The sequence below is a fragment of the Molossus molossus genome, unplaced genomic scaffold, assembly GCF_014108415.1.
Source record: "Molossus molossus isolate mMolMol1 unplaced genomic scaffold, mMolMol1.p scaffold_m16_p_4, whole genome shotgun sequence".
In the NCBI taxonomy this organism is placed as follows: Eukaryota; Metazoa; Chordata; class Mammalia; order Chiroptera; family Molossidae; genus Molossus; species Molossus molossus.
The window spans coordinates 77,876,582-78,017,883 of record NW_023425377.1 but is presented as its reverse complement, the minus strand read 5'-3'; the positions used below and the strand labels follow the sequence as shown (position 1 = coordinate 78,017,883).

General features: G+C 51.4%; 2 protein-coding genes across 5 annotated transcripts; one reads left to right on the top strand and one right to left on the bottom strand.

The window, feature by feature from the left end:
• Nucleotides 1-4,941: 4,941 nt before the first annotated feature.
• On the bottom strand, nt 4,942-5,475 carry LOC118615416 (40S ribosomal protein S24-like). Its single transcript, XM_036240340.1, has one exon. It carries the CDS (start codon nt 5,407-5,409, stop codon nt 5,053-5,055), a length of 357 nt encoding a protein of 118 aa, XP_036096233.1. The 5' UTR covers nt 5,410-5,475; the 3' UTR covers nt 4,942-5,052.
• A 17,525-nt stretch (nt 5,476-23,000) lies between these two features.
• Nucleotides 23,001-133,583, top strand: KDM4B (lysine demethylase 4B). Of its 4 annotated transcripts, XM_036240334.1 has the most exons (25): nt 23,001-23,301; nt 24,420-24,517; nt 26,429-26,566; nt 31,775-31,940; nt 38,473-38,648; nt 39,740-39,854; nt 43,169-43,362; nt 67,275-67,324; nt 73,135-73,238; nt 77,791-77,928; nt 99,516-99,712; nt 108,040-108,141; nt 108,523-108,722; nt 115,914-116,356; nt 116,548-116,668; nt 118,521-118,699; nt 121,926-122,145; nt 123,297-123,373; nt 123,686-123,741; nt 123,989-124,097; nt 128,703-128,888; nt 128,966-129,130; nt 129,508-129,627; nt 130,711-130,803; nt 132,031-132,207. In XM_036240334.1, exons 3-25 carry the CDS (start codon nt 26,550-26,552, stop codon nt 132,205-132,207), a joined length of 3,405 nt encoding a protein of 1,134 aa, XP_036096227.1. In that variant the 5' UTR covers nt 23,001-23,301; nt 24,420-24,517; nt 26,429-26,549. The 4 variants fall into 4 exon arrangements, 3 of the variants coding, with proteins under 3 accessions (XP_036096227.1, XP_036096229.1, XP_036096228.1); XM_036240336.1 differs by lacking the exon at nt 108,040-108,141 and having other exon boundaries at nt 23,003-23,301; nt 132,031-133,583; XM_036240335.1 differs by lacking the exon at nt 128,966-129,130 and having other exon boundaries at nt 23,005-23,301; nt 132,031-133,583.
• Nucleotides 133,584-141,302: the final 7,719 nt, after the last annotated feature.

The window sequence follows — 141,302 nt, the reverse complement described above, 5'->3', positions numbered from 1 at the left end:
ATCTTCATTATAAAAATAACTTGTCTTTCATGGTACAAAAATCAGCAGTTACAGCAAAGCAAAACCAAAACAATACAGGCCACCAATAGTCCTTGGTAAGCTTCTGAGGTGTGTGTTTAGGCAATATGGAATTTGTGCAGATCCCTCTGTGTGCTCCTGGGGTCCAGCGGTCGGTTTGGGGGTGACAGGATATTTTCCTTGCTCTGAGAGGCTGATGTCATTGGGGAGGCAAGGACTCCCATGTAGGGTCAGTAATGTGGCCCTGTGACCAACAGGCAGGGGGTCCTGTTACTCACGTAGGCTGAGCACCTGGGAGGGCGGGGACCTCAGCATGGTCAGGATCCGTCAAGGGCAAGGGAGCAGGTGTTGCTTAGTGACCCTGACCCCCTAAGCACTGTGCAGGTGAGAGGCGAGTGTGTGTGCATGAGGCTGGAGGGCTGGGCCTGATTGAGCCCCACACTCCCCTTCTTTGGCCTGTAGCATCAGCTGAGAACGTTCTTCCCCAGGTCAGTGGTTTGGCGCTGAGCCTGGGCTAGGCTCTGGGGTGGACATGGGTTGGGGCTGTGGAGGAAGCCTGGCAGGAGTGGGTATCTCAGGAAACTGCCAGAACTCTTACTTCTTTGCCTTGGAGCAGCCCCACAGTGACTTGACTGGCTTAGAGAGAGCCTATTGAACTCTGATTGGTCCCCAAAATGCTGACATTGCACCCTGAGGTGTGGGTGAGGCTGACGGGGAAGCAGTAAGGGCTGTGGGACTTGTTAAAGTCTTCTCTGGAAAGGAGGACTGCTCTGGGGTCCCATAGCACCCTCTAGGTATAGGAGCCCCTAGTAGACCAGGCGCTCAGCAAGACCAGGGGAATCAGGGGTAAAGGGGAACCAGCATCTCTGTGACCTCTCAAGGGCCCTCAAACTGAGGCAGCACTGGGTTTAAAGTTTGGAGCCAGAGCTCACAATGGGATCTGAGCTCCAAACCCTGACACTGTCACTGACTTGGGGCGAATAACACAGGCTCTTTGGGCCTTGGCGTCCTCATGTACTTTCCTTGCCAGATGATGGCGAGCAGTAAACAGGGTGATGTATGTTCATAAGTGCTCAGCATGGGTGCTGTCACCCCTGCTGCCAAGTAGAAACTTCAGTGGCATTCTTACAGCCGGCTGACTCCACCAGTCCCAACTATGCAGAAGACAAAGGTATACTACACCCCCAGTGGCTTGGGAGTCTATTGTTAGATGTCTCCATGTTTATTGTGTCAGGCTAGGTGCCAAATAGCCAGCAAAGAACATTGGCCCCTATGTGATGAAGATGAGAGAGATTTGATTGCAGAACTTGAGAAGTGATGCTTCTTTAACTGCATGGACAGTGAAGCCCTCTTCCAGGTAATATTTGGGCAGAGATCTGAATGACTTAAAGGTGCTAGCCATGAGAAGATCTGAGACAAGGCGCTCCATAGGGAAGAACAAACAGCACATGCAAAGGTCCTGAGGTGGAAATGAGCTTGGCATGTTTGAGGAAGAGAAGGAGGCTGTTGCGTGTTTGGAGTGTGATGAACTAGCAGGAGAGAGCAGTAGACGCTGACGTTCACAGAGGCTAGACTGAGTGGACTCTGCACTTAGGCTGAGTGAGGCAGGAGGGAATCCTTGGGAGGTGGCGATGGTGTTTTAAAAGACCTTTGTGGTGTTTGTCAGGAGTTAAAGTAGGGAGGGAACTTGAGCCATCATCCAGGTTCTGACCCCATGACCATGGCTCAGAAGAAGGTGGTTTGGGCTGAGGGTGTGGGGTCTGGACTTGGGTGGATTTTGGAGGCAGCAGACCTGCTAGGCCTCACGAGTAGATTGGATGTGAGGGAAAGAGGAATCAGTTCTGACTCCCTGGTTCTGGAATAATCCCTGGCTTCACTACTTTATCTCCAGCTGTATGACCTTGAGCAAGTCACTTAATCTCTCTGGGCCTCACTTTTCTTATCTGTGATAAGGTGACATAGGCTACTACCTGAGAGAATTGTTGTTGGTAGAAGTGAGTTACAGTTCTTCATGAGTGGTCATGTTGCAGTGTGGATGCTCAGCCCTGTGTAGAAAGTGCTGGGAGAGTGCTGGTTCTAGCTTCTCCACGGATGGCCAGGGAAGATTGGGACTATTACCTCGTCCTTTTGGTTGTTTCAGCCAGTCTTCCTTTCCTTTATTGTTCTTCCTTTTTAATCTTCTCATTTAGAAATATTCAAGACTTTGGTGTTAGAGCAGATCATTTCTGCCTGGAAATAGGGACTTTGAAAGAGAGACACCTTGTGCAGAACATAACGATTTGCACAAATCCCCTGACCATAAGCAGTTCAGGTTTACGCACTTGAATGAGGGCTCGGGAGTGGACTGGTCCTGGCAGAATGTGTTGTCTTAGTCTGAAGGAGAAATGGTGGTTATATTCTGTGCAGAAGCCGGGGACCCTGGCGCCTGGCAGAGATCATTTTAGAGGTTGTTGTGTGTGTCAGGCACATCTCAAATGCTCTGTTTTTTTTAAAAAAAATATGTTTTTATTTTTTTAGGCGGGGGTAGATAGAAACATCAATGTGAGGGAGAAACATTGATTGGCTGCCTTCCACACGCCCCCTACTGGGGATCAAGGTTGCAACACGGCCATGTGCCCTGACCAGGAATCTAACCAGGACCTCTCAGTCCATGGGACAACACTCCATCCACTGAGCCATACCGGCTGGGCAGATGGTCTGTTTTTAATGTTGTCATTAGAGATGGTGTTTGGATGATCCTGTGTCTCTTAAAGATCTGTGTTGTGAAAACACTCGAGCAGCCCTGGTCATACTTCTGACCATTGTTTCAGGAAGATATCCGACGAGATGGCCTGCAGTCCTGACGATGGAACATGGATTCTTATAAACCTGGCTGGAGGAGACCATTGTTAGGGCCATTGTTGTTGGTTCCCTTTATTTTTATTTTATTTTAGTTTTTCTATTACGGTTGACATTCAATATTATATTAGTTTCAAGTGTGCAGCATAGCGGTTAGATGTTAATATAACTTACAAAGTGGTCCCCCCCGTAAGTCTAGTACCCACCTGATACCATACATAATCATTACAGTATTATTGACTATATTCTCTGTGCTGTACTTTACATCCCTGTGACTGTTTTGTAACTGCCAATTTTACTTCTTAATCTCTTCACCTTTTCATTCCCATTTTCTTTTTTAAACTTTTTATTATGGATAATTTGAACACACACAAAGGTAGATAGTATAGGATAAAGAACCCCCTTGTACACATCACCCAGCCCCCATGACTGTCTGTCCTTCCATCTTCCCATCCATGCTGAAATAGCCCCATATATATTTTTTTAACTTTTTATTTAAAATTTTTTTTTTTTTAATTCTCATCTGAGGACATTTTTCCATTTATCTTCAGATAGAGTAGAATGGGGTTAGGGAGTAGAGAGACACACATTGATGTGACAGAGATGCATCGATTGGTTGCCTCCTGCACCACCCTGATCGGGGCCGAGGTATGTGCCCTTGACTGGAATTGAACCTGTGACTTTTCGGTCCTTGGTCCGCAGGCCGGTGCTCTAACTGCTGAGCCAAACCGGCCAGGGCTTAAAACTTTTTAAAGAATTGTGGATTCCCAAGAAATTTGCAAAAGTAGTACAGAGAGATCCTGCCGACTCTTCCCCCAGCTTACCACAACGGTGACATTTTACATAACCATCATCCACTGTCAAAACTAGGAAATTGACTTTGCCACAACATGCTGCAGCCTCATTGAAATTTCACCATTTTTAGCATACACTCATTTTTTTTGGTAAGTCTTTATGACATCTTAACCCCTGCATAGATTTATGTAGCCACCATCACAATCAAGATACAGAACTGTACCTTCTACATGAACAAAGTTCCTCATCCTCCCTTTTAAAGTCACCCCCACTTCCCACCTCCAGCCTCCAGCAACCATTTGTCTATTCCCATCTCTATAATCTTGTCATTTTGAGAATGCCAGGGAATCCTACATCACACGTAACCTTTCAGGAGTGTCTTTTCTCACTTGAGATCCATCCTGTTATTGTGTTTTATCAACAGTTCATTCCTTTTTATTGCTCAGTAGTATCCACCACATTATTTTATGGTTCTTTTTATTTCTGTAAGGTGAGCAGTAGTACTAACGCCCCATCCATCTTTCATTCCTGATTTCAGCAATTTGAATGTTCTCTCTTTTTTTCTTGATCACTCTACCTAAAAGTTTGTCAATTTTGTTGATATCCTCAAGGAACCAACTTTTGGTTTAGTTGATTTTATCTATTTCTAGTTTGTTAATTTCTACTCTAATCTTTATTATTTCCTTCCTTCCTTCTTACTTTAAGTTTGGTTTGCCCTTCTTCCTGTGTCTTAAGGTAGAAGTTTGGAGTATTAAATTGAGATCTTTCTTTTTAAAATATAGGCAGCTATAAATTTTCCTTTAAATACTACTTTAGCTGCATCCTATAAGTTTTGATTTGTTGTGTGCTCATTTTGATTCACTTCAAAGTATTTTCTAATTTCTCTTGTGATTTATTCTTTGTCTGTGGTTGTTTTAGGAGTGTGTTGTTTAATTTCCACATATTTTTGAATCTCCAAGTTTTTTTCTGTTACTGATTTCTGTTATGGTCAGAGAATCTACTTTTGTGTGATTTTAATTCTTTTTAATGCAGTGAGGGTTGTTTATAGCTTAATATGTGTTTCATTCTGGAGAAGTTTCCATATGTATTGAGAAGAAAGTATAATTTTCTGTTGTTAGGTGGGGTTTTCTATAGATGGCTGTTGGTTTCTAGTGTTGTTCACATCATCTCCCCCCCCCCCCCCCCCCGCCACTGGGGCTGGGGATCTAACCCGCAGGTGGGAATTGAATCTGAAACTGAAGTACTTGCCCTTGACTGAGAATCAAACCCGTGACTTTTTTTTTTTCAAACAACCAGACACATAAAAGTTTAATTTATTAATTCGCTCATGAAAAATCTGCACAATCACCACAGATAAAGTCACTGAAGAATCTTTACTCCTTCTGTTGTCCAATCTCCAGCTCACTTTTTGCCAGCACCAACGTTGGCCTTTGCCGTCCCCCTGACTTTCTTCATTCTGTTCTTGCGTTCCTTCCTCTGTTTCCTGGAGGTCTTCTTCTTCTCATACAGGCCATGTCTTGCAAGTCTGTGCTTGGGTTCATTTTTCTTTGCGTAATCCAAGGAGTCATAAATCATGCCAAAGCCAGTGGTCTTGCCACCACCAAAATGGGTTCTGAATCCAAACACAAAGATGACATCTGGTGTGGTCTTATACATTTTGGCTAGTTTTTCCCGAATTTCTGTCTTGGGTACTGTTGCCTTCCCAGGGTGAAGGACATCAATGACCATTTGTTTCCGCTGAAGTAGTCTGTTGGTCATGAACTTCCTGGTCCGGATAGTTACTGTGTCATTTATGATGGAAGCTGATCTTCAGGCAACCAGGGAGGAAAAGAGAGCCACTCTTCGCCGGCCAATCACCCAAACCCATGACTTTGATCCATGGGCCGACACTCTAACTGCTGACACTCCAAACCAGCCAGGGCTCATATCTTCTCTTTGTTGCTCTTCTGCCTAGTTGTTTTTTTTTTTTTTATCCTCACCTGAGGACATTTTTCCATTTTTTGTTCAGGTAGAGTGGGAGGGAGAGAGAGGAACAGAGAGAGAGAGAGAGAAACATCGACGTGAAAGGGACACATCAAGTGGCTGCCACCTGCATGACCAACCAAGGCTGGGACAAACTGCAACCGAGGTACGCGCCCTTAGCAGGAACTGAACCTGGGTCTCTCGGGACCACAGGCCAATGCTCTAACCGCTGAACCAAACTGGCCAGGGCTGCCTAGTTGTTTTATCCATTGTTGAAACTGGAGTATAGCTGTCTCCATTATTGTTGAATTGTTTATTTCTTCCTTCATTTCTGTTAGTTTTTGTTTCATGTGTTTAGACCTTTGTTATTAGGTACATATATGTTTATAATCGTTGTTATATATCTTCCTGATGGATTGGCTCTTTTGTTATTATTTAATACCCATCTTTATCTCTACTAACATTTTTGTTTTAAAGTGATATTAGTATAACCACTCCAGCTTTCTTATGTTTGCTGTTTTTGAATTATATACCTTTTTCTATTCTTTTTTTTTTTTCCAGCCTATTTATAATATCTTTCAATCTAAAGAGTGTCTCCTGTAGCCCTGGCCAGGTGACTCAGTTGGTTGGAGCATCGTCCAGTACACCAAAAGGTTGTGGGTTCGATTCCTGGTCAGGGCACATACCTAGGTTGTGGGTTTGATTCCTGTTTAGGGTGTGTGCGGGAGGCAACCGGTTGATATTTCTTTTTTTTTTTTTATTTTTTTAAATTTTTTTTTATTTTTTTTTTTATTGTTTTTGTTTGTTTTTTGGGTTTTGTAAATCCTCACTAGAGGACATTTTTCCATTTTTTTTGTTCAGAGAGAGTGGGAGGGAGGGAGAGAGAGAGAGAGAGAGAAAGAGAGAGAGAGAGAGAGAGAGAAACATCAATGTGAAGGGACACATCGAGTGGCTGCCACCCGCACGACCAACCAGGGCCGGGGACAAACTGCAACCGAGGTACATGCCCTTAGCGGGAACCGAACCCCGGTCTCTCTGGACCGCAGGCCGACGCTCTAACCGCTGAGCCAAACCGGCCAGGGCTGGTTGATATTTCTATCTCACATAGATGTTTCCCTCTCGCTCGCTCCTTTTCTCTCTAAAATTAATAAAAACATATCCTCAGGTGAGGATTAAATAATAATATAATAAGTGTCTCCCAAAGATAGCATGTCATTGGATCTTGTTTTTTTCTCTCTCCAAATCTCTGTCATTTGATCGGATTGTTTAATCCATTCACATTTAATGTTATTAATCCAGTTGGATTTATGTCTGTCATCTTCCTTTTTGCTTTCTGTCTCATGTTTTCCCCCCATTTCTTTCTCCTTTACTGCTTTCTTTTGCATTAAGTGAATATTTTCTATTGTAACATTTTAATTCCTTGATGATTTTTTTACTCTATTTTTGGAAGTATATTCTTAGTGGTTGCTCTAGGTCTTATCATATACATTTTATCAGAATCTAGTTCTGGTTCCCAGTATTATTTGAAGCAAATTTTTTCAGATTCTGTTGAACAGTGCTTAATCAGGATTAAACTCACTAGATAAATTCAGTGACTTAGGTTTTGGGTTTTTCAATGATATTGATGTATCCACTGCCTGAATGGTGCCATTCTTTTGTTCATTCCTCTTCACGTTGGTGAAGTGAACGTCTCAAAGCCCTCTTAGGACCTATAATAATCAAAACTACATGTGAGGTTCTGCCATATCAAGACCAGGCTTAGGAGGGCCCTGACTCTCTTTAATCGCCCCTCTTTGTAGTTCTGGCCTCTTCTCCCTTACCCTATTGAAGCTTACTGGTTGGTGGCCCTGATCCTGCCACAGGATTCCAAATTTAGGTCAGTGTGTCATGCCCACTTAGAGGCAGGTCTTTGGGATTTAAGGAGTGTCTGGTACTCAGCTTCGAGATTAGTCTGTGGAAAGCCAGCAGGGCAGTGGGTTCTGACTGGATTGTTGACTGGGACTCCTGTTAGAGCCTAGGAGGGCAATCTGAGGGGTGGCAGTCAGAATGGCACCAGATGGGCAGAGAACCAGGTACAAATGGAACAGGTGCTTTTTGTTACTGACAACGTGGGGAACCACGTGTTCTGGATATGCTTAGTTGAATCTTCAAACCACCATAAAAATTTTGATCAGAACTTTGGGGAGCTCTTGTGCATTTATTTTCTGATTTGGTTATTTTATTTTATTTTTCTTTATTGATTTTAAAGAGAGAGGAAAGGAGAGAGAGATAGAAACATCCTTCCATGGACACATCAATGAGAGAGAGCATCGATTGGCCGCCTCCTGCATGCCACCCACTGGGGATTGAGCCCACAACCTGGGCATGTGCTCTGACCGGGAATCGAACCTGTGAACTCTTGATGCAAGGCTCCACGCTCAACCACTGAGCCACACTAGCTGGGCTGATTTGGTATTTTTTTAAATAGCAGCTTTGTTAAGTATTATTGACATGCCATACAATTCACCATTTTAAAGGGCACAGGTCAGTAGTTATTAGTATATTTACAGTTGTGCAGCCATCACAACTATCTAATTCCAGAACTTTTTCATCACTCCAAAAGGAAATCTTGTGCCTGTTAAACAGTCACTCCCCCTTTCCCAGCTCCTGACAACAACTAATCTACTTTCTGTCTCTGTGAATATGCCTGTTCTGGACATTTTATATAAGGGCAGTCATATAATATGTGGCCTTTTGGGTGTCTCTTCTGTCACTGAGTATAATGTCCTCAAGGTTCATCTATGTTGCAGCAGGCGTCAGAATTTCCTCCTTTTTTTTTTATCCTCACCTGAGAACATTTTTTGTTCAGATAGAGTGGGAGGGAGAGTGAGGAAGAGAGAGAGAGAGAGAAACATCGATGTGAAGGGAACACATTGAGTGGTTGCCACCTGCATGACCCAATCAGGGCCGGGGACAGACTGCAACCGAGGTACGTGCCCTTAGCGGGAACCGAACCCGGGTCTCTCTGGACCGCAGGTCGGAGCTCTAACTGCTGACCCAAACCGGCCAGGGCAGAATTTCCTTCCTTTTTAAGTCTGAATAATATTTCATTGTATGGATGGACTACATTTTTATTTATTCATTCATCCGTCAATGGACATTTGGGTTGTTTCCACTTTTTGGCCATTACAAATAATGCATATAATGCATAATATGAACATTCATGTACGAGTTATTGTGTGCATGTATATTTTCATTTCTCTTGGGTAGATACATAAGAGTGGAATTGCTGGGTCAGTTGGAAAGTCTACGTTTAATGCTTTAAGAAACTGCCAAATTGTTTCCCAAAGTGGCTGCACCAATTTTACAATTCTACCCAGTAAGTGAAGGTTCCAATTTGGCTTGGTATTTTTTTTTTTTTTTTTTTAATTTTTATCCTCACTTGAGGACATCTTTGCATTTATCCTCAGATAGAGCGGGAAGGAGAGAGGGGGGAAGAGAGAGAAAGAAACATCAATGTGAGAGAGATACATTGAGTGGTTGCCACCCACATGACCCCAACCGGGGCCGGGGACAAACTGCAACCAAGGTACATGCCCTTAGCAGGAACTGAACCTGGGTCTCTCAGGTCCGCAGGCCAATGTTCTAACCGCTGAGCCAAACCTGCCAGGGCTTGGCTTGGTATTTTAAATTTGAATTAGGTAAGGAGTAGGTATCATAATGTTTTGGTGATAGTTTAATTCAGGACACATTGCCTCTTTCCCCTGAGATCCACTTCTGTCTACTCAGATAGACCAGCCAACTCTGGTCCCTGGCTTAGCTCTGGAGGGCTCTAAGTACTCTTTGCTTTTTGTTTTTTTTTTTAATTTAAAAAAAGAAAATCCTCACCAGAGGATATTTTCCCATTTATTTTCAGATAGAGTGGGGGGGGGGGGGCGGTAGAGAGAGAGAAAGAGAGAAAGAAAGAAACACCAACATGAGACACATTGATTGGTTGCCCCCTCCATGACCTAAACTAGGGATGGGCGAACCGCTACTGAGGTATGTGCCCTTGACTGGAATCAAACCTGCAACTCTTTGCTCCTTGGGCTGACGTTCTAACCGCTGAGCCACACTGGCCAGGGCCTCTTTGTTTTTTTTATAAAAGTGATACATAAGTATTGTCAGTAAACACAGAAGTTTATGTGAACTACAATTTCCCCCCGATCCTAAAGAGTCTGTGGTCATCACTGTGTCAGGTAGAGGTCTTTCTAGTTCTTTGACTGCATACTTCTTTGTTTTTATGTGGATGTTTATGATTTCCTTGCCCGTTTTCCTGTTAACAGGCACTAGATTACTTATTCAATTTTCTTTTTAAGCAGTGCTTCAGTGAACTTCCTTGTTGCTGTCTCCTTGAGGTGAACTTCTGTGAGTGTGGTAGCTCAGAGCATGGATACCTTTATTATTTTGAACATGTTGCTCAGTAGTCCCCAGAAAGGTGGTCTGGATTGACCTTCCTATGACAGCTGGAGGCTTTCACTGTACCAGTAACAGCCCCAGCTTTATCCCTTCTTCTTTTTTTTTAATCCTCATCCGAGGACATTTTTGCATTTATCTTCAGATAGAGCAGGAAGGAGAGGGGGAGGAAGAGAGAGAGAGACACATACACATCGAGTGGCTGCCACCCACACGACCCCAACCAGGGCTGGGGACAAACTGCAACCGAGGTACGTGCCCTTAGCGGGAACTGAACCCGGGACTCTCCAGTTCACAGGCCAGCGCTCTAACCGCTGAGCCAAACCAGCCAGGGCTGTACCTTCTTTTAATCTGTTACTTCCTAGTCCCTGCTTTTTTGAATTGTCCACTTGTTATATTGGAGTGTTCCTTTATTTTTCTTGACTTACAACAGGTTTCTCATCCTCAGCATTATTGATATCTTTGAGCTAGATCTTTCTGTGGGGGGTTGTCCTAAGCACTGTGGGGTGTTGAGCAGCATCCCTGCCTGGCCTCCACACACTCAATACCAAAAGCACCTTCCCACCTCCAGTTTTGACATCACCCAGTGTCCACTGGGGGACGGACTCACTTCTGATTGAGAACCAGTGTTTTATAATAACCTTTTCTATGTTAGGGCTGTTTAGTATCCTTTTGTGCTTCACATTTTCTTCTCAGTTTCTCATTTATCTTTCAGCTTTATTTTTGGTGTGTGATTACATTGAATATTTTAAAGTTTACTGCCAAATTTGTCTTTTCCTGTAAAGTTCCTGGTCTTGTGACCTGCCTAGAGAGATCTTTCCTTCCCAAGATTATAAAAACATTGGCCTGTGTTTTTCTCTTTGCACTTTTATGGATTATATGAAGACCTATAATCTCAAAGCACAAGATGGGGACAGAGCTTTGTGTTTTCTGTGTGTCTGCATGGGCTGGTGAGGCTAGTGGTTAGGACACAGATTGAGAGCTGGGCTCCCCAATTGTTGGCTGTGTGATCTCGGGCAAGTCACTTCACTGCTGTGTGCCTCAGTTTCCCCATCTGTGAAATGGCTTGTGATAAATACTACCTACTTCCTAGGGTTTTGGGGCTGATCAGACATGCCAGGTGCTTAGAGCCATGCCTGCATGTGGATGAACTGTGCCCCCATCACTGGCCTTTTCATCCTTACTATGCTGGGGTCATCTCTGATCCCAGCATAGCTCTGAGGGAAGGCCCAGAGCAACTCAAGAAGGAGGGTGATGTTCAGGGGAGTCAGTGAACCTGTCCAGGATCACCAGGGCCATGAGTGAGAAGTGGGGTTCTCTCCTGTCATATAACTTGTGTACATGTGCGTCTTTCATCCCCACCCAGAGCCTACACAGATGCCCACAAAATTACAAGGCATATTTGTGGAGAAACAAAGATGATTCTGTTAATGATTATGGTTTTAAATGGTTAATTATAGAACATCTGTGATCTATACATATGTATAAAGAATGGGCTGGTAGCCCTGTCTGGGTAGTTCAGATGGTTGGAGCATCATTCAGTACCATAAAAGGTTATGTGTTTGATTCCCAGTTAGGGCACATACCTAGGTTGTGGGTTCTATCCCCAGTTGGAGGTAACCAATTGATCAATGTTTCTCTCTCATATCGATGTTTCTTTCTTTCTCTCCCTTCCTCTCTCTCTAAAAATCAATAAAAACATATCCTCGGTGAGGATTATTAAAAAAAAAAAAAAAAAAAAAAGAATGGACTGGTAGTATTTTGAGTGTCTGCTAGGGTGGCCTTCTGGCTGGGTGGGGAGTTTGCTTGTTTCCCTTAGCCCCCAGGATATTATTGTTTGTTTCTGTTTCTGCATGGCTTCAGTCCTTTGCTAAGGGCTGTTGGCCAGGGGGACAGGTGGCCTTTGCCCATGCTGCTTCCTTGACCCTGTTGAGAGCCTAGTAAAGACGAAGGTGGGCTGGCAGGCCCTGTTCTCCTTGTTCATGATGTTCCAAAAGCAAGTGCTGGCAGCCATCCCTCCATCCCTCCTGGGTTCCCTGGCCTTTTGCCCAAGCACTTCCCTTTTATTTTTCTAATCCAAGTGCTTTTTTGTTTTTAAGAAAATATTTTGGAGACATAATTTTAGATTTACAGAAAAGTTGGCAAGGATAATATGAAGAATTCCCTGATACCTTTCACCCAATTCCCATTTTACTGCGTCTGTTTTTTTCCCTTTGTCTTCCTCATTCTCTCTCTCTGCATTTTTTCCAAACTCTTCTAGATAGATACCCCTTTCTCTAAATACGTCAGTGTTTATTTCTTCCAAACAAGGTATTCTCTTATCGAATTATCAAAATCAGGAAGTGAATTCTCCAAATTCTCAAAAGAGAATCTAGGATCACACATCACATTCAATTGTCATGTGGTTTTTAATTCGGAATAGTTCTGGAGCCTGTCTTTGGAGTTCATGATGTTTTGAAGAATATAGGCTACTTATTCTGTAGGATGTCCAGCGATATGGGTTTGTCTGATGGTTCCTCACGACCTGGTTCAGGTTACACACTTTTGGCAGGAATATCCCAGAAGTGATCTTGTGTCCATCTTGGTACATCGTATCCAGAGGCTTCTGGTGTCAATATGTCCCATTTCTGGTTGTGTCAACTTTGATCACTTGGTGTCTTCCAGGTTTCTCCACCATAAAGTTATTATTTTACCATTTGTGTTAAATATGTTTCTTGTGGGGAGATACTCTGAGACCATGTCAACACCCAGTTACTCCTCCAACACTCACTGCTTGTTTTAGCAGCCATTGCTGATTCTTGCCAAATAGTGATTATTTAATTCCATCATTCCTTCAGCATTCATTGGTTGGCTGTGTACTGTAAGGAATAGCTGTCTCTTCTTCCCCATTTGTTTGTTTATATCACTGTGGACTCCTGGATTCTTACCTGACTTAGTAGGTTATAATCCATCCGATTCCTTATGTTGCTCTAGTGCTCCCAGATTTGTCAGAGGGAGAGCCCGTGCTGGCTCCTTGTGTCCTTTTGGCATATCCCCACCATTCCCTGGGCACTTCCTTACTTTTGGACACAGTGAGATGTTCCACACCCATCCTGTAACTCTCCCTGCCCAGCTCAGGGATTGACCACTTCTGCAAGGAGCCCTGGTCCTATTGTGGACAATGTCATTTAGAAACCAAGATCTGGGTGCTCAGTGTGCTCATTGACAATGGGGTGTCTTTGCTTCTAGGCCCTCTCATCAGCCAGAGCTGAGAAATAAAAATGTGAATAAATATCCACATGCATACATTAGCGTGCATATATATCTGTATATGTATATCAAACGTATGTGTGTGTACACACACACATACATGACATTCACATTTATTTCTGCTTCTAGCTCTCTACATACACTGCCCATGAGTTCATACCAATGCCCCCAGTTCTAGTCTCACATGCAGCCTTTCTTGCTGGCTTTCCCTTTTCTATTTTATAACTCCCTTCTGTCAGTGTGAACCTGTCCTGTCACCTACAGTAAAATAAGCCTTCAGACTAGGAGTCAATATTTGTTCTATCTTTCTTATTTTTAGATATGTTTTTATTGATTTTTTTTTTTTTTTATCCTCACCCGAGGACATTTTTTGTTCAGGTAGAGTGGGAGGGAGAGAGAGGAAGAGAGAGAGAGAGAAACATCGATGTGAAAGGGACACATCGAGCGGCTGCCACCCGCACGACCGACCAGGGCCGGGGACAAACTGCAACCAAGGTACATGCCCTTAGCGGGAACCGAACCTGGGTCTCTCGGGACCTCAGGCTGATGCTCTAACCGCTGAGCCAAACCAGCCAGGGCTGTTTTTATTGATTTTTAAAGAGAGGGATAGAAACATTGAAACATTGATCAGCTGCCCCCTACACACTCCCCACTGAGGGTCGAGCCCGAAACCCAGGCATGTGCCCTGACCAGGAATCAAATTGGTGACTTCTTAGTGCATGGGACCATGCTCAACCAACTGAGCTACACCGGCTGGGCTTGTTTTATCTTTATTTCCGAGGCATCTAGTTTCCAAACTTTATTTAAAGGTGATATGGATTAGTTCTTTCTTTCCCCTTTTCTTTCTTCTTCTTTTTAATCCTCACCTGAGGACATTTTTCCATTTTTTGTTCAGATAGAGCAGGAAGGAAAGAGAGAAACATCAGTGTGAAAGGGACACATTGAGTGGCTGCCACCCGCACGACCCAGCCAGGGCCGGGGACAAACTGCAACCGAGGTACATGCCCTTAGTGGGAACCGAACCCGGATCTCTCTGGATCTCAGGCCGACTTTCTAACCGCTGAGCCAAACCGGCCAGGGCTCTTTTCCTTTTCTTAACTGTGGTTATATTATCTACTAGAAATACAATTTGGTTTATTTGTTTCTGTCTGAATTTTGTTTATCCTCACCTGAGGATATTTTTCCATTGATTTTTAGCTGAGTGGAAGGGAGGGAGGGAGGGAGGGAAGGAGAGAGAGAGAGAGAGAGAGAAAAGAGAGAGAGAGAGAAAAGAGAGATGTGAAAAAGATATTGATGGGTTGCCTCCCACACGACCCCTACAGGGACCAGGGATTAAACCTGCAACCCAGGTATGTGCCCTTGACCAGGAATTGAACATTTTATCCTTTGGTCCTTGGGCTGACACTTTAACCACTGAGCCAAACCGATGAGGGCAGAATCTGTATAGTTCGAATTAGCATTTCTGAAATTATGAGTGAGATTGAGCATTGTTTAATATGTTGAAGGCTGTTTTTGTATCTTTTCTGTGAATTGTTTGTTCATGCTTTTCACCCATTTTTCAATTGGATTTTTGACTGTTTTCTCCCAAACCTTTAAAACTTTAATATATAACATGGAGATGAGTCCTTGGTGGTATGTATTGCAAATGTATTCTCTCAGTTTCCCAGTTGCATTTTGACTTTTTTATGGTGACTTTTTATTTGCCCTACAGAAATGTTTTTAAATATTGATGCAGTCAAATTTATGAATCTTCATTTATTGCCTGTGAATTTTGAGTCCTAGTTAGAAAGCCTGAACCTGAAGAGGAATTAACCATGTTTTCTTCTAGTACCGTATGATTGCATTTTTTCCATGTAGATCCTTTATCTGTTTGGAGTTCATTGTTACAAATGGTGAGAGGTGTGGACCTGACTTTCTTTCTTTCTTTTTTTTTTTATCCTCACCCGAGGACATTTTTTTGTTCAGGTAGAGTGGGAGGGAGAGAGAGAGAGAGAAACTTCGATGTGAAAGGGACACATCGAGCGGCTGCCACACACACGACCGACCAGGGCCGGGGACAAACTGCAACCAAGGTACATGCCCTTAGCGGGAACCGAACCCGGGTCTCTCGGGACCGCAGGCTGATGCTCTAACCGCTGAGCCAAACCGGCCAGGGCCTGACTTTATCTTTTCCCAACTGACAACCTAGTCATCCCAGCACCAGTGATTACAAGTCTGTCCTTCATGCCTGGCCAGTGTGGCTCAGTGGTTGAGTGTTGACCTATGTACCAAGAGGTCGCCAGTTCGATTCCCAGTCAGGGCACTTGCCCAGATTGTGGGCCTGATCCCTAGTGTGGGGCATGCAGGAGGCGGCCAGTCGATGTTCTTTCATCAATGTTTCTATCTCTCTCTCCCTCTCCCTTCCTCTCTACTATCAATAAAGAAAAAAAAAATCTGTCCTTTGTGATCATGGTATCTTTCTCTCTCTTACTCTATCTAAAAATCAATTAAAAAAAAAGTCTGTTCTTACCCCAGTGCTTCAAGATGCCACTGTTGTCTCCCTCTCTCCCTGATCTGTAGTCCCCCAGCCCCCTGGAAGCAGTCACTCTCTAGAAAGAACATGTGCATACATGTTCTTTTCAATACGCTAAATGTGTGCTATGTACACATTTGGCAAATTGCTTCCAGATGTCTCACAGTTCACGAGATCCAGCTGGAAGTTTCCCTGGTCTCAGTGCTCCCTTGGAGGTCTGTTTAGGTAGTCCACGCCCTGCTGCCAGGTGCCGAGTTGTGGGCAGCCTTTCATGCTCCAGACTTTGCAGAGGAAGGCCCTATAGGTAAGTCTGGGTGGATGGACAGGCAGCGTGTCTGGAGCATAAAGGTCTAAGAGCAGATGGTTAGAAGTGGGTAGACATTTTTAAAAAAATAAATGTTGCCAGATTGTCCTTCAGAGAGGTCCTTCATGGACCCTGGGAGCATGGATGGATTAGGGCACCTCACTCAGTGTGTCATCAGATCTGCCTTCTTTGCCTGTGTGAGTCTCTTAAATGACAAGACCCATAACAGCTGTTACATATTGAGGGTTTACAATGTGCTAGGGTCTCCTTTAAATGCTTTCTGTCTGTTACCTTATTTAACCTCCTACCACTCTAGCAGCAGAGCATTAATATAGTGATCCCCACTTTACAGATGAGGAAACTGAGACCCATAGATCAGGAACTTGTCCTAGGGTACACAGCTGGGACTGGGACTAGGCCTCTGGGGCCTTTGCTCATCTCCATAGCCCCACCATGGTTTCTAGGGCGAAAGCTTGAGAGAACAGAGGATATACCTTGAAAAGTATAATCATCTGAATTATTTATAAGGCTCTATCATGTGCCCTGCCATCATTCTCTTTGGGGTCTTGGCTTCTGTTCTTCTCCCTTGCTCTATTGCTATGATGTTGAGTGTCTTTTCATGTGTTTGTTGTGCTTTTTCTTTTTTATTGGTTAAACCTCACTTGAGAATATTTTTTCCATTGATTTTTAGAGAGAGTGGAAAGAAAGGAGGGAGAGGGGAGAGAGAGAGAAAAAAAAACATCAGTGTGAGAGAGACACATAGATTGGTTGCCTCCTGCGTGCACTCTGACTGGGGCTGAGATCAAACCTGCAACCCAGGTATGTGCCCTTGACCAGAAATTGAGCCCATGACCCTTTAGTGCATGTGCCGATGTTCTAACCACTGTACCACACTGGCCAGGGCTATGTTGTTACTTTTTTAAAATATGTTTTTATTGATTTTTTAGAAAGAGAGGAAGGGAGAGAGAGAGAGAAACACTGATGTGAGAGAAGCATCGATTGGCTGCCTCCTGCATGTCCCCTACTGGGAATTGAGCCCACAACCCAGGCATATACCTTGACCTGGAATCAAACTGGGACGTCTCAGTCCATGGGATGGCACTCAGTCCACTGAGCTACACTGGCAAGGCATGTTGTTCATTTTTATATCTTCTTTGGGGAAATGTCCATTCAAATTATTTATGTGTTTATAAATTACATTATTTGTTTTTTTGTTGTTGAACTGTATGAGTTCTTTATGTATTCTCAATATAAGTCCCTTATGAGATATAAGATTTGCAAATATCTTTGCCCACTCTGTGGACTGTCTTCACTTTTTGTTGTTGTTAATCCTCACCTGAGGATATTTTTTTCATTGATTTTTGGAGAGTAGAAGGCAGGGAAGAAGAGAGAGAGAGAGAGAAACATCGATGTGAGAGAGACACGTCGCTTGGTGGGCTCTCATGTGACCCTTACCAGGACTGGGGATTGAACCTGTAACCCTTTGGTACATGGGTTGACACTAACCACTGAGCAACACCAGCCAAGGCAAGTCTCCTTCCTTCCTTCCTTCCTTTCTTCCTTCCTTCCTTCCTTCCTATATGTTTTTATTTGTTTTTAGAGAGAGAGGAAGGGAGAGAAAGAAACATTGATGTGAGAGAGATACATCGATTGGCTGCCTCCTGCACACCCTCCACTGGAGATCGAGCCTGCAACCCGGTCATGTGCCCTCACTGGGAATTGAACTAGGACTTCTCAGTCCTTGGGACAACACTCAACCCACTGAGCTGTATTGACCGGGCCTTCACTTTCTTTCTTTCTTTCTTTTTTTTTTTTTTTATCCTCACCCGAGGACATTTTTCCATTTTTTGTTCAGATAGAGCGGGAGGGAGAGAGAGGAAGAGAGAGAGAGAGAGAGAAACATCGATGTGAAGGGACACATCGAGTGGCTGCCACCCGCACGACCAACCAGGGCCGGGGACAAACTGCAACCGAGGTACGTGCCCTTAGCGGGAACCGAACCCGGGTCTCTCTGGACCGCAGGCCGACACTCCAACCGCTGAGCCAAACCGGCCAGGGCGGGCCTTCACTTTCTTGATCGAGTCCTTTGAAGATCAAAGTCCAATCAATTTTATCTTTTGCTTCTTGTGCTTTCGGTTGTGTGTCTAGAAACTATCCCCTAATCCAAGGTCACAAAGATTCATTCATGTGTTTTCTTCTAAGATTTTTATTATTTTAGCATTTACACTTAGATCTACGATTCATTTGAGTTAATTTTTTGTCTGTGGTGTGAGGTAGGGGTCCATCTTCATTCTTTTGTATGTGCTTGTCCAGGGCAACTGTTGAAATGACTGTTCTTTCTGCATTGGATGGTCTTGGCAACCTCATGGAAAATGAACCAGCTTTAAATGTGCGGGTTTATTTCTAGACTGTCAACTCTTCTTTCATTGATCGCTATGTTCATCTTTATGCAGTACCACCTGTCTTGATTACTGTAGCTTTGCCAACCTGAGTAATGTCTAAGCTGGGGGTGGATGTTAAGGAAAAATGTGATGTGGTTCTTACAGTTCCATGTAATGAGACTAGAGCCTTCTTAGTTGGGATCCAACAACCTGGGATGCCCACCACTTCCCTAACTGAGCCTTTGCAACTTCTTTGAATCCTCACAGACATGGAGGATTTGGTGAAATATTAGTAAATAAGAGGCTCTATGCCTAGAATGCAGAGGCTGCTGAAAAATGTCAGTTTTTTAGTTCTTTCAGACTGAAAGAATCTGAAACCGCGTTCAGCAGGTTGGATCTTAAATGGGTCCTGAAACTGGATTGCAGTGTGGTGTCAGCTTGCCTTTTCTTATCAGTTTGGATATTTTTACAGCCAGACTCTCCTCTTCCAGCTGAAACCTGCCATGCAGTAAGGTTCAGAGGACAGAAGTAAAGGCTTTTTATTTTTTGACTTTTTATTTTGAAGTAATTTTAAACATTGAAATGTTGCAAAGACAGTACATAGATTTCCTGTGTACCTTTCAGCCACCTTTCCGAATGTTAGCTCTTAACCACAGGAGAATGATTTAAACTAAATAAGCAAGAAACACGGAGGAATAGTATTTACCAAACCATGGACTTTATTAGGACTTCACCAGTTGTCCCACTCATGTCCCTTTTCTGCCCCAGGGCTCCATCCTGGACGCCAAGTCACATTTAGTTGTCATGTCTCCTCAGGCTTTTCTGGGCCGGGACTAGTTCTCAGTCTTTCCTTATCTGTCACGAACTTGATACTTTTGGAGAGCACTGGTCAGGGATTTTGTAGAATGTCCCTCAGCTTTGTTCAGTGCTTCCTCATGATTAGATGGAGGTTATGTATTTTGTGGAAGGCTGTCCTGGGTGATGTTGTGTCCTTCTCCTTGCAGCATATCAATGTCCCATCGCTGGTGGTGTCAGTCTTGATCCCTTGGGTAATAAGGCGGTGCCATCCAGGAATCTCCACTGGAAGGTCACTTTGGGATTTTGAGACACTGCCAACACCCCGTTTCTCCTCATACTTCTGCCTGTTGATTCCATATCGACAACAGTTATATACAGCAGTTATACTCTGGCCTTCTCATGGCGACGCTTATCACCCTCAGTCCTTCTCCATTTATGAATTAGAATTCTTTTGTAGAAGAGGGCTGTTCGTTTTCTCTTTTAAATTTTATACTGGTAAAGACTTTTGCATATTTTTATTTATCTGTGGGTTATAATCCAGGACATCGCTATCATGTTGCCCTTGCTTTGGTCACTGGGCACCCCTTGTCCTTCCTGCTGGGCTTCCATGCCCTTCCTTCGTGTCCTTATCCTCTAGTGAGGGCTTCCTTCCTCCTTGTCCCCACAAGATGCTCAGGCTCATCTTGTATGTTCCCAACCTCAACCCTGGAGTGACCACTTCTCCAAGGAGAGTGGTTCCCTATGTTGGAGAATGATATTGAAAATCTGTCATCTGGCTACTGGGTTTTTTTGTTGTTGTTGTTAATCCTCACCCAAGGATATTTTTTCCATTGATTTTTTTTAGAGAGAGTGGAAGGGAGGGGAGGGAGAGAGAGAAACATCAATGTGAGAGAGACATATCTATTGGTTGCCTTCTGCATGCACCCTGACCATGGCCAGGATCAAACCTGCAACCCAGTATGTGCCCTTGATCGGGAATCGAACCTATGACCCTTCATTATGTGGACCGACACTCTGACCACTGAGCCACACTGGCCAGGGCTAGCCACTGGGTATTACTTTCAGTGCTGGGGCTGTCAGGGCTTCCCAGGTCTGTCAGTTGACAGAACTTGGAGATGTGAATACCGACCTGTGCATGCATTTGTGCCCCTCTATATTTATATCTGTCCATCTATATGTAGATATATATATTTCAAAATCCTATGAGTTCATACTGATCAGACAATAGAGTGTTCAAGTCAGTGGGTCCTTCTGAGGCTTTGGGTGGCCTCCTCGCCCTGTAATGGGCACAGAGATCCTTTAGGCTTTAGCAGGCAGCAGAAGACACCTGGCCCCTTTTGGGGGCCACTTGGGGCTTGTGGCGTAGGAGGAGTAGACAGATTCAGGGGTTGAGCCCTCTTAGGTATATAGGTGATGGCTCCTGTCCTCTCTGGTCCATAGGTGCCCAGTCAGTTCTCCACCTCTTGGAGCTCAGGCCTAGCTCTAGGGCAAGAATGGGTGGTGTGGCCTGGTGTGGGTCTAGCTTCTGGGCCCACCCCAAGGGGTCAGCCTTGGGCAGCTGAGAACTGATAGGACCAGGGGGCCCAGGTACCCCCTCCTGAGATGTGGAGGCCAAGCTGTGTAGTCCCAGAGATGCCACTAGTCATTGGCAGTTTCTGGTGCCTCAGTGTTCAGGCATAGCTGGCTCTTTGTCTGGTTTCTACTTCTTTTCCTTTTCAGCCCCACCTGCTTGGCCTTTGCAGAGAGGGTGGAGAAGTAAGCCTCTGTGCCTGTTGCTTCTGTCAGCATCTGTGGGCTTGGGGTGGGCATGTCGGAATAACAGTGTCATCTAGTCAGACTGTGCCTTTTCAAAGGAGAAATGGTCAGACTGCGCTTTTCTAGGGGCATTGGTGTCTGATGCCTTGGGTCACCACTGCAGGCTCTTACCTGGCTGCAACTGGACTCCCTCTTGAGTTCTATTCTTAGTGCCCCAGATTTCCCAGGACCCACAGCAGGGTCAGCAGCTGGCCTGGGCTAGCCTGGACACAGGAGGCATAAGAGCCAGACTGCTTGGGCCTTTTGGATTTGTTTTTCTTTTTAAAAATTACTTTATTTTTTAAACAGTTTAGATTTATAGAGAAATTAAGCAGAAAGAGGTCTCCTAAACAATTCTTCCCCACCCCAGTTTCCTTATTATGAACATCTTGCATTAGGCTGGTATATTTGTCAAAATTAATAAACATATTCTTATTAATTAAAGTCCTTACTATATTTAGATTTCCTCAGTTTTCCCTAACATCCTTTCTGTGTCCCAGGACCCTTATTCAGCATCCCACATGACATTCAGTTGTCACGTCTCCTTAGGCTCCTCTAGGCTGTGACCATTTTTCAGATTTTTCTGGTGACTTTATTTTTTTGGTGACTTTGGTATTTTTGAAGAGTATTGGTCAGGGATTTTGTAGGAAGTTTCTAAATCGAGGTTTGTCTTATGTTTTTCTCATGGTTAGACTGGGGTGATGTGTTCAGGGAGGAAGATCCAAGAGGTAAAAGGCCCTTCTCATCCTATCATATCTAGGGTCATATGTCACCATGACTTATTACTGTTAATGTTAACCTTGATCCCCTGACTTAGTAGTGTTTGCCAGGTTTCTCCACTGTCAAGTCACTCCGCCTTTTGGAAGGAAGTCACTCTACGCAGTGTACACATAAGGGTCCTCTGATCCCTCAACCCTGGCTGCCTTGTGCCCAGCGGGTCTGTGGCTGGGTCTTAGGCCAGGCGTCTGCGTCCCAGAGCCTGCAGGGGACCCTTCAGAGGAGCAGATGTGGGGTAGCCTGGATCTTCATCCCTTTGTAGACATAGGTCAGGGTGGATAGAGGGTTCGCCTCATCCTGTGGCCTAAAAACTGGGCCTTGACCTCAGCCCTGGAGCTTCTAGCCTCCTGGCTTGGGGGTTGGTGCTTTTGGCTCCCTAAGTGTGGAAGCAGAAGAACCCACAGTGTCAGTGGCCCAGCAGCCATGGGCAGCAGCAGATTGAGTTCTGTCCGGCTGAGAACCACAGGTGCCTTCTCTGCCTTTCAGACTATATGCTGGTAGGGGCAGCTTATGTCCAGCAAGGGAGACAGCATGCTAAGAGACAGTTACAAGTGGCAAGGGAGACATGTGATCCCATTGAGACATGGATGAGAGATGGGGGCTGGTAGTTCATAGCAGAGAGGCCTGTGTCGTCAGTGGAAGTGAAAAGACCCCTCACCTCCTCTGTGATCAGAAAAATGCACATCGAAGCTGGAGCATTAGTCTCCTTTGTTGCCCTGACAGATGACCACAGACTTAGTGACTTAACACGTTTCTTTTTTCTTTAACTTTTTTAAAATTCTCACCCGAGGACATTTTTGCATTTATCTTCAGACAGAACGGGAAGGAGAGAGGAAGGAAGAGAGAGAGAAACGTCTATGCAAGAGAGACACATCGACTGGCTGCCAACCACACAACCCCATGGGGATGGGGACAAACTGCAACTGAGGTACGCACCCCCAGTGGGAACCGAACCCAGAACTCTCTGGTCCGCGGGACCAACGCTCTAACCGCTGAGCCAAACCGGCCAGGGCAACACGTGTTTCTTATCTCAGTTCTGGGTGCTGGAAGTCTGACATGGTCTCACAGGGCTAAGATCAAGGTGTGGTCAAGGCTGGTTCCTTCTGGAGGCTCTTGGGGGGTGGTGTCTGTTCTTTGTCATTTCTAGCTTCTACAGGCACTTGCACTCTGCCTTATGGCCTCTTCCTCTGTCTTCATAGTACATCATTCTGACCTCCACTTCCGTGATCACATCTCTGACTCTGACCCTCCTGCCTCCCTCTTATACGGACCTTTGTGATGACAGAGCCCACCTGATAATCCAGGATACTCTCTCCATCTCAAGATCCCTCACTTAATCCCATCTGCAAAGTCCCTTTTGACCCAGAAGGGAACATTGCCACAGGTTGTGGGGATTCAGACGTGGACATCCTTGGTGGCTGTTATTCTGCCAGCTACAGGTACATGGAGAGATTTCACAGTAATCGGATCCTCTGACTTCAGCTCTGGCGATGTCAGGTGCTGGCAGGGCTGTGGAGCGGGGCAGCCTTAATCCACGCAGGTGGGAGAGGCCTAGGAGCCTTGGGAGAGTCCAGAGGCAGATGTGTGCAGTGTGAGGTCCACAAGTTTCACAGCTTCATGTGGCCTTTGAACCAGGGCTTGTCACCTGTTAAAAGACAGTGAAATCACTAAAATGGGTTGTGCCCAGTAATCTTAAAAACCAGCTTAAAATAAGATTTAAAATGGCAATGTATATTGTCTGCTCTAAGAGTGTTGGTGAAACCTGTGTTATTTAAAACTCTTGGTGAATTAGAGAAAGGATGTGGGATTGAGTTCAGCCAGGGTCCCAAGGGGCAAGTTGCCCTTTCTGGGACATTGGGCCCACCGGGATGCTCGGGTCTCGGACAGCATGTGCAAAGGCCCAGAGGCAGGGAACATCTGCTAGACCCTGTGCCGTTGGGGTTCATGTTATCTGGAGAGCTGTGGGGAGATGTGGGTGGGAGGGCTGGTGAGTCAGGGTATCTGTAATCCAGATTGTCAAAAATCCTGGGGCCAAGTTTAGAGTCTCATGCTGTATCCACTCAACAAGTACTGAAGTGTCTCTACCCAACTGTAAATTTCTAGGTTGGGACTCTACTCTTGGTGGGGTTGCACAGCCCCCGCCATATTTTCTCTGTGTGCTCTCCCTCTAAGCACCTCGTGGGGTGCAGATGGTGGTCACCATGCGGTGTTGTCCATGTGAGTTTTCTCCTTGGAGGGGCACTTTGCCTGGCTGTAGAGGTTCACAGGAAGCAGAAGTTGTTGTAAACCTCTCAGAAGCTGCCTGTACCTTAATGGTTTTAGAAGCTTCTCTGGTTTAATTTGTTCACGGAGGTTTTCGCTTCCTCAGCTACTGATTTGTGGAAGATGAACTTAAAACGAATTTTTGCGTTCCTGCAAAGTGGCAAGGATTTGGAAACATCTGAATAAAGGCAAGAGTGTCCTTGGGCTGTATGCCACTGTTAGGAGTATAATGTGGAATTTAGACTTAAGCATGTGATAAATTTAGTTAATTGTGCTTTTACTTCGTGCATTTTAGAAACCATCACCGTTGCTGGAACCTGACAAAAATCCAAGCCACTTGCTAGAGCATCTCTCATTGTAGCCTCGCCATCAGAACATACCAGGAACTTTCAAGTAAGTGCAAGACCATGGCACCGAAGACACAGCCAACCTAGGCAGCTGTGAGGCCTGCATGCTGGGGGGAAAAGGTGGCCCCATTTAGTTCTGAATTCCTGGGGTTTCCAGGGTCTACATGCCCTTAGAGGAGCCTAGAACCCTCTGGAAGGGGCTCTACTGGATGTCTCTTCTCTATTCCGCACGCTCCCTGTTTGCACTCTCACCCTTCAGCATCTGAATGCCTGGCCCTCACTTCTAGAGCCACTGTATGTTTTGGTTGATGCTGGAGTTGCCTAGGACATGCTGCCCTGTGTGTGTCATGTGGATCACGCGGGATACTGCTTCTGGGCTCTCAGAAGGCCCTATTCACCCCACTTCACCCACACAACTTGCAGAAGGTGGTGACTAGTCACAGCCAGGGTTGGGATATTTAAAATGGAAGATTCCTTTTTTTTTGGTTAATCCTCATCTGAAGTTATTTTTCCATTGATTTTTAGACAGAGTGGAAGGGAGGGGGGTAGGGGAGGAGAGAGAGAGAGACAAACATTGGTGTGAGAGAGACACATCGATTGGTTGCCTCCTGCACGACCCCGACTGGGGCTGGGGATTGAACCTGCAACCCAGGTATGTGCCCTTGACCGGGAATTGAACCTGAGACCCTTTGGTCCATGGGCTGACACTCTAACCGCTGGCCTGGGCTGGAAATTTCTTTTATTTGCATTTGAAAGACTCCCATTGCCCTGCTGCTTCTGGGTTTCAACTCCAGGCTGTCCACCTTCTCCTATACTTTTCTAATAAACCAGGGGCAGAGGACAGAGAGTTTTATTCATTTATTTATTTTAACCCTCATCCGAGGATATTTTTCCATTTATGTTTTTCAGACAGAGTGGGAGGGAGAGAGAGAGAGAGAGAGAGAGAGAGAGAGAGAGAGAGAGAAGCATCGATGTGAGAGAGACACCATTGGTTGCCCTCCCGCATTACCCCAACCAGGGCTGGGAACCGAACTACAACTGAGGTATGTGCCCTTGACCAGAATCGAACCCACAATTCTTTGGTCTGTGGGCTGATGTTCTAACTGCTGAGCCAAACTGGCCAGGGAGGGACAGAGGGTTTTATTTATTAATTTTTATGTTTCATGTTTTAAATATGTTTTTATTGATTTTAAAGGGAGAGGAAGGGCAAGAGAGATAGAAACATCATTGTGAGAGAGATACATTGATCGGCTGCCTCCTGCACGTGCCCCACTGGGGATCAAGCCTGCAACCCGGGCATGTGCCCTGACCAGGAATCTAACCAGGACCTCTCAGTCCATGGGACAATGCTCAATCCCTTGAGCCACACCAGCCAGGTGGGAAAGAGGGTTTTATTTATTTATTTTTTTTAATTTTTATTTTTTATCCTCACCCGAGGACATTTTTCCATTTTTTGTTCAGGTAGAGTGGGAAGGAGAGAGAGGAACAGAGAGAGAGAGAGAAACATCGATGTGAAAGGAACACATCGAGTGGCTGCCACCCGCACAACTGACAGGGCCGGGGACAAACTGCAACCGAGGTACGCGCCCTTAGCGGGAACCGAACCCGGGTCTCTCAGGACCGCAGGCCGACGCTCTAACCACTGAACCAAACCGGCCAGGGCGGGGAAAGAGGGTTTTAAAGTGGTGGCCTCTGATGGTGGTCTCAGGTGGTCACTGGTAAGAAGAGAGGAAACAAGCTAATCGCCTTGTGGCTCACACCCATGGGGTGGAGGTGACAGGGTGGAGGAGAACAGTCCTGTTTACTCCCTGCCACGTTGGCTGCTCCCAATGGCCCTAGAAAGGCCGCCTCATGTTCAGTGTTGACCTCGGACGCAGGCCACAAGGCTAATTAGGGCCAGGTGTGGACTAGAACTTCGCCTTCTTGAATGTATTGAAAACCCCAAACCACTTTTCAGGAAAAGTGATCCTGTATGCATGTCCCACAGCTGCTGAAACGTGACCATAAACCTGGTGACTACAAACAACCCATACTCATTCTCTGACAATTCTGAGAGTCCGAAGTCTGGAGTGAGTCTTATGGAGCTAAAATCAAGGTGTTGGCAGGGCCGCTCCTTCTGGAGTCTTCAGGGGAGAATTGATCTGAGTTTTTTTCAGCTTTAAGGGACTGCCTGCTTTCCTTTCCTTGAGGCCCTTTCCTCGAATCACTTCAGCCTCTGCCTTCATTGCTCTGTCATCCAGTCTCCGTCTCTGTCCCTCTTATAAGGACCCTTGTGATGACACTGGGCCCCCTGAGGAATCCAGGATTATCCCCATCTCAGGGTCCTTAACTTAATCCATCTGCAAAATTCCTTTTGCCATGGGAGGGAGCATAGTCACAGCCTGGATTAGGATGTGGATGTCTTGGCATGGCGGTGGTGGTGTATTGTTCTGCTGATCACAGTCTTGTCTAAACCACCAAACTCTTTTCCACAGCGGCTCTACCATCTTAATATTCCCACCTGCAGGCTATCAGGGTTCTAATTTCTCCACATCCTCATCAACATGTTATTGTCTGTTTTTCTTATCTAGCCATTCTAGTGGGGGTGAGTAGTGTCTCACTGTGGTTTTGATTTACATTTCCATGCTGGCTAACATGTTCAGCTCCTTTTCATGTGCTTGCTGACCTTTTGTGTATCTTCTTTGGAGAAATATCTACTCAAGTCCTTGGCTCACTTTTTTTGTTGTTAATCCTCACCTGGGATATGTTTTCCAGTCTCGTTTTAGAGAGGAAAGGGAGGGAAGGGGGCAGGGAGAGAGAGAGAGAGACAGAGAGAGAGAGAGAGAGAAACATTGATGTGTGGGAGAGCGACATTGATTAATTGCCTCCTGAATCCTCCCTTACCAGCGCCAGAGATTGAACCTGCAGCCTAGGTATTTGCCCTTGGGAATCAAACCTGAGACCCTTTGGTCTGCAGTCTGATGCTATACGAGGTCCACTTTTTTTCTTTCTGTTTTTTATTAATCCTCACCTGATTTTTCCATTGATTTTTAAAATTTTTAAAATCCTCACCTGAGGATATTTCTCCCCGTGTCCTCAGATAGAGAGAGAGAGAGTGAGTGTGTGTGAGAGAGAGAGAGAGAAACATTGATGCGAGAGAGAGAGATCAATTGGTTGTCTCCTGCACAACCCCCACCAGGGCTGGGTACTGAACTGCAACCGAGGTACATCCCTTTGACTGCGATTGAACCTGAGACTCATTGGTCCCTGGGCCCACACTCTAACCACTGAGCTTAACCAGCCAGGGCTTTTCCATTAATTTTTAGACAGAGTAGAAGGGGGGGGGGGAGAAAGAGGAGGGAAGGAAGAAAGGAAGGAAAGAAGGAAGGAGGGAGGGAAGGAGGGAAGGAGAGAAACATTGATGTGAGAGAGACACATTAATTGGTTGCCTCCTACATGACCCCGGACCAGGGCCGGGGCTGGAACCTGCAACCCAGGTACATGCCCCCTGACCGGGAATTAAACCTAAGACTCTCTGGTTCGTGGGCCAGTGCTCTAACCACTGAGAAAACCAGCCAGGGTTTGGCCTAATTTTTTTTTCTTTAATCCTTACCCGAGGATATTTTTTTATTTATTTTCAGATAGAGTGGGAGGGAGGGAGAGAGAGAAACATCGATGTGAGAGGGACACATTGACCGACTGCCTCCCGTAGGACCCCAACCAGGGCCAGGCACGAACCGCAACCAAGGTACGTGCCCCTGACCGGAATCGAACCCAAGACTCATTGGTCCATGGACTGACGCTCCAACCACTGAGCCAAACCAGACAGGGCTAGGTCTTGGCCCATTTTTTAATTGTGCTGTTTGTCTCTGTATTGTTGCGTTGCTAGAGCCCTGCTTTTTGGCATGGTACTGTCTGGTAAAGAGCATGTTGCTCTTTCTGGACTGTTTGTGAGCTCCCTCCTTGGGAGCTCCCACTTGGTTCTCTGTTCCCTCCCCCTATGTTTCCAGTAAACCTGAAGATTGGCCCAGGGCAGGCGTCCAGTCAAATTCCTTTTTTTATTTCTTAAATATGTACACATATGATTTTTATTTGCCCTCGTTCAAAAAAATATGTCAAGGGTTATGGAGTGTTGGGATTACAAACTGTTTTAATCTTCTTCCTTATATTTACCTACTTAAAAACTACATTTCAAAAGGCATGAATAAGAGAGAAAAAAAATGCTGCCATGGCAAGTGTGACTCAGTGGTTAGAGCATCAGCCCATGCACTGAAGGGTTGTGGACCCTTTAATTCCTGGACCCGATTAGGGTGCGTGCAGGAGGTAACCAATCATTGTGTCTCTCTCAAATCGATGTTTCTCTCTCTATATCTCTCCTCCTCCCTTCCTTTTACTCTCTTTAAAAATCAATGGGAAAAATATCCTTGGGTGAAGATTAACAAACGAGAGAGAGAGAGAGAGAGAGAGAGAGAGAGAGAGAGAGAGAGAGAGAGGACTCCTATAGAATTTACCACGGAGCTGAATCTGGATGATGGTGGTTGGAGTGGAACGTCTCTTGCCAGTGTGCATATGCAGAATATTCTACCTACTATTCCATCATCTGCTTTTTTATCTTCTGGATGGAAAACTCGTTTCTGTGTCATGATTTTTGACATGAGGGAGAGCTCGTGTGGGCAGGGCGCTGGGGCTGCCCCTGCTCTGCCTTGTCTTGGGGAGGAAACCGGCATACTTCGTTACCTCCCAGCAATGGAGCCCGGTGTTTGGGTGGACAGGTGGGAGGCAGCCTCTGCAAGGGGCTGTAGGCCCTTTGGGAGCCAGCTTCAGAGGAGAGGCAGCCAGCTGGCCAGGACCAGCCGAGCCAAACATGAGAGCTGTTGGGTGTGGGTAGGTCCTGGCACCCGTCATTCAGCAGGGTGGGAAAGAGGTGGGAGACTGGCTGTCTCAGCAGAGCCTGGCTGGGCATCTGGCCCTGCCACCTACCTGCCATGTGGCCTAGGCATGTGACTTCTCCTCATGGGGCCTTATGTCCTCAAGTGTACTATGAAAAATGGGCTTATTGTGTGTGGAGTGGACGAGTCACCCATGTGAAGTACATAGAATAGGGCTGGGGACCTGTGAAGTGCTGATGTGTCCACTGCCTCCAGGTCGGGGCACTGGCCATCATGGCAGACTGAGGAACTAGTTTCTGGGCATTTGCCTGGTCATCGAAGGCTTGGCACCAGGGGCTGAGACTGGGTCCATCACTTCTGGCAGCAGGCCTCAGAGGATGAATTTGATGGTCCATGTGATATGGGTGGGTGGCGGGGCCCCCTTCAGAGACCATTCTCTGACAGGCAGAGGCCCTGAGCCTCCCAGTGGTATGGGGAATCTTGAAGGGTGACGAGGTGGGATGGACAGGAGTTGGTGGCTCAGGTGGTGGGATCATAAGGAAGGACAGCTAGGTCTCACGCTTTGGTGTCTCATTTGAGGTCGTGGCCCATGGAGCCCTCTCCATCCACTTCGAACCCTCCTTTGTCTCCCTCCACAGCCGTTAGCACAGCTCAGGTCCACACTGATGTTCACAATAGTATTGGGGTCAAGGTCTGTCCCTCCAGGACAGACATGCTGTCCTGTCTGCCGCTGTGCAGTGAAGGCCCACAGGGAGCCCTTTGTGGCTGCATGTGGGCTGGAGGGGAGAGGGCAGGAAGGCTTGGGGCTCAGGTGGGGCGAGTGGGGGTCCCAGGTGGGATTCAGGTCCTTGGTCCCCGCTGCAGGCAAGGGGCCACCTGGGATGGCATGGTGATCAGTCTTAAGGCCTGGTCACAGCTGCAGTGGGGGCAGCCTGGCTGAAGCTGGGGTTTTCTGGTGCCTACTGCGCCAGAGTGGGGATTGTGACAACCCTTTTCCTTTTATAAACCATGTATTCTTCGTGGTTCCCTTTGATCCCACCCAGAGCTGCTGTCACATGTTATCATAGGCTTATGACCTGGTTATCACAGGCTATGCACACTTCAGCTGTGTGGCTGCCCCTTGAGAAACCTTGAGACTTATTGTGGACACAGCAGTGAAGCAGTGACTACACCCCCACCCCGCCCCATGTATGTCAGGATCCTTGGGCCCTCACCAGCAATGCAGTGAGAGTGTGACACTCGGAGGGAGGCTTCAGCTGTTGTACCCCTAGCCCAGCCTCCTGTGCCCCAAGGCATGGGATGGGGCAAGGCCAGGACAGGGTATCTGTGAGCCTGGGGCCTCCAGATCCTCCCCAGGGGAAACTCACTACCTCAGTGGCAATTCCTGGGCTTGTGCTGCCCTCTAGTGCCCACTGCAAGGCACGCCTTTTAAAAGCCTGTGGCTGCATTTTTTGGGGGTGGCTCCCTTTTCTGGGACCATTGGGCTTCCTGGATTTCTCATTCCCTACCTCACTTTGGGGTGGGGTGAGGTGAACTTGGTTAAATTGTCCTCCAGGTTCTCAGGTCTGTGTGCACTTGGATTCTGACTTTTTTAAATCCTGGAGGGAGTCTAGTCTTTTGGAGCCAGGAGAATTTAATCAGCCAATAGGGTCTCTTCCCAGAGTCTGACACCAAACCCCTTCCTTGGTGGGCCACTGACAGCTCCACTGGGACCCCTTAACTCCAGAGAGAGGAAGGGGTCAATGCAGCATGCATCCTCCTCCCGGAGAGGAGTCCTGGTTCCCAAGTATCTTAAGGCATCTGCAGTGAATCTTACAGCTCACATCCCAGCCACGGTCTCCCTTTATGTGCCGAAATGTCCAGCTGCGGTTACAACCAAGGGCTTTGGAGCAGCTCTGATTGCAGGAAACAAGCCATTCTGGCCAGGCCTTCCGCCTTCCTCGGCCTGGGTTTGCTGACAGCAGCCAGGCAAGTCCTGAAGTGACCCACATGCTTCTCAGGGTGGGCCCCGCCTGGAGTTATTGTTCTATCTTTGCAGGCTTGCACCTCAAAAGAAGGCAGACTCACACACAACCTCATTTAACTTGCAGAACCCGCTGCATGATGCTGTCTCTCTGCGTGTCCAGCTCCAAAGGACATGCATTGATTTGAGTCCCTGATATGAAAAACTTTTATTTCCTAGGGCTCCCAGCTTAATCTCAGTGCTCTGGCTTCCAATTTCACGTTTGCGTTTAGAACTAGGACGCCTCTGTTTTTAATTAGTTGAAGTCATTTTGGTCTTTTGTGCCAGAACAGGGCAAGGGAGTCAGCTCCCAGTCTCCGCTCTGCCCCTCATTGCTTCCTGGAGCCTTGGGTACCTTTAGTGTGGTCTAAGGGAGCAGAGCACCCGCTGATGGCAGTGTCGCCATGCTCACGTTCTCTGTCTTCCCTTGCAGGTGTGGCGGTGTCTCAACTGCAGCCATGGGGTCTGAGGATCATGGGGCCCAGAACCCAAGTTGTAAAATCATGACATTTCGCCCAACCATGGAAGAATTTAAGGACTTCAATAAATACGTGGCCTACATCGAGTCCCAGGGAGCCCACCGGGCAGGCCTGGCCAAGGTGGGTGACATCCTGCGCATGTGCAGCTTTTCAGTTTGTGTCCATGTCTGAAAGTGGCACACTCATTAACCTGTTCACTGAACCATTTTGACCTCATTTATCTACAAACAGGGGGTTCTTTCCCTGTGCCAGGCACTGGAATTCATAAACCATTCGTACTGCCCCTGGCCCTGTAGGAGTTGGCAGGCTGGGTGGAGATGCAGTGCTGTACTGAGCCCAGTCCAGCAGGCAGTGGCCGCCCAGGGCATCCCGGCCGCAAGTCTCACTCCGCCTGGGGGAGAGGAGATCAAGAGTCTGGGAAGGCTTCCAGGCAGTTGATGCCAGGAAGGCCTGAGTTTTTGCCTTTACATTCCTGGTGAAACAAGTTTTTTTTGAGACAGTATGCACATGGGAGGCAAATTCAAACAGTACGAGAGGGGAGAGTGACTAGTGAGTCTCTTCTTCCTCCCATCTCCCAGCTCCTGTTCCTGGAGCAACATGGTTACCAATATCCTGTCTCTTTCTTTCGCATATTATACACATACATGTACATATGTGTGCATGTGTGAAGGCAGACAGACATACAAACTCTCCCTGTGTTTCTTTTTAATGTAAATAGCTGTGTTTCTTTTTTCTTTTTAATCCTCACCCGAGGATATGTTTTTTATTGATTTAAGAGAGGAAGTAGGGGGGAGAGAGAAGGAAACATCAGTGTGAGAGAGAAACATCAGTTGGTTGTTTCCTGTACATACTCTGACCTGGAGTTGAACTGCAACCTAGGTATGTGCCCGACCAGGAATCGAACCCACAACCTTTTGGTGTATGGGCTGACACTCTAACCAACTGAGCCACCTGCTGGGCATGGCTGTGTTTCTTCAAGTTTGTGTGAACCTGTTTGTGGCATTGCTCACCTAATGATTGGGAAAGTTTGTAAACTATTTGCTTAGTGTTCTTCTGGTTGCTGCCTGGATGATTATAACTTTATCTAAGATTCCTGGTTCTCTGTTCCTTAAACCAGGAGGTTGGTAAATCTTTTCTACAAAGAGCCAGATAGTATTTTCAGCTTTGAGGGCAGGGCAGTGTCTGTTGCCACCACTTAGCTCTGCTACCTTAGATCTGCCACCTTAGATGACCCATAACAACATGCTTTGTACTAGTGACACTCGATGGACACTGAAACGTGAATTTCACAGAACTTTTACTTGTCCCGAAATATTCTCCTTTTAAAAAATGTTTCCAACCATTTAAAAGTGAAAAAACAAACACTAGCCAAAACAAAACAACACATTCTTAGCTCGCAGGTTGTACAAAAGCAGGCTGCTAGTGAGATTTGGACTACAGGCTGAGATTCGCTACCTACCTGCTCCCGCATGATTTTTGTTCCTTGTATACATGATAATGTAGACAAAACAGAACATTTTTATCTGGTTTGGGAACCACAGCTGCCACTGCCATTTTAGCTTCAGTTCTCCCTTTAAATGGCTTCAGTGCTCACTGCCTGTGTCGTACTCTCTTGCAGTTTGTCATCTCATATGTGAGAGGGCTCTAGAAATCCTGAAGCGTCCATTTGGGGCTTTCCTGCCCACTGACCAATCCATAGTGTCAATTGTCAGGTGACTCTGCCCATTGCAGGTCCCCAGTGGTAGGAGATTCTGAGGCCAGTAGAGTCCTGGTGCCTTTGTGGGGGGGGTCCCTTCTTTTGTCTCCTGTCATTGACCTAGTTCCACTTTTCCCAGGACACAGCCAGCCCATCTGCCTTTGGATTCACATCATCCTTTATGTCAGGAAACTTGTAGCAAATTAGTATCTTGTACTGTTCTGTTGGAAGTACCTTAAATCCCACCCCTGGCGCTGCTCTGCTGTCCTTTCACCTCTGTCATTTCTGTAGCCCTTCCTTCACCTCTGTGACCACGCCTGTGCCTTCTCTCCCGTCTCCTCATCTCCTTCGCTCTCTTGGTGCTTCTCCTTTGAACCTGGATGCCTCTGCTTTAGGCTTCTAATTCCAGTGGACCAATTTTTTGCTAATTTACTTGGATCGATGGAAAACTGTTCAGACTGGGGATTTTGTGAGGCATATATTTTCAGGGTATGTTTTCCTTCTGCCTTTTGTTTTGCATGTTCCTTTTCTCTCTTAAATGGTGTTTTATTTGCTGCTTTCTGTATGACTGATAGTCACCTTTGGATGCGGGAATTCTTTCTGAACCCAGCCAAGGGGGAGGCAGTATGGAGGGTACAGGCATGGGTTCTGTGTGACTCTCCTGGCGATTAGGGTCACACCCACACACATGCACATACACGTCCCTTCTCCTGTCTAGCAGGGACAGTGTTTGGTGCCCCTAGTCCCTCAGTGGTCTCCCTGCCACTCTGGGGACAGATGGATCCAGGGAAGCAGGGGCTTTATCCCTGGGCACCTCCCATTTCTTTCAAATGGGGACCCTTGGCTCTCAGGGCTCTCAGGGCTTCTTCTTTGGAGAAGGGACATGATGTTCTGCTGGCCTGAGTCAGCTCCACAGACACAGCTGTTCCCCTACCCTGACTTCAGCCTTGACTGCCCTTCTGTGTGTGTGTGTGTGTGTGTGTGTGTGTGTGTGTAGTGTTTTCTTCTTTCATGGATGCTGTATTTGGTCCCTTCCTCAAAGGCTCTGTGGGACTCGTTAGAGCTGGGTCAGGGTGGGTGCTCAGCAGGCACAGGTCTCGGAGCCAGGACCACAGCTAGAAGTGGCTTTGGGTATGCAGGAGCCCCACCCTGGGGCTGTCGGGCAGCCTAGTCATGTTCCTCAGCCACTCTGCACATACTCTGGGGACTGTGCCCAGTGGGTCCCTCTGCCCCACATACCAGGGCTGGGAGCCTCCCTGGGCCGCTTGGGAAGCACTGGGGCAGGAGGAGCCAGGAAGGGACATGGTGTGGGGTGGTGGGGCAGTGGGACAGTGTGGGGACCTATGGGAGGGGTCAAGGTGCTTTGGTGCCCAGGTGTGTCTCTGAGGACAGTCCTGCAGCTAGGGGCTGCTCTCAGCTTTCAGGCCTGTCCCCTGCTGAGTAGCTTTAGATGTCTTCACCCAGCAGTGTGTTAGGGATGGCGTATAAACAAAGTAGCCTCAGGCTCATGTTTGAAAGTGGGAAATTTGGGCCCTGGCCAGTTCAGCTCAGTGGTTAGAGTGTCGTGGGTTCGGTTGCCAATTGAGGGCATGTACCTGGGTTACAGGTTCATCGCTCCTGGTTGGGGTTGTGCAGGAGGCAACCAGTTGATGTTTGTCTCTCTCTTTCTCCCTCCGTCCCTTCCATTCTATATAAAATTAATGGAGCCCTGACGGTTTGGCTCAGTGGTTAGAGTGTTGGCCCACGGACCAAAGAGTCGCAGGTTTGATTCTGGCCAAGGGCATGTACCTCAGTTGTGGTTTGGTCCTTGGCCCTGGTCGGGGTTGTGGGAGAGGCAACCAATCGATGTGTCTTTCTCACATTGATGTTTCTCTCTCCGTGTCTCTCTCCCTCTTCCTCTCCCTCCCCCTCACACTCTATCTGAAGATAAAATGGAAAAATATCCTCAGGTGAGGATTAAAAAATAAAAAAAAGGAAGAATAAAAATGAATGAAAAAATATTCTTGGTGAGGGTGATGATTAACAACAACAACAACAAAAGAAAGTGGGAAATCTGGGCCCTGGCCGGTGTGGCTCAGCGGTTAGAGCGCCCACCTGCGGTCCGGAGAGACCCGGGTTCGGTTCCCGCTAAGGGCATGTACCTTGGTTGCAGTTTGTCTCCGGCCCTGGTTGGTCGTGCGGGTGGCAGCCACTCGATGTGTCCCTTTCACATCGATGTTTCCCTCTCTCTCTCTCCCTCCCATTCTGTCTGTACAAAAAATGGAAAAATGTCCTCGGATGAGGATAAAAAAAAAAAAAAAAAAAAAATCAATTGACTTTTCCGGCCCTGGTTGGTCGTGTGAGTGGCAGCCACTCGATGTGTCCCTTCACGTCGATGTTTCTCTCTCTCTCTCCCCCTTCCTCTCTCTCCCTCCCACTCTATCTGTTCAAAAAATGGAAAAATATCCTCGGGTGAGGATTAAAAAAAAAAAAAAAAAAAAAGAAAGTGGGAAATCTGGGAGTGACATATTTTGTTCATTTTGTCCCAGACTGGCATTAGGGACAGACTTCTTCTAATAAAACTGAGGTGGATCAGGAGCCTGTCCAGGGTCATAGCACTTTCCTGCAGGTGGAGATTCAGGTTTTCTGTCAAGAGGAGACATCGATAACGTGATTAAAAAGTAGCTCAGGGTCATGGATCCTTCCTCACAGGAGAACATCTTGGATCCTGGAGGCATAGCCCCTCTAATTTAGTTTTTGTTTTCCAGCCTTACATGTTTTAGTTTAGTACCTGACTTCAGATTTCTTATTTGAAATCCAAGAAAACCTTCAGCTGGCAGGCTGACCTCGGCCAGCACCTTGTGTCACATGGCCTCTCACCAGACACAGGTGGGCACCCTAGATGCCTATTGAGTCATAGCCGCAGTTGACAGAACAAGAGAAAAGACGTCCTCAGAAAGAGCCTTCACTGATCAGATAGCTGTGTCCTTGTCCCCATTTAACTCTGTATCACGCACTGCTGATGCTGGGGCCAGGTCACTCTCTGTGGGGCTGTCCTAAGCACTGCAGGGTGCTGAGCAGCATCCTGGGTCTCCACCCACTTATGCCAGGCACACCCCCGGTCATGACAACCACAGATGTCCCCAGACATCACCCAATGTCCCCTGAGAGCAGAATTGCCCCAGGAGACCCACCTACTTCTTATTGCTCTGTTGTTATTTATTTTATTATTGTTATTTTTTTATCCTCACCCAAGTACATTGTTCTTTGCTTTTTTTTGCATTTATCCTCAGATAGAGTGGGAGGGTAAGAGGGAAACATTGATGTGAGAGAGACACATCGAGTGGTTGCCACCCACAAGGCCCCAGACAAACTGCAGCAGAGGTACGTGCCCTTAGCGGAAACCGAACCTGGGTCTCTCTGGTCTGTGGGTTGACACTCTAACCGCTGAGCCAAACCGGCCAGAGCTTTATTGTATTTTGTAAATAAACTTGTGTGTGCCGACGGGATGCATCACCTTTCTGTTGTCAATAGGCCACTAGAGAACAAGTGTTTTTTAGTTTCCAAGCAAAACAATTCCTTCCACTGATGTGGTAGATGTGATAGTGGAGTCCTTGGGGATGGTAAATGGATTTCAGCCCTTCTGGAAGCTGTCACCAAACTCAGCATCAGTGCGTTGTTCTTCTCTCATTGCCCTGAGCAGGGAGAAGGTTCAGCATCTTTGGAGTTTATGGCTGATACTCTGAAAACAGCTGTTAATGACCTGCTAGGCACCCTGAAAGGAGACTTGAGGCTTGCAAACACCCACCCAGGACTGGAGAGACTAGCCCCAGCCTGCCCTATGGGGCTGGCACAGAAGTGTGCCTGGTGCTCAGGAGGCCCTTGGTCCAGCTCAAAAGTGCCCCCCTTGACCACGAGGGTGAAGGGGCCGGGAGTGGACTTCTGAGCCCAAGCAAGCTCAGCACAGTGCCCACTCAGGGTGTACCCCTGCCACCAAGCCCTTCGTGTTGGCCCTTAGTGTCCCCTTGTGGAGAAAGGCAGGGAAGGGAGGGGAGGGACAGGAGAGCTGTCATCTGCCCATGGTCAAGGCCTAGTGGTCACCTGTTGGATCTGCTTCCATGAAATAGCTATGCCTTTTCTCCAAGGTGAACTTCTCAGATCTCTTCCCACTTTGAATTGTCACCCTTCTGCCCAGCCCTTCTTTATTTTATATCCTTAGTACTTGGCAATTGGTTACCTTCTCACAGAGTTTCCTTATCTCCTAGTGTGTATCATCTTCCATGGAATGTAAGGCCCTCGTGGATCTCTTTTTCCCACATTTCTCCTCCCCAGCACCTGGAGCTGTGATTACCCTCTAATTAAAGTGTCAATGAAGTGGGTTCCTAGAACCCGTGTTGAGTGTTGGGCACAGCCTGTTCCTTTCTGAAGCTAGAGGGCGCAGCAACTCTGCCCTCCAGTGACAAAGGTTTTAAAAGAACTTCAGCCCTGGTCAGTTTGGCTCAGCGGTTAGAGCGTAGACCTGCGGTCCAGAGAGACCTGGGTTCAGTTCCCGCTAAGGGCACGTACCTTGATTGCAGTTTGTCCCCGGTCCTGGTTGGGTCATGTGGGAGGCAGCCACTTGATGTGTTCCTTTCATGTGAATATTTCTCTCTCTCTCTTCCTCTCTCTCCTTCCCACTCTATCTGAACAAAAAATGAAAGAATGTCCTCAGGTGAGGATAAAAAATAAAAATAATAAAAAATAAATAAAAGAACTTCAAATGTAACTGGTGGTGCCCACGTTGCTGGCACCAGATCGATTGGGTGCTCGATAAAGGCACAGGTGATTCCTGGTGCCCCCATGGGGCAGTCCCAGGTATGCTTCTCAGGTAATGGCTGCTGGTCTCCCAAGAGTGGGCAGTGTGTCCTCTGCTTGTTCCCTGTCCTGAGTGGATGTGTCTGTGTAGAGGCGCCACTGACATCCTCCTCGGTCTCACAGATCATCCCCCCGAAGGAGTGGAAGCCACGGCAGACGTATGACGACATCGATGACGTGGTCATCCCAGCCCCCATCCAGCAGGTGGTGACAGGCCAGTCAGGCCTCTTCACGCAGTACAACATCCAGAAGAAGGCCATGACGGTTGGAGAGTACCGCCGCCTGGCCAACAGTGAGAAGTATGCAGCTGGGACCTGGCGGGTGTAGGGCAGGCCCCCTGAAACCCTGGGGGTGGAACCACACCTTAAAGGCCTCCACATCTCCTGATCTGCAAAGCCCTGTCCACCAAGGGTTCTGGAGGTGCAGAGATGGTAGGGCACATGCAGCCTCCCACAAAGCACATACTATCTGTCCTGGGTGTACTGGGTGGATCTTAGCACCTCATGCTCAGAGCCCCCCCCCAGTTCAAAGAGGGTGAAATCCAGACCCTCACCAGCCCATGGCCACCTGTTCACCTCACACGGCCCTCAACACTTACTACTGAGGGCTGCCCCCTGGGGTTTCGCTTTTATCCCCTGTCCCTGCAGTGTGTCCCCTACACCCTTCCATAATGTCTCGGCTCTGATAGTGCCTCTGCACAGGTGCTCTCTGACACACATTCCCATTTGCTGCTTCCTGGTTCAACGTGGTGCACACATGGGCACACTCATGCACGTTCTTTGTACTCATGTGTGCACTCGTGACCATTCACAGTGCATACCTGGTGCACTCACAGCACACTACTGCTATTTTCTTCTCCCTGTTCTCTGTACTCCTAGCTCCCTGGTTCTCTGAAATCATTTGTGCATTTCCAGAAGTGTCTTTCTCTCAAACATAAATGTACTATGAAGGCAGGGTGTTGTCTGCCTGCTCATGCACTGGCCCTGGCGCCCAGGACAGTGTCTGGCCCATAATCAGTGCTCTCATATGTGCTGAGCAGCGGGATGATGAGAGCTGCCAGAGCCTGCACCCATCACCTGCTCTCGCTGCCCCTGATGTGCGTTGTGATTGGATGCCACAGGCCCGGCTAGCTGATGAGATGGGATGGGTGGGCATTTTTCCAGGCAGGGCCGCCTGCTGGTCCTGTACACACCCTCCAGGATAAATGCTCTCCCAGCAGCAATGGAACCATATTTGTGTTCTCTGGGTTGGGCCCTGTGGTGGGGACAATGGGTCATCTGAGCAGAGCCCCTCCCTCATTGTCTCCAGCAGATGCCCTGGACCTGGCTCAGCTGTGAGCATCAGGCACATGCTCTGAGCCCCCCATTTTTGGTGTGATGTTTGCTTACAGATACTGCACTCCCCGGCACCAGGACTTCGATGACCTGGAACGCAAGTACTGGAAGAACCTCACCTTTGTCTCTCCCATCTACGGGGCTGACATCAGCGGCTCCTTGTATGATGATGTAAGTTCCCGAGGCCAAGAGGTTCTGGGAAAGTGAGGGACTCAGTTTACATGGCAGAGGTGAAGGAGTGTGAATGGGAATAGAATTGGAAATGGAAGTTAAAATGATACAGCCTGTGGTCCAGAGAGACCCGGGTTCAGTTCCCGCTAAGGGCGCGGACCTCTGTTGCAGTTTGTCCCCGGCCCTGGTCGGTCGTGTGGGTGGCAGCCACTCGATGTGTTCCTTTCACATCGATATTTCTCTCTCTGTTCCTCTCTCTCCCTCCCACTCTACCTGAACAAAAAGATGAGAAAATGTCCTTGGATGAGGGTAAAAAAAAAAAAAAAAAAGATACAGAAGCTTAGCTGGGCTTTCTGTTTGGGCTCCAGTGATGACTATATGCCTAATCTTAGAATGAGTCAAGAAGGGATCCTGTGATTTTTCTGACTTGCAGAATCTTGCCTACCGAGTCATAGAGCCTGTCTGTCCCGATTTACCACCCTTGGAATCCGGGAAGCCCCAAGTTTTTAGCTGGCCAGGCTGCAACTGGCTTCACCTGTGTCTGGACTGGGCTAGGGGGCTCTGGGGATACCCAGGTAACAGAGGAGGCCTGGCCTTGGCTTGTTCAAGGACATAGACCAGATGCTGATGGCAGTGATGCAGAGGCCTAGAGGTGCTGGTGTTAAACAGAGGGAGGTTTGAGCGGGACCCTTATTTTTTCGGGGACAGTTTATTAATATTTATGGGACCTCAGATAACCCTGGGATGGATGTCCTGAGGTTAATTTCAGATTTATTAATTTCAGAGAGAGCCAGTTCTCTCCTGGGGGTATTCTGCATAGGGTACCCTGGGCTAAAATCTGACCTTTTCACTTCCTGGGGTGGCCCTGTCTGTCCCCATGTCCCTCACCCCATGTTGTCACTCTGAAGGTCAACTCTTACTGGGACACTCTCTTTCATCCACTCAGCCCGTGCTCAGCATAAGAGCAACTGGTGGGCGCCACCTGAGTCCTGATGTTAGGTGGGGCTGGAGTTGGGTGGGAATAGCACCCCCTCCTGGGAAGGGTGGGGACCCTCCCAAACACCCAGAGAGGAGCTCATTAGAACAGGTGGGTCTTGTGACTCCCAAAAGGTTTCAGAAAAAACAGGACTGCTGCATGGGTGCCCACATGAATTGTTGGCCAGCATTTCATTTTGCCTAGAGTGGCCGCACCGTTGCATTCTGCCAGCAATAAGAGAGCGTTCCTGTTGCTCCATATCCTCACCAGCATTTGGTGTTGTCAGTGGTCCAGATTTTGGCCATTCTCATAGGTGTGTAATGGTAGTTCATTGTTGTGTGTGTTTTTTTAATCCTCACCTGAGGATATTTTTCCATTTATTCTCCAATAGGGTGAGAGAGAGAGAAAGAGAGATAAACATTGATGTGAGAGAGACACATTGATTGGTTGCTCCCCATACAACCCTGACCAGAGCTGGGAACTGAACTGAAACCAAGGTATGTGCCCTTGACCGCAATCGAACCTGTGACCTTCTGGTCTGTGGGCTGATACTCTAACCACTGAGCAAACTGTCCAGGGCACTCATTGTGGTTTTACTGTGCATTTTCCTGATGACATATGATGTGGAGCACCTTTTCATGTGCTTGTCATCAGTGTATCCTTGGTGAGGTTCAGGTCTTTGGCTCATTTTTAAGTGGATTGTTTGCTTTCTTTTTATTGAGCTTTAAGAGTTCTTTGTGTATTTTAGAAAACTGTCCTTTATCAGATAATACCTTTTGCAAAAAATTTCTCCTACTCTGTGGCTTGCCTTCTCATTCTCCTGAAGACCCTGCATTATTATTTTCAAATAAAAATTTAAGAATTAGAGCCTTGTCCAGTGAGAACCTCTGGGTTTGCTCTTGTGTGCTGCCTGCCATTGGTTGTAGTGATGGCCCATGAAGGACTCTGTTGCCCACTGAGCCTCAGTGGGGCCAATGCTGAGATCGTGAGCAGTGTCTGCCATAGGTTCCTGAAGGAGATGTGAGGCCCCGAGTTTCCCGTGCCTGACCTAGTACAACAGGCTCCTTTCACAGACGAGGAAACTTAGGCTCAGAGTAGAGAAATGACTTGCCCTGGTCACATGATGGGGTATTGCCTGACTTAGACTAGACCCCAGGTACCCCACCTATGGTCACATTGTGGATGTATGTGGGCTGGACAGTGAGGTTAATTGGCAGGACTTTAGGGAAATGACCTGTTTTTGATGTGCCCTTACCTTGGGCAGTTTTTATTCAAAGCAACCTTGGGTTTTTCTTTCTTTTCTTCTATTTTTTTAAATCCTCCTGAGAATATTTTTCCACTTATCTTAGATAGAGTGGGAAGGAGGGAGAGAGAGAGAGAGAAACATCAATGTGAAAGGGACACATTGACTGGTTGCCTCCTGCAAGATCCCGACCAGGGCCCGGGACGAACCACAAGTGAGGTATGTGCCCTTGACTGGAATCGAACCTGAGACTCATTGGTCTGCGGGCTGACGCTCTAACCGTTGAGCCTAACTGGCCAGGGCTGGGTTTTTCTTTCTTATACTGAGGAGTCTGGTCACTGCCCCCACCCCATGTTCTAGGCTTCTGCCAGGAATTACCTTGCAAAGACCAGCCACTGGTCTGGCCATATCAAGGGCCAATAATGTGGACAGGAGTGAGTGGTACAGGCTGGATTGGAATGGGAGGGATGTTGATGTTCAGTGAGCATCTCAACAGGCTTGAAGAGTTCTCTAGGGAATGGAAGTTGGTTAAAGCCTATTTTGTGAGGTTTTATGACAAGACACAATGTCTTTTGTGGCATTAGGAATAGCTGGGACTGGTAGGAGAGGATTCCGGCCTTGTTTGTTTGGTTCTGAGAACCGTCTCTATCTCCTCCATGGGGAGATTCCAGAAGGGCTGTCTGGCACCTTAGCTGGTCTAGCCCCAGTCGGCAATTGTCTTTCCCCTTCTGTCATTTGACTTTGAGGCACATTAGTTACTCATGACCAAACTGTGGTCTTTACTGCCAAGATTAACACATAGCTGAATGTGGAATCCAGAGAAAGCTGTGCCCAGCTACATGGCACAGGGCAGTCAGTTGGCATCTGCAGGGTCTGGCAGCCCAGGATGGGTTTTGGATACTGGGGTGGGCGAGGCTCTGATGTGGGCAGGTTTGGAGCTGACAGCTGGGCTCTTGGGCCCTCATGGGGGTCAGACTGCAGCTGGGGTCTCAGAGGGAAGGACACTCCCTGTTCTCCCACCAGTGTCTGGGGCTGGCGGGGCCTGGGTGCCCCAGGGATGGCCGACCCACTGACTGTGTGCTCACTGCCCTGCAGGATGTGGCCCAGTGGAACATTGGGAACCTTCGCACCATCCTGGACATGGTGGAACGCGAGTGTGGCACCATCATTGAGGGAGTCAATACCCCCTACCTGTACTTCGGCATGTGGAAGACCACCTTCGCCTGGCACACGGAGGACATGGACCTGTACAGCATCAACTACCTGCACTTTGGAGAGCCCAAGTCATGGTGAGTGTCCAGCCAGCAGCCTGACCTGCTTCACAGGGGGGAGGGTCTTTGCCGCCTGCAGGGTCAAGGGCAGGGGGAGGGCAGGTGAATAGGTTCCTCTGGGGACAGGCAGGCCTGGGGATACCTTCTAGGTGGCTCCCTGTGCTCAGGGCTATCAGGCAGAGTGGGCCAGGGTTGGAGCTCTGGTCGCTCAAGATCTACTGGCACTGCCCCCACTGGCTTCGGGGCAGCCTGAGTTTACCCACCATTTGGGGATGAGGGATATGTCCCCCTCAGAAATGAGTTTCCTGATTTGTGGAGTGTGGGGTTTGAACCTAGAGCCTCCCACTGAACATCGGCAGGTGCTGTGCTCCCTCGGTGCCTCCCTGGGCCGAGGAAGACATGTGGCTGTTGTACTGGGGGCTCTCCTGGGCTGCAGGCCTGGGGACTGGGTGGTCTTATGCACTGAGCCTCCCCTCACCTTTCTCTCGGTCTTTGGGTTGAGGGGTGTTGGCCCCTGCCTTGGAGTCCCCACTGGTTTGCAGGTGTTGGACAGGGGTCAGCGAGCTGGCCCGAAAAGCCACTCCGTGAGTGCTGGGTCCTGCCGGCTGGGTTCTATATCCAGTGTGTTCTATGTTCTGGAATCTGAGCTGAATACTCACCTTACAATTCAGTGGTTCTCAACTCTCCTAATTCTGCGACCCTTTAATATAGTTCCTCATGTTGTGGTGATGCCCAACCATAAAATTATTTTTGTTGCTACTTCATAACTGTAATTTTGCTGTTGTAATTATGAATTGCCATTGGAAATATGTGTTTTCTAATGGTCTTAGGCGACCCCTGTGAAACGGTCGTTCAACCCCCAAAGGGGTCATGACCCACAGGTTGAGAACCACTGCCTTACATCCAGAGTCTGCTGGCAGGCCGGGAGGCAACAGACTTCTGTCTGTTCACTGTTGTTTCTGCTAGAGACTTCTGAGCTAGGACATTGCATCTCCCTGCTTATCCCCAGCTGTCTTAGAAGGTTCTGTTGTCACAATAATCAGCGAAGCTCAGAGAGGTGGGAGGGGAAATAGGAGACCTGGAGCGGATTGTGGCACTCAGGACCTCAGCCAAGTAAGCTGGGGGCAGTGGAGGCAGGGGCAGGAGGACGCAGCACAGCTATGAACATAGGCAGACCCTGGCCAAGGCACCCCTTACCTTGGCTAGGCCTGTACCCATAGGCACCTCATCCCCTTTAAGTCACTTGGACCTCCTGGAGTCCTTTGCTGAGGGACGTGGGAACGGGAGCTCTGAGAAGAGTGCCCAGAAGCCAAGAGATTGTGGGTGGGAAGCCAGGCCTCCCTGTTCTGCCCTTGGTGTGTGACCATGCCCTCCTCACCTCTCATGAAAACCACGCAGTTTCTGCTCAGACAGGCAGGGAAGGATGGGGAAGAATGGTACACAGAAATGGCGGGGGATTATGTATGTGTCCCAGGGCTACTGTAACAAATGATCACAGCCTTAACCCACATGCTTTTATTCTGTCACGTTCTGGAGGTCAGGAGTCTCACAGAGCTAATACCCAGGTGTGGGCTGGGCTGTTTCTTCTAGAAGCTCCAGGGGAGAATCCAGACTTTCCCAGCTTCTAGAGGCACCACATCCCTGGCTCGTGGCCCTGCCTCCAGCCTCATAGCCAGCAGCACAGCCTCTTCTGTCTCTGACTCTGACCCTCCTGCCTCCCTCTTACAATGACCCATGATGACACTGGGCTCGTGCCTCTGGGGAATCCAGGGTCATCTCCATTCCAGGGTCCTTAATCTATCTGAAAAGTCTTGCAGTATGAGGTGCCATGTCCACATGTCCCAAGACTAGGACTGGGGTGTCTTTGGGGCCATTATCCTGTCAACCCTGGGCCCTCTGGCCTTTGAACTGCTACTTTGAGTATTTTGGGGGGCTCCTGTTACAGTTCCATGAGCCTCTTGTTTTTAGTCCACTTCTCTCCTTTGGTGGCATTCTGTGGCTTTGCATTAACCCTTGATTATCGAAACCTCCAGGAGGGGAGGTATTTGCCTTTTGGGGATAAATTTGGAGAGAGACTGACGAGTTGGTGATGCCCTTTTCATGAAGGCTGGAATCTCACGCCCACGAGCCTGATTCTGAGCACTCGGGCACAAGTGTTTTCTGGTCAGTGGCACTGTCCCAGTGCTGGCCAGGAGGTCCCAGTGGCGGCAGAGCCACCCTGTCTTCTCTCTCCATGGCAAGGCTAGGCTGTGACTCCCCACTCTGCCCCAAGTCCACACCTTCAGGCCAGGAGGGTGGGGCCCGGGAACACAGCTTGTAGGGTGAGTGGGGAGAGAGGCTCTGCTCCTCCCCGGGGGCTCTGCGTGCCATGCTCTGTGGGCTGGACAGGCTGAGTGCCCACAGGTAGCCTTCTGACTCCCCATGCAGATCCACAGGCTGGGTTTGTGTTTGCATGTGAGTGTGAAAATACTTGTGAGTGTCTGTGTGAGTGTATATGTATGTGCTTGTATGTGTGTGAGTATATGTATGTATATGTGTATGAATGCATGTGTGTGTATGGGAGTATCTATTAGTGTATGTATATGTGTGTTTATGCATGTGTGTGTTTCTGTATGTGAAGTGTTCTTGTGTGTGTGTGTGTGTGTGTGTGTGTGTGTGTGTGTGCTGGGCCTGATAGCTAGCCTGGATGGTAATGACTTGGCCCTGTATCTGAGTTAACTGCCCTCTGCTGCCCAGTTCAGTCAGGTGCAGCTCCCCTGAGGGCCACTAGATGGCGCCCTTCCCTTCCCCATGGACTGTTGGCTTCCTGCACCTCAGTGGAAATTTCCTAAGGTTCTTTTTATCCTTTTTAGACTCCACCTTTTTAGAATGCACTGGGCAGTTATCATCCCAGTCCCCTTGGGAGCCACAATAGGAGGTGCCTGGCAGGTGGATGGGCCATAGAAACACTGCCTCCGATCTGCTTAGCCTTGCTAGAATGCCCCAGTTTTGGTTGGGATCTGCCAGCTAGAAGGACCTTAAGGGAAGAAAACCCATCTTTTCCTTAAAACAAAAAGAGAGAGACAGAAAGAAGCCAATGCTGAGTCTTGGCACGTGCTGGCTGAGGGCAGGTTGCGCTCTCAGATGTGACCCTGGGGCAAAAGTGTGTTCTGGGGGCACGAGGCCCTGTAGTAGGCAGTGAGGATGCCCAGGAAAAGTGCTAGTTTCAGGGAGGTTGGCACAAGAAGTGGCATCAGAGAGCCTGGGAAGGAGGCCAACTGGTCATGAGAAGGTGAGGGCCACAGAAAGTGGCAGGGATAGAGGGTAGTGGGAAAGTGGTGGGACTGGCTTTGAGTGAGGTGAAGCATGAGACAATGCAGTGCAAAGTCCCTGAGAACTGTCCATGGGAGGAGACTCTGGGAATCTGAGGGCACAGCAGCCCCCTTGCTGCGTGGGGCAGCAGGACAGATACTTGGCTCTGCATGCTCACCTCCTGTCGCCAGCACTCGGTGCTCTCCAGGCCACAACCGCTGAGGACAGCCCCCCTGCTGTTTCATGCTGCATCCTGGTTTGCTTAAGGTGGCCCTTGTGTCCACCCACCACCCACCTCCACCCTTTCCCTCAGCCCCATTCCTGAGAGCAGCGGCCATCAGCAGAGCCAGCATTGAACACAGCAGCGTGTCTTCTGATGGGAAGAATGTTCCAAAAGATACCTTGACCTTGATCTTGGTTTCTGGGACTGAAGAGGGGTGGGATTGAATGTGGGGGTCTCTCACGCTGACCGAGTGTGGCCAGTGGAAAGGGGCTTCTCAAAGTGTGGCTGTGTAGTGTCCAGCTGTAGAGGCCTCTGCCTCCCTCCCCTGCCAAGCTCCCTGCTCCATGCCTGGTCAGCTCAGCCCAGTCGTCATGATGGGCACCCGTTCAACTCTGTATCTCCTTAGGATCAAGGTGGGGATGTTGGCATAAGCATCTCCCCACCAGACCATGGGCCCTGTGAGGGAGGGCCCTCAGTCTTCCTTTTGTACCCAGCTCCCAATAGGGGCCTGGCACAGAGAGGGCCTGGGTAACTATCAGGACACCGGTATGCTGGGACCACAGTAACCTCTCAGCCTGTTAGAGCCCCAGTGCGCTGAGGTTTCCATTGTGTGTAACCGGTGCCATCCCTGTGGGAGTTAATCCTGGTCATGCTCTGTCATGGGGCCAACATGGACACCAGCTTGGGGTGGGGGGCAGGTGAGGTGGCCTCTTGCCCCTAGGCTGGGAGCTCAGAGAGCCTCCTGGCATCCCCTTGGGAGGGTGGTGCCCTGCTGCCACCCCTCCTCTGGGCCCTCGGAGAGGAGACGTTCTCTGGCAGATTGTGCTAACACGTCTGTCTCCCTAATATATGTACTGCTCCGCTTGCATCTACAGTAGCTTAATTGCAACCATTTCAGAGTATTTCGGTAGCACTTTTTTTAAAGTGTCAACGTCCTCAGGTTTACAGCGTTTTATGAAGCCTTTCTGGGTCTGTTGCTACTTAGGTAGTGTGATTTGTGTGTCAAAGTGACGTGAACAGCCTGGTGTCAATACAAGCGTGGAGTTTGCTTTGAAAGGCTGGCAATACATGGTGCTCTCAGGCAGCGAGGCTAAGAATATCTGAAGCATTTGAGTGCTTCAGAATTCCTTTTGAGATGGGGTTTTAAAATAGACCAGCACTTGTACTCTCCCGAGGCCCAGCCTTCCCTCTGCCTGGCCTTCCTGCTGCTCTGCCACCCTGTTGGCTATTGAGGCCAGGAGGGTGGGTGGGCATGGGCATTGGGAAGTGGCAGCGCTGGCCAGGCAGGGCTCAGTGTCCAGAGGCCGTGCCCTATAGAACCTGCTGTCCTAGGCCAGACACCAGCTTTAGAGCTGTGGGTGGTGGTGTTTAGCCAGAGATGATATCCCCACAGTATGTCCCAGGGCCACTCTGCCTGAGGGCCTCCCGTTGGCCATCTACCACCGGGTTCAGTCCCTGTGCGTCTCAGGACTGATCAGCTCCCAGGCCCATCATTGGAAACCTCAGCTCCATATGTGATAATCAACCTCATATTTCACACATGTGGCACTAAACAGTGTTTCTAGCAGTATCACCACATGCAGCACCTGCCACCTCCTGTCCTCTCTGCTGCTTCCAAGTGTCCCCAGGAAAGAGTTCTAGGCTGGCAGTCGGAGCACTGGGCTCTGGTCAGTCCTGTCTCCCTGGGCACTTCTGGACCATCTGGAGTGTGCTGTGCACCCTGAAGAAGAGAGCAGAGTGCCTGTTGCCCTTTGCAGGGGACCCTGGCACACACTGCTGCCATCATAAGGAGTCAGTCTCCCTGGTCCTGCTGTGGTTTCAGCCTGCCCCCCAGGGTAGGGGAAAGTGCTTTGTGGCATATCCTGTGTAACTGCATGCTGGGCAAGGGCTGGCAAAGACTTTGGGGTGCCTACTACCCCTGAGTCACAGGGCAGGCCTGTGAGGGTGAGGCTGGCTTGGGCAGTGAGTTCAGCTGAAGGAGCCAAGGACCACTGCAAAGAGCAGAAGCTGGAGGCTTCTACAGTGTCAGGTAAGGCGGATGAGGGGCCAGGAGCCCAGTGCTCTGTGCTGCCCAGAGCCGCACGACAGGCGCCGGGGCCCCTCGTGGGCTGCTACACTGCGATGGCTGGGGTGCAGGCTGTCCAATTGCAGATTTTCCTTTCTATATTTTAAATACTGCGAGTGAGGGAAAGCCTCTCTCAGGTGACTGAGGCCAGAGCAGAAGTGTTTTAGCTGAAGGAACATCAACACAGTCTAGGCAGAGTCACCACCCCCATTCGTCTTCGTCCTCCTAAACTCCCTCTGGTTCTACTTGCTCTTGGAGGAGGTGGAGATGTCTGTTTCCCTGTGGAAGGGGGTGTGTCCTGGGGGAAGATGCTATCCTGCCTCTGGGGGTGGGCCCTCAGGGCTGTGACCTTGGCCTTCAGGCCCCAGACTCTGTAGCACCCCATGAGGGTGGCAGTGCAGGTTCCCTGAGTTCTGTCTCTGGTCTCCCCCGCCCCTCCGGCACTCCCACTTTGATTTATCTGGGATACAGTCTTCCAAGTCTCTGGTGTCAGTGTCTCAGCATGGGGCACAGGGGAGAGAGTCTGATTGTGCTCCTATAAGGGGCACGGAGCCCTCACTAGCTCATGGATGGTCCTGAGGTGCAGTGAGCGGATCCTTCTGTACAGGGTTGGTGGAGGGAATGCTGGTAGGAGAGCCTGGGAGTCTAGGAAAATTTTCTCAGAGCACTGCCCTTTTGCTGACCTTTCAGAAGCTGATGGATGCTCCCAGGGGGTTGGAGAATTTTTCCCTTTGATTTAGCTATACCTAGAGTTTTTCTTTGGCATTTTGCTCAAGGGATTTTCATAGGAGAGGGATTGGACAGCCTTTGCTGCCAAGAAATCCCCAGCAGGCATAGCCATCTCTGCCTGTGCTTGATGCTCTGGAGATGGCACGTGCCTGTGAGTGTGCAAGTATGTGCATGTGTGTATACACATGTGCATTGCATGCGTGTGTGCATTACCTTTGTGCACATGGCAGTCCTGCTGCGTGTGTTGAGGTTGTGTGTGCACACATGCTTGTGTGTGCATGCACTGCTGGTTCCCATGTGACCTGCTCTCTGACCTGCAGCCTGCGGAAGAGGCTGGGCCCAAGATTGATGGGTTTGTTGCTCAGGCAGAGCAAGGCTCTTTTGGTGGGTTTCGGGGGGTACTGCTGGTCAGTGTCAGTCCTCTTCCCAGCTGTACCTCCTGCAGCACTGAATAATCCCTCCCTCCCTTTCCCTCTTCCTTTCCTCCCTCCTCCCTGCTTTCTATCTGACTGTCCAAAGCCAACTCCCCAGGCCTGGCTATAGGTGGTGCTGGTGGACCATAGAGCCTGGCCCAGGCCTTGGGAGGTCCTCTGCTTTGTGGTCAGGGAGCCAGACTGAGGTGGGTGATGGAGCCATGGGAAGCTGACCAGGCAGTAGCCCCGAAGGCCCTTGGTGGAGAGCACTGGTTTCTGGAGGAGGCCTGGTTGGCCATGTGCAACTTTATGGCTTCTGAGACTCCAGGGCAGCAGTCACCAGGGGGTTCCCATTCCCTGAGTCAAGCCCAGCCCCCTCCTCCAGCGGCAAGGGTAACTCCTCCTAGTCATCTTGCTCTGGCAAGATCCTGAAAGGCCCCTGGTGGAGGGGAAGGCTCTGTGTCAAGGTTGATAGAAGCCTGACAGCTTCACAATTTGGTTCCAATAACAGCTTCCCAACACCACACCCTGTCACCAGTAAAAGATACAAGAGCAGATAGATGTTCCCCCTCCTCCCCTCACTCACCCCAGGTCAGCCTAACCCCCACTTGGTGTCTGGGGACAGAGTTCGTGTGGCTGTGGTGCCCGGAGAGGTCAGATGAACAAGACCTACAAGATGTCTGGAGGCGGCCTGGTTTGTACCTGTTGACACGCTGGGGAAACCTAGGTCCTGAGCTAAGATGACAGAAATATAGCAACAACGAGTGTTTTAGAGCAGAGACCTTCTCCTGAGAGCAAATGTAAAGTCCATGTGTTCAGGGGAGCTGTGAGTTACTGGGCTCATGTCGGGGTGGGGTCATGGAGAGGCAGGGAGAGCCTTCTTGATTACCTTTCCAGAATCTCCTCTTTTCATTGTTCATGGTCACGATACCAAAGCTGGTTGTCCTTTATTCCATTTGTGCCCAACTCACTTGCCCGCTGCCTCCAAGCCTCCTGCATATGTGTCAGGGTGACCAGTGTGACTTTCCTGGATTCAGAACTGGAAGTCCTGCATCCTGGAATGTTCTCAGGCCCTAAAAAACCTTGGTGCTTGGTCACCCTAGAGTGTGTGAGTGTGCTCTCATATTGCACGAGTGTGTGCATGCATGTGTGCAAGTGTGCCCACATGTGACTGCCAAGAACCCAGACCGGGGCTATTGTTCCTAGCTGGGTGTTGCAACCCTGTGCTCTGGCGCTTGGGATCACAACGGTGGCATAGCGCTAGCATAAGTGGTTTAACACCCTGGCTGGGAGAGTCTGTGCACGCAGGTGCCTAGGGGAAGGACAGCTGTGTCACCCAGACTCCCGTCCAGCTGTCTTGCACATCCCTCAGCCTCACTCTTGCCAGAACCACACTATCACCCTAATGCCTCCAGCCCTGGCTTTCTGCTTGTCAGGATTTGTGCAGTAAATCTAAAACTGAGAGCTGGTTTTGGCATTCAAAAAATCAATTCCTAATGTTGGAGACACCTTCGAGTTTCACACTGGGCAGTCAAGTGTCATTGGACTATGAGACTAGGATTGCATTGTTAGTCACCGTGGTGGGTATGGCAGTGGGCAGTTTCAGAGAATTTGTGTAGCGTGGCACCACACAGTTTTAATCACAGATCCTTCCATTTGCCTGACTTGCTTCTCACCAACCTTCCCTGCACTGAACTCTTAACAGCCTGGCTGAACCTAGCGGTGAGTCATGTGAGAACACGTGCACTGTGCCACTCAGGTGGAGGAGGGTACCAGGAAACCCAGTGTGTTTAGGGGCACTCACCCAGGGGGCTCCCACATTCGGTGCCATCTGTCCCTGTGGGCTTGTTCCTTGTGTTGTTGCAGCACACAGACACAGTTGGTATTTGTTCAGGGAATGCAAAGTGATTTTAGGCTCGAGTTAAGCAGAGGAAGGTCAGCCTTCTGCTAAGGAAAAATTTTGCCATGTGCTCTCCTCCAGAGCAAGCAAGACTGGAGTGGGGGGTTCTGATATTTTGGACCAGCTGTTGCTGTGCCATGAGCCTGGACAGCTGGGTGTCACTGCAGTCGGTGGAATTAGGAAATTGGCTTTTTGTTCAGGGTGGAAGATCCCAGGATGGACTGGGGCCAGGAGTGTCTGATGCAAACTATGAGGTTGTTTCCTTGTTCCTTAGACCTTTGTTACATCAAACTATGAGGTTGTTTCCTTGTTCCTTAGACATTTGTTACAAGTTTGTCTATTTGTCCACTGTTTTTGTGGTATACTCCATTTTTTAAAAGACTTTATTTTTTCAAACTGTTTTAGATTTATAGAAAAGCTGAGAATAAGAGTACAGAGACTTTCTGTGCGCCTCACACCTGGCTTTTTTATTTTTTTATTTTTGTTAATCCTCACCTGAGGATACTCTTTCATGGCTTTTTTTTTTTGATAGAGTAGAAGGGAGGGAGGGAGGGAGAGAAAAACATCAATGTGAGGGAGGCACATTGATTGGTTGCCTCCCACACTACCCTGGCAGGGGCTAGGGATTGAACTTGCAACCCAGGCACATGCCCTTGACCGGGAATCAAACCCTCTACCATTCGGTCTGTAGGCCGATGCTCTAACCGCTGAGCCAAACCAACCAGGACTGGCTTCCTTATTACCACTTCTCAGCTTGGTCTGTGTGTCACAGTTAATGCACTAATACTGGTACATTTCTATAACCACAGTCCACACTGTAGGCAGACTTCCTCTGTTTTCCCTAATGTCCCTTCTGTCCCAGGATCCAGTCCAGGATCCCACATGACATTTAGTTGTCACATTACCATAGGCCCCTCTGGGCTATGACAGTTTCTTGGACTTTCCTTGTTTTTGGTGACCTTGACAGTTTTGAAAAGGGATTTTGTTGAAAGTCCCTAAATTGGGATTTGTCTGGTGTTTTTCTCGTGGTTAGACCTTACTCTGGGAGGAAGACCCCACAGTGAAGGGCCCTTCTCATCCCATCATGTCTAGGGTCATGTGTCACCACAACTTACCACAGTTGACAGTGACCTTTACCCCCTGGCTGAGTGTGTTGGTCAGGTTTCTCCACTGTAAAGTCACTCTCTCCCCCTTTCCATGCCGTTCTCTTTGAAGTGTATTTAAAATACTTCCAGTATCAGAACAGGGAAGAGTATAATTAGCAGAACAGCCCCATGCCCAGTACCCAGATTGGGCAGATGTGAGCCTTCTGGCATGCTTCTGTCAGATATTTTTCATCTCTTTCCTTTCTCCTTTTCTCAGGTTGTGGTGGTTTTAGTATTTCTGTTGCTCCACAATAAATCAGCCCAGAGTTATGGCTTACATTGATTAGCTCACACTTCTGTAAGTCAGAACCGAGGCACAGGCGGCTGGGTCCTCAATTCAGGGGCCCAGAGGCTGAAGTCGAGGTGTCGGCGGGCTGGACCCTTTTCCGGGAGCTCTGTGGAAGGTCCACTTCTAGGCTTATTCAGGTCGTTGGCAAAGTGAGGTCCCTGTGTCCTCACAGGCTGCCAGCCTTGGGCTGCTGCTGTCTCCACCTAGAGGCCGCTTTTAGGTGTCCCCCTATATCCCCAGGACATCCTTGGGGTATCCCCCTCACTTGGCACCTCTGACTTGAGGAAGAGCTCTACCCCTCTGAAGAACTCACCTGCTTAGGTAAGACCCACCAGAGTAATCCCTCTATTTTAAGGTTTACTGATTTGGGACCTTAATTTTGACAGCAAAATTCCCTCATGGAAGCACTAAGAGGCATGGTGGAATAACTGAGAACAAGTGTGTGAGCTCCCAGGGGCCAGAAGTCTTGGGGGCATCTGAGAACTATGCCTGTTATATTGTGGTCCCCTTTTTCTAACCTTTTTTTTTTTTTTAATCACAGAGCATAACATGGTACAGAAAGTACACAAAATACATCTGTACCAAATATATATATATATTTATATACAATTTGTCCAATGGTTCTGAAGCCAGCCCCATGGGACCCTTGTGATGTCAGGAAAAGCATCTTCTCTCCTACTCTGGTGCCCTTCCCTTTGAGGCTCTCTCCTCACCCAGAACTGATGACCATCCTCCTGACTTTGAGGGTGCTGTGTCATTGCTTCTCTGTGTCATTTTTCTGCTTGTGTCTGTGTCCCAGGGCAATTGAGTGTTGGCTAGATTTGAACTCCATACAAATGGACTCAATTTGTATCTTGCATTCATCCCTGTTACATATCATGATAATTTATTCATTTTCATGGCTGTATAATTTCCCATTGTATGACTGTTCCTCCATCTGTTTGTCTGTTCACTGTTGATGGAGATGTGGGTTGTTTTCAGTTTGCAGCTATTGCAAACGATGAGTCATCTTTTACCTGCCACTGTGTAAGAAGTCCATCACTATACATGAGGATGTCATGAGAAGTAACAATACTAGTAGCTTCTTTTCATGCTTTCTACATGCTAGGTGGTGCTTGGAGTAACTCCTTGTGCTTATCTGTGGCTCCATCCATCTTCCATCACAGATGAAGCAGAGACAGTAGCTTGGGGCCACTGGCTTGGAAGTGGTTGGACTGCGGCATAAACTCAGCCATGGGCCCAGCCGGCATTTCTTTTTTTTTTTTTTAACCTCACCTGAGGACATTTTTGCATTTATCTTCAGATAGAGCAGGAGGGAGAGAGGGAGGAAGAGAGAGAAAGAAACATTGACGTGAGAGAGACATATTGAGTGGCTGCCACCCACACCACCCCAACTGGGGCCTGGGACAAACTGCAACTGAGGCACGTGCCCCCAGTGGGAACCGAACCCAGGTCTCTCTGGTCTGAGGGCCGACACTCTAACCACTGAGCGAAACTGGCCAGGGCCCAGCCGGCATTTCTAAGCACTGCTCCACCCTGCCCCTGCCCCTCAAATCATTGTCGTTTTTTTTTCATTTATCTTCAGATAGAGTGGGAGGTAGAGAGGAAGGAAGACAGAGAGAGAAACATCGATGTGAGAGAGGCACATTGACTGGTTGCCACCCACAGGACCCCAACCGGGGACAAGGACAAACTGCAACTGAGGTACATGTCCTTAGTGGGAACTGAACCCCGGACTCTCTGGTCCGCGGGCCGATGCTGTAATCGCTGAGCCAAACCGGCCAGGGCAAATCATCGTCCTTTGAACCAGGAAGGGTAGCAGGTTCTGGCCAGGTTCAGCTTTGGGGACAGGGTACATTCCCAGATGGCAAATTTGGTCTGAACTTGAAGGCCAAGTTCAGGAGAGAAGGACCTTTTCTTACAGGGTCCCTGAAACAATCACTGAATCAAACTCTACTAGCTAAAACAGAAGCTGGTAGGTTCTTTTGGGAGATGGAGGGATGATGCAGGAATGTGGGGCCCCAGTCCGACAGAGGCTCTGCCACCTTCCACACATGGCTTCCAGGTTACCCTGGGCGTAAGCGTCCAGGTGGGGCAAGAGGGAGAGAATGTTCAGGAAGCTTTGATAGACAGGCCTGAGAGGCAGCACCCATGGCCTTCTGCCCACATCTCATTGACTGTTGTCCAGTTACATGACCACACTTTAGTGTGGGAGGACAGGAAACCTACTCTGTGTGTCCAGGAGAAGGGAAAGGGCTGGGTGCTGAACGAAGGTCTCCAGGTTGTAGAAGGAGACGGGCCTGCTCGAGCCCTGAACTCACACGAGGACAGATGCCATCTGTCAGGAAAGGAGCTTATGGAGTGGCTGGACTCCCCCCACACCTCCAGCAGGGCCAAGGCTGGCAGTCTTGGCAGCCTGGGAGCCCCTGAGGTAGATACAGGGAAGCTGCAGGGGTGAGGAAGTCTGTGGAAGGATAGGGAGCAGAGCTGGAGGGCTGGCAGCTGGATCAGGAGCTGAGTCTGAAGGTTCCTGGGCTAGAAAGCTACTGCACTGAGGCATTCCAGGATGATTCCACTGGCCAGGAGGGTGAGTTAGCATGGGAAGGAGGGTCCAGGGCCTGGGTGGGGGTGGGTAGGGCGGGTCAGCCCGGCTGTCTGGTCACCAGCCCACCCCACATGGGTATGATCATCTCCTGTCCGTCTGCCATGCGTGGCTATGGCTGCAGGCATCAGTGACTCTTGCACAGTCCCGCTGGCTTGCTTTGGCAGGAGCAGATGGCCCTTCATTACAGAGGCTTTTGTTCAAAGTAGGTGCTTTAGAGTTGGCCCGGCATACTCCACGCTGGCTGGCACTATTGTGAGGCTGCAGGGTTTTTGCTTTAGGACTGCTGGAGCCAAGGAAGCCTTCCTGGCCCCCACATAGCTGGTTCTGGGCTAGAGAGTACCAGGCGAGAAGCCGGAAGCCTTTCCCTGCCCACCACTCTAGAAACTGCTGGTTCTGTTTGAAATGTCAATCTGGAGATCCTCCCACGGGCAGTGTTTAGATTAGAGTTGCTTCAAACTGTGGGGGCTCTGTGGCAGCTGCAGGGATGGTGGTGAGGGGCTTTCTGCTGCAGAAAGAGAGGGTGTCCTGGCCCAGAGTTGCTTACCCCCACACCTGTCATTCTAGCTGAGCCATGAGCAATTTGGGTTCTGTTTGCAGGGTCTCGTTTCCATGGCAAGGTTGCTGCCAACAGATTTAAGCTCCCCAGGATGGAGATTCCTGTGGGCCTGTGAGTAGGAGAGCCTGCGTTAGCTTTGCCTACAAATCTGGCAGTGAATGTGCTCCTTTCATGTTGGTCCATCAGCAGCAGATGGGAGCCCTCATGGCCTTGGGATTGTGGGGTAGGCGCAGGATGGGACCAGAGGTGGCCGTGTCACAAGGACAAGACACCCGAATGGCCCTTGTTCAGCAGCTTCCCTGTGAGGCTTGGTCTGTCTGCTCTCTCTTGCCTGATTGCGAGCTGAATAGAGCTGAGCCAGGGCCCAGAGAGACTTGGGAGTGATCCCAAGTTCCCTGTGGCTATTACCTCCTGGACAGTAGGCTGAGACCCAGATGGTCTTACTCAGGGATGCTGGAACCTCTGATGGTCACAGTGTCTGTTTATAAAGATTGTGTAACCCTCATGCCCACTGCTCTAGAAAGCCAATCCCCTAGTTAAGAGGGCAGGTCAAGGATAGCCAGGGCCATCTCTGGTGGGGCCTGTCCTTCTAGTTGCCAGGGGCCTTGGCTGCCAGTGTATCCACATGAGGTTCTGTAAGCCTTGTGTGTCTGTGTGACAATGAATGCAAACACCAATGACATTGGAAGTCGTTTTGACAGACCTGGAGTCTCCCACACTCAAGGTCAGGACACTCACTGATCTCAACCTGCTGAGACCTGGACTTCAGCCACTCTCCCAGACCTGTGCCAACTCATTCCCACATCCCGGGCTTGTGCTGGTATGTGTTGGGGGTGGCTGACGTTGGCCTGTCTAATTCCTCTCCATTCTGGTCAAATGGGAACCAAGATCTTTCTCTCTCAAGCCAGCAGCCCCTGTCCCTTCAGAACCTTCTCTCCTCTCAGTAGACCTGTTCTCACTCTTTCCTGTTCAGACCGTTTATTCCTGTTTCAACAGGAATAAATCACGGGTGTCCCCTGCTAAGGCATACAGGCTGCTGGAGGAGGAGTTTGGTGGCAGCAGCAGCCAGCGTCACCAGCTACTGAGGGGTCCGGGCACAATGGTGGTTTTATGAGCAGAAATTCAGGCCAGTTCTATGAGGAAGAGATTGAGGTCTTTGTAAATGGCACTGAGTTCTCATTGGCCCCGAGTCCCACGAATTGGTCTCCCTGCCTGGCAGCGTTGGCAGTTTCTTCCCACTCTTACTAGATGCTTAGTCGCCTGTGCTGCCTTTCAAAACCTCACCTGAGAAGGACCCCACCTCCCCCAGCTTTAAAAACAGCATAAAAACAAGCACGCTTGGCACCCTTGGTCCTGTCACATAACAAAAATGATTCACGGGCCTATAATAAACGGGCTGGGGATCAGATGCCTCTAATTCAGTGATTAATTGTAGGCTCAACACCACTCATTTTGTAAAGTCTGTTCCTTTAATTAAAGGGGGCTGGGAGTGTGTGTAGCCTACTCCCGCTCCCGTGAAGCTGGACCCCGTAGCTGCGGGACCTCTAGGATGCCGACCCCTCCCAGGTCCCTGTGGGGAGGTACTGCAAACAGCTGGGACCCACTCAAGGCAGGGCAGGCTGGGTGCAGTCCTGGTAGCCAGGGCGCTGACAGCCCCCCCTTCTCTTGGCCCTCTAAGAGGCCATGGCATCCCTTCCTGCCTGCAGCACCCCTTGGTTTCCCGCAGGCCAGTTCATTTTGGCATTCCTACTGGCGGTCGTCTCCATCGGAGACATTCCATTTTCTCTGAGCAGATGCTCCTAGGACTCTGTTTATCTTGTGTGTAGGTTTCAATAAAAATGTCATTATTTCAAATCATTGACACTGCTGGTGTGAGATACCAAATTTCATTTTCTGTTGTCCCGGAAAACGATCCATTAAAGATAAAACTGCTGCGGCTCAATAAGGTCCTTTCCTGGGAACAAGCCACCCTGGTCCTGGGCTGATCCTATCTCCCCAGCAAGTGTTTGTATCTGTCCTGGGGTAGGGACAAATGAGGGAGGCTGCCTCCCTGTTGAATGAGGCTCCTCAGAAGTTAAGATGGGATTTCCTGATAAACGCAGCCAGTATCCATTTGCTGTCAGACAGTTTCAGTTACTCTCTTTGAGAGGGAGCCATGCAGCCCAGGCTGAGTTCCTTAGTGTAGTGGTGACCAAGTGGGGGTGTATAGAGGTACCCCCCAAGTTGTAGCTTCCACATGTACACCATCTATCTGTTCAGAGGCCTGGAAACATACTTCTGTTTTGCTCTTGAGTATTTAGGAAATGGCCTTAGCCTCCCCTTTCCTCCCCTAGGCCAGGTCCTCTGCAGTCTCCCTTCCAGGCTCACTGCGTTGGTGACAACTCTTCTTCCTCCCCTCCCAGCTGGCCAGGCAGACCCCAGGATGTCCCAGTGGTTCCAGGGCTGACTCTCCATCCCAGCCTTCAGACCTGCTCCCCTGTGTTGCAGGGGCAAGCCTGTCTGCTAGGCGCTTTTTCTCACATCTTTTATTTTGCCAGATGATACATAGGGTGACCACTTGTCCTGCTTACCTCTGCTGTCTGGGCGACTATTAGCAGTGCTTCTTTCATATTTCATCCATAATGATAAGGCCACCCTGCTCATACCCAACGTAATGACCCCACCACGATTTTAGTCAGGGCTGTTGTCACAGTCAGTTGCTACTGTTATCTTGTTTACTGAAAGGCTTAATCACAGGTGAGTTTCTTGCCCTCTCCTGCTCTGTACAGAGGCACTGAGCAGTTGTATCACCTAGCAGTGTCACCCTCGCAGATGTGCACGTTGGCCCCCCGAGTTGGAATCTGATTCTGTCAGTGGCAAGCACTCTCCTGGGTTTATGTTTGACCTTATCTGTGGTGAGGAATTCCTGTTTTTGACCCCAGGCAAGGGGCAGGGGTGACCTTAGTAGGTTTTATAGTCTGCTGTGAATGTTTCTAGTGCAGAGGAAGCCTGGCTATTCATGTGTTGATTTTTAAAATTCTGTGCCCTTGCTGGACTGTTTTGTCCTGTAATTCACCAGCTTGTTCTGTTAGTTTTCCAACCAGAAGATTGTGTTACTTAAAAGAAGGAAGTTTGTCTCTTCCTTCTAATTGTTACTCCCCTTCTATATATAGAATTTTTTTTTTTATCCTCACCCGAGGACATTTTTCCACCCTTTGTTCAGACAGAGTGGGAGAGAGAGAGAGGAAGAGAGAGAAAAACATCGACATGAAAGGGACACATCGAGTGGCTGCCACCCGCACAACCAACCAGGGCCGGGGACAAACTGCAACCGAGGTACGTGTCCCTTGCGGGAACCAAACCTGGGTCTCTCTGGACCGCAGGCTGATGCTCTAACCGCGGAGCCAAAAGAGCCAGGGCATGTTTTTTGACTTACTACATTGGCTAGTGTCTTAAGTATGGGCTGTTGAGTGGCTCTGATAACAGGCAGCCTGCCTTGCTACCAACTTTCCAGAATGCCTTCTGCCCCACCATGGAGTGTGACCCTGGGAAGGTCCCTCCTAGTTCCAGTTGGCTAGGAAATTTTATACTGTATGGTTTGGAATTTTATATATATTTTTATTTGCCATCCTGGGGATAAACCCTTGGTCTTGTAATACATTTTTATGTTTGATTTGCTGATATTTTATTTGGGACTTTTACAGCTGTGTGAGACTAACCTATCATTTTCCTGTGTGTCCTTGTCCAGTGGTGGTGACAGCGTTTCTCACTCATTCATTCATTAAAAAATATGCCAGATTTATTAAGTAAGTTCACTTGCTTAATAATGCTCCCACCTGCTCAGTAGTATAAGTGAGCACTGGCCCTTAGTGTGAAGGTTTACTAGGTCTCTAAGTAAAATCACCAGGGCCTGGTGCCATTTCCAGCATCTATGGCCTTGTCTTTTCAGGGTTTCTGGTTTGTTTGATGGGGCTCATATGAACCTACTGGATGCCTTGGTCCAAGGCACGGAAGATGCTGAAGAGTCAAGTGCATCTGTGACACTGGGCCCAGCACCTAGGGTGGGTACTGAGGCTCACCACTCCTGCATCCTCAGGGCTAGGACATTTTAAACAGCTTTATTAAAGTACAACTTACATACCACACGTAAAATGTCATACATAGAAGTCACTTGATGTGTTTGGACATGTCAGTAGATGGGTTGACAGGGTTGGTCTCAGTGGCCATCACATTAGGTGTGACTGCTCATGTCTGCACTCCACAGTGCAGACCAGTGGAGTAGTGAGGCCCCCTGGCCCAGCTCAGCTCTAACCAGCTCAGAAATGGCACTTCAGTTGCTGGGGACTCTCGGGGAAGCCTGTTCTGTGACTCAGTCATTCTTCTGGGCCCGTCCAGGCCTCGGAGCAGTGTGTTGGGACTGTTCCACTGACTCATGGTAAGAGAGGTCACAGGCTGTGGCTGCATAGGGTCTCTGTGTTTGGGGACTGCAGTAATATGGCTTTAATGTCTGCCCGGCATGCAGGGCCCTGGTAGGGCCTCTGGCATTTGGAGATACCTCAGCCTCCTGGGCTTGTACAGGTGGCTTGTTCATGCCAGGTGGCCTCCAAGTTGATATGTAGTCTTGGCACTTCCAGTGGATTCTGCCTTATTGTTTCTGTTTCCATAATTATAGCATGTTAAACGGTGATGGGCCTGCCTGCCCAGGCCTTGTGCAGATGCTGTGAAATTAACTTTCATACCCTCTGACACACGTCAGGCTGAACTGACGTTTCCAAAGACTCCTGGCTGGACCCCTGCCCTTGGCATGAGTTCTTCAGCAGAGAGTGAGGGCGGGGAGATGAGCCTTCTTATCACCAGTGCCTAATTGCCAGGAGCCTTGTGCCAGTAGAAGCTGTCAGGCTCGGCGATGAAGAAGTTCCAGGTGCTGTTGTCACTGGCAGAGTAGATAGAGTTGGGGGGAAAGAAAGGCAGTGTTATGGTGTTGCAACTCCTGATTCTGAGCAAGATGGTCCCAGGCCGGGGCCCTACAGAGACTGGGGGCCTCAAGAGGAAGGGTGGTTGGGGATTTAGGGCTCTCATTTGAGAGCCTGGCCCCCAATCAAGTCTCATTATCCTTGGGGCAGGCAGGGCAGGGTGCCAGGAATTACCATGGAAATGCTGCTGTCTTTGCGAGAGACCCAATCCTCCTGTGATAGCCCTGCAGCCCAGAGTGGCTGATAGGTGTGAGGAAATGAGAGGCCAGTGGCCAGTGGCCAGACCAGCTACCAAGTCCGTGGGGTGGGTGAGAGTACTTCCATGGGAGTTTCACATTCCTCATCCTGAGGATTTGCCCTGGTGACCACGGATTTTCTTGCTGGTCGAGAGGCAGCAGCCCTCTGGCGTTGCCTATCAATGGCTCAGGAGAGGAGGGGCAGAGGCCAGCCCCCAAACACCTCACTTTTGAGGTCTTGTGTGGCTGTGACACACAGGATCCCAGGGCTGCTGGGGGTCAACTGGGTGCATAGGTACTGTGATGCATGCACCCCTTTGTAGCCCTCCCTTGGGGCATCACATCACCCATCCAGGGAGGTGGCCCTAGGTGCCCACTCCTGGTGGATCTAGGGGATGGTGGGAGTCCATGCTGCGAGCCAGTGGGTCCTGTGAGGCCCAAAGCCCTATCGCACGTCCTCATAACTAATGGCCCCTGAGCAGGTCCCTGCTCTCCAAGATGCTCTGTGTTCCTCTTCTTGACACACACATTTAATTTTTAACTCACAAGGCATTTGCTTATTTATTTTCATTGTTCTTGATAATAATTCTAAGCCATTAGAGGGGAAAATTATATTCAAAAATGCTGTTTCACACTTTATTTGTTTGATGATTTAGAGCGATAGAAAGTAGCACATTTGCTGGCTTTTATAGTCTGATAATTATTCACATCCATCAAGCCATTCCAGGGGAATAAACAAAACACTGAGAAAATGACACTATTAATAGCATCCTCCTTGGCGGACAGGAGACTTCCCGGCTGTGTTGGTAAAATGGAGGCTGCCTGTCCCCTGGCCAAGGCGAGCAGCCTTGGCCACAGAAGATGCCTTTCCTTTTAATCACCTGGCTCTGAGGCCTCTGCTCACCCAGCACCCACGACGTACCCCGTGTCACAGTCCCTGGAGCTTCTTTATTGGTCCCTGGAGTCTGCCATGACCTGCATAGACGGAAGCTCCCAGAGGTAGGTCCAGGGCCTGGAGGTATCCCTGAGCTGCCAGCCTAGACTGAGGGCCTGGTCTCAGCAGGGTCTGGCCAGATGTCCCACCCCCTGACCTCAGTGTTAAAACAGGAACATTGGACCAGATGACTCACTTCTCCAGTGTCCAGTCTTTCCAGTGTGTCCCTGAACTTCAGTAAACAGGTCAGACTCTCTAATGAGTTTTAAGCTGGGGACCCGGGCCTCTGCTGTTGTCCCATGGGTGGGTTTACAGGTTTCAGCTTTGCCTTTTTTGAGGTGGCCATGAAGGGAGGGTGCATCTACTACCCCAGATACCTCAAAATGTGAAAAAAGAAACCTGGAGAGGCATAGGAGGTTGGAGACATCCATCTTCCTGGCCTGGCCTAGCCCTGGAAGGTGGCATCCGAACGTCAGTCTGGCAGTTCATTGTCCTACCACCTGAAGCAGTGTTTTCTCCTTCCCTCCCTTCTGGTGGGTGGGTCTGTTGGTCGGTCCATTGTTAGAACTGTGAAATTGCTGGACTGTAGTTGTTGTTGTTTTAATCCTCACCCGAGGATATTTTTCCATCTATCTTCAGACAGAATGGGAGAGAGAGGTAGAGCGAAACATCGATGTGAGAGAGATACATCGATTGGCTGCCTCCTGCACAACCCCCACCAGGGTCAGGAACCGAACCACAACTGAAGTATGTGCCCTTGACAGAATCGAACCCGTGACTCTCTGGTCCGCAGGCCATTGCTCTAACCGCTGAGCTAAACCAGCCAGGGCCAGACTGTAGTTGTTTTTTAACCATCATGTGGCTTTTCACATGTCTTGGGTCCCCATGAGGGGGCCTGGTTTCTGGGCTCTTGTCTCTCCCGTTGCATCCCAAGAGCCTTATAACTAGTCTAAAAACATGTTATTTTCCTACCAAAGTCCCTGATATTTGCAGACAACTGCCTTTCCAACAAGGGCGTCTGGCAAACGACACCGTGTTTGTCTCTCTTGGCCTCTTCGTCGATTCCACGACATTAAACCAGAGTTATGGAGCCTGTCGAGTCCTGCTACAGCCCCTTCAGGGTTACCTGGACTGGTTGCCAGGATATCATTCTGACCATGCAGCCAAAGATAAGAACTGAATTTTCTGTGACTTTCTGGTTTAGAGTCATCCAGGAGTATTTTTTGTGTAAAAAAAACTTCAAAAGCAGTGAGAAAGTAGGGAGGGAGGGGCTTTTAAATATAAAAATAAGGACATGGGTGGATGGGGGATAGCCCTGGAGAACGTTCCAGAGGGGCAGTTCTGGCCTGGCTAACCTCAGGACCAGGACTTGCCATGTGTCTCAAGTGCTGGTCATCGCGTCCCCTCAGAGGTGCCTGCTGTGACTGCCCTCAGCCACTGATTTAGAGCCAGTTTCCCACAGGCAGGGCTGGGGTTGTGGCCGGAGGAACCTGGGTGACTCTGCACAGACAGCCTACCTTTCCCCCATTTCTGCCTCTACTTCCGAAGCCCCCTGCTCTGTTCTCCCTTCCATTCTGCCCTATTCCTTTCTCCTCATATCTCCAGATTGTTCCACCACAACTTGTGTGCTGGGCTGCAGTTCCTCACGCCCTGTCACTGGCCTGGAGTGTTGACTGCCCCGGGGGCCCACTAGAGCTGCTCTGTCCTGGGAGGGGGAAGCACGGTGACTGAGGCTGTGTGGGGCAGGACAGGGCCAGCCTTGGAGGAGGCAGGGGGCCGCTGTGTAGCAGGACGTGAGGGGATACCAGCCTCACTGGAGAAGATGCTTGTGCTGGCGGAGAGTGGGCTGGGGGAGCCAGGGGAGGTTCTGAGCAGCACGGGGGCTGAGCTGGAAGAGGGAGAGAGGCTGGGAGACTTCACCCCAGCCCAGTCCTGAGACAAAACGTGTGCCTGGCGCAGGCCAGGCCAGAGCACCCCGTGGCCGTCTGTCCAGGGAAACTACCTAAGAACCATCTGCCGCCCAGCTGACCAGGGCTGTCACATATAAAGAGAGGCTGCCTGGGGTTGCAGGCTGGCAAAACTGATTGGTTTTGGCCCTGAGATGTGACCTTGTGATGGGGACAGATCTCCTGGGGAGTGAGACAAACTGCCCCCATGTTGGTGACCAATATACTGACTCTGTTTTATGGCCCCGAGAACTTGCTCACTAATGTCCAGACAGATGCTGCCTGCCTTGAGGGTTAGCGAACATACTCGCTCAAACCCAATAGCTGCTTCTCCGTCTTTCCTTTCTTTTTCTTCTAGAGCCAGGCCTGAGAGTCTAGATGCCTTGACCTGGTGGCATGATGCTGGGTGGGACTGTGAAAAGGGTACCATGCACTGGGCTCCTTGGGGGCCCTAGGTGGGACCCCCATAAGGCTCTGCTCTGGGGTCCCCACAGGGTCCCGGGGACTTCTCTTCAGTGGCAAGTGTTAGTCCCTGTTGGGAGGCCAGCTCTGTAACTGGCTCACTGGGGCCTCCATGTCATTGGGCTCACCTGGGGCACCCAAAAGATCATCCTTTGTGGGAGAGGGCCCAGTGGGAACCTGAGGCCAACAGGACTAATGGCTGTGGAGCCTTGACTGCCCCCCCCCCTTTGACTGGCTCATCTTCAATGCTCTGTGTTGTTAAGGGCCTGCTCCCCAGTTGTGCCTGCCTTCTTGAAAACTGAGGTTTTCATCTTGTCGCGTATCTGGGGACTGGGCTGGCAGGGCATGTCATTGGTGATGGGGCTTCTTGGCACTACTGAGGCTGTCACTGGATTGTTCCAAGCACTGGGAGGCACTACTTGCTCTGGGACATTGTAGCCCAGGAGTCCCTGTGGCTCCGGCTTCCCACCCTGGAGTCCTTTCTAATCTCCCCAGGGGCTGCTCTCCTGAATGCTCAGCCCAGTGTCCTGCAGTCTGTACTTTTCGATAACAGGAGCCATGTCCCAATGTATTAAACTTTTAACATCCACCAGATTCAATTAATCTTATCTTTACAACTCCCAATTACAGGCGGTAATTAAGTGAAAGCAGCATTGTAGACTGGGGATATTGCATTAATCATCACAGCCTTGGTGCCATGAGTTGGTCCTTTCAGTCCTCTGGCGTCTTCCCAGAAGGGACAGAATGTTTCATTTCCCCGTTTGGGGGGACGGTAATCCCACAAAAGTGCTTTGGATTGGGGCTAACTTTTATCGTCTTTGTGTAAATGATAAAAGGCCATTTAAAAAAGAGTAACCTCATCTTTGTCCCCGCAATGGGAAATTCTGACAACAGAGTTGAAGGTACTGCAGCCATCTCCTCAAGGGCCCCAGAGCATGCCCAGAAATTAATTACTTTTATCCTGTTAGATTAAAGACAACACAATACTCAACTTACCTCCTACCCTCGCCCACTTTTATTTTATTAAAAAGGACTAATAAACACCTCAATTGGAATAGACTTAATGAGCAACAGCATCTGAGTGATCTTCCATGCTCCAGGTGGTACCCATCCTTTGGCTGCACCACAAGGAAGGAAGGAGGGAGTGGCCTGATGATGCATCCTCACTTTGACTCATTCCAGAATACAAGACGGGCCTTTTTAATTCTGGAACAGTCTGTCTTCCTCAGCACTATTGACATTTGAGTCCTGATCATTCTCTGAAGGGGGCTGTCCTGGGCACTGTTGGGAGTTGAGCTGCATCCCTGGCCCCACCCACATGATGCCAGGAGCATCCTTAGTCATGACAACCATGGCAACATGGTCCAGTGTCCTCTGGGGGGGACAGGATCACCCTAGTTGAGACCCACTTTCCTGGAGTCCTCCTAGATGGGACCTGGGTATGCTTAGCTCTCTCTCATTAAGGATTTATGGCCCAGTTCTGCCTGTGTTTGTCTAAAAATTGAAGATTTCATTTTAACAAGTCCCCTGAGGTTGCCTGGGGGTGGCATGTCAGTTGGGTTAGGACTTCTCAGCACCCCCTGACCCCATTCTGGGGTCTTGTCCCCCCCAGTTTCTTCACATAGCATCAGTGGGATGTCACTGTCGCTTCGTCTGTTTGCAAACTCCCACCTCACATTAATTTTTACTTATGATGGAGCCTCATAACCTTTCAAATGTATAAAAATAAAACGTATAAAGTGGATGACAGATGAAATTTTTCTCCTTTCTGAAACTTCTTTCCCCTTTGGCTCCTGGGACTAGGGGGACAGGATGGTGATGCAAGGCAGCCAGGGTCCCCACCCCTACAGCTCCAGTCCAGTGCTTTTATTTTATTTTTTGCTTATTATGCCTCTTGAAGGTTTAGCGTTGCTTAACTGGGAATGTCTTCACTCCTGGCATTTGAGAGTGCTTTCACAACCCACCAGGTCCCTGGTCCTTAGCCCTCCCACCTCAACAACCTCTTCTGTGTGGAATTCCTCCTCTGACAGCCGCTCACTCACCTCACAGCGCTGACCACAGCCGCAGTCACTTCTGCTCCGTGCATGAACTGTGTGTCTCTCCAAGGCCACACGGGCTCTCCGGGGACTCTCAAGTGTGTGGTAGCCGCATGAGTTCTCTTCTGACGTGCCTTCCTTCTTGTAGGTACGCCATCCCACCGGAGCATGGCAAGCGCCTGGAGCGGCTGGCAATTGGTAGGTGTCTGCGGCCGAGGGCCGGGGCCTGGGACCTGGGGCCTGGGCAGGGCAAGGGGGGGAAGGTGGGGTGGGGAGGCAGCAGTCATCCCTCCCAGGTTTTGCTCTGTGTTTGGGATTCAATTTGTGGGAGCTGCAAGATGTCACTGTCTTGTTTTACCATTTTCTTGCACCCTCGTGATCAAGTCCATGGCCCTCTGCTAGGGGGTTTGTCACTTCATGGGTTCTGCACAGAATGCTGTTATTTTAAACACCCTTGTTTTCTGGTTGCTTAGCACAGAGTTCTTGGATGTGACCGCAGGCTCCCAAGGGCCAGGGAGGGCAGCTGCGTTCTGTCTTCCTCCTGATGCTTGGTACTGCATCTTGCCCTTTTCTAAGTTTTCAAGTCTTTGTTTAGTCTCGAAAAGGAGATGTGAGTTAGGAGCAACCTCAGCTGGGCCTCGGAGCTGCATCTTGACCACAAGGCCCGTGGCATTTTGTGTGGGGTTCTTACTCGCCTGGACTCCTTCATCACGTATCCCTTCCAGCAGCCACTGTCTTACCACCTGTATTTGGACCCTTGCTGGGGCCACATGGGGCCAACAGATTTGTCTGAGGGAGTCTCTGGCTGTGTCTGGAGAGGGGGGACGGACCACACAGGGTAGGGCCTCAGGGTGAGGGATTTGTAGAGACCTGCCAGACATGGCTAGGTGGTAGTGAGGCCGCTAACAACCCCGATGAAGGAACTGGGCAGGTGGTCTTCCGCTGCTCCCCTTCATGGCATCCTGCTTTCTGTCCCAGTGCTCTGGCCCTCGATTGTTACCTGGAGAGCCAGCCCCTTCTTTGAAGGCAGCACCCAGGTGGGGGTGGTGTAGGCCAGGTGATTGCTTGGGAGCTGCTTCAACAGTCCAGGGCCCATCTGATCATCCTGACTCTCTGCGCTGCAGTGGTGAGCAGCCCAGCCCTCCCGAGGTTGCCCCAGAACCTTCTGGAAGCCATCACTCAGCATTGGTGTAGGCTCCCTCACTGCCGCTGTAGTCCTCTGGCTCCTCACACCTCACCAAAAAATGCCCGTCACACTCTCCCTTCCCATTGGTGTTTTGACTTTGGAGATGGGAATGGTGGGTCTTTCTGGAAAAATAGGGGCCTCCTGTCTTAGGTACACTCTGAGCTGTGTGACTGCTCAGCAGATACTATACGCCAGAGACACAGGTCCTGAGAATGGAGGAATGGTGAGTGGGGCAGATGCCCCCAGCCTCCCAGGTGGAGGGTGGTGGTGGTGGTGGACATTTCTGCTGGAGACCTGAACCGTGTCCTCATGGGAAGAGCTGAGCCCTGCTCTCCAGAACATGTTCTCATAGTAGAAATGCCGCAGCTACAGACAGCCCTAGCCAAGGTCTAGTTCACTTACTGCTCTAAAACAAAAACCAAATTAAAAATGTTTTCCCATATATATTTTTTTGTATATCCTCACTGGAGGATATATATATTTTTTAATTTGTTTTAGAGAGAGTGGAAATGTAGGCGAGAGTAGAGAGAGAGATAGAGACATCAATGTGAGAGAGATGCATCAATTGGTTGCCTCCCACAAGCACTCCAACTGGGGTGGGGATTGAACCTGCAACCCAGGTACATGCCCTTGACCAGGAATTGAACCTATGACGTTTTGGTATGCGGGCCAATACTAAACACTGAGCCACACTGGCCAAAGCTCCCATTGTATTTTTAATTTTCATTTTTTCTTTATTGATTTTAAAGAGAGAGACAGAAACATCGCTGAGAGAGAACATCGATTGGCCGCCTCCTGCATGCTCCCCACTGGGGGTTGGGCCCACAACCTGGGCATGTGCCCTGACCAGGAATTGAATCAGTGACTTCTTGGTGCATGGGTCGATGCTCAACTACTGAGCCACACTGGCCGGGTGTGGGCCCCATTATATTAAAAAAAAAAAAAAAAAAATAGACATTTAGCCCTGGCTGGTTTAGTTCAGTGGTTAGAATGTTGGCCCATGGACCAGTGAGTGCGGATTCGATTCCAGTCAAGGGCACGTACCTCGGTTGCAGTTTGTCCCTGGCCCTGGTCAGGGTCCTATGGAAGGGAACCAGTCCATGTGTCCCTCTTATGTCGATGTTTCTCTCGCTCCCTCTCTCTTTCCCTCCCTCCTACTCTATCTGAAGGTAAATAGAAAAATATCCTGGAGACCTGGAGAGTATCACGCTAAGTGAAATAAGCCAACTAGAGAAAGACAAATATCACATGATCTCACTTATTTGTGGAATATAATGAACAAAATAAGCTGATGAACAAAATAGACCCAGAAACATAGAAAGGAGTATGGTTCAGACTGACAAACCTCAGAGGAGGGGAGCGAGGGGGAGGGATGAGATAAAACAAAGAACTTATATGCATGTACATGTAACATAGACATGGACATAGACAACAATGCTGGGGGGGGGGCGGATCGGGAGGAGGGTGTCTAGGGGGGAAAAAGGAAAAATATCTGTAACAAAAATTAATAAAAAATTTATAAAAAAAGAAACTACTTCATACCCACCTTAAAAAAATAGAACATTTAAAAATGTTTAATCCCCACCTGAGGATATTTTTTTAATTGGTTTTTAGAGAGAAAGGAAGGGCGAGACATCTGTGTGAGAGAAACACTGAGATCACTTGTTCCCCCGTACATTCCTGGGCCGGGGATTGAACCCGCAACCTAGGCATGTGCCCTGACTGGGAATCGACCCCACAAACTTTGGTGTACAGGATGACACTCAACCTACTGAGCTACCCGGCCAGGACTAAAATATAAATTTTAATTTAAAAATACAAGTTATCCCTGGCCGGTTGGCTCAGTACTTAGAGTGTCAGACTGTGGACCATAGAGTCGTGGGTTCGATTCTGGTCAAGGGCACGTACCTCGGTTGCAGTTCACTCCCTGGCCCTGGTCCAGGAGGCAGCCAGTCGATGTGTCCCTCTCATGTCAATGTTTCTGTCTTCCTCCTTCCCTCCCTTCCACTCTGAAAATAAGTGGAAAAGTATGCCCTGGTGAGGATTAAAAAAATAATAATTAAAAATACAAGTTAAAAAATATTTTCTCATTATATTAGTTTACTCTTATTGTTGTAAAAAATTATCACAAGCTCAGTGACTTAAAACAGCAACACAAATTCCCTCAATTTTTCTGTAAACCTAAAATTGCTCTAAAAAAGTTGTAATTAAAAAACCCCATAGATTCATTTCCTCACCATTCTGAAGGTTAGATGTCTGAAATGAACATTGTGGAGCTAAAACCCAGGTGTGGGCAGGGCTGGTTCTTCCTGAGTTTCCAGGGAGAACTGTTTCCGGCCTTTTCCAGCTTCTAGAGGCGCCACATCCCTGGCTCACGGCCCCTCCTCCATCCTCACAGCCAGCAGTGCAGCCTCTTCCATCTCTGACTCTGACCCTACTGTCTCCCCCTCCTGAGGACCCTGTGATGACATTGCCCCCCCCCCCCAGGAAATCGAGGCTCATCCACATCTCGGGGGTCTTAATTTAGTTTTATCTTCTGAGTCCCTCTTGCTGATGAAGGGAATATAATCACAGGCTCTGGGGATTAGGACAGGGGCATCTCCAGTGGCCGCTGTTCAGCCTCCCACACCTACAGAGCCATGGGAGAAAACATCTCAGGCAGTCAGCATGGGCATGCTCTGGTGATCACATGGCTGATATCGCCTGACCCTTACCAACAACTTCTTTAAAATTCAGCTGTTAGCCATACCCAGACTGTTGTCACTCAATATGCCATTTCATCTAAAAGTTTTAGATGATCTCAGTGCAAGCTAGAGAACCTAGATATGCTGTGGGGCCACCTGCCTACCTTGATAGTGCCTCGTCCACTGTCCCTGGAACTCAGCCGTGCTCCCTGCACCATTCCTACAGCCAAGGCCCTGCTGTCCATGTAGTTTCTGACACCCGGGGACCTGTATGGCTGGTAGGAGGCTTATTGGCTGAGGCTGGAAGAGGAAGAGTGAGCAAGCTCTGAGGTCTACGGGTGGCCACCCATCACTGCTTCTTGAAAAATCAGGACTCGTTAAGTCACTCCTCAGCAGGGTGGCTGGAATTTGAGAAACTGGGCTGTTGGCAATGGAGTTGGATCAGGAGGCCGTGGCGAGGCCTTCCTTTACTCAGGCCTGCTCTCCCCTCCTCGGAGGAAGGACAAGGAGGTTCAAGGGCATGTGGAGCCTGTCCTCTTTGGTGCCCCTTTCAAACTTTGTTGGGGGCAGGTGTCTCTGACTCCATTATTGAGATGGGTGGAATGAGTTTGCGATTAATATGGAAAATGAATAGCTGTACTCTAAATGGGCTCACTGGGAGAGTTGTGGAGCCCACAGAGCATTAATGTGTTGGCGCATTATTGGTGCTAATCACTTAAAATGTGCGCCTTTATTAGAGCTTTAATGAGAGCCACTTAAACTGTGCATTAAAAAGAGGAACTGCAGAGAGGCCGGCGGGCCAGGCGGCAGGCAGCCATAACTCTAATTGAAATGCTTTTAGTGCAGAGGAAAGTTGCAGGATTCAGTAATCTTTTGCACTTTCCAGAACCTTGCCATTGTGTCCTTGTAGCCAGATATACCATCTGCCAGCATGGAAAACGTCAAAGCCCCCTCTCACTGTGTCAGTGTGTGTGTGTGTGCTTGCACACACATATACACACCCACACGTGAATGTGCCCTCTTTAACCAGTGACACATTGAGAATATGTATTGAGGTCTGGGTCAGCTTCCAGAAAAGTCCTTGGGTGGCTGTGCCACAGGGTAGTTTTGGAGGATGGTGGATGCTCATGGGCACATCCCACACTTCATCCTCACCGAATCCTCATGGCAACCCTTCTTTGCCATCTCTCAGTGATGGTTTGTGATGAGGAGACTGGCTGCCTTCTGGTGGAATTCCAGAACTTGCTTTTCTTTAACCACAGGATGCAGGTGGCATTGGTTTGAGGTTCAGCCAGCAAGTGGTTTGGAAGTGCCCCTGAACTGTGTTAGTTAAACACAGTTTCTGAGCAAGCAGAGCTGATGGTCTGAGTTCTACATGTTTATAAATATTACCTTAAATTAGCTACATGGTATATAGTCTTGGATAGAAAGCATGCCCAAATGAGAACTTTGTAACAGAGGGTTAGGGACCTGAGCTGTGGATGCAGTCAGGGTCAGGCTGCTCTCCCATTTCCCCAAAAGACTAGGGCCTCAGACGGGTTGGTTGATGGCCTGAGCTTCTGTCTCTTCACCGCCTGGTGGCCATGGGGATCATATGTGCAAAGAGCCAAGAGCAGAGCCCGGGCCACTCAGATGGCCTCCTCTTTGGTTCAGACTTGGCCGTGGTATGTGTGTGGGTGGATAGCACCACTCACTCCTCACTGATCACGGCTTGTCTGGTTCTGGAACATCAGCTTCTGTGTCCCGTCTCTTGGGTTGTGCTCTCATGTGGCTGAGTGACCACGTGGATGCAATGCTGTTGCATTTTGGAGATGGTTGGAGGGGAAGTCTCTGTGCAGCCATGAAATACCCTGTGCCCCAACTATGACTGTGTATGTGCCATGGGCGTGTGCCCTGTCACACATACTGCCCTAGCTTGTCTTCTGTTCCAGGTTCACCAAACAAAAGCCAGGGAGTGTCACCATTGCTGTCACTAGCAGAGCACATGGCTGTGTGATGGGGTCCATGTGTTTGGTTCCCTTGGAGCTGTAGGCACCCTGCTCTATGCCCAGACAGGAGTAAAGAGTTGCCCAGAAAGAGATGCCCTGGTCCAGCCTCCTCCCAGGCCCTTAGACTGATGCCTATCTTTTCCACTCCAGGGTTCTTCCCCGGGAGCTCCCAGGGCTGCGACGCCTTTCTGCGGCACAAGATGACCCTCATCTCACCCATCATCCTCAAGAAGTATGGGATCCCGTTCAGCCGGGTACGTAGGGGCTGCTCCAGGAGGGGCTTCTGGCCCAGGTGACCACAAACATCCCAGGAAACTGGCTTTTTTTTCAATCTTCACCTGAGGACATTTCTGCATTTATCTTCAGATAGAGTGGGAGGGAGAGAAGGAGGGAGGAAGAGAGAGAGAGAGAAACATCGATATGAGAGCGACACATCAAGTGGTTGCCATCCACACGACCCCAACCGGGGCTGGGGACAAACTGCAACTGAGGTACATACCCTTAGCAGGAACTGAACCCAGGACTCTCCGGTCCGCGGGCCTATGCTCCAACCACTGAACCAAACTGGCCAGGGTGGAAACTGGCTTTTTAACCCTTAAGAAGGTTCTAGGACAAGGGCAAGCTAAGGAAGGGCCACATTGACTGGGCAGTCAGCCTCCAACTCCTCCTGCTGGAGATAAGGATGGAACAGGGGAGAATCCAGTGGGGCCTTGACTCCCCACCCCCACCCCATTCCAAACCAATACCTCAGCCAGTGGGCTGTCTCTCTGCAGGGTACTGCAGGGTCAGGGTTGGAAAGTGGAGGCGCAGCTCCTGCAGCTGCTTCAGGAAGCTGTGGAGGACCCCAAGACCTGGAGCAGGCCCCTCTCCTCCCCAGTGCGGGGCTGGGTTCCCACTGAACCCTTCACCCTTGATTTCTGGCCCTGACCGCAACCCAGGACAGGTGGCCTTGAAAGAGTGAATACCTGTTTAGAAATGAACTATCTGGGTCTCCCATAGAGGGAGACTAACCTCATTTACTTGGCTGCTCCAGGGACAGGCCTGTGATGAATAGGCCTGAAGCCAGAGAACCTGGTCGGCAGGGAACCCACTTCCCTGTGGTGGACAGGCGCTTGGGGCTGAGCTCCTGAGGCCCCTAGTAGGGCACTTGGACCTGGAGATAGCTCTGCCTTGGGGTTGGGCTCAACAGTCATGCACTCCATTCCTTTTCCAAGGACAGGCCTCCTGGGCAGGAAAGTCTAGGCTTGTGTACCCAATCAATCCAGGCAAGAGGCATGTGCCAGGAACCTTCCAGATAGGCCTGAGCAGACACTGGGGAGGAGGACCTGTGGGAGCCTGGCTTCTGAAGGTTTCCCCAGAAGAACGATCTGTCAAGTATGGTGGCAAGTCCTGTGATCAGGCTCTCATGCCTCACTGTTGCCGAGTGTCAGCAAGTTGGAAATTGCTTCTGACATTTCAATCAAACTGCCGGCAGCATTAGTGCTCGGATCTGGGATTTGTTCTTTTTATTGGGTCCACAACCAGGAAGCGACTCCCAGCCATCACTTGTTCATCAGGTCCACGGGTATTTTGCTTTGAAAAATGCAGGTTTCGCATTTTTCTTTTCTCTGTTTTTGGTCAGAACACTCTTTGTTACCAGGAACCTCATGGACTGATCACAGCATCGCTCATGGGAGTGAGAAGTGCTTGCTGTCCTATGATTTGTCAAGAACATTCTCCAAAGTGGTGCTTCCTGGACAGGGATGCAGGAGTGCTAGTGGGGCTCCCTTTTCTTCCTGAGGCAGCAGGGTGACAGCCCTTGTCTTCGGGCTCCGATGGATGCCCCTGTCAGGGTGCAGTGTGGATCCTGATCTGAGTTCCTGGCCGCCTTCAAAGGAGTGACTCCTACACTCCACCTATAAATCTCTGTAACGGTATTTACTTCTAGAAGAAAAAGCAGATCAATAGCAAGCTTTTTAATAATTAAAAGTGTGTATTTCTGGAATCTGCCATCGACTTGCTCATTTATTCTGTGCGAGTTTGTACAAGAAGCCAAACTCTGGGCTTTCCCTGTGACTGGCGTTTGGGGCTGGTGCTCCCTTCACTCTTTATTACTTTGCCACCCACCCTGTCCATCATCCCCAGGGCCTTCTAATTTACTTTTGGGATAATGTTGACGGCAGTGACATGGAGGACAGACACTGTGGCTTGAAATGAAGCCACTGGGATGTAGATTTCTGATAGGAACATAATCTTCTTGTCGTCCTGAGTGCCTCCTCTGTTCTAGGCCTTGATTTATGGGGGATGGTTGGGACTGAGTAACTAGGCCCCAAAGTCTGCCTTAGCCTAGAGTGGAGGCACCTCTCCCACACCTGGGGATGTCAGGCTTGGCATCCCCAGGACCCTGCTGTGCCCCCAGAAGGCTCTGTACACAGGAGGGGTGTGTGCAAGTTGGTGGTGGAGGAAAAGTGAGATGGGGCTTTCCAGGGTCAGCTCAAATAAGAAAATAAGTAATTGCATTAAATCTAAGCTCCAAATCCTGCTGCAGAAGCAGCCCAGAGAATCCCTGCTGTGGATGGGGTGGCTGGGTCCTTGGGGACACGTGAGTGTTCTCTGCCCCCCATCTCCTGCTGCATGCTTCATGCCCTGCACTCGGCTGTCACTTGGACAGGAATTTAAAAATATAACTTAATGCACACTGACTTCCCTTGATTGGTGCAATTCATTACTTGAAAAGAAAAATATCTTAGTGTTCTTAAGGGCTGGCTTTTCTCCAGGCTGTGTCGGTTTTGATTGATTTTTAACTCTGGTTGGCTTCTAGAAGTCTCCCCCTCCCTTCCCGCTACTCATTCCTTTACCCCCCCGCCCCCACCAGGGTTTGATGTCTCACTGATACTTAAACAAATGCAGTGGTTTCTGCTCATCTCTCTGGGGGAATAAGTAAAGATCAGCAGGCCTGAGGACTCCTACAAATCAACAATAAAAAGATGAACCACGAGATAAATAGAGGGGGTGAAAGGCTTAACAGCCTTCGCACAGGGAAAGGTACGCACAAACCAACATGGCGTGACATTCTGTGGATTTTGGAGAAAGGTGACCAGAGCCAAGGAGATCCCACTGCACATGCCCAAATGCTGAGAGGGGAGCAGAGGGAGTTCTCACTCTGCTCTGGGGGTGCCAGCTGTGGAAAAGCAGTCAGCAGTTTCTTGGAGATGTGACCATGTACCTGACCTGAGACCTTGAGGCCCCCCCTTCCATGTCTGCTTATTCAAAAGAAATGCAAACATGTGCCTGCGAGAAGACTGGCCCACAAGTATTCCCAGCAGCTCTATTCATTGGAGTCCCAAAGTCTGTCCACAGGAAAATGGATAATAGTGACACATCCCCAAGACAAAATTCCCTTTAGGAACAAAAAGGAGAGAAAGACTGATGTGTACACGAGATGAATGAATCTTGAAGAGCAAAGAGGCCAGATGCAGGGTCACAGAACCACCTGGTTCCATTTACATGAAACCCTAGAAAGAAAAAAAAGCATGCTGGTGTGAATAGTACTGGGGTACTTGACTTCCCAGGGTAGCAGAAATGGTCGGTTTCTGTCTGGGGTGGTGGTTACTCAGACTCTGCACAACCTGTGATCTGCGCCTTCTACTGACTATAAGTCAAGGAAAGATGGGCCAATCTGACTTTAGCAAGAGCCTCAGCTTCATGCCACCAGCCTCAGCTTCCACAACTGTGGATTGGGCCAACAGCCCCATTTCCCAAGTCCCAGAGTGGGAATGATGCACACTGGTGTTTGTGGTCTGTCTTTGGGTACAGTTGTCTCTTGGAGTGCTTAGTTGATGGGCTCAGTGGCAGAGTGGCAGGGGGTGGTCAGTGTGGTCATGGAAAGTGTCCCTTCCCTGGATGGGGGGATGAGGCTGCAGCCCCCACCTTTTCCTCCAGGCTTTTAGGTGGTAGTTTCAGAAGCATTGATCTAGAGTCATTGTGGGCCACACCCCATCAGTCACACACAGATCCTGGTTTTAGAGTCTCTTAGTATCTGTTTGTCCTGATCATTTGAATAGTCTAGAAACATCAGCTCACTGTTCAGAGCTCCAACCTTGACATTGTTTCCTTCCACATGCTGATGTGTATCTTCGGTCTCTTTGACCTCATCTGGAAGGCCTCTTGGAATAGAAAGGACAGATTCTGTGCTTATGATGACAAGGGGACTTAGGTCATCTTAGGGCAGGACACTGTACTGCACATGTGCCCTGCCCTGCGCCCAGAGGTTCTGCAGCTGCCATCAGTGACATCTGTCCCCCCGCCCCCATGTATGGGAACACCTCACAGTGGACAGGTGTGACACGGCCACCTTCCTCTAAAACAGGAGACCCCCTTCTCACCAAAAACGAGAAGTGCCTAGAATGGTAGCATCCAGCAGTCCCTCTGTATCTGCAGTTTACCCCTTTGAGGAGTGCTAACTCTGTCTGTCACCTCTGGGTCCAGCTGGGCTATGGTGAGCAGGGCTGGTAGTGAGCTGTTGACCTGGCCGCCACCATACCTACTTTATCTGCCACATGGGAAATTGGCTAGAGCCTGTGAAGTTAGGTAGAGCCACCTTTCACTTGGCAGACTCTGTTGGCTCCTGAAGTTGGGGCTCCCTGGCACTTTTGGGGAACTCTTTGAGCCCACATCCCCATTCTATGCTCCTTGGTGACTCTTAGTTGCTTTTGCTGCCAGCCTGTCCCTGCCCAGGTAGGTGAGCTATGCGTGAACTCCTCTTCTAATCTGGACCTTGCCCTCACCTGTCAGCCTCCCCTCACCTGTCGGACTCTTCTTCCTCAGATCACGCAGGAGGCCGGGGAGTTCATGATCACCTTTCCCTACGGCTACCACGCTGGCTTCAATCACGGATTCAATTGTGCTGAATCGACCAATTTTGCCACCCTGCGGTGGATTGATTATGGCAAGGTGGCCACTCAGGTAAGTGCCCTCAGATGCCTTGAAAGACTAAAAAGGGGGCCGGTCCCTCCCAGCCAGGTCTCTGGGCCCAGGCCTGTACAGTGGCTGGGGGCCTTAACTTTCCATCAGGGTCTGTTTCTGAGATCCCCAGTGAACTTGTCCCCAGAACATTTGTCACTGGGAGGAGTGGGGACAAGGCATGAGTGGAATGGGTGGATGTGTGGCAGATAGGACCTGGGCAGGCCTGAGGTCGGGAGCTACCCAAATCCTGGCAGAACCCCCACATGGCAGACCCCTCACTCTCTGGGTCTGGGGGCTGCCTGCTACACTGCTTCCCTGGAGGATACTGAGGTGAGGAGACTCCTGTGAGTTTTTCTCCCAGTAATTTGCCATTCCTTGTCTCCAAGGGCTGATTATTGCCCAAAAGATGTACCATCTGAACCCAGTGCCTGTTCTCAGATTCCCCTATCTCTGAGTGCACCTGTCTTTGTGGTTTTGAGTGACAGTTTAGAGGGCACTATGGCAAGTCCGCAGAGCTGTTGGGTGTGGGACTGGGTTGTGCCTGCCTCATCTCCTTCCTTTTGCTTGTCTCTCCCTGGAGATTTGAGGTAGCTTTGGAGGTCCAGGTGGCAGGATGTACACAGGGCTCATGAACAGTCAGCTGGGGGATGATGGAACCTTGGAAGGAGAAGCAGGAAAGAGGACTCTCGGGCCAGCAGCAGGCCCAGCCCTTTCCTAGCTGCCGGTAACAGGGGCCTTCCTCCCAGAACTGTCACTGCAGCCTGTCCCCTCCGCCAGGGAGGAAGATGGCAGGCTTCTCCCATCAGGCTGGACTCAAGTTGATCTTCCTCAGGTCATGGGTTTAGCCTCTTCTGGCCCTCTCGCTTCATGGCAAAGGCAGGTCCAGCCACTTGTGGGCGTGTTGCTCTGGCACTGGGGCACATGGACCCAGAGAAGCTCCTCCAGCTGGCCTTACACAGGATGGAACAGGGTGTTTCCTGCCAGCTTCCCATGTCGGAGCCTTGGGTTCCTCCGCACCGTTGCTTAGTTCCCAGTCAGGGCCCAGGGTCAGGACAAATGGTGGGATCACTGTGGAGGGGGTGTACCTGGAACCCAGACCCTGACTCATATAGCATTTTCTAGACATCTAAGTAGCGATGTTCAGTACAGTGGCCACATGCAGGTGAGTCGTGGCCTTAAGATGTGGCCCAACTTCATGGAGACGAACTGTGAGTAACAGGCATGGGGTCTAAGACTCCAGGAGTAACAAAGAACAAGAAATACCCACCAAAAATCCATTTATATTGCTTATGTAGACTGATATTTTTGAATAGCTTAGGTTATACAAAATACATCATGAAAGTGAATGTTACCTGTTTCTTTTCACTTTTGGAATGTGGCGACCAAAAATATTAAGATTACAGAGGTGGCTTGTGTTATATTTCTATTAGGCAGTGCTGTTCTAGATGAATTAACTAGCCTTTGTTTTTCTAATCTGTTTCTCTAGCTTTACTATTTCAGTGCAGTTTAGAAAAGGAAATGGGCTCTGTAGCAAGAAAGACAGGGGAGACTCTCCCAGGATTTAAAAGCATTGGGCTTGCCCTGGCCAGTTTGGCTCAGCAGTTAGAGCGTCGGCCTGAGGACCAGATAGTCACGGGTTCGGTTCCCGCTAAGGGCACGTACCTTGGTTGCAGTTTGTCCCCGGCCGCGGTTGGGGTCGTGTGGGTGGCAACCAGTTGATGTGTCTCTCTCACATCGATGTTTCTCTCTCTCTTCCTCCCTTTCTCCCTCCTGCTCTATCTGAAGATGAATGCAAAAAAATGTCCATGGATGAGGATAATAAATAAATAGATAAGTAAAGTAAAAGTATTGGGATTTTTATACTTAATTCAGAAACTAATGATGGAATTGTCACAGGAGGAGACTCTGGGTATCACTAAAAGAGGAGACATGTGAATATCAGGATTTGCCTGGTTGGTCTAAGGGAGTAACTACCTGGGTCATGTGGTTTTGTTGTTTGCATTACCTGGGGGCACCTTGGATGCTAAGACTCAAGATAGAGAGAATCCTGTTTGGATAGAGAGACCCGAATATGCTATGACCTCCTGTTTCTGCAGGAGCTGCGGTGGAGCCAGGAGCCCGGGGCCAGGCTTTTTCTGTCAGAGCTGAAACTGAGTGGGGCTGGGGGACTGCCCAGATATTAAAAGCTATTTTAGGTTCAGCTATGTGTTCACAAACAAGTGACATTTGGGAAGTACAGCCTTAGATAGGGCCTCCACACTTACATTGCCAGGTGGCATAGCGTGAAGTTACTGAACGAGTGACGCTTGGTGCTCAGAGCAAGCCCGGGTTCAAGGTGGGAATCCAGGCACTGCGCGGGGTTCCCTGGAAGAGCCGGCCAGGCTGCCCAGGCTCCTGCCGCAGGAAGGCAAGGGGTTCAGCCAGGGAATGGCCATTGGCCACCAGGCATCCAGTCACCTCTCAGGCTTTGGGGTACTGAAATGGGACAGCAGTTCCTGACTCTTGCTAGCTCTTCTGCCCCCATTACTAGTGCGGGCTGCAGAGACCATCAAGGTGTCTGGCCGTACAGATAAACTGAGGCATGTGGAAGGCAGGACTGGGGAGACAGGGCAGTCATTCAGGTCAGATGGTGCTCAAGGGCCTGTGGCTCCTCGGCCAGATTTTAGGGAGTGGGGAGGATCCCAGGACTCCTTTTCTGGTAAACCAGCCTGAGCTGCCCCACTCCGTCTGCATTTAGGACCAGTTCCTTCTAGCACCTTCGTCAGAACATAACCCAGGGGAGAAGTTCCATTTCCCAGATGTTAGGGACTATTTTACTTGTTGGTTTGTTACCTTCTTCAAGCTCCTGCCTTCCATTGTCCCTTTTCAGTCATTCTGCTTTGTGCTAACACATTAAAAGCCAGACTCTCACGCTTGGCTGGCCTGTGTGAGTTTCAGGTATTGTCTTTCAGAGCAAGGGTTGCAAACTGAGAATGATTTTTACATTTTTAAAGAGTAAGGTGGCCCTGGCTGGTTTGGCTCAGTGGTTAGAGTGTTGGCCCGTGGACCAAAGAGCCATGGGTTCGATTCTGGTCAAGGGCATGTACCTCGGTTGTGGTTCGTCCCCGGCTCTGGTCAGGTCGTGCAGGAGGCAACCAGTTGATGCGTCTCTCTCACATCGATGTTTCTCTCTCTCTCTTCCTCCCTCCCTCACTCCCTTCATCCCACTTTACCTGAAGATACATAGAAAATTGTCCTCAGGTAAGGATTAAAATAAATAACATTAAAGAGTAGGGAGGAAAATCGAAAGAAGATTATGCAACATGAGATTAGATGAAACTCAAATTTCACCTTTATAAGTAAAGTTTGTTGACCTGTTGTCTGCGGCTGCCTTCACCTGCAATAGTGGAGTTGAATAGCTGCAACAGAGACCGTCTGGCCTGCACAGCTGAAAATATTGCCACGTGGTGTGGGCCTTTCCTGCCAGCCCTGGCTCCAGCCAGTTGGGGCTGAACAGTCACCTCCTGTACTCCCAGGGCCAAGGCTCCTGCCTTGGGAGGCTCCAGATGGGCCTGAGAAGGTGCCAGCAGTTGTGGTCACCAGTAGGATATGCCAAATGGTGAGGCCACAGCTGCCACCTGCAGAGCATCACCATCCAGCCTACTGACTGCAGGCACAGGGGCTCCCAGGTTCCACCTGGCCATAGAACCCTGGAGAAGAGAGCTTACAGCCTGTCACCAGAACCCCTCTGAGGGAGCTTCTTTTGGCCCCATTTGCAGCTGGAGGCTGCCTGGGGTGTGGTCTCTCTCCACCCTCTCACTGCAGCACAAATAGAACACTGACCCGGTCTGTTCATTGTCAAGTTGAGATGCTGTTTCTCTCCTAGATGGTTTAATTTCTGAGCCACTTTACCTACATTAACCCTCGTTACCCATCTGTGCATGGGAAGAAAACACATGGCTGCCTGCACCTGCCCAGCCACCCTGTGGTAGGTGGGGTCCCATTGTGTCCCGACATCAGGACACCTGGGGATATTGGGCCTGCCTGCCTCACATCCTGTGCTCTTGGGACAACCCTGAGCTTTTCTGTCTGTAATAGGGGATGCCCTTTGTTGGAGCTGTCTTAATATAAAATGGGAAAAGATACACAAGAGCACTGTGTGTGGGACTCAGCGCTCGGCCAGTGTCCCTAGTCCCTCAGACTCTGGCTTGTTGGCCCAATCTAGGGTCCCTCCTCGCCACTGTGGACATTTGGGGCCGTTCTGGGCACTGTGGAGGGTTGAGCAGCATCCCTGGCCCCCTCCCATGTGATGCCAGGAGCACCTCATGACAACCACAGATGTGCCCAAATGTGGCCCAGTGTCCCTGGGGGGGCAGGATCAGCCCCTGTTGAGAACCCTGTCTAGCCGGACTTCCAAGTTTCCTGTTTCTCTTTTCAGGCAGTGGGTGGTTGTTCAGTGGTATTTGTGGACTCTCTGACACTGAGGTATCATAAGCTCTGTGTAGTTTCTTTTCAGATTCCTACTAAGGGCATCTCCCAAAGCATTGTGTTCCAGTTGTCCTACTGAAAGTCATTTTCTCTTCTGTGTTCCGCAGCCATGGGATTTGAGGTCCCTTAAGCAGGACAGATGTCAGATATTGTGGCCAGAGATGTGAAATGTCACTTAACAGGCCGCCCCTTCTGTGAGCAAGGAAAGAGACATCCCCCCACTCAGCCTTCAACCCCACACATCCCTGTTCCAGGGATTGTGGGTTTCATTAGTCTCATGTGTTTCTCTTCTCTAGAGAGGAGGCTGGGCCAACAGGTAGCGTTGTGAGAATGAAACAAGGACTCCACAGAGTATCAGTTTGCCTTCTCTCTGGGAACTGTTCCACTTTGAGAAACTAGATGTTAGAGTGAGCCTCCACCCCCATTCTGAGATTCCAAAGTTTTACCAGCCTGCACCCCCCCCCCCACACACACACACGTGAATGGGTGACATCCTCCCCCAAGTGCCCACTGGCTGCAAGAGCAGAGAGCAGCGAGCAGACATTCAATTTCTTCTGGATGGGGCTTCCTTTAGTGAAATGCACTCAAACCCAGTGCCCAGCAGCTCCTGTGAAAACCCACCCTAATCAAAGGGCGGGCTCTTCTTCCTCAGTTTCTGGACCACAAGTTCTCATCATTGCTGCACTTCCCAGGCTGTGGTGGAGCATGGGTTGTGCTGGGCGTCCATCTGGGGATCTGCTGAGGGAAACTGCCCCGCCCAGTGCATCACCAGCAGTGAATAGCAAGGGCTCCTACACAGTGACTTAGAACCCAAGCCAGTCTGCTGGGTGAGCAGAGGGGGCCTGGGACCCCAGAGGAGGAGGTGGGGGTTTCCAGATGATTTTTTACAGCTTCAAGGAGGGGGTTGGGAACATCCTGCCAGCTTCATCCATCAGCTGTGGGAGACTGAAGAATACACATTGTTGAAAATCAGAAAATAAGGCAAGTGGAAAGAAGGGAAGACAGACCTTCCATTTCTGCCACCCACCTGGCCTGGAAAGGAGTGAAGCGCTGACACTCGCTACAGTGTGGATGGACCTGAAACACACAGCACTCAGTGGGAGAAGCCAGGCACAAAAGGCTAGCGTGTGTTTCCATTGATGTGAACTGTCCCGAGCAGGCACATCCACCCTGGACTGTACCCTTCAGATAGATGGATTGTAGGGTGTGTGAATTGTATCTCAATAAAGCTGTTAAGAAAATTCTACCACCCAGATTAGTTGTTATCATACTGAGAGAAAGCTGTTTTTTTTTAAAAAATCTTACCAAGAACAGTTCTTATCAGATCGAGAAAGATAACCCAGTATAAAAATGAGCAAAAGATACTCAAGCAGCTCACAAAAGATTGGTCCACAGGGTGTGGGCAGGTTTATAAGGGGATGCCTGTGTGCACCAAGCAGACTCCTATAGTCCATGTATGTTGTGTAGGAAGCAGACTAAACACCAGTGGGATCATTTCTTTTTCTTTTAATCTTCACCCGAGGACATTTTTGCATTTATCTTCAGATAGGGTGGAAGGGAGAGAGAGAAGAAGAGAGAGAGAAACATTAATGTGAGAGAGACACATCGAGTGGTTGCCACCCACATGACCCCAACCAGGGCTGGGGATGAACTGCAACCGAGGTACATGCCCTTAGTGGGAATCAAATCTGGGTCTCTCTGGTCTGCAGGCCGACGCTCTAACCGCTGAGCCAAACTGTCCAGGGTGTTATCATTTCTTTTTATTCATGCCACTGGGAAAGGTGTTCGGGACTAGGAGGCCTGGGGGCTGTGGGTGTGAGCCCTGACCCCTTGGCAAGCTGCTAGTGGGCCCTAAGGGACAGCCTCCACAGGGCGTCTGCCATCAGTTGTATGTGTGTTTCCTTTGATGTAGCAGTTCTTCTTTTCTACAAGTGCGTGGTGGTTTCGGGGATAGTCATTGCATTGTTAGTTTTTTGGTTTTTTTTCCTTTATTGGTTTTAGAGAGAGAGGAAGTGAGAGGCAGAGAGAGAGAGAAACATCAATGAGAGAGAACATTGATTGTCTACCTCCTGCATGCCCCCCACTAGGGATCGGGCCCACAACCTGGTCATGTGCCCTGACCAGGAATTGAACCAGCAACCTCTTGGCGCATGGGTCGATGCTCAACCACTGAACCACACTGGCCGGACACATTGTTAGTTTTAATAGTGGGAAATTTATATCTGTGACCAGATTGGGTGAACCAGTAGGATATTATGCAGCCATGAAAATGGATTCACTGTGTATATTGGTGTGGCAAGATGGATATGACCCTTTGAATGAATAAGTAGGTTTTGGACCATGAAATGCAATCCAATTTTGTGTGTGTGTGTTAGAGGCATTTGCCCAGATGTTGGCAGATATTAGATCTATGTGGGAGAATTTGGTATGCCTTTAAAACATACACCAATTCTCAAAAAGTTTCTATCTTTTTCCTGCAACTTAAAAAACAAAAACAAATGTAGCTTTGGGGGAGGGTGGGTGATCTTGGTCCTTCCTGGGTACTTCCCCCATAAACCCCTTCAGCCCTTTGAGGTGAAAGGGTTCTATTGTTGTCATTGTCGTTAGTGGTTGTTTGTTGGTTTGTTTTTAAAATGGGACTTAAAAGTCAAATAAGCCAAAACCATGAGGACCTAATATCAAGGCCAGCCATCACTGCTCTGAGCCCAGATTCCTATCCTCCCCATGCCCTGGCCTGGGGACAGGGAAGCATAGAACATCACACACAAACCCAGCCCACTGAACACCTATTATGTGCTTAGGAGAGGTCCCAGAATGAGCTAGGACCCCCGGCCAGCAGAGAGGGTAAGAGTGCAGAGCCAGAGGGCCTTGGGGACCCAAGGACTCTATGGGGCCTGAGGTCATAGTAGGCTTCAGGTGAGTTCCTCAACCAGCCACAGTCATCACCATATGTGCCTATGGTCACACGCTGCTGCTTTCGTTTTACTGTGAGTGGTCCATTTCCTTAGAGCAACACCTCCTAGGTGTCTGTCCCCACCCCGATTCCTCTTCCTCTCTCCCTCTCTCCCTTTCCTTCTCCCTCTGTATCTTGTCTCTTTCTCTCCAGCTTTACTGATGTCACCAATATGCATCAAACTCTGACTTGGGACTCATGACCTTGCGAAGACCAGAGAGAGGGAAAGAGACTTTGCCAAGGTCACAGCAGCAAGAGGGCCAGACCCTGAATGCCCTCGACCTTCCTCTGTCTCTCTCACACCACTGGAGGCCTGCGCCTGTGCTGGGTCTGGGAGACACCCTCTCTGCCCTGAGTGTCTCCCAAGCCAGTGGCCTCCTCCTGGTGGGTGTCTAGTGCTTGTGGGGTGTCTGGAGCAGCCTCTGGGGATGTTGCTTGATTCAGAGAATGATTCCCAGCACACACTCAGATGGCGGGCTTTGCAGTGGAATTACCAACAGGGAGATCAAAGGGATGCTCCATTCTTACTCAGGGAAAATAAAATGTGCATGTACCAGCCTTTTTAGGTCTGAACTCAAATTAGTCCTACAAGGCTGTAATGCCATGTTGGATTAGCTTAGCTTGGCCCCAGCTGCTTTCTAGGTGGGTGGTGCTGGGCGAAGCCTAACAAGGCCTTTCCCCTCCATCATGGGCTCAGTGGCTATGCTGAAGGAGTTGGACTGCAGGATTAAACAGCAAGAGAGATTTAAAACCCGCTTTGCAAGGCCAGGAGCCTGGCTGTACTTAACTAGTTTTCTGCCAGCTGTCTGGGCGCTGGCTGCTGAGCACTCAGCCTCCCTGGAATTGTGAGCTCCCCCTAGAGGCGTCAAGTAGGGAGGGCTTCTGCTCAGTGTGGAGGAGGGGAGAGACATCTGGAGGTGGCCCTTACTCCCTCCACTCCCACTATCACGGTGGGGGCCTCTTCTGAAACCCCGGCCTGAGGTACATCAACTCAATCAATCACTTGTAAAATGTGAGCCCAATAGTTCCTGCTGCCTCTAAGAGCCTGTGCCTTCTCTTTGGTAAGGATGTTGCCTGCTCCTGGCTGTTAACCTGGAGCCCACAGTGAGGTGGCGGAAGGTGGTGGGGTAGGGGTGGAGATGGGCAGAGGAGGCAGGAATGGGGACCCCACCTTGAGCCTCCAGGGTCCGAGATGCCTGCCTTGCCCGCCTGAGCATCTGTGCCTCCCTGACCATCTGATTGATGGTTCAGGCGGCCCGGTGCACAGGGTCCACAGTAAATTGCCACATGAAATCTGTTTTCCCCTTGTTCCTTCCCCCTGGAGCTTTCTGTCACTGTCCCTGGTGGTTTGTCTAAAGCCTATTCCCTTGGAAGCTCAGGGTGTTGTAACACCCACAGTGGTGCAGGGGGCCAGAGCTGAAACTGGGTGGGGGGGACCCCTACGTCTGACCTCAGAGCCAGCACTCCCCTTCCCTACTTGGTTTAGTTTTGGAATTAACTCCATATTCTGGAGTGACCATTGTGAGCAGGTGGGATCCACTTTAGAAGGATGGATCTCAGGCAGGGTCTCCCCTTGGCACTGTGATAATGGGGTTCAGTCATTCTCTGGGCCCTGTGGGAGGTTGAGCAGCATCCCACCCACTCAATGCCAGGAGAACCCCCAGTGTGACAACCACAGATGTCTCCTGGGGGCAGAGTTGCTCCAGGCAAGAGCCCTTGTCTAGAAGGGTGGATCTAAGGCATGTTTCTCAGCCTTTTTTGCATCAATGCCATGCTCTCCCCCAAACCCTTTTACACCATTTTTCCTAGTGCCCCAGTTTTAATACCCTAAACATGCTGTATGCATCGGTGTGAGGTGCTCCAACATAAGAGAGGAAGGTTTCTTCTGCCTCTAGCAAGGAGCAGTGCTGCTCCCAGTGAGACTACACAGGAAGACTGGTCTTGGGGACTCTTTTATGACACCCCCCCCCCCCCACTGGCTTAGCATGGGTAGGACTTGATCACTTGGTGGACTCCCCTGAGAAGCACTTTCTTTCCAGTTTTGGGGTTTCTGAGGCCACAGAGACCTGCTGCCCTGGCCCAGCCCCGGCAGGGCCCGAAGTGAGGGCCTGTGGTCCCTACCCTTCATTTTCAGCGCCTCCCTCCCTGTTGCCACTGCAGGGGTGGCTCGGGGCTTGCAGGAGGCTCAGGCCCACAATCTGCAGGAGATTCCTGCTTCTCCATATGCTCTCTTCTCCAGCACAGCTCCCCTGTGACAAGCTTCACTTCGGCTAGGCAGGAACACGTTGCAAAGAATCACAAGTATAATTGCAGCCCCTTCCTCTCAGTGAACACACCAGCCTCTGTCTCGCCTTGCATGCTCCTGTGGCTTCTGTTAATTCTGTTCACGGGGCTCTTGAGTGCATCCTGAAGAGCATCAGTGCCTGTCTGTGGATCCTTGAGAGCTGATGCTCTGACAGGCCTCCGCTCTGCCTGTCCTCTCGGGAACTTTGCAGCTCTCTTGTGGTGGTGGCAGACAGACCTCCCGACCTCCTGTTGGCCCCAATTCCTCTCTCTTCTTCCAACTCCTGTCCCCGTGTCCGGGGTTGTCCCCAGGTTACAGGCAACTGAATTCAGACTTCCTGTTGGCTGAGAGGGAGGGCTTGAGAAATCCATGCTTGTCCTCACACCCAAGTTTCTCTGGGAGTGGGGGCTTCCAGGCCCTGGGTGGGGTGCCACCCACTCCTCCTGGGTACTACTTCCCCTGTCTCCTCTGGGGGGTTGTCAGGCGCGTGGCCATCTGGCACTGGGAGAAGGATGCTTATGTCAGTGGGCCTGCCACTGTTCATCATGGCTTTACTGCTTTTCCTGGGAGGTTGAGATTCAAATCTGCAGACTAGGTCTCTCCCCCTCGGCACTGCTGACATTGGGGCAGAGTCACTTTGTGGGGCCGTCCTGGCTACTGTGGGGTGTTGAGTAGCATCCCTGGCTCCCACCCACTTGATGCCAGGAGCATCCCAGTCATGACAACCACAGATGTCCCAGACATCAACTGGTGTCCCCTGGCGAGAGCTAGCAAGGCTCCTCAGTGGGTAAGTTCCTCCTTCCTCCTTCTTCTCTCCACTGTCCAGGCCTCCGCTGATGCTGCTAGCTGGTGAGCTCCAGGGGACAGAGGCCACCTCTGACCCAAAGGGAGGATTGGGGCCTTTTCTAGGTGAGGGTGTGGTCTGGGTGGAGGGACTCCATGGGCAGATAGAGGATGTGGCCCCCATTCCCACGTCTTGAACCTGCCTCCACCCTCACTCACCTTCCACAGGCTGTCCTGCTGGGGAAAGAGTTTGTTTCTTGGCCGAAGCAAGTGCTGTGGTGATGGATGAGGTTTGTTACGAGGTCAGGCCGGGCTGGCTTCCCTCGTGGTGGCGGCGATGGAGCTGGGAGGAGAAGGAGAGTGGGTCTCACTCAGCAGGAGAAGGGAAAGCCGGGGGGTGAAGAGAGGCCTTGGCTGGCGTTGTGGCACTAGGGCCTGGCTCTGTCCTCCGAGTAGGCAGGGGCTGCTGGAAGTGTTATGGGAACACCCTTGGGAAGTGCCTGGCTCAGAGCACCCTGGGTTTATTATTATTATTGTTATTGTCATTGTCATCTGTGCAGAAAGGGTGGGAGGGTTGTCACAGATAGGCAGAAGGACCTTCTTGGCTGTCCAGCTGTGACCAGGCCCCCCCAGGTTAGGGCACAGGAAGAGGAAGGGGACACGTCCTGAAGGGTCAAGGTCATGCCTGCAGAGCCTGGGGAGGCTGACTGACACACGGATGAGGCTTTAGGTAGAAAGGGAAAGAGGGTGATGGTCTCTGGCCTCCTGGGGATCAGTATCATGCCAGTCGAAGGTCCTCAAAATCTTGCCTAGTCCTTGGCTGTTGGGGACAGCTGTCTGTCAGGAGTGGTGGGGTGCAGGCCCTGAGGCCGAAGACCCTGCCAGGCATCTTAATTGTTTTGTTTCTGAAGTGCTTCTGAGAGCTTCCAGTGGCTTTCCTAATGAGCTGGTTTGTTGTGGCATCTCTGCTGCAGTGCTGGTAAGTACACCGGAAACGGGGGGCCTGCGTCTGAGCCCTTGGAGCAGATGCCACCTTCTTGGCTCGGTTTCTGCCCATCTTTGGGAGGTTAACGCTTTGTGGGCTGAAGTGCCAGGTATGCCCCCCAACATTTAACCCCGATCGTTCCATGAGAAACGTATTTTCACCCCTGTTGTTTGGTACCCACTCCCCAGCTGCTGGGAGATATGGAATGAGACTGATGAGGTACAGAGGAGGAGATGGATAAGGGACAAGAATGCCGGAAAGACTTCTGACCCCAGGGAAACTGCAAAAAGCAAAAGGGATAATGGAGCTGAGCAGCCACAGCAGGGCCGGCTGGTGCTGCTTGGAGGAGGGAGGTTCCAGTGGATGCTGCGGTGAGGCCCGGTGTGTGCATGTCCTGGGGCCTCTGTCACAAATGCCATAAACTGGGAAGCTGGGCAACAGCAGTTTGTCCTCCCCATCTGGAGGGCAGAAGTCTGACACCAAGGTGTCAGGCACGGCCATCCTCCCTCTGAGGGCTCCAGAGAGGGTCCTTCTTTCCTCTCCCAGCTTCTGGGGGTGACTGGAAATCTTTCTGCTGTCCTTTGGCTTGTAGACACCTCTCTCTAATCTCTGCCTTTGTTGTTACATGACCATTCCCTGTGTAACTGTCTCTCTTATAGGGACACTAGTCAATGGATTTAGGGCCCACCTTAATCCAGTAGGTCCTCACCTTAACCAGTTATATCTACAAAGACCCTATTTTGAAATCAGGTCCCATTCTGAGGTCCTTGGTAGTCGTGAATTTGGGGGTACTCTTCAGCCCTGTACTCCTGGGAGCATGGGGATGGGGGCAGAGATCACTTCAGACCAGGAACAGAAGGTACAAAGTCCTGATGAGAAGAAAAAGGAAGTGAGACTGTCTGGATGTGTGCGGAGTGGGGTGGAGAGGAGGGAGAGTTCGGGCCTTGGTTTTAGTGTGGGGTCAGTGGGACTGCATCGGAAGGGGTGTGGGGGATGCAGAAGGGGGGGGCAAGGATCTGGGCGCACAGTGGATCTGGGCGCACAGTGGAGCCACTTAGTGAGCAGAGAGAGAAGGAAGGACCAGGGCCAGGCTGCACTGTCCAACATTGGCAGTGGCCAGAAGCCAGTGGCTGCAGCCATTTAACTGTAATTAAAATGAAGTAAAATTAAACATCTGGGCCTTAGTTGCAACCACAGGTTCTAGTTAAGAGCCATGAAGGCTAGTGACGACCACATCAAACAGCACAGATATAGATAATGGGTGGAGGTGTCTTGGGTGCTGAATGGTCCCGGGGTCGGCGACTCCATGGCCAGGGCCAGGAAGTGCTCAGGGAGTGAGGGGGCCTTTGGGTTTGGATGTATGGTCCTGCAGGTGACAGTGAGTAGTCAGTCCGAGCAATCAGTCTGTCAGGCCCAGTCGGCTGGGAGACAGGCCACGTCTGGCCTACCCACCTCTCCTTCCTGAGGCCCCCACCTCCATGCAGCCCTAGGACAGTCTCAGAGGCTGGAGAGCAGTCTACTGGGCGCTGCATAACCCTGCACATCCTGTCTGGTTCCTGACTTTCGGCCGGAGTTGGTGCTGCTGTTTGGATCAGAAAGTGAGAGGGATTCCCCCTGTAGCCAGTTGTTGTTTGAGTTGATGATTTCAGTGAACCACATCTAACAATTTTCTCTTTAGGTCTGTTGTCTCCACTTTTCCACTTTGTTTTTTTTTTTTTTATCCTCACCAGAGGACATTTTTCCATTTTTTATTCAGATAGAGTGGAAGGGAGAGAGAGAGAGAGAGAAACATCGATGTGAAAGGGACACATCGAGTGGCCGCCACCCACACAACCCAACCAGGGCCGGGGACAAACTGCAACCGAGGTACATGCCCTTAGCGGGAACCAAACCCGGGTCTCTGTGGACCGCAGGCTGACGCTCTAACCGCTGAGCCAAGTTGGCCAGGGCCACTTTTCCACTTTGTTACATTATATGAGCAAACTCTAATGTTTAGTCAGCCCTTTTAAAAGAGGTAACCTCTGAGTCAAGCTCAGTGCTGTTTCAATTGGGGAAATATGGCCGATTGGACCCCAGGGCTCCGAGGCAGCTCAGCACCATTACTTGACATTAGGCTCACGATTGTTGTCGGGACTGCGCACGTGTCCAGGGAGCCGGACAGACACTGCAAGCTCCCAACAAGGAGCATGTGGCACTCCTTTGATTGCTGTCAGTCCTGCCGTGACACTTCCGCTGTGACTGGGTGACCAGCCATCAGGGCCCTGGCGCCTCAGTGCTGTCAAGGATCAAGGCCAGAGAGGCGTAGGGAATGTGGAGCTGGGCACCCCTGGAGGAAGGTTTGGAGAGGGGCCAGGCGTAGGGGCGGGTAACAGGGTAGTGGTAGGGCCAGGGGATGAGGGCCTCCTGCCTGCTTATTGACACCTGCTTGTTGGGTAGCAGTCCTTGGTGGTGGTGAAGTGTTTTGCATGCCTCATGCCATGGCGATGTTAAATAGTAAGATCCTCTGGGTCATATTGGACATTCATATTCATTTCTGTGAAAAAGTTAAATTTATTTTGCTTTCAAGCCTGGAGAAGTGGAGTTGAGGTGGCCAGTCCTTGGTTATGATCCTGCAGTGAGGTCCCCAGCAGCAGTTAGGGTCTTGTGCTGGTGGCCCATCACTCTGGGAGGTGCCCTGCCATGTGCCCTAAAGATGGGGAGCCCAGGTGCCATGGGCCCTCTGCCCTCTGCAGCTGGGACAGCTCCAACCAAGGGCTGCTGGGCCCCACGGGCCACCAGCTCTGAGCCAGACGACATTCCAATTTCTGTTTTTCATGTTTTGGAAAGAAGAAATCTATTTGTCTCTGCTCAAGGCCCTGCTCTGATAACCGGTGGCAACCTCCACCCTACCCTGTTTTCTCATTTTCTTCCAACTTAGCAGCAGTTCCTGGGAGACCCTTGCATGAGTTGTCGGGCTGTTTGATGTGTCAGTCTTCTGACGCAAGGCGACAGCCTCCCTGCTCTTGGCTCGGTGCTCACATTAGGCCCAGGGCCCCTAGACTTGGTGGTTGTAACTCTTGTCATTTGTCATTTGGAAGTGACAAGTGTGCGTCTTGCTGAGCCTCTGGCTGGAGCTCTCAAGGTCCTGGCCTTTTGTATGAGTCTATGACAGGTTTGAGCCACTGGGTTCACATAGGCTGCTGCTGCTTATGTGACAGAAGGCTCTGTGTTGGGGCACCCTGTGTGGGGAATGACCTGAGCCCTCGTGGCCGGGGTTCTGCCCTGTGAGGCTCCAGCCTTGACAAACCCCCATCTGTCCTTTCCCTTCCCCCTCCCTGTTGCCTCCCTTTTCACCTCCTTTCCTCCCCTCCCCTCTCCTCCCTGCTTGTCCTGTCCCCCCATTTCCTCCCTCTACTCTCTCTGCTCCCTCTCACTGAAGACCTGGAGCTGGGTACATGCACACCAGGGTTCTCGTGGACCCTGGAGTCCATGAGGCTTAGTCACGGGATGGGAGAGGAGGCAAGAGAAGGGACCCTCCCCCAGGGCCTCTTCTGGGCAAAAGTGCCAGTAACTGGAGGGGCAGAAGCAGAAAAGCTATTGAATAGTAGGTGCTTCTTCCTGGCAACCAAGAGGAGGGTCAAGTGGATCCTGAGAGGATGTAGCCCTTCTCCGCACCCATGTTCCTGTATCCGCACATGTGTGTATTTCTCCATAATGCTGCTGTAAGTTGCTGCAGGCCAGGGCCCAGCATTGTGTGGTGAGATCGCATCAATTCAGCCTTATTAGTTTAGAGTGTATAATAGTTCAGACATGGGAGATGGGACTCATTTTGAGCTAAAAGTCAGAAACCATTTTGCTCTGGGTTTTTATGGCCTCAATTGCAGAATCTAATCTAAAATCATTGCCTTTCTTTTTAAACATCTAAAACCTTGGGAAATTAAAGGCCCTTGGTGCATGCTTCTTTGCGTTAGACTGTTGTGAAGGCTCGGAGCGTTTAACTCGATGCACTATTGTCAGGGAAGCCACACCTATAACTCGGACCACATCTTAGACGTTCCTCTTAGTGACATATAAATACTGCTTATAGGTGTGGCATATCTGGACTGATTCAGTGAGAAGAGGGACCCCCACCCACATACCCACCACCACAAAAGATACAAGAAGATCCCACCTCGAAAGCTGTTCATTTTTCATCTTCTGCTATAGGCCCTGGCACAGCACTTCTCAGTAAACACTTCTCAGTGATCCAGGGACCTGACCCTTTCATTCCTGAGGTGTCATTTTAAAGATCTCCATCATGCGTCCTTTATTTATGAGTGTCTGAATTCATTAACACAAAAACCCTGGGGCAGTCCCAGGCAGATTGTGTGAAATCTATGGCTTGGGTTAAGAGCTAGCGCCTCTGCTAGGAGGGGAACTGTACCTCTAGTCAGCAAGGGGCAGGTCCCATTGGGCAACCAGATCCTGTTTGAGGCAGGGTCTGGACCCTGGTGTGGGTGAAGTGCAGCTGGCCCAGGCCCACAGAGATCCTGTTGGACTATGGGGGGCGGGGAGTGTTCCTCACTGTGAGTGACCAGCCCAGGTTGCAGGTGGTGGGGGGGTGATCTAGAGGTGGAACCTAAGACCAGGCCTCCAAGCACCAGGCCCTATAAGTGCTCCTGGCACATGATGAGAGTTGGATTCTGGAAGCAGGTGGTAGAGAATGTGCAGTGCACCATGCTCAGTAAAGAATGGGACAGTCATAAATCCCCTCTAGGACACCCATCTTAGTCAGCTCAGGCTACTGTAACAAAGTACCAGAGACTGGGTGGCTTAAACAACAGACATTTATTTCTCCCAGTTCTGGAGGCTGGAAGTCTGAGATCAGAGTGCCAGTGTCATTGAGTTCTGGTGAGGACTCTTCCTGGTTTGCAGATGGCTGACTTCCTCACTGTATCTTCACATGTTAGGGAGTGAGGGGTTTGGGAGAGATTTGAAGTCTCTTACTTGTCTTTTCTTTTTTTTTTATTTTTATTTTTTTTATCCTCACCCGAGGACATTTTTCCATTTTTTGTTCAGGTAGAGTGGGAGGGAGAGAGAGGAACAGAGAGAGGGAGAGAAACATCGACGTGAAAGGAACACATCGAGTGGCTGCCACCCACACAACCAACCAGGGCCGGGGACAAACTGCAACCAAGGTACGTGCCCTTAGCGGGAACCGAACCCAGGTCTCTCAGGACCGCAGGCCGACGCTCTAACCGCTGAACCAAACCGGCCAGGGCTGTCTTTTCTTTTTTTAAATTTTATTTTAAATCCTCACCTGAGGATATTTTTCCATTTATCTTCAGATAGAGAATGAGGGAGGGAGAGAGAGACAGAGAGAAGCGTCGATGTGAGAGAGACACACCAATTGGTTGCCTCCCACATGACCCCGACCAGGGCCCGGGACAGAACCACAACCAAAGTGTGCCCTTGACTGGAATCGAACCTGCGACTGTTTGGTCCACGGGCCAATGCTCTAACTGCTGAGCCAACCTGGCCAGGGCCTCTTCGTTTTCTTTTTTTTTTTTCCTATATAATTTTTCTTTATTGATTTTTAGAGAGAAAGAAAGTGAGAGGGAGAGAGATACAAACATCGATGAGAGAGAACATCAGCTGACCACCTCCTACATGTTCCCCACTGGGGATCAGGCCCACAACGTGGGCATGTGCCCTGACCGGGAATCGAACCTGTGACCTCTTGATGCAAGGCTCAACGCTCAGCCACTGAGCCACACCAGCCGGGCATCTCTTCCTTTTCTTAAAAGGACACCAGACCTATCGGGTCAGGACCTTACCCTTATGACCACATTTAACCTTAATTATTTCCTAATGCCCCTGTCTCCAGATATAGTTACATTAGGGTTCAGGGCTTCAACATAGGAATTTGGGGGGACGCAACTGAGCCCATAGCACACATTTGCAGTTGCTCATACAGTTCACTCAAGTTGGCACGTGGCTAGTTCACCACCAAGGTCCTTACTCTGTAGAAATTACCCTGTAAAAATTATTTTATGACTTAAATCAAGATTGGGCAAACTTTATGTAAAGGACCAGAGAGTGAATATTTGGGGATTTAAAGGCCATGCAGTCTTCTGGTGATTGCTTAGCTCCACCATAGCGGCACCGACGTAACTGTAGACACGGCAGTATGCCAAAAAAACTGTATTTACAAAAACGGTGGCAGGCCAGATATGCCCACATCCCATAATTTGCCCATTCTGACTTAAATCATTTACCTACTCAATAAAGAGATTTAGAAAAATAAATAGCACAAAATATTTTTTGACTCCACAAACGAACCATGGTTGGTGTTTGAGAATGTCCTTGTCTTTCTCTAAAAATTTTTGCTCTTAATTGGGGGCTCTTTACTGTATTCTTGACTGTGCATTTTGTTTCTTTAGATAACAGACCCTCCTAAGAATGTTTCTGTTATTTAAATGGTGCTGGGTGGATTTATCATTTATCCAGTCTGTCCATAATTGTTGATCAGCATGGTTAGAGTTTTTCCTGTGTGCGTGTGTGTATGTATGTTTCTCTCAGTAATGAAACAGAACGGCTTTGTCTGGATTTTTCACTTCTTTGGGCAAGACTCCCAGTGGGGGAGGTGAGGGATGTGCTTGCTGAAAGGAGTCATGGTCCGCATTTTGTTCCAGGCTTGTCAGAGCTGTACCTCCGTCTGTCTGGCTGGCAGCTGGTGTCTGCTGTCTCTAGCAGCCTGGCCTTGCTGGGGGCTGCATGGGGCAGTAGTGGCCAAGCCATCCTGTTCCTTCTCCTCTGGGGTGTGTGCAGGGGGTGGAGCTGTGCTTCTCTCTGCTGTCACTTGAAATAGCACTTGTTCCTCCTGTATTCAGGGAGTATCATTGAACGCATTCTGCTGATTAATTAAACCGGCACAGGCAGCTAGGTCCTGGAACGGTGGTGCTGTCAAGGGCTCTTTGAGGCACACTTTACAGGCTGTCAGGCCCCTTTTGATGTTAGGCACCATCTGAGAGCCAGTTTCTGCTCATGAGTGTTGGGGGTGTCAAGAGGGGTGCCCACCCAGCCCCAGCCCAAAACGTGCTTCTGTACTCTGCCAGTATCATTGGTGATGGGGGAGGGGCCACAGGTGCTGGGCCCAGGATCTTGGGATGGGGTAAGCAGGTGGGGGCTGAACCCTCGGTGGACAGGCTTACCCCTTGGACAGGTGGCCCACCCCGAGGCAGGCAGGCAGCCTGGGGAGGGGAACCACTGAAAAGGCAGCTTGTCTCAGAACAGAACATCTGTGGGAACAGATCATCAGTAGGACCCAGGCCACAAACTCTGCATCATCTACCCCCACCCCTCAGACCCCTGGCTTTTGCTTTTACTCCTTCATCTGTCCCCAGATGCCCCACTCAGCACTATGGAACCACCAGCTACTGGGCCCTGGCTGATTTGAGCAGGACTGGCTGCTCAGGGTCCTCATTACTTAGTGGCACTCAGAGCTGGAGCCCCTGCCTCTTGGGGTTCTGGTGGCTGAGTGCTTTATGCTTCCAAAACAAAACCGAGGATCCTGGGGCATGTAGGACCCCTCAGACCTTCTCCCCCATTGGCGCTTGATTTCTCCATCAGAAACTAATGACATAGTCAAACTCCCTTGGAGGGTGCACTCTGTCTCTGTTGCGGTGCTGATGGGGGACTGCCAGGTGGAGCAGCTGGAATGAGAACAGCAGAAGCTGTCAGTTTCAGTCAGTCCAGCAGATTGTATGAAAACACCTGTCCCAGAAGGTTTGGGAGCCTGACAGAGGCTGGAGGGGGACGATCAGGGAAAACAATAGCGATTTGCTCTCAGACTCAGTTCCCTCCCTGGTCCGTGCTCTGAGGCTGCCCTGAGAACTCCCAGCACCAGTCTCTGGTTTCCTGCCTGCTCCAGCCCTTTTTAGGACAGCTCTGCAGGGTGTGGCGCTCTGTGCATGCTGCTGGGCTGAAGTGAAACAGCTGCATGTATGTTCCACTGTGCCTGTGGCCCCAGAACAGAAGATGGCCAGGTGGGGAGAGCGGTTGCGGGTCTGGTATGTTCAGCCCCTGAAAGTTCCTATTAGGAAGTTACCTTAGCAACTTCCTTACCCAAACTGTCGGGCTGAAACAGAATGACAGGACTGCAGTGCCTGCGCCTGAGCTCAGCTGCTCAGGCCACAGAGGTGACTGTCACCGAGTCCTAAATCCAATAGGCTGTCATTTCCCTCCCGTGGAACCCACAGGACCTGCCTTCTTTCTACTGTTTTCTTACCAGGTGCCCATGCTCCCCAAATCTCTCCCCCCAACCCATGACAAACCCCACCCACCCAGAACCGGCCTCAGTGGCTTTGTCCTGGTTGGGCAAGGGGGCCAGGCCCGGCCCCAGGCCTTTGGTGCAGTTGACTCCCTGGCTCGAGTCTGTGTGCCCCACTCCATGAGTGCACACAGGTGCTTTTTTCAGTTACTTAAAGGAAAAGCAATTGCAGAGCCGCTCGATATAAATCCCTTAAGCCACTGTTGATGGTGACTCAGAGGAGGCCACAGCCCGGCCGGGATTCTGAAACACGGGCACCATCTGTGGTCTCGCCACTCTGCAGCCAAATTACACCGCCAGCCTTTCTGTGTTGTGCAGATTTTCATTAAATGAATTGAGTTTGCTGGGAATCTCTTAGCCATAAATATTTCCTTCCTCTCAGTGTGGTTGTGTCATTGCTGTTCCCAAGTCCAAGCTCCCAGATCCAGGCTGGGAGTGGGGAGGTTGGGATGCTGGGGCTGCAGGAAAGTCCCAGGACATTGTTTGCCACCTCTCCTGCACCTCCACCCCCAGCGGCCTCCGATTTGGGGTCATACACTTTACTATTTCCAGAGAAAACTAAGGGAAGTTTGAAGGACTCGTGAGGGCAGCATACATAATTGCCTCGTTTAATTAAGTGTTTTCCTTTCTGTTTCCTTCATTTCCACTGAGAAAGCGGCAGTGACAGAGAAGGCTGTAAAAGGAGGGAGAGATGTGCATTTAAAATGGAAATGAGTTTTTAGCCACGGTTGGAAAGGGTTTCCAACCTGTTTATTTGACAGGGAGGCAGGTAGAGTGGCCACGAGAGTTCCCAGCTTTTGGGGGCTGCAGTGCAGGTGTCCCTGAGGGGCAGGTACGCCCAGGACTCCTGTCACAGTTCTCAACACAGGCATGTCCACAGGTATGTGTTTTCCCAGAAGGAAGCCACAACAGTGCCTGCTTAAGAGGGGGCAAGTGCAGTACCCCAGGTACCTCTTCCAGAAGTCTACCACCCATTCCAGGGGCTGCTCCATCCTTTGGAGCCTAGACCAGAAGCCAGCAAACTACAGCCTGTGTCAAATCTGACCCCGCCTCTTTTTGAAAATAAAATGTTATTGGTATGTAACCATGCTCATTAGTTTATATAGTATCTATGATGATTCCCAGCAACAGTGCAGAGTTTGGAGGTTGTGACAGACCATGTAGCCCACAAAGATGAAAAGACTTGCTTGGCCCTTTATGGAGGCTGCCAACCCTGCCCTAGATTAGAAATACTCTGTTTCTCCCTCCATCTCACAGTAAGATGCTTTTTGGTCTGTCTTGGCCTTATCCACAGGTAAGCGGGAGGCCAGGGCCACCTGGGTTCTTCTTGCTGACTGAGGGCTCCCTCTCAGATTCTGGGATTCTTGCCTGGTTTCTCTGGCCCACAACTGGTATCCCCCAGGTGTCAGGTGTCACCAGGATAAGTGTGGTATGGTACCTCCTGCACATGCCCAGCCCTGGGGACCATGACACTAGAACATGGAGGGAGAGGCTCCGAGAACATGTAATTTGTTAGAGGGGGTGGTCTTCAGAGCAGGAGAGGGCCCCTGTGTGAGCCTATCCTCATCACATGTGTGCCCCTTGCTTGAAGCTTCTGGACACAGGGATCCTCCCGTTCAGGTCAGTGTCTGCTCCGGGCTGCCTGGCACTTGTTCCTTGGCACCATGGACCAGAGACTCCTATTTTGGTGTGTGGGGGGTACAGCTTGGAAAAGGACATTCAGCAGCCTCACCTTCGCCTTTGATGCCATTTCCTGTCTCATGATGAGTAATGGTGTGGGATGGCGAACCTTGGGCTCACAGGGTCTCTCTCCTGCCTCCTGCAGTGCACATGCCGGAAGGACATGGTCAAGATCTCCATGGATGTCTTCGTGCGCATCCTGCAGCCAGAGCGCTATGAGCTGTGGAAGCAAGGCAAGGACCTCACGGTGCTCGACCACACCAGGCCCACGGCCCTCAGCAGCCCTGAGCTCAGCACCTGGAGCACCTCCCGGGCCTCACTCAAGGCCAAGCTCCTCCGAAGGTGAGTTGCCAAGGAAATGCCCTGTGCCTGGCTCTGCTGGTGACCATAAGTGACCCTGCCCCAGCCACTCCCTGCTGGCAGGTGACTACAGGCTGTCCCCTCCCGCTCTCCCTCTTTTCCTTTCCTCTCCTCCTCTTCTGTTTCTTGCTGCTTCTGAGTCAGAGTGTGTTTCTCAGCGCTGACTTTCTTGTGTGTGCAGTTGGTAAGCCTTGCAGCAGGCAGTGTCTGTGTTGTTAGACTCAGTTTCCCTCCTGTTCCTTGTCCACCAGCTCCTGGGAGGCTGACCCTTTGATCTTCCAGCCATCTGGTTTCTTCTCTGAGACGGCACATGCTGTCCCTCTTCCTCTTCTGCTTGTGACCTTAGGTGAGAGAGCCCCATGTCTTTGTGTTGGGGCTGCTGGGCCCCTTCTTGGCTCTGAGTGATGGCAGGTACCGTGATGGAGTCATGGGGCACAGGGGTCCAGTGTTTGGTCTTTGTGGCCCGTTGGCCCCTGCCATTTTGTGTTTTGGTTGCTCATTTTGGCTTTTCTGATAATGTGCTGCTCAGATTCACAGTCATGGAGGTCACTGAGTGAGTTGTCTCCCCCCAGGGACATCCTTTGCCACCCCCATTCCATCTCAGGGAGCCCCCTCCTGGCCCCTGCCTTTCACGACAGCGTGGTGGTTGCCCAACCCTCGTGCCTGACATCCAGTGTAGGAGGAGGAGATGAAGTGATTGCACCCTCTTGGCATCAGCACTTGGCCATGGGGACATGGGTGGCAGGTCAGGAGGAGGAGGAAATCGACTTCCTGCCAGGAGTGAGATAGCAGTGAGCACTGTTCCTGGCGTCATGTTGCAGCCCCAGAAGCGTCGGTCCCATTTTGCTCTCTTCTCTGGGAAACGTCCAGACTTTCAGGGCTCTGAGATGCTCAGACAGTTCCAAAAGACTCATTTTTGGTGCCCAAAGAATGCTCAGCAAGTCCTCGCTGGGCCCCGGCTGTGCTCTGTGGCAGGGAGTCCCAGCTCAGCGGAGCCTGGCCGGCATTCCTGTGAAGGGCCGGTTTGGATGTTTTCAGCTTCGCTGGCCAGTCTCTCTCACAACCACTCAACTCCATGAAGGCTACCACAGACAGCAGACATTCCATAAACAATGAACGTAGTGTGCCTCAACAAAACTTTATTTGTGGACACTGAAATTGAAATGTTATATCATTTTCACATGTCACAAAGTATTATTATTATTTTAATTTTTGAACCACTTAAAAATGGAAACAACTTTCTGAGCTGGTGAGCCACACTGAAACAGGCAGTGGTGGGTCTGGGCCTTGGACAGGGTTTTCCATCTGCAGCCTCTTGGTCACTTCTGGCTTCTTTTGTTCCTCCTGATGATGGACAGCTGGCCTTAGGGACTGGCCATTGAGTGGGTGGGGGATCAGGCAGTTCCTGTGGCTGTGCCCGGTTGTTGACACCCCCACACTGCACAAACACCCTTGGAAGTCTTTCTGGGAAAAATCATGCTGGCCAAGTGGTCCTGCCTGGTCAAGAACCTTCTTCCCCGACGGGGCTGTTCTAATTTTCAACGCATTGGTCTGTGAATCCAGAATCTTGGGCAGTCCTGGCTTCACCCACATGTTTCCCCCACCCCTTGGCCTCTCTCTTTGAGAATGTTCCATCAGCCCAGAATGCTTTCGCGTCTGTTCCTGACAGCTCGCCTGAAGGTGAGTCTCTCTTTTCTGATTTCTTTTGTTGTCTGTCCTTTTGATTCCCGCTCTCCTGTGTGTTCTCCTGAAAAGTGACTTCTTGGTGAGACCAATCTGTGCTGCTTCTGATCCTTCCTAGCAGGATGAGCTTGCTGAGCAGAGCCCGATGCAGCATTTGCATAATGGCTAATTGATTGTGGCTCAGTCTAATTGGTCAACAGAGCAGACTGCCAGTAAATATGCGCACACTCCAGAAATTGATGGGATTAGAGGACCAGGGGCCCCGCCAGCTGTGCTTCCCTTAGCCAGAACCTTCTGTGTGCACAGGATGCTTCCCACAGGCCCTCTCCCTGCCTGCTGCGCCCTCGCACTCCCCTGGCCAGCCCTCAGTGGAGGGCTCCTGGCCCGTTTGTCACGCTCTGTTCTTTTCTGGAACGTTCCTCTCTTGCCTTGGCCTTCCTTTGCCTCCAACCTGGGGAGCTGTAATATTCCGACAGTGGATTGAATAACAAATTAAGTCTTGTTCCCAAGGATATAATTTTCTTTAAAGCCTTCAGTATGTAAAATAAGACTGATTCTCTTTTTTTTAAGTCACGGAGGGGCTTTCTCTGAAAAGGTTGATTGGGGGACTGACGTTTCAAAGCCCAAGACTGCTGCCCCCTCCACCTGAGAGTCAGTGACTCAGAATTGCCTGTACCTTTTCTTGTGGCTCTGTGTCCATGATACATGGCCATCCTGCCCCTGCCCAGCTGTGCCTTGTCTCCACTGAGGTTGTGCTCCCCTGAGCCTCAGAGAATTTGTTTTGAGGGAAGAGTGGCTTGGGCTAGACAGGGAGAGAGGCAAATGTGGCTTCTAGACCAGGGTTGTATGTCCCCCCCCACTGTCCCCTGTGCCCCTACACTGTGGATACTTGGGCTGGTCATTCCCTATGGGGGTCCATCCAGGCACTGTGGGGTGTTGAGCAGTATTCCTGCCCCCTCCTAGTCAGTGCCAGGAGCTCCCTCAGTCCTAATGACCACAAATGTCCCCAGCCACTACCCAGTGTTCCTGATTGGGAACTCCTGCCCTAGACAGAGGGTGTGGCATTACAGTGGACGCCATGTCCATCCACACTGCCCCCGCTCTCCCACTCTCCATGTTCCCCTGCAGCCTCACCTTGTCCTTTGGCTCTGTAACTTCTCCCCGATCCCTGCTCAGATTGACTTAGCCAGGTCCCAGGCCAGCCCCACACAGGGCCCAGCCTTCCTGACAACCCGCACACTGTACCACCTCAGAGCAGAGGCCAGGCATTAGCTTCTCCAAGAGAATGATCTTCCTGGTCCTTGTCGCCCTCCCGTGGATTCACCTTCCATGCCTAAATCTCAAAACTGAGCCTCCCGCATAACAAACAGGGCACAAAGCTGGGACTTCTTGCTCCTTGCTGTATGGCCTCTTCAGCCCTCACCACCAGGTGGGACCCCTGCTTTGCTGGACAGGCCACCATAGAGTCTGGCACCTCAGCCAGGCCGGGTCTCTGCCAGGCTCCTGACCTCCCGTTCCTGCCTACAGCCCTTCTCCACGCACAGACTATCTTCCTCTTGCCTCCTTGTTACTTTCGATGAGAATGTCGAGAAACGCAGCCTATGGACCACATGTTGCTGCAGGTGTGCGCTCAGCTTGCCACACACACACTTGCAGAACATCTGAGCTGCCACCAGCATGCTCGTACAGAGAGGAGATGTGCTTCCTCCCTGGGGCCCACTGGTTCTGTCCCACCCCAGCCCCTGCTGGCTCTACTGGCTGTGACCTCTAGCTGCCCACGGTGGAGGCCATCAGCTGAGTGTGGCCAAGAGCCCTCCGGTCCTGCTCGTCCACCTGCACCACCTCTGCCACCACCCTTGGATCACCATGGAAACCAGGAGACAGGAGCCGCTTCAGCGCCCCCTTGGATGCCTCGCCCTGACACTGAACACTTCAAGCCTCTGACCCCACTCCCTCCATGGGTGCCCTGGCCCTGCCATGCTCCTGAGCCCTTCCCCACAGACACAACTTCTAGCCTCTAAGGGACTGGCCCTGTGACCCCTGGGGCCTGCCAGGCCCTGAAGGAGCTTGTTGCCCTGGCGACTTACTGAATGTTTCCTAAATTATTCTTCCCCAGAACACCCTTGGCAATTTCTCAAAGCAAAGCCTCTAAAAGCCACACATCCACCGTCTGTGTGGGCGGGAGTGTTAGGAGGAAAGGGGGCACATGTCCTGGGGCCAGGTGAAGGGGAAAAGGGCCCTGGGGTACACAGCTCACAGCCCCTTGCATCTTGACCCAGGGGCTTCCCTGGCACCAGCTACCTTGGCTGCCTAAAATTCCCCCTGTGAAGTCAGAAGTCCTGGGTAAAAGTTGGTCCTGTGAGAGTTGACAGCCCTGCCTTAGGATACAGAGGGACTGTGTACTCTGGGCCCCTCAGTGACCGAGCCTGGAGCCACTCTGAGCCCACTCATAGGGTGGAGGCTCATGGGGAGCCCCCACTTTGCCTCTCCTGCCATGTGGCGTCTAAGGACACCTGCTTCCATCTTGGAAATATTAGTATAGGTATATGGACTCAGTTCTAATATTTGATTTGTATAAACTTAACTAAGTGATATCCAGTTAAAACTGAGGAGTAAAGTGCGTGTTTATTTCCATCCTCCCCCGAAATGCCACTAAAATGACCGTAAAGGAATGACAAAGAATGGGAGAGGAGACCGTGACAGCTGAGCAGCGGCAGCAAACTTGGGAAAGAAGGAAAGGATGGACAGGTGATACCTGACTTTGCAGCACAGAGAACTCAGTCCAAGGGCTCTCAGACGGGTGTGGCTCATTTGTGCTGAGGAACTTTGGAAAGGCATAGGATTCCGAGATACGGGCACCTCCTGGGACAGGGCCAAGGTGGGCTGAAGGCAGGTGTGTAAGGAATTGCTGGGCTTGGGGCACCCCCATCCAACCCTATTTCCCAGCAGAGGACATTAACCCTGCTGCCTGGTGAGGTAAAACTGGGTGGCCCTGGGCCGGGGGGAGGGGCCTTCCTGAGGGTGAGGTGTGGAAGCCTGGCTGCCAGCCCCACATGCCCCGAACCCCGAGGCCAGAGACTGTAAGGGCCCTTCCCGGGCCCACCAGAGCAAAGCTACAGATTCTGATATAGGGGGTCCCCCGTGAAGTGACAGGGCTCCTGCTCCCTCCGTCCCTTTCAGCAATTCCTGCTCACACACATATAGCTGCCAACGACCTTAGTCCCTCACACAACTCAGCCAGGGGCCCCTAAACCTTTGAGGAAACTCTCAGCAGAAGACAGAGAGCGTCTCAAACAAAAAGGAAAACAGCACTCCCTGGAAAGAGAGAGGAGGCAAGGAGCAGAAGAAACCTCACATGTCCTCCTCAGAGATGGGTGGCTGTGTGTTTATGACAGAAGCACCCGTCGCTATAAAAAGAAAAATTTAGGAAAGAGATGGCTCTTGGATGCTAAAATGAGAGCAAAGAAAACGAAAGGGACGGGTTGGGAGATAACTTGAGAAACCTCCTAGAGGGCAGGACAGAAAGGTCAGAGGCTCAATCGAGGAACTCCAGCTTCTCCTAGGAGTTTTAGGAAAAGGGAGAAGAGCATTTTTCAGGAACCAAAGACGTATGTTTTCAGATTAATGAGTCTGGCCCAGGGGATGAAAATTATGCACACCTCGGAGCATCACAACTCTTGGGTTAAACAGAAGGTCCCCCGAGCTTCTGGAATGAATAAACATGTCAACATAAAGCGTCCTTCACAGTGACCCTTTATATTGGCATTGAACTTAGCAATCATAGTGCTACGAGCTAACAGACAAAAGTCAGAAGAACCCTGGCCGGTTTGGCTCAGTGGTTAGAGTGTTGGCCTGTGGACCAATGCGTCTGGGGTTCGATTCCGGTCAGGGGCACATACCTCGGTTGCGGTTCGTCCCTGGCCCTGGTCAGGTCGTGTTGGAGGCAACCAGCCAATGTGTGTTTCTTGTGTTGATATTTCTCTCTCTTCCCTTCTTCCCACTCTGTCTGATGATAGATGGAGAAGTAGTCTTGGGTGAGGATTAAAAAAAAAAGAAGAAGAGAAATAATTAATTTTTAGCCCAGAAGTATGTACCTAGTTAAATTACCAACTAAATGTGCAAGAGGAATGAGAATCTTTAGACATGCAGAATTCCAGCTTTCTCTTCCTTTCTGAGGAAGCTACTAGAGGGTGTGTTCTAGCTAAACAATGGCGTCAGCCAGGAAAAAAGAGTCAAGGAAACCAAATTCAGCCCAGGAGAATCCAAACCCACTTCAAGATAAGGATGCCATGAGGAGTATGTGACACCCTGTGTAGGAGACCACGCTGGAGCTTGGCGATAACCAGGAAAGCTGAGCATCTGAGAGAAGACCATTGCTGACTGCAGGAAGAGCAGACAGACTGCAGAGCAAGTGGCGTGGATGACCAGCATTTGCAGTCAGAAGAATATAAAGGTGGAGTTTCACATCTGAAGATGGTGGCAGATTTGAGCAGAGAAGCTGGTGGGTGTGGAAGCAGGAAGCATGGTCACACCCTGAGTGGTAACTAAGTGCAGCAAAGGAAGCCATGACCCCCCCAAAAAAAGGAAGCAGCATGAGGAAACACATAGAAATAACTAAGAGAAGAAACATCTAAAAGAGGAAGGAGCGGCCCAGGGGATGCTGTTAGGGTCAGAATATGAGTAGGATGTGCCTGGTGGGTGCCTCTCCCCCCAGCTCTGTGGGAGATTGGCCAGAGTCTTCCTGTGTTAATCTGCCATCTTATGTATTTTTTGCTTGCTGATGTTCAACTTGCCTTCTCCCTGCAGTAGGGTGTGGCCCTTTGCCTAAGTCTATCCACCTAGTTCCAACCATTCTGGGGGTCTCTGCACTGGGGAGGAGCGGTGGTTCTGGGGATTTGGCACTGGAGCTGGGGGGCCCCAGAGCTCTGAGGCCAGTGGAGTGTAGGGGGATGAGGAAGGTCTGGGCTCTCTGGGACAGATAGGGCCCAGTGGGGACAACCCTGGTTAGCCCTGGCAGCAGTTGGGCAGGGTCAGAAGTGGCCTCCAGGGCCAGTTTGGGGTCGGGTGAGAGGAGGGTGAGAGAGGGGACTGAGGGGCTGGGCAGCTACAGGAAACCAAGGCCAGGTGAGTTGGTAGTAGGACGACACCCCTCTATTGGATGCTGCCTAGGGCCAGCGTGGGGGTTCACTTTGGGCACTGAGCCCTGCAGCCCCACAGCCTTTCCAGACTTGGAGAAAAGTCCCTCCTCAGGTAAAAGCTGGTGACGAAAGCCAGCTGCATCTACTGCCAGGTCCTGGGGTTTTCTGCCCGCCAGTCTCTGTGGGGCCAGTCCTGGCATTTCCCAACCGTACCCTGTGTGAATTTGCTGGTGGCTCTGCTGTGGTGGAGAGCATCTCTGGCTCCCATGTCCCCTCCCGCCCTCACCCTGCCCCCTTCGCAGTGACCCTGCACGCCATGCTATGTGTGATGCCATGCCTCTGCCCGTGTTGCTCAACCCCTCCCCACCCCCCGCCGAATGCTCCCTGCTTTTCGCCTTTGGTCATGGGGTGATTCATGCTGCAAACATCAAATGGGGCTTGTCACGTGCCCCCTGGGCTCGGGAGACAGAGCAGCAAAGACCAGGGCCCTTGAATTAGGCAGCCAAGCCATAAGAATGACCAGCAGAGATCAGTGTTAGGGGACAGTTAGGAGAGGGTGCCCCAGAAGCCAGCATGGAGAGTAGGATGGGCTGGGAGGCAGCAAGGATGCTGTCAGGTCCACTGCTGTAGGCACCACCAGGTGGGAGGTGGGGGTCCTGGCCTCAGGAGCCCTCGGGCCTCCCTGGGCTCCCATTCCTAGTCAGGTAGGCTTGCTTCTCCTTGGTGAATGTCAGTCCTTGGAGGTGTGGCTGCCACAAGGACCCCCGTAAGGTCTCCATGTCCAGGTCTGACCCCTCGGGGCCGCATGGAGAATTGGTGGACGGAGGGAAGCCGCAGCCAGCACCTCTCTCGGAAACATTGACATTCTCAGGCTGCTGACTAGGTAGTGGGGGCTGGTCGTGAGGCCTGGAACCTGCAGCCATGTGGGAGGGCATCATCCCTATTCCCTGGAGGGCGTTAGTGCGCTGCCCAAGGCTGGACCTCTCCACACACCTGCCTCTGCCTGAGCTCCTGGGGTAACACACCCCTCTTGTCAGTAACACACCGCTCTGTCCCCTCCCTGGAAGGCTCCAGGACTTTCTTTCCCAGAACCCCTGTAGGGGTGCCCTGGCCACTAATCTGCAGGCCCACCCCTTTTGTTGCTTTCTTTCTTCCTTTTTAATCCTAATTCCGCCTTGTTTTCACTAAGAAGCCATACCTAAGCCTCAGCTTGAATTCTCACTGAGGGCTGAGGTTTGCCCCTGCTCTCCCCAGGGCTGTGACACCCTGAGCGGAGGCTGGATGTGGGGATCCCTCTGGCCCGGGCCCCGCCCTGGAGGCTGGGGACCGGGTGGAGGGCCTGCGCAGGTCGTCCCTGGGCGTGGAGCCTGAGTGGAGGCAAACGGGGAGCCGGACAGAAGCAGGTGCCCACATCGAGGCCCTTAGATGAGGCGTCTTGGGGAGTTAATACCAGTCCTAGAGAAAAACGCCCTGACATTTACATTCTAGACAAATTAGTCTGAAAGAAAGCAGACACTGGAAAAAGACTGAGGAGGAGAGGAAACCAAATCTAGAGAGGAAGAAAGAGCAGAGCAAAAAGCCGGGCCTGTCGTAAGTGCACCTTTTGTCTCGTTTGTTGTCTAGGCATTTTCCACCCGCTGCTGTTTCCATCGTGCTCACTCCCTGTCCCCTGTCCCCCCACCCCCCCACAACACATGCACACACACACGGGCTCCTGGAGCCCGGGGTTTGTCCAGTCATCCCATCTCCAGTTGTCATTGGCACTCGCTTTGACACGACCCCCACCATCCCTATTGCCCTCCCCTCACAGGCCTCTCTCCCTCCACCACCCCTCCCCTGCCCCCTGGAGCCACCTCCTGGGGGCCCTCTGTCTCCTGATCCTGGTTGTGGGGGCTCTGTTCTGCCAAGTACAGACCTGGGGCTTCTCCCCTCTGCTGTTTCACCTCCTGTCTAATGACTTTCCCTCTCCAGGTCTCATCGGAAACGCAGTCAGCCCAAGAAGCCCAAGCCAGAAGACCCCAAGTTGCCAGGGGAGGGGGCAGCTGGGGCAGCCCTTCCGGAGGAGACCAGCGGTAGTGCGAAGGAGGAGGCTGCACAGGAGGCTGACCCAGAGGACGAGGAGGAGGATCCCCAGCTGCCGCCGCAGGGCCGGGAGGTGGAGGGCACAGAAGGTCAGTTACAGTTGAGGGGACAGGCCAGGCCTGGTGCCCACGCTGGCTCCTTCCTGGCCCAGCAGTGGAAAGAGCCAGCGTTCACTGTGGCCACCGAGTCTCTGCTCTTTAAGAATCCACTTCATATGATTCCTGGCTGGATGAGGCATTTCATAAAACATGTACATTCCAGGGTGCTGTGCAAAGTCCCCCTTCTCCCACAAGCGGGAGAGAGGTGGTCTGTTTGTTTGGGCTATTATCACAGAACACCACAGACTGGGCGGCTCAAAAACAACAGACACTTGTTTCTCGTAGTTCTAGAGGCTGGGAATTGAGATCGGGGTGCATTGTGGCCGGGGCTGGCGAGGGCCCTCTTCCAGGTTACAGATGGCTGCCCTCTTGCCGCGGCCGGTGTGGAGGGCCTGGCTCTGCGGCCTCTGCTGTCAGGGCACTGACCCAGTTAACGAGGGACCCAGTTACCTCCCGCAGGCCTGCCTCCTGCGACCATCACGTTGGGGGGTAGGTTTCAACATAGTGCATTTTGAGGGGATGCAAACATTTAGCCACAGCAGAGGTGTGATCCAAATGAGGACAGCCTGCTTTTTGTGGCCAGACTTTGTTGAGCTGTGCCAGGGTTGGGGTAGGAGTATCTCAGAAACATGTCCTTCACACAGCACAGGGTCCCAAAGCCATGACATATTAACATGTGAGTGTTTTAAAGGTTCCCACTCCCGTGTTTTACAGTGTTTCCTTTTCTTCTTTATGACTGGTTTTATTTTTCTAATTTACAGCTTCAGCTACTCCCACATTTGTACATAGCAGCTTCACCCCCCACCCCCAGGATAGAGGAGGGGCCCCCTACTCTCTGGTCCTTTCTAGGCACCAGGCAATAATAGGGGCTGGCAGTGGTACTTCAGGCCCTAGTCCCAGGCCATAGCTCCCCAGAGCCTTCTTGCTTGGTTCCTCAGTTTCCCTCTTTGTGGCTGTGTCTTTGAGTATGTGAGCTCAGCATGGCCCTGCCTGCTTCAGAGTATGCTCATCAGGATACAACATCCGAGGTGACTCTCTGTGGGTCAGTCTGAGACAGGCACATGTACCTGACATACCCATAGGCTGCTGCTGGGGTTCCCAGTTAGGGAGTGATTGTGTGCCCTGGCTGGCAGGGTGAGTATCCCTGAGGAGGGCCCTCAGGCACTGATGAGGGGAAGAGCGGAGAGTTTCTGGGTATATTGCACTCTGGCGCACTCCCAGACGACCCAACACACCCAGGGGTCCCGAAGGCAAGATGGGGAGACAAGGCGCCTGCTTGGAGAAGAAGCATGCACTGGCAACATCTGGACGTAGACACGATCTCCTGCGTAGACAGGGGCGTTAGGACTGAGCCAAGTCACTCCGAGATCTAGCAGAGTGGCAGCGTGAGCCCCACACAGAAGCCAGGTCTCATTCCCACAGGCCAGCCAACAGCTGGCATCATTATCTGGAGGCTGCTTACAATAAAAGCAGCCAGAGAGTAAGCACCTTGGAACAAAGCTAACAAAAAATAAGACCTTTATGGAGAAAATTAGACACATTTTTGAAAAGCAAGGAAGAATTGCTAAATAAATGGAGGAACCATGTGTGTTGGGAGAACTCCCCCATGTGAAAGTACAGTTTCTCCCACACTCTCTCGGGGTTCTCCAGTTCCTTGCAGGATCCCAGCAGGGTGTGGGGTGTTGATCCAAATCTAGTTGGAGGGAGAGAGGGAGGAGAAGAGAGGTCAAGGGAGGTCTGGACACTGGCCGGCAGCTCACAGGGCAGGAGTGAGAACACCCTGCACTGCAGGTGGGAGAAGTGAAGGTCACCGTTCTGTGCCCAGGGGACTCGCAGATGTAGCCTTGAGTGTCGCAGGGAGCACATATATACAATGTCTCATTTACTTAGAGTGCAGAAAACTCGCCAAGCTAGATGGTGGATTATTGAGGGAGCGTTTGAGTCTGCTTGGGCTGCCTAACCAAGCACCCAGATGAGGCTATGGGGGCTTCAGAAACGGGGTCTCGTCTCACTGGTCTGGAGACCAGGTGTCCACAACCAAGGTGTCGGCAGAACAGGTTCCTCCTGAGGCTTGTAGATGTGTCTTCGCATTCACACTGCATTCTCCCTGGGCCAGTGTCTCTGTCCTAATGTCCCCCTTTCATAAGGACACCAGCCACATTGGTTTAGGGCCACCCTGATGACCTCATCTGAACTCATGACAACTGCAGTGACTCTTTCTAAATAAGGCCACAGTCTGAGGCACAGGGGGAAGGACTTCAGCATAGGAATTGGGGGCATGGAGACACAATTCAGCCCATAACAGAATACACACACTAAAACCAAGAGAGAGGAAGCCATGGGTTACTCCTGGGGACTCCCAGAGTCGGGGTAGGGAAGGGCTGGGAGGGGCACCTGGTGCTCACATGCTCGGTCCTTCAGGCCCTGCACTGGCATTGTGTGCTCCAGGAGGTAAGAATTTGCAAGAAGTACGAACAAATCTGCACGTTCTGTAAGGCAGTTGGGTGGTCGAGCTTGGTTTGTAATGGTTAATGACGAGCTCTCCGAGGTTGGCCTCTACCCCAGGGCTGCACGTGCAGGCCGGGGGCTGCTTGCCTAGCTTGCCACCCAAACAGAAGGGTCTGTGTCCCATGAGAGTAAGACGTGTGCTAGACAAAGCTGCAAGCCATGCAGAGGGGGACACGGAGGACACATGCTCTCTTCACCAGCTGTCTGGCATCTGCACTCCCCTTCCCCTTCCCCTTCAAAAGTCTCATCCTACACCCCTGGCACTTTTCCCAAAGGGCTTCAGGGTCTGCATTCCAGTGATGGTCAGTGTCATGTATGTGCCATGTGGCAGGGCCAGGTGCAGTCCTCCGAGGCTGTGGCTTCCATGAGCTTCCAGTGGCACATGGACCCCAGGAAGGATGGGGCCATTTCCCGGGTGGTATGTCTGTTCAGGACTGGCAGTGGTCCCCAACTTCAGATACTCTGTCCCTGTCCCATGACAGAGCCCCATTCTCAAGAAGGAGGAGTTGGGTTGTGTGTGTGGGTTCTTTCTCTAGAAAGGAAGTGGTCCCTTTGGGGCGCTAGATGTGGCTGCCACCACCAGAGAGCCCTTGCCAAGGTCAGGAACATCCTGGGAGCCATCTCTTGAGCCCTTGTGCAAAGACAACTCTGAACACATCAAATAAGTGTTTGCAGTCAGGGGTGACAGCAAACACATGTCGGGAATGAGTGGGTTTTAAAGTGGCTTCCAGACTTCCTTTAATACCAGCTTAATATCCCTAAAAACTCTGAGTGCTAAGGATAATATCAGGTGTGAGCAACAGTGTTGTGTTTGCAGAGGGAGGCCATTGCTGTCACTCACAGACTGGACATTCTGACAAGGGTCCTGGTGCTGGGGGGTCAGTAGCAGGAAGCCCCCTGGGGATGGGTGGGGCCCTGGGCTGGCAGATGGAGAGCGCTGCTGCCCTGGGATTGACCAGCAGCCTCCCTCTCCCCTCCTCCTCGTGTCCATCCTGGTTTCCTGGGAAAGCAGAGGCTCCTTCCTCCTGCCTGGCCTAGGCCATCACACAGTGCTCTTACCCACCTGTGGCTGGGCACGGCCGCTGTCCTTTGTCACAGCTTAGGAGATGGGGCAGCAGGGGCAGTGCCAGCACCCAGGAAGGTCCCACCACAGTGCTGGACTGCTCCCAGGTAGAGCATGCAGCCAGAGGGATCCCACCAAGCCCCCCACCGAGACCCCCCAGGGCCTTGAGGAGATGGGAGGAGTGTGAGCCGTCGGCAGGTCTTGGTCATGGAGCAGCACTGGGTTTCAGGAGGGGCCTGACAGCTTGTAATTGGCTTTAGGACAGGACAGCAAAGGCTGCTGTGCCCAACAGGGAACAGATGGGCTGGGCCTTTATGAGGGGACAGCGAGTTTCACTCAGACACATCCTGCCATGCAGGACATACCCCAGCGTAGTCCATCCAGGCCTCGCATGCTGTCAGGGTGCGCCTGGCCTCGGGCTCTGCGTGGGAAGAATGCAGAGTTGGCAGGAGTGGCCCAGGCCATGGAGACGGAGACCGTCTTGCCCAGGCTGGACAGGAGTGGGGGGCGGTATGGGGTGTCGTGTCCCTGAACCAGAGAGCAGTCAGAAGGCCACCACCCCTTTCTGTGGGCAATATACAGCAGAGGTTGAGCTCAGTATCACAGATCTACCAGGTGTTCTCTGTGCATCCCCCGCAACCCCCCCCCCTCCCCGCAATGAACTTTGGTGCTGTAGAGAAGGTATGGAAACCCCAAGGAACCAGGCCAATAAGATCCAATGGTGGGGTGGTCTTGGCATCCTCCCCACTTCTAAAAATAGTACTAGAAGGGCCTCAGCTTGTCTGCTGTTGGGGGAGGTCTCTGCTTTCTGCCTGCCTGTGTCCTGAACCCCAGGAAGTGGGAGGCCTCACCTGCTGGGGAGGGACTGGCTGGGATCCTAAGCCCCCCCCCCTTTTTTTTGCTTTGACCCTAAGCCCTTTTGATACGATGTCCCTGCTCCATTTCGAGGCTGCCTCAGGCCCTGGCAGGCAGGGGGCTTGCTGAGGTCTGACAGTGTGGCCCCTGATAGGGGACTGCCTGGGTGGGGGGGAGAGTCCTGTGGTGAGGACAGAGCCCTGAGCCATTAGGTGTCCTTCCTGACCTTGGGCTTGTCCCCTAAGCCCTCTGGGTGTTTGTCCCCCTCGGCTTCCCAGAGCCTGGGAGGCATGAGAAAAAGGCCGGAACTTGTCCCTTTTTGACAGCAGAGTCTCTAACGCAGAGTAAATTGGACCCATCATCCTCAGGATGACAGACAGTGCGATTTCCATTCAGTAGTTTGCACTATGAGAGAGGAAGAAATAAGGAATGTCCGTAGAGAACAGAACGTTCCTCCGAAAATGCCTTTCACACAAACAGGACGGTGGCTCGAGGGCCCTTCTGTGCTGGTTCTGTAAATGAGCCCCACCACTGCCCTGGCCACTGACTTCCTGGGGCCCTCAGCCACCTCCCGGTCACCTGCTGGTGCCATGCTGCTGTACCGAGCGGTGTTCCATGTCTCCCCCTCCTCGTCTTTGGATGGGAAAGGGACCCTTTGTTGTGGGGAGTCATCTAACCTCCACTTCTGGGCGGAGGGAGCATCTGTTATTTGCTTTCCTTGGCCAGATAACTTAACCAGTCTCATGAGGAGCTGGCAGGAGAGGGCCTGGGGAGTGGTTAAGGCGCCTCTAGGTGGGGCAAAGGTGAGAGAAGAATCCTTGGTGCCTCCAGGAGGCTCAGGGCCAGAGGGCCAGGGGCCAGGGGCCAGGGTGGGGAGTGAGTGTTCCGTCACCTTCTGGCTGATGGAGTCGCTCCCAAAAAACACAGGGTCTGCTTGCCAAGGACACCATGGGCTGTCCCAGCAGCCAGTGCAGGGCTGCAGCTGCACATGGAGGAGAGCAGGAGTGGGGATGGGGGAGGGGGAGGCGGACTGGGGCACCTCTTGTGGTTCCTGAGGCCTGTCTCAAAGCCTCTTCAGCGCCCTCACTGGGGGGTAAGAGGGGAGATTCAGCTCCTCCCAGTGCCCTGGGCTGGGCATCTGCCCGCAGGGAGGTTCCTTGCTTGATCCCTTCTTGGAGTCAGTGCAAATCAGGGGTTAAGTGACAAGCCCTCCCCAAGGTCATCAGCACTTGTTCTGCCATCTTTGGCTGAGGGACAGGGGTGGCATATGGATGGGTTTTTATAGCAAGAGGTAAAAACGTGGATGCTGTGTTGCAAACCAGAACACGTGCCACTTCCCGTTGTCACCAGTTTCACGTGGAGAGGGATGGATCCTTGCCCTTCATTTGCCCTATGTTCCCAGCCCGAGACTGTCACACCCAGGTACCTCTGGGCCTCACGAGCCCTGTCAGCAGCACAACCACTCGTCCCAGTTGTTCAAGACCCCTAGGTCCCAGGCACCCAGAATAGTTGGTGCCCTGGTTACCAGCCAGTGCTTCTCCTCCTATGATGCCCTGAACCCCTGGGAACCTGGGACACCTGGCTGAGCTATGTGCCCATTCTCCAAGCAGGGCAGGCAAGGCCCGAGGGCTCCCGGGCTCGCTATGCTCCCAGCTCTGGGCCCTGGTAGGTCACCGCCAGTCCTGTCCTCCTTGAGAGCAGAGTCCCTTTGGCTGTGAGTGCCTCACCCTGAGCACAGCAGGCTTCATGAAGGTCGTCACCTGCAGAGTCCTTGGGGCTGCCATGACAGTGATCATACATTTATTTGCCGACAGCTCTGGAGGTCAGGAGCCTCACGTGGGCCTCATGGGACTAAACTCATGTGTGGCAGGCTGGCTCCTTTTTGAGGCTTCAGGGGAGAATCATTTCCAGCCGTTTCCAGCTTCTAGAGGTCCTGCATCCTGGGCTTGTGGCTCCTTCCTCCATCGTCAGCATCTCTCTGACCCTTCACCTGGAAAGGCCTCTGCTTTCAGGGACCCCTGTTAGTACATTGGGTCCACCCAGCCCATCTTCACTAACCCACTCCCATCTGCAAAGTCATGTTGCCATGTCAGGTTCCACATTCACAGGTCCCAGAACCAGGACATAAGTGTTTCTGGAGGCCATGATTCTGCTGACCACACGCCCATCTTGGCCCCCAGTTAAAATGCCACTGAAGACACATTTCGTCTGCCTCCCACCCTGCCCTGTCACCTGTCAGGAAATTCCCCCAGCACTGGCCCTTGGTGGTGGAAGGGTGTTCTGGGCCCTCTAGGCCCCTCTGGCTCTTGCATTCCACTCAAGTGACTGCTCGTTTATGGTTCGTTGTTTGTCTTTGCTTTTAAAAAATTCTATAAATTGTATATTTTCTCTGTAGAAATATATAAAACTTACATATCTGAAAGGAAAACAAATCCTGCCTCTTCTCCCCCACCCCTTGGGAAAGACATGTCTCTCCTCCACCTCAAGCTAATTCCAGAAGGTGCTTTGAGCACCTGCAGAACCCAGGGGGTGGGGGTGAGGGAGGGGGTGGGGGTGGGGATTCCCCCAAGGCTTGGGTATGATGGGTTTCCTGCCATCTGGCAGTGGTTTGAACTTGAACAAAGCCTGTGTTCTTTTGGGGAAGGCCAGAGGGGTTTCTCCCACCTCCAGTCAGCTCCTGCCTGGGTCAGGGGGCTCGCAGGAGGATGCATGGCTGCTGGCCTCTGTTATGACCAGTAGTTTCTTTCTCCTCACAGAAGACAGGAGGGGCAAGCTTCGGCCAGCCAAGGCCAAGAGCGACCGGAAAAAGAAGAGCCCCCTGCACCCTCACCACCCACTCCTGCCCCAGCTGCCGTCACCCCTGCCCACACAGTTCCCCACAGAGGAGGTGCCGCCACCCCCGCTGGAGCCCCCGGTGCTGACCCCTGGCCCTGAAGTCACTGAGGAGAGCCCCTTGCCACCACCCCTCAATGTTGTGCCTCCTGAGGCACCTGGCGAGGAGTTGGAGCTGAAGCCACGCCCCATTATCCCCATGTTGTATGTGGTGCCATGGGCCAACCAAGCCACATGTGACAAGGGCCGAGTGTCCTGCCAGCAGGCCTCTGAGCACTTTTCCCAGAAAGGCCCCACCTGGAAGGAGCCGATCGCCCCCATGGAGCTGGCGGGGCCTGAAGAGGAGAGTGGAGCCAGCGAAGTACAGGTAGGATGCCCTTGAGGGTCCCTGGGGCCGGGGATCCTGCTTGTCTTTGTGCGTTGGTCACAGCGTCCCTGCTCATGAAACAGCCACCATGGCTCATCACAAGCCTGCAGCATATGTGTGGCCCCGCTGCGCTGAACTCTGCTTCCATCTCTGAGTCATGTCTCAAAGACACTTCGTGTCCTCTGTTTCAGGCGACATCAACATTTTCCAAGTTGAAGATGGAGATCAAGAAGAGCCGGCGCCACCCTCTGGGCAAGCCGCCGACCCGGTCCCCTCTGTCAGTGGTCAAGCAGGAGGCATCCAGTGATGAGGGTGAGTGAGGATGCTGTCCCCTGACTGCTCAGGCTCCAGGCTTTGTTTAAGTCCTCCTCTCTCACCCAGCACCTCCCCAGGGCCTCCCTCTGCCACCTGCCCCACTGGTTACCCCTCGAACCCTGCTCCCCCCCCACACAGCCCTCCTGCTCAGCCTGCAGGGACTCCCTGCAGGACTCCCCTCGGCTCTGTTTCCCTCGGTCCTATTTGCTCTATTTCCACTGTGGGGTGCTTACTCATGCTGGGCCCAAAGCCTGCATGTTGAACGCGGTCCACAAGGAACAGGCTGCAGCCTGCCTGGGCTCCTATCCTAACCCGGGACCATGAGTGCCATTTACCTGCCTGTGACTTGGTAAAATGGAGGCTGCTGGCCCTCCCAGCAGTCATGCCAGGAAGGTGCATGGAGCTGAGGTGGCATCATTACTGTTGTGGCTATCATTGCATTTGATCCCAGGGCTTGCCCACTCTGATGACCTCCACCCCTTCCTCTAAGTGGACAGTCGAAGCCCGCCCCCACCCCTTGGCCACAGCTCCCATGACCCCTGTGCATTGAGGATCCTGTCATCCTCTCGGGGCCCCCGGATCTGCTCAGATGGGGCTTCCAGAACATTCACAGAGCAGCAAATAGGTGAATGAGTGGAAGGAAGCACCCAGCCCGGTGTGCCACTGGCATCCTGTGCGAGCAAAGGGAAAGTGGGGCTGAGATCGTGCTGATTTCCAAGTGCATTTCCAGCAGAACGTCCTGGCTCTGCAGTCCCCTTGCCCATCTGTGGAAACAGCATTGCCTTGAGGTGCAGGGAGGCAGCCCCTATTTGCCGTGTGACCAGAGGAAACCTTTGCTCCACCGCTCCCCAGGCAGGCAGCTGTTGTTAGAGATACCCAGGGCTTCAACCTATGGCTGGCCATGGGTGGGTGAGGTAACACAGGGCTGGGGAGCCACCAGATGAACTAAAATGACTCTTCCTGCTGTGGAGCCAGCTGTGGGCCTTGGAGAGGTTGGAACAGTGGGCTGTGGAGCTGGAGCCAGCAGTGGAGGCTGGGAGAGGAGAAGCTTGTGTTTACCACTCGGCTGAGAGCTGCTGTCTCGTGGGCAGAAACACTCGGAAGCCAATTTTTCATCTTCTGCTTTAGCCTTCTGCTTGAGATGCAGGTGGAATTTGAAAATCGTCTGGATGGCTTCTTTTATTCTGAATCTAATTTGAGGGCAAGGATGGGGAGGGTTCAAGAAGCTCCGTGGATCTTAGGGCTGAGCTCCTAGGAGTGGAACAGATCTCAAGGGAGATGAAGTGTGCCCTGAATCCCTCCAGGCGGCCTCGGCCTTAGTTGGGAGGGATTCAGCCTGTGTATCAGCCATGCTGGCCCAGCTGCTGTGATGGTTGGGGTCTCAGGACTGAGCATCGGCTTCTGGGCAGGCTCCCCAGGGAGCACTATATCTCAATGTTCAGAAAACCCACCAATGTGACCTTGGGGGATGGGAATGGGAATGGAGGCCACCAGGCGATGACAGGCAGGGGCAGAAGAAATGCCCACTAGTGGCCTCCATCTTACCTTAATACTTGTAGGTCTTTCTGATGACACCACCCCCTTCCTGACTCCCAGCCACACTTCTCTCTTGGCTCCTTTGAGCTCAAGAGTTTGCACCTGACTTGCCAGGGTCTGACCCAGCCCATCTCCCACCCACAGACAGAATCAGTACCCCCTGGCCTGGTGGCCTCTCTGCAGACAGGCTCAGAGCTGTATAAGTGGGGACCGTCACCATGAATGCTCTCAGCACTAAAACGCCTGCCTTTTGAGGCAGGGGATGGATCCTCGGGTGTGGTTTAACCTTTTCCCCTCTTCCCCTTTATTCTAGAAGTCTTTCCTTTCTCTGGGGAGGAGGACATGAGTGACCCCGAGGCCTTGAGGTCCCTGCTGTCCTTGCAGTGGAAGAACAAGGCAGCCAGCTTCCAGGCTGAGAGGAAGTTCAACGCGGTGGCTGCTCTGACCGAGCCCTACTGCGCCATCTGCACCCTCTTCTACCCGTACAGCCAGGTGAGCAAGGGCCACACAGGGCCCGGGCAGTGTGTCTGCTCCCCTCCGTGCCAGTGTTTGCTCTGCTCAAGAGGAACTCTGGGGCGGGTGAAGGAGAACCCATTTGCTGTAGGAGCCACCGTGAGATCTGCTGAGAGCCTGGAGGATGGGGTGGGACAGTCACATTACCACAGGTGAAGCCCTTGGCAGGGCAGGGTGTGCTGAAGCCTGCCTTGTGAGGGCTATAGGGACAGGGCCCAGTTTCTGAGTTTTATCTGAAGGTGACTTTTCAGTGGGCATAAAAATGTAGTATTAGCCGTGGCTGGTTTGGTTCAGCGGTTAGAGCGTCGGCCTGTGGTCCAGAGAGACCCGGGTTCAGTTCCCGCTAAGGGCACGTACCTCGGTTGCAGTTTGTCCCCGGCCCTGGTTGGGTCATGCGGGTGGCAACCGCTCAATGTGTCCCTTTCACGTCGATGTTTCTCTTTCTCTCCCTCCCTCCCACTCTATCTGAACAAAATATGGAAAAAGTGTCCTCGGGTGACTTAAAAAAAAAACTGGTATCAGACAGAAGGGTGGTGGGTGGCATGGAGGTGCCATGACCACTGTCATCAGGTAGTTCCTCATTGGCTCAGGCTAGAGGCCAGGAGTGGGTGGTGGTGACCAGCCAAGTCCCAGAGGTGGACTGGGGCCAGGGTAGACTCCCCCATGACCCTTACGGGTCTCCACTGAGCCAGGCGCAGTGTCCTGCACACTTTCCAGACTGGGTTCCCTTCTGTCCCGCTTCCCACGTTGGGAGCCTGGCCTCTCCCTGCACTCTGTCCTGTGCCATCAGCCTGCCCAGCTTCCCATTTCACCTTTTATTTCATCCCCTTGTCCCCCTCCTCTGTCCTGACCATTGCCTGCCTTCCAGCCTTTTTCTCCCCCACAGACCTCCTGTCCTTCCTGTTAGTGCCTCACTGTGGCCAAAACAAGTGTTTGGGAGCCTGCTCCATCCGTATACTCCCTGGCTGGAGACTCTGCCAGGCTCACCATGGCCTTCAGCCTGGCCACATGCCCCCATGACCTTCCTCAGTTGTGACATCTGCCCCTCCCCTCTCCCACCCCACACAGCAGCAGTGTGCTCTGTGATATCTCCCACCCACCCACCCGCCTGTCTTCCAGACAGATTTTTGTTCATTCCTTGAGTTCACTCATCTGCCACCTCTTCTAGGAAGCCTTCCCAGACCTGCTGTGTCCAGGCTGGCTCTGGAGTGACCCACCCTGGGCTCTCCCACCCTCCTCTGCTCTTATTCCTGCCTCTGTGTTTATCAAGGATTGTGAATCCCTAAAGGACAGAGCCAGGTCTTGCTTGCTTTTTCGAGCCCCCTACTCCTAGCCTTGTGCCTGGTGCTTTCTACATGTTAGCTGAGCTGCCCTGAGATCTGTGCCTATGCCTGTGCCAAGGGTGTTCCCATCTCCAGAGCTACCTGGACCCACTGCCTATAGGCAGATTCAACGTCTGGAGGAGGAAACAAGTAATATTCAGATTTCCTCTATAGGCACATCCCTCCTCCATGCTGCTGGAGAGGCTGCTGGGAGTCAGAGTGCTGGGACCTCCAAATTCAGATGGGAATCTTTTTATTGTTGTTGTTAATCCTCACTTGACGATATTTTTCCATTGATTTTTATATAGAGTAGAAGGGAGGGGGAGAGAGACAGAGACAGAGAGACATTGATTGGTTGCCTCCTGCACAACCCTGACCAGCGCCAGGGATCAAACCTGCAACCCAGGTATGTGTCCTTGACCAGGATCGAACCCTTGACCCTTCAGTCTGAGGGCTGATGCTCTAACCACTGGGCTAAACTGACCAAGGCCAGGTATGAATTTTTGCTGTTAAGCGAAGAGTCATGACTAACTTTTATCAGCTCACAGTTCTGGTGGGCTTTGTAGGCCAACTGCTTCCAAAACCCAGAGCCCTGAGACTTGGGGACCAGGTCTACTGGTCCTCGCTGTAAGCAGGGATGTGGCTGGACATTCTACCTGTTTGGAAACAAAGACATTCTCAATTAGTGGGGGCAGCTTGGTGGGGAGGGGTACTGATGTGAGGCTCTGATTTCAAAGCTGGTCCCCTGATCTGAGGTGCCATCATCCTCCTGACACCTAGCCTGGGAGGCCAAAGTTCCCTTAGTGGCGCTCTTTCCTCCTGGGTCAGGAGCAGGGGCATATCATCCTGTCACACCTTGGAGGGCCTCGGGAGGCTCTTTTAGGAGCCCCACTGACCTGAGACAGGCCTGGGGTGCTGGATCCTGGTGCCTTGGGCAGGGCGATTTCACCACATTCTCTTCATGTGATGAGATCTGGAGAGCTCATTGAGGATTGGGTACAACCATCACAGGGTACATATTGGAGATGGGGGAACACCCACATAGGTACACAGATAACATGGCATCAGGTGATGATCAGGACCACAAAGACAGCATGATAACGGGCTGGGGCTGCCAGTATGTGGGCAGAGCAGGGTCCAGAACAGAGATCTGAGTGCTCCAGGCAGGGGAGGAACAGTGTGTGCAAAGACCCTGGGGTAGGACGGTGCCTAGCATCTGGGGAGTTGGAGGAAGAGCAAGGCCTATGTTGCTAATGCAGTGGGTAAGGGGCAGTGAGGCAAGAGGGTGAGGAGAGCAGGGTGGTGGTGCTGCTGCGTCCAGATGTGACCCTAATGGAGGGTTTTTTTTAAATTCTCACCCGAGGACATTTTCCATTTTTTATTCAGATAGAGCGGGAGGTAGAGAGAGAGAGAGAGAAACATCGACGTGAAAGGGACACTTCAAGTGGCTGCCACCTGCACGACCCAACCAGGGCCGGGGACAAACCGCAACAGAAGTACATGCCCTTAGCAGGGACCGAACCCAAGTCTCTCTGGACCGCAGGCCGACGCTCTAGCTGCTGAGCCAAACCGGCCAGGGCATAATGGAGGGTATTTATTGGGGGCAAGAAAGGATCTAACTGGGTTTAGGGGAGCAGTGTTGAGGGCTGGGAGTGTGAGGTTGGTGCGCTAGGGAAGCCCTTCCGGGCCTGCTACAGGTGTCCTGGTAGGAGGCCCCAGTGCAGCCCCTGGGAAGGTGGGAGGCAGTCTAGGGCTGTGTTTGGATATAGAAGCCACATGAGGGTCAGACCGAGGGAGGTGGCAAGGATGGTCCCAAAGCCTGGTTTAATAATGACAGGTGACCCTGTGCCGGGCTCTCCACTGAAGGCAACCCCCTTCTGCAGTCCCTACAGATGGAGAAGGAGGCCCCACAGGCCTCCCTAGGGGAGGGCCCTTCTATACCACCTTCCAAGTGTGGCCAGAAGACACGGCCACTGATCCCTGAGATGTGCTTCACCTCCAGCGCTGAGAACACAGAGCCACTCCCCGCCAACTCCTACATCGGTGATGACGGGACCAGCCTGCTGATCGCCTGTGCCAAGTGCTGCCTGCAGGTCCATGCCAGTGAGTCCCGGATGACAGGCAGGCAGCCCCTGCTTGCCCTCCTAGGACGGCCGCCCTCACTTCTGTGGAGCAGGGAGTCCCTTCCCCTGGGCTGCTGTTTCGGGGCTATCCACAGGACCTGGTGTCATGGGGCGGGGTCCTGGCCTTCAAGGGCAGACTTCCTGCCCTTCCCCCTGGCCAAGGTGGGTCTGCCTGGTCAGCCTTCTTCTGGACAGTTCTGCTGAACCCTGTCTTGCCCTCAGGGGCCTGGGAGGTGGCAAGAAGAGATTAGGTGCTTGTCAGGTACCATCATGAATTTAGACTCTACTTTGGGGACAGAGTTGATCATAAAGTTGCGACTCTAGATTGCTTCTGGGTTTGATTTGTCTCTGCTGTCAGCGACCACCATCTCCCAAACCGTGAAGCCCAGCCCATAGCCCAAGGAGACAGGAGAATGGACATCTGCCCCCTTCTTGGGCATCAGGGTGGGAAATGGGAGATTGAGCTCCCAGGAAGAAAGCCTTCTGGAGCCATTTAATTTTGTGTGTTCCCCGCCCTACAGAGGAAGGCAGCTGTAGGACTCTGTCCCTCATCTGTCCCCACAGAGGCTACTTGGGGGTCATTTTGTCTCCTGTCGGGAGCCTGTTGGCTCAGCCTTGCTGGGCCTGGTGTGAGATGCACTCCAGGGCAGGCTCCCGGGGACCGCTCTAGAGGGGGAGAGGCACCTCACTCACTGACCTCTCTGCTTTCTCCCTATTTCTGAACCATGACCACATTCCAAAGCAAATCACCTTGGTGACTCAGAACATCTGACTTGTGGTTTCAGAAGTAGCTATTCTCATGAACACTGGGCTGACCTGCCCATTCCCGCTGATCCGAGCCCCAGCGTCCATGAGGCCGACTTTGCATGTCATACAACTTCTTGATCACTTTCCTAGGGTCTCAGCTCAGCAGAGGTTGGGAGGGGGGCAGTGAGGGGTCCCTGCTCCCCTTCCCAGCATCTGTCTCCAGACCTTTCTCCTGCTGTGTGTGCTGTAGCCTGGACTGAGGTGGAGAGGGAGGTGAGAGCGGTTACCCTCAGTGCCGAGGCTGGATTCCAGAAGGCCCTGCCAGCTTTGTGTGAAGCTGCAGTAACAGATGCGCCTGACTCACCGTCCTCTGCTGCCTTCCAGGTTGCTACGGCATCCGCCCGGAGCTGGTCAACGAAGGCTGGACGTGTTCCAGGTGCACGGCCCACGCCTGGACTGCGGTAACTTACCCCTGCAGCTGGGGTGGTATTCTAACAGACGTCCAGCCCCATGGGGGACCAGGCCTGGGCCCTGGGTTTGCCCGATCCCACAGAGTGACCCTGGGCTGGCAGCCTCACCTCCATGCGTCTTGGTTTCTTCATCTTTGCAGTGAGGGGGTGGAACCCGAGGGGGAGGATGGTGGCCCCTCCTTTTGGTGGCTGCTAGTCTGAAATGTAAGGATCTAGGGCAGGGGTCTTGGAGCAGGCCCAGAGCAGTATGGGAGCAGCCCTTCCCTGCGTCTCCCTCACTGTGGGCTTGTATGTTCCCTGCAGGAGTGCTGCCTGTGCAACCTTCGGGGAGGAGCTTTGCAGATGACAACCGACAGGAGGTGGGTAGAAGGGGTGCCATTCCTCCTGGGTATGTTTCCTGAGGGGTATTGACTCCTCCTCAGGGCCTCGAGTTGAGGTGAGGAGACTAGGAGGACCAAACAATTACTCAGACTATCCCTTAAGGTCCTGCCCAGCCAGCCCAGCATTGTGGACAGGGGTAGTGCCCGTGGAGTGACATGACACAGGGGAAGGAGGAGGCAGGGGGCACCCATGACCTCTGACCCTACTCCTTCCCCTCCTCCCCAGGTGGATCCATGTGATCTGTGCCATAGCAGTTCCGGAAGTTCGGTTCCTAAACGTGATGGAGCGCCACCCTGTGGACATCAGCGCCATCCCTGAGCAGAGATGGAAGCTGGTAGGACCCCTGGATCTTGTCCTGCGTGGGAGGGAAGCCAGATGCCATCCATTGCAGTTAGGCCAAGCCTATTCTTTTTTTTTTTTCCATCCTCACCCGAGGACATTTTTCCATTTTTTATTCAGGTAGAGTGGGGGGGGGAGAGAGGAACAGAGAGAGAGAGAAACATCGACGTGAAAGGGACACATCGAGTGGCTGCTACCCGCACAACCGACCAGGGCCGGGGACAAACTGCAACCGAGGTACATGCCCTTAGCGGGAACCGAACCCGGGTCTCTCAGGACTGCAGGCCGACGCTCTAACCGCTGAGCCAAACCGGCCAGGGCAAGCCTATTCTTGAATAGTCCCAAACTATTCTGCACAACGTACAGAAGTCAGAAGGCACTGAGGTACCCAGGGAAAAGCAAGCCTCCCCTCAGGTGCAGCGGGTTCCTGTCTCCTGGGTCTCTGTGGAGATATCCGTTACACACTTTGGAGGCATGCGAAGTTTCCATCTTTTTCATAATTGGGAAACTCACACACTCTGCCCTGTACTTTTCGTGCTACCTAACGGGCCCCTCTTGTTTTTTTTAAATTGTGATAAAAACACTTAGCATGAGATCTTCCTTCTGAACAACATTTTAAGTGAACAATATAGTATCATTCCCTGTAGGCATGATGTTGTGTGCCAGACCTCTGGAATGTACACACCATGTGTAACTGAAATCATATACCTGTTGACTAGCCCCCTCTCCCCCATTCCCGACCCCCGCAGCCTCTTGCGTCTCTGAGTCTGGCTTTTGCGGGGACTCTTTTGGCGGAGTCCTGCAGCTTGTCCTTCTGCGTCAGGTTTCTCTCACTGAACATAATGCTCTCAAGGTCCCTCTGTGTTGTCACAGATAGCAGGATTTCCTTCATTATCATGGCTGAATAATATTCCATTGTGTGGACGGGCGACATTTCTTTATCGGTTTATCCATCAGTGGACACTTAGGGTGTTTCCCTGTCTTGGCTGTTGTGAATAATGCTGCAATGAACACAGTGTATACAGGGTGGAGCAAACCTAGGTTTACAGTTGTGAGCACACAAAACACAGTTTATTCTTGTATTATTATTATTATTGTATTATTTGCCATACGAGTAACTGTAAACCTACTTTTGCCCCACCCCGTATATCTCTTCAATATCCTATTTTCATTTCCTTTGCACATATACCAGAATTAGAATTGCTGGGTCTTATGTAAGCTGTTTTTAATTTTTTGAGGACCCTCCATGCTGTTTTCCATAGTGGCTGTGCCAGTTTACACCCCCACCGACAGTGCGTGAGGGTTCCCTTTTCTCCTAGCTCTTATCTTCTTGATAACCTGAGATAATACCTCATGGTGGTTTTGATTTGCATGTCCCTGGTGATTGGTGTACCTTTTCATGCACCTATTGGCCACCTGTTTGTCTTCTTTAGAGAAATATCTATTTAGATCCTTTGCTCCTTTTTATATTGTATTTTTGTTTATCCTCACCCAAGGATATTTTTCCATTGATTTTTAGATAGACTGGAAGGGAGGGAATGGGAGAGAGAGAGAGAGAAACATCGATTGATTGCTTCCTGTACAACCCTGACCAGGGCCAGGGATCTAACCTGCAACCCAGGAATGTGCCCTTGACCAGAATTGAATCTATTGGTTGTATTCCGCATGACCATGACCAGGCCCAGGGACCGAACTGCAGCCAAGGTCTGTGCCCTTGACCAGAATCGAACCTGCGACTCTTTGGTCCGTAGGCCAATGTTCTAACCCCTGAGCCAAACCAGCCAGGCTCCTTTGCTCATTTTTAAATTGTGTTGGGTGTTTGCTGTTGAGTTGTTGGAGTTTATAACTGGCCCCTCTTAGTTTATGTCAAGCTTCCCCCTCTAAGGAGCATGTGGCCCTCAGCCAGGGCACTCTTACTGATTATGGTCACCTCGGGGAACCTCTGTGGCAGCCAACAGTGTGGGCAGAGCGTAACCATTAGCATGCACTGGCTTCCAGTCCTTGCTCAACCGCCAGCCAGATGTGTGACTCCAGAGACACTCCTTGACTTCTCTGTGCCTCATTCTTCCCATCTTTGACACTCCTCTGCATGGTGCACATTGACTGGGCCTCACAGTAAAGTGGGATTATGCTGCCTGAGCACCAGTGCCTGCTCTCAGGCTTATCGCTGCTGTGAGTCCGTGGCAGCCATGCTGGAAGTGTCCCACTCAGGGACGTGGGGATGGCAGCTCTGGTGGGGACGTGTCATGTGGCACCCAGTAGCTGGGACTTTGGCTGTGCACCGAAGCATTCATGGCATCTTTTCCTGCGTGGTTTATTTTCCAGCTGCCTGGGGCAGACCTGGGGTATTGATGCTCCTCCAGGCCTACAGAGGGCAGAAGGCAGAGAACTTGGACTATGGGCAGCGGGCCCAGTGGGGAGTCCTGTGGAAGGAACAGGGACACCCACCTCAAACCCACAGGTGCTAGGCCACCAGGCAGGACTGAGTGGGCACTGGCCAAAGCCTGTGGGGGACAGAGACCCCAGTCATGGAGTATCAGGTGCAGACGGGCAATCAGGAAGAAGCTGGTGGCCGGCAAGTGATTATAGGCATAAAAGCTTCATCATTCAGGTGGAGTGATGGCACAGTGCACGGCCCGTAACCCAGCCTCCCCCCAGATGCTTTATGGAGCATCTAACATTTCCAGCTTGCAGCCTCTTCATTACCAGTACTTGTAACAATGAATTAAAAATCCTTTTACACGAGGCTTGCTTGTACTGCTTAATGGAGCCATGCAAGGAAGCCAGTGGTTAACTCCTTCTTGCCCAGACATCCACCCACCTTTCCGGGGCCATGTACAGGCCACATGTTTGGGAACGGTCACCTCTGGTCACCATCCATCAATCTATTCCCAGTACTCCCTGCCCAGCGTCTCTGGTGCCTGGGGGTCTGGTGAGTCGGGCTGGCCCTATACTCATCCCCCTCACCAGACTGGGATGGGTCCTGGAAAAACCCAGACACGGGACAAGCCCTGTGCCCAGCTCCTGACAGATGGCATGGTGGGGGTCTGGCCCACATTCTTCCTGATGCAAAAACTCAGAATAATGAGCTGCCACCCTCTGGGGCAGGGGGATAGCTGTGCTGTGAGTCAGGCCCACCCTCTGGGGCAGGGGGATAGCTGTGCTGTGAGTCAGGCCCACCCTCTGGGGCAGGGGGATAGCTGTGCTGTGAGTCAGGCCCACCCTCTGGGGCAGGGGGTTAGCTGTGCTGTGAGTCAGGCCCACCCTCTGGGGCAGGGGGATAGCTGTGCTGTGAGTCAGGCCCACCCTCTGGGGCAGGGGGTTAGCTGTGCTGTGAGTCAGGCCCACCCTCTGGGGCAGGGGGTTAGCTGTGCTGTGAGTCAGGCCCACCCTCTGGGGCAGGGGGATAGCTGTGCTGTGAGTCAAGCCCACCCTCTGGGGCAGGGGGTTAGCTGTGCTGTGAGTCAGGCCCACCCTCTGGGGCAGGGGGATAGTTGTACGTTGAGTCAGGCCAGGCCGTTGGGTTTCTCCTGGGCCTCAGATGGGGCAGGTAACATGTGCGAGATCTCGAGCCCCGCTGGCTTCCAGCGGTGACAGCTCCCCATGGGACCTCAAGGCAGCTGCACTCGCCTCCACTGTGCGGAAGGTCCAGGACTCGGGGGTTAATGCTACATGGAGCATGCTGTATGTCAGTGCCTGTCCCACAGGCCGGCAGGAGAATTAGGTATTGACAGTTTAATAATGAGATCTCATTGCCATCGATCGGTTTGGCAGCTTCTGCAGCGCCCTTGGCCACAGTGCTTATCTGGCTTTTGAACATGGTTTACAGAGCAATAAAGGCCGCTTATTAAATGCTCAGAGTGATGGGCACCAGTGGGCCTGGTGACTGCTGAGCGGGGGCATGGGGGTGGCCCTGGATGCTGTCACTCCAGGCAGGGGGCATTCCCACCACAGGTCCCCGACAGGGGTGAAAGGCCTCACTCAGACCCTCCTCCTTATGAAGGAAGCTGCTCTGCAGTGCTTTTTATTCAAAATGCAAATGAACTATTTTTGAAGTGAGCAATTCAGTAACTTTTAGTACATTCACAGAGTTGTACAACTATTACCTCTAATTCCAGAGCATTCTATAACCCCCAAAAGAAACCCCTCAGCCTCACCCACCCCTGGCAACCCACTTCCTGTCTCTGGATCTGCCTGTTCTGAACAGTTCACATAAACGGAATCACACAGTGTCTGGCTTCTCACTGAGCGTTGTGTGTTCGGGGTCCCTCAGGTTGTAATGAGTGTCGGTGCTGCGTGCTCATTTTCTGGCTGATTGTATTCCTCTTGTGGCTCTTCGGTGCCTGTAGCAAGCACCTCTGCAGAGGGGTCAGTGTGGAAGAATCCTGGGTGCTCCTGGGGCTCGAGAGGGACCCGCAGGCCAGGTTAGTTAGGGGGGCTTTTCCCAGGGTGCCTCCAGCCAAGGCCAGGCTGCCAGGCCTCTACCTTCCATCCCTGGGTCTTGGGGGTCACTCCCAGGAGACAGTCTTAGGGTTCAGTGAGGAGGGCTTCTGGCACCAGGTGCCAGCATGAACCCCATTTCCTCCCCATGTCACCCCAGAAATGTGTGTACTGCCGGAAGCGGATGAAGAAGGTGTCCGGGGCCTGTATCCAGTGCTCCTGTGAGCACTGCTCCACCTCCTTCCACGTGACCTGTGCCCATGCCGCCGGAGTCCTCATGGAGCCAGATGACTGGCCCTACGTCGTCTCCATCACCTGCTTCAAGCACAAGTCGGGGAGCCACAGCGTGAGTGCCCAGCCCTTCCGCCCCCTCCCAGTCCCCACCCTCCCAAGCGCTGACACAGCCCTCTCCCCTCCCCCCAGGTCCAGTTCCTGAGGGCTGTGTCCTTAGGCCAGGTGGTCATCACCAAGAACCGCAACGGGCTTTACTACCGGTGCCGTGTAATCGGCACCACCACGCAGACCTTCTATGAAGTGAACTTTGATGACGGGTCCTACAGTGACAACCTGTACCCGGAGAGCATCATCGTGAGCTGTGGGCGGGCACAGGATTGGCAGGGGCTGCTGCTAGGAAGCCGGGAGGTGGCCCAATCCTTCCTAGGAGTCACCTGTGACCCCACTGGGCAGGTCCAGGCCATAGGGACCCTGCAGGGAAAGCACTGCCTGTTCCTGCAGAAACCGAGCGGAAGGCCTGTCAGTCTGGATGAGCCTATAGAAAGGGCAGCCTCCGGGGTGGACAGCTGTAGCCGTCTCCACCCCACCCGCTGCCCAGCACCCATCCTGTGTTCGCAGAGTGCCCACTGGCTCCCTTGCTCCAGTTATAGCACAGGCAGCCCAGCGTGGGGAGGGTCTAAGCCCGACAGCACCCGCTGCCTCACTGCCCACCGTGTTCTTGCCTCCAACAGAGCAGAGACTGTGCCCGGCTGGGACCCCCACCTGAGGGGGAGTTGGTTGAACTGCGGTGGACTGATGGCAACATCTACAAGGCCAAGTTCATTTCCTCTGTGACCAGTCACATCTATCAGGTGAGCAGGGTCCTGTCTTCCAGGTACAAGGCGTAGGCTTGGGTGGGGCCCTCAAGCGTCCTGATCGATCTTTGCCCACCTAAGCTAGACAGTCAGGGCTGATGATATTTTTAAGTAAGAAGAGGCCTCAAATTGTCTAATATTTTCCCCTTTACAGATGTTTCCTTTCTTTAAAAAAACTTTTTTTTCTTTATTGATTTTTAGAGAGAGAGGAGGTGAAAGGGACAGAGAAACATTGATGAGAGAGAACATCAATTGGCTGCCTCCTGCATGGCCCCCCTGGGAATCAGGCCCACAACCTGGGCATGTGCCCTGACCGGGAATTGAACCGGCAATCTCTTGGTGCATGGGTCGACGCTCAACCACTGAGCCACACCGGCTGGGCTACAAATGTTTTCTTAAATTTTTTTGTGTGGAAAGACATAGATAATACTAAATGTGCTGTTTTAACCATTTTTAAGCATGTAGTTCAATGCCTCTGATAAATTTTTTAATATGTTTTTATTGATTTTTACTTTAGAGAGAGAAGAAGGGAGAGAGAGAGAGAGAGAGAGAGAGAGAGAGAGAGAGAGAGAAACATTGATGTGAGAGAGAAACATCCATCGGCTACCTCCTGCATGCCTCCCACTGGGGATCGAGCCTGTGCCCTGACCGGGAATCAGACCGGGAATCGAACCGGGACCTCTCAGTCCATAGAACATTCCATCCACTGAGCCACACTGGCTGGGCATGATTTTTTTTATTTAATGAAGATGGTTATGAGTATCTTCCCATTATTATGGAAGGGAAATTGTTTACAAACGTGGAATCTTAGAAGAAAAATGATGCATGTCCCAGCAATCACAGATGATGGCTGCAGAGTCTTTGCTGTTTTGCTTTCTCCTACATTGTCTGCACCCTCCATCGCTTTTCATCATGTCCCTTTCCTCTGGCTGCCCTTAATTGATGAGTAGGGACACAAGGGAGCCGGCGGGGCACCCTGGGCCAGCACCCTTCTTGGAAGTTGAGGAGCGGGGGCCGTGGGTGGGGGCCTTGAGAGTCAGTCAGTGGCCTGGGACAGTCTGAGAGCTGTGCTCCTGGCAGGTGGAGTTTGAGGACGGGTCCCAGCTGACAGTGAAGCGCGGTGACATCTTTACCTTGGATGAGGAGCTTCCCAAGAGGGTCCGGTCGAGGCTGGTAAGTGGCTGCACAAGGTGGGCTGGGGAAGCCCTTAGTGATCGTGGGGTGTGGCCTTGACCTCCCAGCCTTCACCTCTGCTCCCACTGGGGAAACTGCAGGCAGCTTCCGGGAAGTGAGCGTGCTCTGAGGCTAGTGGGGGCACTTTGAAGGGCCATCCCAGGGACAGCAGCGAGGGGAGCTGGACTGCACCGGCCCGCGCACTGTGACGCGCCCCGCGCTTGGAGCACCTGCCGCCCGCGCACAGAATCTGAGCCCTGAGGTTGGCAGCGCAAAAAGAAACACTTTTCCAAAGCTCATCCCTTTTCAAAGGGAACAGTGAGTCCTGGAGGCGGGAAGCGACAGGACTTTTCTCCTGGCCTGTCACTGTTCTCTTTCTTTTGTGTTTAATCCAAAGACCCGTTCTGAGGAGCAGGCAGCGCGGCTGTGAGTGATAAGCCCCAAGTAAGAGCTGGTAGGGGTGGCACAGCTGACCTCAGACCCCAGGTTCCCTCGGACAGACAGGAGCTGCCAGACAGATGGTACCGCCACTCCTCATAGCCACCCATGGGACAGACCAGGCCTGGCCACCGCCCTTCTAGGGGCCAGTGACTGTCCTGCCTGCTGAGAGTCACACACAGGATTTGGGGTTTGCACAGAGACAGGAGCCCTGAGAAGTCGTCCCCAGGGACTGATGGTCCCTCTCAGAAGGTCATTAGGTGAGGGACAGTGCCCTTTGGCCCCCAGCAGGGCAGGCGCCCCAGCGGAGCCTCGCTTCCGTCGTGGGGCTGCTGTGGCAGAGCACCGCGGAAAACACCACCGCGACTTCTCAGTCCTGGCGGCAGGAAGCCCAGGCTCAAGGTGCTGGGAGATCTGGTGTCTGCTGAGACCCGCCTCCTGGTCACAGCCAGAGCCCTTCTGGTGTCCTTATGTGACAGAGCGAGAGGTGGGGAGAGAGGGAGGGAGAGCTCTCTGGGATCCTTTCTGTGAGGACACCGATCCCACTCATAATGGTCTCACTTCATGACCTGCCGCCCGAGCTCCATGGCTGGCCCTGCAGAAGGAAACACTTTTCCGAAGCTCATCCCTTTCCAAAGGGACGTGCGTCCTCACCCCTTCCCAAAGGCTCCCCCTCCTAACACTGTCACACTGGTGGGTAGAGCTTCAAACGGGAATTTGGGGGACACAAACCTTCAGTCCCTAACACCCCCTTCTGCACTAACTCCTGTGCCGTCTGGTCCCCCACAGTCGGTCAGCACCGGGGCGCCGCAGGAAAGCGTCTTCTCAGGAGAGGAGGTGAAGGCCGCCAAGCGCCCGCGGGTGGGCACCCCACGTGCCTCCGAGGACTCGGGGCGGAACCCAGACTACCTGGCCTTCATGGAGAACCTCCTGCAGGCTCAGTGTCAGCCCAGAGCCCCCTTCTAAGACAGCCAGCCAGCCGCCCAGTCACCCCTTGGCCCAGCAAAGCAGGCGGCAGCGGGCCCTGGCATTTGCTTGCTGTGAATTCCTGTCCTCGCCTCCCCGCCCTGAGAGGCTACCTCCATGCTCTGTGGGGACAGGAGCAAGCAGGACGCTGGTGGCCGGACTCAGGGAGTGGGGCCAAGCCGGCCTGGGGGCCACTGGGGCTCACGCCGCCCCCACTACTCAGATTCGTAAACCACGTAAAGCTCTTCTTCTTGAAAAGGTGCTACTGCGTTGCCTGCCTCCCGAGCAGCCTTTGAGATTGTGACTCCTGTACATAGATCACCTTTGTGCGGTTCTTTCTATGAATACCTGTTGTTTAAAAAACTCAAGAAAAAAAGGAAAACAAAGAGGAAAAGGTCCCTAAAGTTGTTTTCTAGATTTGTGGCTTTAAAAACAAAACAAAAAGTGTTCTTTTTATCAGAACCAAGACATGAGGGAGACAAAAGCATCTCATTTTTTTGTTTGTTGTTATTTTAAAATCTTACTCGTCTGTGAGCAGGTAGGGAAGCGCCATGAGGCCTGGAAGGGTGTGGCGGGGGCAGGACACCCAGCGACAGGCCCTGTCACTCTGCTCTCTCCCGGACTTCAGGAAGGTCTGAGCAGCTGGCATCCCGGTCCCCACCAGCGTCCACAGTGCCGGTCTCTCTGCGGCTGGCAGGAGGGGGACAGGAGGAGGCTGGAGCACCTTTCGGTGGCCGAGTGCTGGCCACGGGTGTCTGGGAGCCTCCCTCCTATCTGCGAGCGCCTTTGCAAAATAAACAATCTCTTCTGGTTTGTTCCATTTTTTTGCTTCTTCCCCGTGAGAACCATTCCACAGCTGAGGCCTGCAGTATGCAGGAGGGCTCTGTGCAGACTGAGTGTCCCTGGTCCTGCCAGGCGTCCCTCAGCTGCTCAGGGGGAGGGAGCCCCATGAGCCTGGGTGACCTGCAGCCCAAGCAGGTGAGCACCTGGCTTCTTGGGGATGGAGGACAGAGCCAAATCAGGCCTTCCAGATAGCCCGGGTCCAGTGTTCCCTGCTCGGGGAGGCCTGTGGCCCCGGGTTCAGGTGCCCCTGCTTGGACTGGGCTTCCTGGGAGAGGTGGAGGATTCCACCTGCAGGAATCTGCCTCCTAAGAGCTGTGGGCTGAGGTTAGGAGAGAAGAAACAGGATTTTCTTGTGAGCTGGGGAAGGACACCGCCAGCCTGCTCTCTCCGTCTGCTTCCCTCGCTCTCCCCTGCAGAAGGATCGAGAGCGTCATTTGAGTATATAAAATTTTTTTAATTAAAAAAAAAAAAGTGTTCTAACAGTTACCAGGCCAGAGAGAACTATTTAAGGAAAATGGAGAGTATGTAAATGAGCCAAGAACCTTTCATTTCCTTGGTGGGGGGAGGAGGGCAGTGCCGAGTGGGCGGGGCGGGGAGGGACTGAGGGGAGTCAACTGAAATGTGGGGGTCCCCTCTGCATGCAGCAGCCCTGCCTGGTGGCGCCGTCACTGTATTCATATGTAGTTTGAAAATGCTATTTATATTGTAAAGAAAATAAAAAGAAGCAGGCAGATGCTCCTGTGGCCCTTGGGGTCCTAGGGGGTCCAAGGGATAGCCAGCCCCGTGGCGGGGTCTCTGGGTCACACCCTGTCATAGGTTCCGGATGACTTGCGCTGACAGGTCTCCGCACAGCAAAGGGGAAACACACACTTCCCCACAGAGAAAATCTGTGTCTATGTGCAGAAACAAAAACCCACCCACCCTGACTTTTTTCTGACCCAAGATTAAGGATGTGCTGTATTTTTGCCTAATTTCCCTGCCTCTAGGTTCATAATGAATTAAAGGCTCATGAGCACTGCGATTACAGGTTCCTGTCCTTGGTGTCTTCATTTCTGAGTGGTGCCTGGGGGGAGCTCCCTCAGGGAACAGATGGGGCCTCCTGGGTCGTGGCACTGGTCAGCGGATGGCCTCGCCCATCGGTGGTTCCCAGCCCCAGGGTGGAGGGGGACCCTTCCTGAGCTGATGTCCACAGCTTGTATCTGCACAGGCTCCGCCCCGTCTCAGGCAGGTGGTGGCAGAGGTGGCTGTGCAGTGGGGCCGTCTACAAGACAAGGAAGGACCCTCTGTCTTTGACCCCTCTCGTCTGGAAAAACAGCCATGCTCTCCTACCGTCTTCTCAGACTCTGCCAGTTCCTGTGACATCTGAGTGGTGGGTGTCTATTGGGCATGAGACAGTGGGGTCTCCCGGCCTGGGATGAGCCTGGGCCCCTGGAACTCATGAATGTGTCATTCATTTAACAAGTCCTGGGAAACAGCGCCATGCAGCAGGTCTGATCCCCGCCCTCGAGCTGACACCAGAGGCAGACAGTGAGTAGAATGTGTGGGATGTCAGCCGGATATAAAGAACACGGGAGCGTGGTAGGATATTCTGTTAATGGTGTCATATTTTACACAGGAGTCAGAAGGAGATGAGAAAGTGAGCCATGGGGACAGCCCATGCAAAGGTCCTGAGGCAGGACTGTGCCTGACATGTTGAAGGAGCAGTCAAGAGGCCTGTGTGGCTGGAACAGAGGGAGCAAGGAGGAGAGAGGGAGGAGGTGAGGGCAGGGAGGGGAGGGGGCAGATCATGCAAGGTCTTATGGGCCTCCGGGAGGACTTGGTCTTTTATCCCAAGGTAGGAGCCTTGGAGGGTGGTGGACTGAGGGACCTGGTTCTGATGCTCACAGATGCCTTCTGGCTGCTGCAGGGAGGGGAGCCTGGGGGACGAGATCCAGGTGGAGGCAACGGCATTGAGTACCTTGAAAGATGACATTGCCAAGGGCGGGGATGGGGCAGGCTGGGGTGGGAGGGCTCAGCAGCCTAGATTGAACACAGTCCCCCCGAGAAGAGTCACGGGTGATATATTCACTGGACTGGTGAGAAGGGGACTGAGGACTGGGCCCAGAGTGTGCAGGATGGCGAGGAGAAGCAACCAGTGGCGGGGGTACCCTTCTCTGAACCTCAGTTTTTTCTCTGCAGAACGGGTGTCGTTGCAGGTAATTGTGTCCTGGACAGAGATTTTCTTTGATAAGATTTCCGTCCAGCCACAGCCGCCCTCGCCCCACTTCTCAGTCCCTCCTTTTCAGAGAGAAGCTGCCTTCATCAGCACTGGGACTCAGTTTCCCCGTTTGCTACAGGAGCCCTCTGTATCACTGACTAGGCAGGTCGTTATCCTCTGAACCTGCCCAGAGCGTGGTGGACACATTCAGTGCTCAGCCCCGGGGTGGGGGCACAGACAGCTGACCTCCGTGATGGCGGCAGGTGGCCCACCCTTACCACCGTTCCCTGGAACACTGGTGAACGGGAGGTGTCTGGACAGGTCTGCAGCCAGGGCCACGGCACGGCTGGGTCCCTAAATGTGCGGCCACATGGAGCCAGTGGGGAGTTTCACTCCAGGCACCGGCCCTGTGCTCAGCACTGGAGTGTGACTCGTTGATTCAGGCTGCAGTATTTCCTACACAACTGCCCTGTGCCAGGCCAGAGGAGATGGCGGAACAAAAGGCGTTGTCATTGTCATTGTTTTTGTGGGGTTTAGAGTTCAGGAAAGCAGGCAGAGGATGGAAACATCAGGGACCATAAATACAGCTCTGACATGCCCTGACAGACAGACAAGAACAGGGGTAGAGCCTGGCGGATAGGATGTTGGGGAGACTTCTAAGCAGGTGAGGTTGAAATGGATCCAGCCCCTCAAGGGGTGTCCTATCATAAAGACTCGAGGGGCCAGGGGCATGTTGTGCTGAGTGCCCCGATCCTCCTAGGGCAAGGCCCAGCCACCTGAAGCCCTCTGGCCAAATCTAGCCCTCCACTTATTTTTATAAATAAAGTTTTATTGACTTAGCCACGCCCATTCACTTAGGAGTCATCTAAGGCGGCTTTCACTCTACAACAGCAGAGCTGAGCAGGAGTAGGGAGGTCCCTGGCCCCACAGTCAGGCCTGTTCAGCAGCTGGCCCTTTACAGGAAAACATGGTGCTCACCCCAGACCTCGAGTGAGAGCTGGCAGCCCACACCTACGCCACACCTCTGACAAAACCATCCTCCCGTGGGGCAGCCCAGTGTCCAGATCCACCATGTCTCTCAAAGCTCCAGTGAGGCCCCTAGTTCCCAGCACACTCCCCCCGCACCCCCTCCCAGGAAGCACGGCAGAGAGAGACTGACCAGGGACCCTCCCTCCGTCTGTCCGTCCACTGGGGGCTCTGCCCTTCACAGCTCAGGCAGCTGCTCACCCTGCCGATTGCTGGCTGGAGAACCAAACACGCCTAGTGGCCACCCCTGCAGACTACCCCACCTCCAGGTGACCCCCTCAGCCGGTGCAGAAGAAGACTCGGGTCTCTGTTGGCCTCCGCAGTCCGGGTGTTCATGGCTTTTATCTGTGTGTCTGCACCCCACCCCGCTCCCCGTCTCCCCTGTGCCTTCTCCCCCAGGGCACCCTTGCCCCAGTGAGACCCCGTGGGGAGCTCTGCACCCTCCCCCGGGCATGTTACTTCGGGTTAGATTTACTTAGCAGTGTGCTCTGTTGTAGAGAATAAGAAGCACGTGCTGCCAGGGCGGCAGGCAGGTGCCAGGGCGGCCGGGGGCCGAGGCAGGGCAGAGGGAGCCTCTGGGGGCCTGGTGTCTCCTCAAGGCGGCATCCCTCCTGCTCTCACCAGGTGACAGGGACAGATGACTCCCCTCCCAGCAGCTTCCTGGGGTGTTGGGGGAGGGGCCAGCCAGGGGCCTCTGTCCCCAACTCACCCCCCCTGACTGCAGCAGTCTATTTACTTTAGAAACAAAACACAAAAAGTGGTTGCAAAACGGGGCATTTGGAAATAGCTTATGTGGCACTGGCCCTTCTTCGTGGCCTCTGTGGGCCCCCAGACACTGCTCTTTTGCCCCCATATTTATTTCAAAGGACCACCAACTGGTGGCTTACAGTAGCAGACATTTATCCTCTCTGGTCCTAGAGGCCAGAAGTGGCGATGAAATCAGGTGTCACGGGGCCGAGCCCCCTCCGGAGGCTGCGGGAGAGGGTGCTCCCTGCCTCCTGCGTCCGCCTCTGTCTGCACGCGCCTCTCCCTGTGTCTGCAGCCTCTTCTCAGTCTCCTGGTCGCTCAGCCTTCCTCTCGTAAAGACACCAGTCACTGCACTTAGGGTCCTCCCGAAGAATCCACAACGTTCTCTTCATCTCAGGACCCTTGACTTAATCACATCTGTCTGCAAAGACATTTTTTTCCAGATAAGGTCATAGTCCCAGGTTCTAGGAATTAGGACCTGCCACACCATTTTGGGGGCGCCCAGTCAGGCCACTCCAGCATCCTTCCTGCATCACGGACCTGATGACCCCTGGTGGGACTGCCTGGTCCCACGACTGTCCCCCAACTTGACCATGAGCCCCTTGAGCATAAAGACAAAGTCTCAGTCCCCTTGGCATCTGCTGTCCACAGCCCGGGCCTGCAGGTGGCCCTGGGGTTGGTGACAGTCCTGAAGAGCCTAAGGTGGTTGGTTATCTACAGGGGCTGCTGAGAAAGGGCTTAGCCCTGGCCAGTTTGGCTCAGCAGTTAGAGCATCGGCCCACGGACCAGAGAGACTCGGGTTCGGTTCCCACTAAGGGCACGTACCTCGGTTTCAGTTTGTCCCGGCCCTGGTTGGGTTGTGTGGGTGGCAGCCACTCGATGTGTCTCTCTCACATTGATGTTTCTGTCTCTCTCTCTCCTTCCCTCTCTCCCTCCTGCTCTATCTGAAGATAAAGGCAAAAAATGTCCTCGGGTGAGGATTAAAAAAAAAAAAAAGAATGGGAGTGGGGACAGAGGAGCAGGGGTGAAGAGGTGGGCTCTGAGCATACCTTCTGGAATCGTTCTCTTACAATCAAGGTCTTGTTTCACGTTCCTCCAACCACAGCTACTTAAAATCACCCAGGGTGTGGTGGCAACCCCAGATAGAAAACAGTAATGTGTGAACCCCACTGAGCTACAAAGAGGGAGAGAGGAGAGAAGCGGATATAAGCGACTTGGAAACAGTGTTTAGACTGGATACTGTTAGGCTACAAACAAAGATACCTATACACCAACGCTGTCCCCAAGTTAGAGCAACTGGTTCTCGCAGCCATTCTGCGTGTGCACACTGGGGTCGAACAAGTGAGTCAGTGAACTGTAGATGATGGAGCCAGGTTGCTCTGAGTCAGAGAGAAAAATTACAAATGAGTCAAGGGGGTGGGAAGCTGGAATGAAATGTGTGTTGGGTTGGAATCAGAAGTGACAATATTAATTCATGGTTTTTAATACATAGAAAGATTTTACAGACAGAGATATATAGTCTGACAGGAAGATCGAGGCCGTTGTAAGTACAGATTTGTGTGTTTGCATGGATGCTGTGATACCCTGAGCCAGCTGAGCCCACCTGGCACCTGGATCTTGATTTCTAAACACCATTCAGAGATCCTTGGAGAAATCATTAATTTTATGTTTGGGGCAGGGGAAATGCATGACGAATTGGGAGCATTTTGTGTTGCCAGAAAGTAGGAAATACTCAAAAAACAGATAAATACAAACCTGAATGAAGAACACGGACCCAAATCTAAGCCACCCCCAATGGCCAAGGCTAGAAAAACTTGAACAAGATAAATTATAGTATTGGATCATATCCTATAGAATAAAATATCCAAATTGCTACAAATAATTGAATTGTTAAATAAATGGGCTGGGGGAGCCCAGGCCTGGTGGCTCAGGTGGTCGGAGCATCGTCCTGTACAACAACAGGCTGTGGGTGTGATGCCTGATCAGGGCATGTATGGGAGGCAACTAATAGATGTTTCTCACTCACCTTTCACCTCTCTCTCATTTTTTTTTTTTTTTATCCTCACCCGAGGACATTTTTCCATTTTTTGTTCAGGTAGAGTGGGAGGGAGAGAGAGGAACAGAGAGAGAGAGAAACATTGACGTGAAAGGAACACATCGAGTGGCTGCCACCCTCACGACTGACCAGGGCCGGGGACAAACCGCAACCCAGGTACGTGCCCTTAGCGGGAACTGAACCCGGGTCTCTCTGGACCGCAGGCCGATGCTCTAACCGCTGAGCCAAACCGGCCAGGGCACCTCTCTCTCTTTTAAAAAAATCAATAAAAACATATCCTTGGGTGAGGACTAAAAATATTAAAAAATAAGTCAGTGGGCTGAGGGAGAAGGGCCAGCTCGTCCTTATAGATGCATTTTGATGACTGTCGGAGGGAAGAAGGAAAGGCGTTCACAGTCAGTCACTCAGAGATGTGGATGGAGTGCCTTTGAGGTCCCGGCTCTGCTCCGGGAGCTTGCACGGCCCTGGGGAAGAAGACCGGCAAAAATGTCTCTGCTCCTGGGAGCTCTCAGTCTCTTGGACGAGGCAGACAAGATAAATAACCAAGTTGTGGAGCAGGTTAGAAATTTGTTATCTGAAAAAAAGAAGGGGGCCTGGGGTACGATTTTATAGAAGATGTCCAGGAACTCACTAAAAAGGTGGCATTTGAGCAAAGACCTGAAGGAAGTGAGGGAGGGAATCAGTGTACATCTGGGAGAACAGCTCTGAGTGGAAAGCACAGCCTGTGCAAAGGTCCTGGGACAGATCATGCCTGGGTGACAGAGAAATACGAGGAGGGCATGTGGCTGGAGCAGAATGAGTAAGGGGAGAGAGGGAGAGGGTGAAGAGGTAAAGGGGGCAGGCCGTGTAGGGCCTTGTGGGGAAAACTTGGGCTTTCACCCCAAGGGAGGGAGAAGCCCTCCAGAGGAGGTGTGAGCCCTGACTCAGGTTCTCAGTGTGCCCTCTGGTGGCTGTGGTGGGAGGACAGGCTGTGTGGGGCAAGGGGAGGAGGAGAGGGAAGGGCTGGACACCTGTGGAGGGGACTGCACTGGTCCAGACAGGTGATGATGGGGGCTGGGCTAGTGGAAGGAAAGAAGGGACCATTCTTTGGGGTCAGCAGTGTGGAGGTTCCTGTGGCCCTGAAAAGGGACAGTTATGGTGGAACAGGGGCATGAATGCCTGGTTGGAAGGGCATCCACATTTTTACATGCAGAATGACCCTGTTCTCTGGTAAAAAGTAGTTTTCCATTGTACAGATAAACTGTAATTTGTTTAACCAACACCCTGTGGATGGACACTGAGGTTATTTCCAAATGTCCCACGGGAATGTTGCCACAGCCAAGCAGGTTTCTTATATGCATGTTTTTCTAGAATAAATTTATTTTTTAAAAGCATGGGGGGATTGTTGGGTGGAAGCCCCTGTAATTTTACTTTTAATTCCTGCAACCAGAGGACCTCAATGCCTGTGTGCCCTGCTGGGTGATGGCCCAGAATGCCATGTCCTCTTACCCTTCAGGACATGAGCTATGACCAGCCTGTGACCTTTGTCTATTGGATGAGTGCAAAGCAACATCTGATGATGGTTTACATGTTCATGCCTCTTAATAAATTGAGCATCCCTTCATAGGATTAAAAGCTTTTGGCAAAACCATCTTGAAATGCATTATTTAAAAAGTTCCCTGATGACCAATTCCCATTGATTTGATGTTCAATCCTTCAACGCTTTATATCCATCCAGCTCAGTGTCACCTGCCGAGTCATGGGTCAGGGACCACACCCAGGCCAACTTCTCTTACGTGATTCTGGGAAATTAGAAAAACCAAGCCCATGATTTCAGGGGCCAGCGTCTGGTGACTTCATATGGTTCTGACTGAGGCCCAGAACCCGCAGCTGTATCTTGCGAAGGACCCACGTAGTTGCTGTTCCACGACAGGCTGGAAAGTTGGACCTTCCCACCAGAGGAGGCAGCCACACACTCCGAGAGCCACTTTGGTAGCTTTGACACTGCAAAGAACCCCACACTGGTGTTCGCTGAAACATTTGATCTAGTTTAAAATATGCCTCACGAGGGCCCTGGCTGGTGTGGCTCAGTCAGGGAATGTCATCCCGCATACTGAGAGGTTGCAGGTTCAATCCCCAGTCAGGGCAGGTACGGAAGGCAACCAACTGATATTCTCTCTCTCATTGATGTTTCTCTCTCCCTTCCCCTCACTCCAAAATCAATAAGCATATCCTCGGGTGAGGATC

Excerpts from the sequence above, each read along its gene's own strand:
- LOC118615416 (XM_036240340.1), bottom strand. The coding sequence starts at position 5,409 with ATGACCAACAGACTACTTCAGCGGAAACAAATGGTCATTGATGTCCTT.
- KDM4B (XM_036240334.1), top strand. Across the intron at positions 99,713-108,039 it reads AAGGCCAAGCTCCTCCGAAG|ACAAATTAGTCTGAAAGAAA; the intron begins GTGAGTTGCCAA and ends TTTACATTCTAG. Across the intron at positions 108,723-115,913 it reads GGAGGTGGAGGGCACAGAAG|AAGACAGGAGGGGCAAGCTT; the intron begins GTCAGTTACAGT and ends TTCTCCTCACAG.